This window comes from Ischnura elegans, chromosome 4 (assembly GCF_921293095.1).
Source record: "Ischnura elegans chromosome 4, ioIscEleg1.1, whole genome shotgun sequence".
Taxonomy (NCBI): Eukaryota; Metazoa; Arthropoda; class Insecta; order Odonata; family Coenagrionidae; genus Ischnura; species Ischnura elegans.
Genome location: NC_060249.1, coordinates 52,339,584 through 52,443,351, shown reverse-complemented (window position 1 = coordinate 52,443,351; position 103,768 = coordinate 52,339,584). Strand labels below are relative to the sequence as shown.

The 103,768-nt window shown below is 37.9% G+C and overlaps 2 protein-coding genes across 2 annotated transcripts; one reads left to right on the top strand and one right to left on the bottom strand.

Moving 5' to 3' along the window:
* Window positions 1-10,139: 10,139 nt before the first annotated feature.
* On the top strand, window positions 10,140-90,948 carry LOC124157469 (xanthine dehydrogenase-like). The gene is made up of 29 exons (XM_046532204.1): window positions 10,140-10,200; window positions 37,755-38,059; window positions 46,119-46,176; window positions 46,963-47,059; window positions 50,518-50,771; window positions 51,704-52,026; window positions 53,283-53,424; window positions 54,795-54,962; window positions 55,085-55,161; window positions 55,249-55,342; window positions 55,702-55,814; window positions 56,504-56,691; window positions 57,181-57,294; window positions 58,929-59,070; window positions 61,235-61,310; window positions 66,858-67,078; window positions 68,341-68,463; window positions 70,321-70,545; window positions 73,746-73,879; window positions 75,050-75,224; window positions 75,838-76,029; window positions 76,835-76,980; window positions 78,162-78,336; window positions 79,430-79,558; window positions 81,890-82,017; window positions 83,630-83,744; window positions 85,491-85,745; window positions 87,334-87,501; window positions 90,258-90,948. Exons 2-29 carry the CDS (start codon window positions 38,015-38,017, stop codon window positions 90,300-90,302), a joined length of 4,122 nt encoding a protein of 1,373 aa, XP_046388160.1. The 5' UTR covers window positions 10,140-10,200; window positions 37,755-38,014; the 3' UTR covers window positions 90,303-90,948.
* Window positions 90,949-99,328: 8,380 nt separating this feature from the next.
* Window positions 99,329-101,080, bottom strand: LOC124156860. Its single transcript, XM_046531351.1, has 7 exons — window positions 100,809-101,080; window positions 100,548-100,730; window positions 100,318-100,389; window positions 100,152-100,211; window positions 99,988-100,045; window positions 99,671-99,735; window positions 99,329-99,578 (listed from the first exon to the last, which is right to left on the bottom strand). Exons 1-7 carry the CDS (start codon window positions 101,040-101,042, stop codon window positions 99,396-99,398), a joined length of 855 nt encoding a protein of 284 aa, XP_046387307.1. The 5' UTR covers window positions 101,043-101,080; the 3' UTR covers window positions 99,329-99,395.
* Window positions 101,081-103,768: the final 2,688 nt, after the last annotated feature.

The window sequence follows — 103,768 nt, the reverse complement described above, 5'->3', positions numbered from 1 at the left end:
ACGGTTTCTTTTAATTAAACAGACTGCTTTGTTTTATAGCAGATGATGTCCTAACAACCAAATGTTGCTATTCTGCATGTTTCGCGCTTTACATTTGGGTACTACTCCCATCATTATGGCAGGATTTTCCTATAGAACACTAGTCTTCAGCCTAGGGCCGCTTTAACATGAGGGGTTTACATTCAAATTGTTTGCAAAATTAAAATGACACCGTCGAAAAAACAGTGAACATCAAAACGCTGAACTGAAAACAAAGAGAAATGCTACGTAGGTATATGACCAATAGACAAATATAAAATATCATTTACAAACATAAGTACGTATTGGTTAAGATCATTGGATATGGTGCCGAGAATAAATTTCCAAATAAGTATTCTTGGTTTTTTTATTTATCATCCATACCACACTTGTTATAAAGGTTAGTAACAATCACCGCACGTTCTATTTAACGTATTGATATGTACCACAGTAATGATACATTTTATTATATATCTCATGTAATTTGCAAACTTAAAAATGGTTGGTGAACGGGCCTCACAAGTGGAATAGCCTAGGGCCTTTCCATCACAAAGTAAGTGTGGATTTTTTTTTCGGCTTTAGAGATGAGAGGTGAAAGACAACGAAATTACAGGATCCTGGATGGTGATGAGAAAATTGCGAGCCCGGTTTTGGTTTGTGAAGGCATTTGCGAAGCAGCATTGTAAGTTGTGTGTGCTCTTTGAGCTGTCAGATTCTTGTTTCTTTTGCCAAGGATAATTTAGAAAGTGATAAAATTTTATCTCGTGAATTACGTAACTCTCGTAAGTATATTATGTAACCGCATTCTTTCAAAGACGAACCCCGAAACTGGTTACGTAATACCTGAATGGATCTTGGAATCTTGCCTTTTGGACTAATTGCTGTATTAAATGCTATTCTCTCTCATTATCAGCATGGATATTTCATAAATTCTATAAAAACAACTAGAAAAATTTTCCACGCTCAACAGCGTAACTCGAGGTTCTGCCATGATTGAGGTATCGTGTGCTCCTTTCTTTCAAAAACAAGGCACCGCAAAAAAGGCAAAAAAGGCAAGGCAAAATTCAAAGCAGTAAATCATTTTACATTTTTCAGAAGTGTAATAAGGTAAATATGAAACATCTTAAAAAGTATTATTCATTTTTCATTTTTTATTTCACCACCAAAAACGGCACATTGACTGGCCTCAATAGATAAATTACAGCTTTGATGAATGGAATAAATAAACAAAAACTTTTTAACGTAAGAATTGAGTTATGACATATGAGGGGGGTTATGAATTGGAGAGCGGTTAAATGTTCAGGTGGCATGTTAGGAAGGGTTTTAAAAATATTGGTGGAGGAAAAGATGTCCAGGGAAGCATATTTTGAAGCCAGGTAGTTAAACTAGGAGGGGATCGGTAGAAAAAAGAGCGTTGAGAGATGGAACGACGGTATTGAGGAATGTGAAGCAGAGAGAATATTAAGTATAGTGCCAGGAGGAACAGGAAAACGAAAAAAAGGGAGAATTTCATTGGGCCGGAGAGATCCGCTGAAAATTCTAGGCATGAACATCGAATCAGATAAGACACGGCGGTGAGTTATGTTGGAAATCTCGAGGAAGGAAAGAGTAGTGGGTTTAGTTTCCGAGTGTGGGGATTCGATGGCGGGCTGCCGCGAGAAAAAAGTTGACTACTGTCGCCGGAAAAAAGGTAGGACGCTGAAGTTTAAGCACTAGCACGAAATACTGCCGAAGCTAGGGTCGTGTAATATATAGTTTTACTCATTGTTTATTCAACCACAACAATAAATAATAAGACATTGTTTAAACTTATGCCGCGGGGGGTTGGTGGAGTGCAGTAACGGAACGTCTGTGAAGTCATCGCGTCCGCCTGCACTCTCATCCCTCCCTGGCGATTCACTCTCTTGTTATCAATTTCTCCTTTGGACCCCCGTATTGATATAAATATGGGGTACCCAAAGGACAAGGGACCCTTCTTGCCATACCTCTCCCTGGGCAGGGCCGGCCTTAGGGCGGGGTGACCGCCCCGGGCCCCGCGCTTTGGGGGGCCCCGCGTTCGTGAAAAAAAATTAAAATATACGATAGTTTTGAAAACGCAATTTCAACTATTACTGTATTGTTAAGACCGTGCTAGACAAAAAATAATATTATGAAAAAGGAATAATAATGCAGTAATTTTTATTGTGCAATTGCGTTTGTCAGTACAGTACTGTGTCGTGTGCGTGATATTTTATGTGAAGGGCCCCGCACTGAAGGTTCGCCCCTAGCCCCGCACCTGCTAGGGCCGGCCCTGTCCCTGGGTCTGCGCCCTGGCAAGACCCGAAGATCCTCCTCCCAACCACCGGGCTCAGAATTTGCTGTAAGATGTGAGTATGTGTAATAAACTTCGGCCAACAAATAAGTACTTATTATTTATTCCTTAATGTCACGACGACACTTAAACGTTTAGCTTCTACGGTCGAAAGAGTGAAGAAGAACACGCGAAAAACTATGAAAACGGCGAAACAAACGAATTTACATGGTGCACTTTGTTGTATTTTGTGTAGACAGAATAACATGTTCGCATTACAAAGAGCTCTTTGAAATTAAATTTCACCCATTCCTTGATTTTTAAAATGTCTAAGAGGTAGATTTCACTTTCCAAGGTTTAGAAGATTACATGAATATTGAAGTAACGTATGCAATATGTAAAAAATATTTCTAAGCTTTTCATCTAACGATATGTTTATTATGTTCCTCTTACTTAAAATAAATCAAAAAGACGCAAATCGTAATTTTCATGGAGTGCATTGCCGCGGGAAGTCAAGTAGGCGGTTGAGCGAGTTTAGAATAGTGGGTTTGAGGGTAGACTAAATTGGTGAGCAGTATTCCATGATGTTGAGTATATAACCGAAAAACACTGTTTAGGTCGTGAAGGTCAGTAAGTCGACCGAGCCTACCATATAAAAACAAATTTTGCTGAAACAGTGTCAAGCGTAAAAACATTTCTCCAAATTATGGGCATCTTTTTCATGGTGTTAAAAGTGATGGAGGATAAAATACCATCGTGGATTCGCTAAAGAAAGGGTCTATCAGGTTAAGATGGTGAAAAGTGCCCCCCGATATTTTAATAAATAAAAAATATACACTTAAAGTGCATCCAAAATTATGTGTTTACCCAAAGTTTCAGGCCTCAAAAATGGAAAATAACCTCAGAAATAATTGAAACACGATTTTAAGTTTTTTAACCATATCTCCAGTTTTTATTTTTATAAAATCGTTTTCTTGATTTTAAATTGTATATACTATTATGGTCTACCATTCCAATTTTTTTCAAAATTTTGAAACTCCTGGAATACATAGATGCGAATGGCAGGAGAAGTTATTCGTGTTTTTGACCCTGTTCCACCAATTTTAAAAATCTGAAAAAAATTATGATTATACTTTAAGATAGGGGTAGCAACATATATTTTTTTCGGCGTGTCTATTGTTTCCTAAAATTTTTAATTTAATTTTTAAATTTCAAACTTGTGTAAAAATTTAGTTTTCAGTTTCAAAATGTTGAAGAAAATCGGGATGGTAGACCATAATAGTATATACAATTTAAAATCAAGAATACGATTTTGTAAAAATAAAAACTGGAGATATGGTTAAAAAACTAAAAATCGTCCGTCAATTATTTCTGGGGTTATTTTCCATTGTTGAGGCCTGAAACTTTGGATAAATACATAATTTTGGATGCACTTTAAGTGTATAATTTTTATTTATTAAAATATCGGGGGGCACTTTTCACCATCTTAACCTGATAGACCCTTTAAGTAACGTATCTGTGTCGTGTACTTGCTGAAAATTGCAATCCTCATTTTTCTGTTCCCTAAAGTAGAGAAAGGGTTAAATTTTAATGGAAACACGGAGGAAATGGGACTGTTAACTATTATAATGTATCTATTTGAATGGGGTATTTTATTGAATTATCTATTTAACCTAGCTATTATTTGTAAATGTTGGAGTAATATACATAGATGGTGATCATATAAGCTCGACCTGGGTAAAGGATTGGGTTTGAGAAAATGTGTTATTATAAATGTTTTCGGACTAGCCTGCTGATATTGGTGGCGGCAGGGTGTGGTAAAGAATTTGTAAATTAAAATCTTAGCCAAATCCTAATCACGCCCTTGATACCTGCAACTTATAATGGAAAAGGATTGCTAAATATTTTAAAATTAAACATTTTACATTTTAGCTATATTCAGATTATCTTGTAGTTCTGGTAGTAATATCGTCACTCTCTAAAACTTTTTAACACTTCGTTATACAATGAGTTTTAATATTATTAAATTTTCTTGATCGACGTTTTCAATTTAAGTACATCTAATAATTAATTGGCGTTAAATCCTTAAATTTTGAGAGGTCAGTAGTACTCGGTGGAAGTGGTATGAAATATTTCACGTAAAAGTTTGACTTAACATTTTTTAGCGAATCTAAATGTTTAAGATTCTCAATTTGGGGAACGACGTTTAACAAGTTAAAAAAAATCTGTGAGGGCCGAGTTAGAGTGATAGATCGCTAAGAAAAAGTGGACGAGGTCTTATGGCACCGTGATCAGTCGTCGAGTATATCTGAACCTATTATTGACTGATATCACTATCGCCGTCACTGGTCGATCCCTGGGATGTTTCAATGTCGCTTCCCTTTACTTTCATTTGTATTCCATTAAATTGCTTAAACAGGCATTTAAAATGATATGTTTAAAAACATGCGGGCGTCACTGAGTGATGTCCAAGCCCCTCAAGCCGTTTAAAAAAATTATTTTAACCCTTTGCTCACGAAAAGTGATTGCGTTTTTATATAAATCTTCTATATTGTTTCTACTGTATAGATACATTTTTCTCAACTTATACGCAATCAAACTCTACAAATGAAGTACCAAAATGCACAGAATTTATCAGAGAACATGCGACGGCATATCTTACTTCCTCTATATTGCTATTGTTTCCTAAAATTGGTTTTTAAATAATAAAAAAAAAACAAAAAAAAGAGAAAAAAAACAAAAACCGGTAAATATTCCTGACGTTAACGGAGCACAAACTGATACATTTGTTCATTTGTAACAATATCTCGCATTCTTTAAATAACTTTTAACAAAATGCGGCTGATTCCACATTCAAGTCTCCTGTTGATACGTAAGTATGAGTCATCATGTGCGTTTAACAGAGGATAGTGTAATTCCTTCCAATGTTGTGTTTAAAGAAGTCCTCTGACCTCAATTTCTAAATGAACATTCCAGTTAAATTTGTACATAAGACCCTGCCTTTTTTTTCTACAATTTAAAATTAGAAACTCGCCTATCCCTCTGTGGACCTGCATTGAAAAGTGCGGGGAAAACCCGCTGGGAGCGGGCGCAGCACGATCGTCTAAAATTATTGTACCTGACTGCTGAAACTGCGTCCAACCTATGTTATTAAGTTTTGTTTTAAATATAAAATAAAAAAATTAAAAGGTATTACATTACTAAAATCTAAATATCAAATTTCATACATTATTTGTCAACTGCAAATTTTATTAAAATTATGCATTTTATGAAAATATGTATTGTTGTATATGAATATGTATTGGTTTATTAGATGCATTAGTACATTGAACCTTGCGTGGAACCTTGTCTTATCTCAATTCTGCTTTATAATGTTGAATTGCTCCAAAATGATCTAACCTTCCGATGGAACTCTTTAAAAAGTAAGATTCACTATTCAGATTAACTACTATCGGCGAAAAAAGGTAGAACGATGAACTTAAAACATTCCTATGAAATTCTTCCGAAGCTCCGTAGGGTCGTGTGATATATTGTTCACTTTTTGTTCGAATACAAAAATGAATCATTAAACAGTGTTTAACCTTCCGTCAGGCGCAATGTGCCTGACAGGCTCACGTACGAAAAAATATTATTAACTCTTAACATGGCTCTGTGGTACATCTTTAAAGTTTAAAGCACCATTATTAGTGTAAATGAACACTTAAATGATGTCTTATTTGCTATGTATATACCCCGTTACACACCGTCATACGGCCCTGTACCTGTCCATCAAGATGCGATTAACGTGCTCTTTAGGCTATTAAGAATTATCATATGTAATGTATTTTAGCATGTGAATTCTATATGATCAATGTTTTTTTTTGATGACTTAATTAATAGGGTAGTTTCCTTCATCAAATAAAACGAAAGACATTGATTGCGATTCGTTATCCACCATTAGTGTATTCATAATATACAAATTATTTGGTTTTAGAAATACCGGTTTAGACGAATGGTAATGGTCAATTTTATCCTCATTTGAAAAAGGCCAGATTGGCGCCCATGCGATGCCACTCCACGTGACGTCACAGGGACCTAGTTTCTATACGAGTAGATAGGAGTTTTACATCGTCTGAGATTACCAATGCATGCATGAGGCACACAGCTCAGGGAAACATGTCTTAATAATCACCTATTAAAACTGGCTAAGGTCAGAAAGTTTTCTTCGTTTGATAAGGTATTAATAAGCCTTATTTAAGCCAAGCGCTACCAGCTAGCATGATACTCTGCTACCTGCCAGCATCCTGCGTCGTATCAGCGCTCAAAGCCTCGCCCCAAGGTCACCTCACTTGCGGCAGCGGGAAACAGAACGACGTCACACGGAGTTTTCCCGGCATTCATACTTAGCCGTCGCGTTTTCGCGCGCTTGAAATTTTTCACTTTTCATTTAATCGCGAAAAATATATATCGTCATTTAAAAATCTAAAAGCTTGAAATATGTACTCCAGGAGTAATAATCTTTCGATTTAGGCAATAAAAAAATAATAGGAAACCACTCTATTAGCTAATTATGCTTTCATTTTGCTTCATTGCGCCTTTATTTTATTTCAGTGCAAAATAATCCGCCACTACTCTGTCGGCATAAAAGCGAAAAGCAAAAGGCTGCTATATTCGCCATGGGTCTATGCCCCCTAGTGGCACGGGAAAAGAAACACTCGCGCTGTGCCTGTCATATCCAATGCGCGCGAGTAAATACACAAGACCGAGTAGTGAAGGGGAAACTACGGCATGCTCGACATGAGCTCGCGAATTCGTTGATTTATCTGTTGAAGCCAATTTATTTGCAAAAGCTGTCATAAACTATCAAACGTTTAAAAAATCGGTGAATGTTGTTGTGGTTTTACTCGCTTTTTATCGACTTGCTTCATATGTCTTAATCATTGCTGGAATCTCGTGATTGATTTCAACCATTAAGATTCATATAAAATGAACTAATGATTTTTCAAGCCGTACGCGATGACTTTGGCGCTATCCTCGCTTACCTATCGTGCTCAGAATTCATTGCGCCTTTGTGTGCGCGAGGCCTGTGCCGGCCTCGGTGGCGGTGGGGTTAAGTCCTCGCCTGCCAGTCCGTAGGTCGCGGGTTCGAATCCCGCCTGGGTAGGTGATCTCTAATCAGGGGCCGTATTCTGTATTTCGTCGGTGCCGCACCGGTCGGTTTCCCTTTCAAGCCCACCGACTGGACATCAAACCGTACCGACAACGGATTCCGCACCGACGACGACACTTTCAGCGATTCTGTAAGGTCGTCGGTTTCAAACCAGTCGGTACGGTTCCCTCCCCTTCCCAAACATAGAAAATCCGAATATATCCGAAGTTTCACGTGTCTCCACCAGTGAAAGAAGGGAGAAGGGTAAAAACAAGTGAAGACTCATTGGCACAGTTTGTTGTCGTCATTCTCAATCTTTTTATTTGCGGAAATTATGACTTAATGCTAGATTAAGATAAACGATATTGGATAAGTTGTTAACAATGCTTATATAATGTGTGGTAGTAATGCTGTACCTACAGAATCGAAGGAAACAATATTACAACATCACAATAAAGTTTGTATGGGATGGAGATTGTTGTTGCTGGAATGAATTATTGAAACTATCCTTGAGATCGTAGTTTCTTTTTTTAAATATTGGTTCCGTATAATGCTATTTATTCATGATTTCGTAATATATTTGTCATTAAGTAAGTTCCGTCTAAATGTTATCAACGGAAGGCTATGCCATTGGCACCGTAGCAGACGAAAATAGCATACCATGGAACGTGAACGTAGGATTCAAATGTAAATGTCATATTAGAGGAACAAGTTAGGAAATTGTTATAAAAATATGGATCTGGGTGTAATTAAAAGAAGTGTAATGACGAGGAAGTAAATAAATTGTGATTGGGTGAAATACATATGTATAAGTTGCGCATTCCAAGTGAGAGAAAATGATAATATTGCGGCATACTTATTAACAAATATCTTCTTTTATCGTCAAGGGAATCAATGGCTGACGATGAAATGAAATATAGTTGCCCATTACAAATGAAAGAAACTGATACCGTTGTGGCAAACTTCATACTTAAATAAAAAGATCTTATTTCTATGCCGAGAGAAACGCCAAATTGATGATTGAGTGAAATAACAGTCGCCTATTCATAGTGATATAAAGTGATAACATTGCGGCAAAACTCATATTTAATCAAAAATATCTTTTTTATGTCAAAGGAGCAAATAAATGATGATAGAGAGAAATAAAGCCTATTGCAAGCGAGTGAAAGTGGTAACATAAATGAGAGAAAGTCATTATATGTTAGCAAACCTCATGTTTATTAACCAATATCTTATATTTCTGTCAAGGTAATCAATATATATGATGACACATTGAATTATAGAGGCGTATTCGAAGGGGCAGAAAAAGATAACATTGCAGCAAACCTCATTATTTACTCGGTGATGAGGTAAAAACAAAATAAAACGTACAATGCGCACCGGGGAGTTCATGAAACCCACTAGTCGGTGGCCGTATCGACACCTTTTTGCTGTCGGTACGGCTACCGACGATCTCCCGTCCTCTCGTCGGTGCCGCACCGATCGGGTTCGTACAGAATCGCACGACTTCTTACCGGGAGTCGGTGTGACGTCGCACCCGACGAATCGGTGCCGCACCGATCGGTTTGGAGTTACAGAATACGGCCCCAGGGCATGGATGTTTGTTTTGTAAGTTGTTGATGTTGAAAAACCCGTTATAAAGGCCGCAAAGTGCTATTTACGGGGAAATGGGAAATAAATAAATAAATTTTGATTGACTAATTACTCGAAAAGCAGTAAAGTGGCGTTCCCATGATTCACTCTCTTAATGATTCTCATACTTCAGGATACTATTTGACAGTCATATCCACAAAGATATTCATCTTCTAGCTATAATAAACATTTCAACTTTGCTTAGGCCACCGAGTCATAAGAGCCAATTTAAAATTTGATTTAAGATTTTTAATGTAATTTGAAAAAAATAGGGTATGGGAAGACCTTTTCATCACGATTCTTCTTTCCGTGCTTCGTCCTTTTGTCTGTTTCATCGATGGAATCTTTTAATTGATTTTTAATCCACTTCCGATTGTCGAATCGGCTTAAAATGTTGCACACTTACTTGCTTCTGTTGATGATGGAGTACTCAGTAATCTAAAATTTGAAATTTTGTTCCGTTGTGCTCTAATTAATTAACTAAATTTCCGTAAGGAAAAATAGTTCTAATTTTTTTTATAGATGGCGTTAGGTAATAATATTTTGGCAGATAATTCTTCAACAGCTCTGGTTTAATCGATTTCATGATTCATCACGAGAAAAAATGGAAAATAAAAATAAACTAAACGAAGATTAAAAATCATGCTTTTTCCGAAAACAGTATGAAATGCATTAGAAAGTAAAAAATAAGCCTTCTGTTGGAGAAAAAAACGTGGGTTCTGATTAGGTTTAGGTAATAATAATATTCACCTATCAGGCTCCTATACACTCATTTCTGATAGACCTTATCAATACACTCATGAGCACAACCAGCACAGTGAGCACTGATCTATTTTTCATTTTGTTTTTATTGAAATAGAGTTTCCTGTGGGTATTATGCGGGAAGCCCGTTTTTTCAGTTGATGAATAGCAATCATAAAAGTACATGTTGGAGTTTTCAAGAAAATGTCACTTTTATCCCCTTCGATTCCTTCGCTAGCGTTACCTCCCCTCCTCTCCGCCCTTCCCCTCTTCTCCTTCTCATACATCACCTCCCCTACCGAATGTTGACCGGATCCGGGGCGCCTTTTCCTCAGTGTTGATCTTCTCCTTGTGGAAGGTGGTTGTGCTTCCGAAACCATCGCATTTCGGCGTAAGTTCCGTACTATTATTATTTGTGCCATTTCAATGCTTAGAATTTATCAGGGGAAACTGTAAATTTTCTTTTGACGGGGAGACGCTTCAACTATTCACTCTCGGCTTAGTTGTTCTCAGTTGAACGCTTTGAAATTCTCCTTCCTGTAGATCAGGGGTCATCAACCTCTACGTGACTGAGGGTTGGAAATTCGTAATTTAGTCGAATACGCTGATGTTCCCTGAATGTTTTGATAGAAGTCATAGATGATGTACTTAAGTTTTGCACTCTCACTACACAATCTCAATTTTATAAGTATGAAAGTGTTGAAAAACTGTTTCTTCTACCTAAGAATATTTGTCCGTTGAATTGGCTTCGAGTTTTTCCATCCTTCAAAATTGTGCATTATATCCGTGTAATTTATTATACCCCAAAGTGTCCCATGCCACACTGCCAATCTCGGAACTTTGTTATCATTTGGTGTATATGTTTACATTTTTACGAAGTTCTTCCTCATATCTATGCGTTAGAGATAGGGAGGCTTCAAGTTACTTTCCTTTTTTTTATGTGTCTTCTCGTCTCTTGCCACTCATTTTGCTCAATCTCTCCGGCTTCTTGGTTGAATTATAGCTGGGAAAAGTACTAAAAAAAGGCTTAGATAACGCCCTCAACACTGATAGGACGGATCACAGGAAAAGAACACTTTTTTGTGTGATGTGGAATGAAGTTCTATAGGAGATCATGGTAAACAGTCGACGTTCTCTGCCCAATCTTTTGCGGTGCCAAGGAATCTGTTACAAATACCGGACTTTTTATTGAGTGAAGTCAAAGGGGACTCGTTTTGTTGGGCTATTCAACAAGTTTTCGTTGATTTCATTCCAAGAACTACCGGTTTAGTTGGAGGGTGCTCTGGACAACGGAGAAAGAATGTTCAGTTACTTCACGTCAGTTATACAGTTATCAGTTGTACAGGTCGCCGGGTGCGATTCGTGGTCTTATGCATTAATTTATTTTTTTGTAACTTTGCTTCTCTTCATAAGGTGAGTACCAATTCAACGCAGACATTTTGTTCCCATCAAAAGTGGGATTTCGGAAGAGATCGTGATTGGCGAATAGAGGTGGGCTCAACGAATAAATTCCGGTATCAAATAAAATTGCTACTTTTAAATATCCGTATCAAAATCTGAGTAGCGATTACGTGTACCATGAAATGAGCGTTGCAAATCCTGATAGGTGAGTTAGGATAGACACGCAATATTAATATTTAAACCCCTATCAGCACCCAGGCTTTATTCTTCGAGTGATGCAAAGCTTTTTTTTTACTATTTAGTGCATTTTATTGTTTTTGGAAAAAGCGTGTTTTTTATACCTTTTTATTTCATCTTTATTAAGATATAGTGCCCTCTGGGTATTATGTGGAAGACCAAAGTTTTCAATCGTCAGTCGGAACTTTTTATTTACGATGCCTGGCTGCATCCACTCCCACTGACCATTTATTGTATTCGCGATTACTTGCAGTATCCACTTCCTCTGACAATTTTTTGCACTCATGATTCCTTGTTTGGTCCGCTATAGGCTGGAATCACTGTCAGTAATCGCCAGCTCTTTGGACTCAATACTTCAGTAGTGATTTACTTAGGTACGTCTGAAAAGGCAAGTACCGACTCCTTTGTGGTGATTAAAGACACTCGTACTCATGTATCATTAATTTTTGCTGATGGAGGTGGAACGATGTGGTTTATACTGAAAGGCGACTGAAGAAATTTCGAGACGAGCTATGGGTGCAAACACACGGCGAAATCGGCGACTCACTGTCGAGCTTATTGTGAATTTGTGGAAGCAACAGTTCGCGTCTATTCTGTGCCAAGGAAACGTCTTCCAGCTCGGGTTGTATAAAATAGGATATATTATTTGTACCTACCAATCACGACTCTTCCAAGTTATTGTGATGACTTGTTTTCCTTATTATGAAAAGTAATTACGAATGAATATGTCACACTATCTCAATATAAGATGTCTTGAATCTCGTTTGATATTTAGTCATAATATAATGGATAATCTTTTTTAGTTTATGCATAATGGATTCCGTCGTTAAAAAACTACTAACAGTGATTTATAATGTATTTACCCTTATTGAATAAGGTAAAATTTGGGAGATGCTGTTTCTAGTCTCTGAGGCCTTTCAATTTTAATGTTTGGAAGGAAATTTCTTAGCTTTTCTACAAAAGAAAAGCTAAGAAATTCCCTTCCAAACATTAAATATGGAATTCTACAAAGTAAAGACCTCAACAATTCAGTGCATCTTTCAATTTTAGACCATGTTGATTTTTTTCATGCGATGATGGCGCTATAATCGAGTTAATATACAGAATCGAGTTAATTCTTCAAGTGAGTGCGCATGTTTTTGTATATATAAGTGTATGTTTATGTTTTTTTATTAAACTTGATGACTGGAATAATATAATAAGCGTATTTCAACGCCAGGGAGTTTTTCTTATATTTTGAAGAACGATTTAATACTGTTCTTCATAACGACTGGTTTCCGTGTTGTTTACTACGTTGTGGATAGTCGACAAATTTTATTTTTTGAGTCCTTCTCTACCTTAATCAGATACAAAGAAGAAATTAATACGACATCCTCTAGCAAAAACCGTCGTAATGCGATGTGGCCTTTAGAAAGAAAATACCCGCATACTTTAAATGTTAGAATATTCACACGTCCTTTTGGCTTGTGGGTGAGATCTACACTCACAAATCACAACCAAAATTCTTGTTGAATCATTGGGTGAGTGAGAATGATCAAGAGTTGATATGCAAAATAATGAAATGGATACGATGTAAAGATTCTCGTTTGGATTTTGAAAGAGAATCGTTTATTTACATAAATCCCGTAACTAACAATTTGTAAATTTTAGGGAAATCAAGAAAAATTTTATTTTCTCCTGTAATTTAGGGGTTTCTTCACTAAACAAACAATGGGATGCTCAGTCTTAAGTCCTTAGAATAGTCGCAGTTCTGGTGTTTCTGTAACAATGTATTTAAAATTGTAGATTCATACTAAAAAGTCAAAATCGAAAAAAATGCCGACTATGTGGTTTTTATTATAAACGATTCAATTATTGTTTGAGAAAAATAGCTATTAAAATTGCTTACGTCTGTTCTAGTAAAGGAAACCGACTTACATCGTGTAAATAATGGGCAAATTTGAAAGAGCAAATACTCCGGTGATATGAGATTGGCTACCAACAATTTGTAGATTGTTACTCTTTGCTTACTCCTGTAATTTAAGGGTTTCTTCTCTAAAAAATTAATTTGATGCTCAGTCTGAAGCCTAGAGAATAGTCGTAGTTGTGTAGCTTCTACGTCAAACGGTGTATTTAAAATCGTAGATTCACAATGTACTAAACTCGAAACAAATGTCGGTTATGGGGATTCTATGAAAAGCGATTCAATTTATGTTTGAATAAAGAAGGCCACTAAAATTATTCCGCCTGTTCTAGTGAGGGAAACCGACTTACATCGTGAAGATAACGGGCATCTTCGAAAGAGTAGGTAATCTAGTGCTCTGAGGTCGGCTATCAGTGAATCAAATGGCACGCATTGTCAGCCGATGAAAACTTTCGCCGGAATGAGAAGGTGGGAGCACGGGTTTTCGGCGCTCTAGGCCAATACTCGGACTGCTGCGCTACTCGAGTTCCTTATTTCCCATCCTCATTTCTCACGTATTCACGTCGGCGGACCGCAACGGCATAACATTCGGTTCATCGAATCTCTGAGTATCTGCCACGAGCGCAATGAGGACTTGATTGCCTCGCCGTCGTGCCTGCGGATCAGTCGGGGAAGCTAAATCCTCTTCATTCGATTCGATTTCCGGTGCAGGTGTTTTTTTTCTCATGCGCATCTGAGCGCCCTTGATTAACTGTCGGTGGCGCCGACCCCCCCCTCAAAGCCCGAGCCCCCTCAAAGATTCGTTTGGGGGGTCGGAGCCCCCTCAATAATTCAAGAAAATAATTAAGTGATACTATGTTTTGTGAAATCACAAAAATATATTGGTATTTTTTATTTCCCATGTTTGACGATAGTTACCTTTTAAAATACATTCAATAATGAGTTAAAACAAATCATTAGAAGGTAGTAAGCAGGTCAACTGAAATCAAGTGGTGTGAATCATGATAGTGTTTCGGTGCTGCGACACACCTCGAATTTAACCTCTTCCCGGGGCAAGACCCCCTATATTAATATATACCCCTTGGCGACTTTTTTTATAAGCACAATAAAACCGACGCCGGCTTTCTCAGCACCCTACCTCTTTTAAACTTGTCGTGAAGGCGCAAATGACGATATCTTTCGGTTGCCTCTATCAATGATAATTCCTGGTCATTGGCTCAAATCTGGATGAATTGCTGATTGCCATCTCCTCTAATAATCCTTACTATGTGATTGGCTGAATCGCCATTTTTATTCGTAAACCTTAAGTGGTCCTCGCATTCGAACTTACAGCCTTAATTGATCGATTTAATTTCATCAACATGCGGGGTAAAAAATATGTGACTGATGGAGATCCATATATGTGATTATTCGAGTGAATTGGATACAGCTGTGAATGTCACACGGTGAAAGAATTCATAGAGAATGCAAGATGGAATTGAAATAATATTTTAATGGAATTTGAGGTGTATTTTATACACAAGATTATAAATTTTCCAGTTTATTTATTACTGGCTGTACTAGACAGCTAAATAAAGTAAATTTAGTAGAAATATAAAAAGTATGTTTGAAGTTACCCAGGCCATAATGTGATGAGCAATGAAGGGAAATATGTAACTCTTTTGCGCCGGTCTTCAAACAGTACGTTAACGTAAATTCCGGGTTTTTATCCACCTTTTACCGCCAGGTAACCCTCTTTTCCGAATCGCTAGCTTGAGGTTTGTGCATCACCCACCAGGAGAAGCGGGTGGTAAACATGGTATAATCACGGAAAATATTTCAAATCCGCGGAAATCGAAATGGATGTTCATATTTGCTATAGTAAAATGATAAGTGAGACTCCTTGGCACTATTATTAAAGCAGTTCGTCAACAATAACGCCGGGCTTTTAACCACCCTTTACCTTCAGCTTACGCTCTTTCGCAAATCTTTAATCTTCAAAATGTAGCCATTCTTAAGGCCGTTTTACACGGGGCACGGAATTGCGCAGGTTAGAGCTGCATTTATTTCTGAAATGGCGTGGAATTGCGCGAATGCATGAACGAAATTAGAACAGGGGCTATTTTGCCGTCTCGCATCCACGCATTCTCGCATGTGTTCTTGCAATTCACCGCTTTACACGACGCAATTTTGACTGCGCCTTCGCACGTACGTCAGATTGCGCAATTCCGTGTACCGAGTAAAACGGCCTTAAAAATGTTACGTAAACCCTTACCCAATTCCTAACTTGTTTATGACGCATTACCATTGCAAAAATGATATAGATCAATTCCTGCGAATTTTACGGCGAGTAAAAAACTGCAAATAAATAAAAAAACGATTGTGCGAGGTTATAAAAAAATAAGTAGAATATGTCGCGACGGGAACTCGATCCCTCTTTTACCACCATCTCAACAGTGGATGTGCCAACTAGGCCACCGAAATTTTTTACAGTTTCAAATTTCAAATGTGGACACCGTCAGTCCGTAATCCGTAAAAGATACCATTAGATAAAATACAAATCCGTAAAAGATACCATTGTAATCTCTATAGGACAGTAGAGTTTACATTGGTATCTTTAACGGATTTGTTTACAAAATAAAAATATTTCGTTCAATGACTTTTCTTATGCATCAATTATTTTAGTGCGCCGTCAATTTATACGGATATCCTCATAGATGACCTTCCAATCAAATGTAAATGGACTCTCAACGAGTTACAACAGCATGTTTTGTGTTTTCTATATTTACTGGCAGATTACCTTAATAAGTGGTTGGCAAGTTTGGCCTTTGAACGAATGTGGTAGTATAATTTGTTAGTATGCGTAAATATTTTTGGACCGTATGATGTGCATGTGGGAATCCTATTGCATGCTAAACTATGTTCATTTTATCTCTGCGGGTAAGCTGATGTGGCCAAAGCAAGTGGAGATGAGGGGAGGGAATGTTTCTCGACATGTGAATTTGTCTTTGCCAATCAGCAAACAGTAGGCGTGGTCTCATTGAGTCGCTCTCAGACCTCGGTCGAGTGAACATCGTGAATCTGCTCGTGGAGCAGTGTTGCCAAAACTCACGCGTTCTCCTTGTATGTCTTCAAGTATGCGTTTCACCAACGGTGCTTCATTCAGTGTGGTATCTGACAATGTTATGGGCATCCCCATCCCCAATGCCTTCCAAATGAGTAGGTATATTGTCTCGGCGCCGGGGCCAAAATACCTGTGGCCACCTATGACTCACACGTTTTCGGTGACAAAGTAGGGCGGCTATGTACATTTGGCAACGTTATGTTCTCTCCTCCTTCCTCTCTCGGTACTACCCCTTCCCTATCAGCGAAGCCATCCGAGAGTGTCCGGGCTCTCACGAAAGCTCACCCGCAGACATAAAGTGAATTGACTATAGTGATTGATTATCCTCTGCCAAAAACCCTAGAGATGGCTCGCAGGGTATTATGTAGATGCAGATAGCGATCAACAAAAATCGTCTATATTCTTGGAGAGGGTGCTCGTTACATAAACACTAAGGAAAAAGCCACCGCAGTGGACTTCGTTACTTTGTTTTCGCTCGGGCAGTTGGGAAGGGGTTCTCGGTGATAAAAGGTGTTGACGGCGGCGCCAATCGAACTCACGCTCTATCGCCTCGAGTGCCCGTGGGGGCGACGAAGCGACTCCCGAGTCTGCTTTCTCCTCCCATGGTCGAAACGTATCTCCCTCGGAGACCGTTGAGTTTCTCACAGAAAGGCTCGTGCGAGAGAACGAGCTTCAATCCTTCCTCGCAATTGTCAGAAACTCTTAGAAAGGTGTATAATCATTGGCGGTGGGATGGCTGGCGCTCCCCCTTCCTTTCCCGGTGGAATGATAGAACTCCGTTACGTAACTTAAATAATGTCACGCAACATGCAAGGTATCATAAGGCGCGGTGCGACGGCTAATACTTTGTTTTCAGGTCGGGTCTGGATCGTTTAAGCCATCTAAATCGTTTCTCTCATCATCATCGACATACATCATTTTTAACATTGGTTTCCATTGTATGTAACATGAAAATATCATCGCATGTACTGCTAGAGGATGTGCTTATGGGCTGTAAAGCCAAACTGTGTCAAAGAAACATCAAGATAGGATATGGTAATTAGTTGGAAGTCATCTGCTCCACGCAGCACCATGACGAATTGTAGGTACTCATGGAAGTATTTTGGGCCCATTTAACTGTCTGGTGTTCATTAAACTGCTGGGAGTCATCATGAATGAATATAAATACACTTCGTAATATTTCAATGAATTTGGGTGCGTGTTATGTCATCATGCAAAGTGTGTTTATGTTCATTCAACGTGAATTTTCATAAAGTTGAAGCCGAATCTATAGATTTTATCGGGATTCATCATCCCCATTAACAGTAATCAATCCTATAAGATTGGTTTGACGCAGCTGTGCACTCATTTCACTTATCGGCTAATCTTTTCACACCTGCAATATTCTTCTGCTCCACATCCTTCATTACCTTCTTTACGTAACTCAGCCGTGGTATACTTTTGCCGTTCTTTACTTCCATTCGTCCTTCAACGATAATTTTCATTGGGCCATTGTGTCTCATAATGTGGCCATTTAATTTTCCTGTCTTATATCCACGGTTTTCGGAAGACCTCTATTCTCTCGTACTTTTTTTTTAGAACTTCCGCATTACTCACACGAGCCATCCATTCGATCTTCATCATTCTCCTCTGACCTCGCTTTTTGAAAGCTTTCAAACCTGATTTCTCCCCTGCTGTCGCGTCCATGCCTCACTATACCATGTAGAAGCAAGTGTAAATCCGAATGTATGGCTTCTAACTTGAACACTTACATTCCCAGTTGTTAAGAGACTCTGTGTCTCTTATCTCACCTTATTAGCTGCTAATCCTATAAAAAGGGTGGTTGGTCGAATTATATTTCCAATCGTTCCAATTTATTCTGGGCTTATAATAAGAGTACATAAATTATTTTATCGTTTCCATAACTAAAGTCACGACTCCTTTGTACTTTTGTACGTGTAAGACGTGGTTTCATACGCAAAAAAGGATTAAGTAATTACTAAGCGTTGGTGCATAGTTTTTCCAAAATTTGTTGCGATTCATCATTTTCAACTATACCAAAGAAGTGTGCATTAATTTTAACATGATTGGATCGATTTCATGTTTATGAAAATTTGCGCTCACGGGGAAGAAACGGCCAATTTCACGATAGCCGCGAACGCGTTAAAAACCATACTTGGTATACCAAGCTCAGACATCTTTCATGCGTGAAGCCAAGAGTGGAGGCTATAGAATCAACTATGGGAATATACGCGAACGAACTTTTTTTTCGTAAAACGTCTAACTCTTAACGTATAGGCGTGAGGTGAAATCAAGTATATCTAAGTTGTATACAATTTTTTTATCAGAGAAATAAAAATGTGGACCTGAAGATTAATTTACTTCCTCAAGCTGCTAGAACTCTTTGCAAGCTTAGTGGTTAATTGATTGTTTATTGTTGGCTCTTAGCAACTATATTTTATTCAAGGAATATTTTTTGAGGGAGTTTTAAACTTCAAAACCTATCGTGAGAAACAGGTACGAGAAATATTTGTGGCAGAGCCCGAAAGAAGCTAGTACTTGCCAAGCTTTTTGTGGAAAGGTTTTCGGGTGGAAATGTGAGAGAGAGGTGTTAATTGGCACTCGTCAAGCCGCACCTTGAATATGCTACGAGTATGCGGGATCCGGCGCAGAAAGACAATCCGTTAACTTAATGAAACATGTGAAAAAGTTGCGCGATTCATTAAAACTCCGATGAGCGATCAGACCCCGTTACTCAGCTTTATCACGAAATGGGCTGGTAGCCGCTAGAGAGTCTGGGGCGATATACTAAGCTTATTGAGCTATTAAGCTCAGACACACTTCAGAATGATACAGAGATCTTAACCTTAGAACCTTACCTTGTTTTAGATCCGATACAATCGATAAAATAGACAGATATTTTGCCGAACAGGTTGTAAAAGAACTAGTTTCTCCTCTGGACTACAAAAGACTGCAATAAAAGCTAGTAGGGAGTTATGGGAGTCACACATCTCCGACATGTTTCTGCTTTTCTTTTCAATGTCTGATCAAAATTCTATCCTTGGATCGTGAGCATATTTCAGTCTCAGGGCTAACCGACTTGAGTGGAGAAATTTTTTCAGGTTCAGCGCGGAAAAAATAGTAGTTATTTCGTTTTTTTTACAAGACTTTAGGGAGTAGCAAATTGTAGCAATCGTAAAGTATGGTAAACTGATACAGATGCTGTTGAAAATAACCTAAGTCATGAAAAAGTTCCCCTAGTACCTGCTTTCTTCAAAGAGACTTCTCCAGAAAATATAAAATTGCTCTTGTCTCTTTGCTATTGTATCGACTGACACAGATCCGTCTGGTTTGAAAGTTAGCTCAAGGTTTAAAAAAAATATAATTTCCTTTTCGTTGCTAACTTTTCCTTAGTAGTCTTGTCAATCTAATTGAACTTGTCTCTGGAGTCCCCATTTCTCGAGATTGTCGATGCAAGTTCGACCCAAACCTTGGCTCTTAAACATCTAAACGCTTAATGGTTACGTAAGAGTTGAGGGAAAGCATCATGGTCATACTTTTATCTCAGTTTCTTGATGAATTTTAAATTGCATTTGCGGAGCCCGCGATTTAAACTCATTCGTTCCTTAATATAAAGCGATCATCTCAGCAGAGTAATTTACCGAAAATCTGAAAATTACTTTTAGCGTTATTAACAATCCAATATGTGAGCACCCAAAGGCGGGGCAAAAGGGTCTGACAGGCAGCCGGTCTTCTCATATTTGAGATCAAAAACAACATATAACAATCGCTGTACGAAATATTCTCTTTGTTTTAATATGAAAGTCACTGATATTATTTTAAATGATTGAGGCTCCGTAATACACAAAACAAAACGAACTTAATGATAACTGTATTAAAAATCTTGTCAATTTTTTAAGCGTCTGGGGGTCGTCTTAATCCGCCTATGTGAGCAGCCGTGAAGTGATATGATAAAAGCAATCGTGAAGGACGGTGTTCATTCGAAATATAGATTAACCTAATATCTTCAATCCAAATATAATCCATCATGATTATATTTAATCTTTTTGGACGCCAAAAATGGATCTCGAGATGGACGTGCAGCTCTCCTGAATGAATTTGTGAACCACTGATCGGTAACATTTGAATCTCATACCCACGCCTAGATGTTTCTTTTCATACTTGGTATTCAGGCAGCGTCATTTTTGAGTAATCCTGTGATCTCTTTTATGCGCGAAAATGTTCTATGCATGCATACGGCGTCAGGGGTTTTTCCCTCGTTGTTTGACGAAGGTGATGTTATAGCGATCCTGCTACCGATGCTAGGGACATGTGATGGGAATGAAAAAATGATCTGCAGTATACCTATCTAAGGATATTACTTCTACCAATTAGTTTTGGAATTAATAAGCCTGATGATGAGACATGTCTTTAAGTTATCTGACGTTTCAGCATTGAATATTTTTTAAAAGGAATAACTTAAACTTTGTTTTTCCACAGAATCTTTTATTAGATCACGACCATGGATTTGACGGTTTACATCATCTTCTGGTATGATGGTATCCAGAAGGTGACGTTAATCGTCGAAACCATGGTCGCCAATTGATAAAAAATTCTTTGGAAAAACAAAGTTTAAGTCATTCATTCAAAATGTTCAGCAAATTCCACAAAGTATCTGCCATCAACGGAGAGATACTTGAAAAACAAATTGCCGATCGAAATTGCCGTATTGTAGCCACGAAATTGTGGTGTAACTGTTAGGGTGCCTGACCGAATATCGGGAAATTCGGATTCGAGTCCTGGCCAAGCCAAATGATTTTTTTGGTGGATTTAACCCGTTGAATTAATAACTTGTGCGCTTGACTGCGTGCGAATTCACTTGTTTCATGCTGTATTTCTACATTAATAACTTAGCGGTGAGGGGATGTTGAAAATGGTGTTGGAGGGTAGAATGTTGGGGAAACGAGGGAGGGGAAGGAAAAGAATAGGATTTTTGGATAGATTGAAAGAGAGCAGGCCTTACAGGGAATTAAAGAAGGCAGTGCTGGAAGGAAAGGGAGGCTCCCAGATCACCTCTTTGGTGCTCCATGGAAACCTACCTTAATCGGTAGAATACTATAATAATAATCAATGTTGGTGGTGGTTTTCGGGAATTGCTGCGTGGGTAAAATTTTCACACTCAACGTTTCACTTCCCCTACTGCGAGCGAGCTGGGAGGGAGAATTTTTTTATCATCAGACATTTAAATTCTATGGCTGATGATCGATGCATGTTGAAAATCGAATCCGAGGGGACAACTCTATTTAATTCACACTCTGACTAGAACTGAACGTAGAAGAGGTGGTGATTTTTCCCTCTTGAATTCCCCAGTGACCCACGACGAAACGTCCAGATAACCTTATGCTCCGCAATTGGGGTTCGTTATTGTGTATCGCCCTGGAGATGACCCTTCCCGACCCAAAACCCGCATCGGATGTGGATGGCAAGCAGGGAGATAAGGGTATAAAATGGGCTTGACAAATGAATAGATTGATCGAAGTGAACTTCGAATGCGCTGAAGCTGAGACGATGGTATGACGATCGCTGTATACCTCCCAACGGATCATCTACAACCAGATATTTCAGTATCTTAGGGAGACCATCTATTGGAGCCTGTCGACCCTTGTATTTTTTAGGGAATATATTGAAAATTAGAATGTTCCACGGTGTGAAAGACCTTCTATAAGTTGACAAATTCTATGAAAGTCAGTTTGTTCATCTCTATGGGCAGCTCTTGGGCCAAAATTGCTCCTCTAATGCCCTTGCTTTTCCTAAATCCGAATTGGTACTCATCCAAGAATTCTTCTGCTCTTTGTTCTATTCTTCTGTAGATGATTTTTTTCAGTATCTTCGACGCATGTGTCGTAAGGCTTATGATCTTAAAATTTTCTCACTCATCTCCTCTCTTCTTTTTGGGAATAGGAATTTTGATGTTCTTCTCTAAGTCACCGGGTATATCTCCTGCTGTGTATATTTCGCAGATGCATTATATTTGAGTTTAAGTCTTCTTTCCTAAAACTTCAATTCAGAATAGTGCTTTTTAATTCTTAAAATTTTGTTAAGGATTCCAGAAATGATTAAAAATCGCAATCCATCGCAAATTGTATTATCGGAGAAAAATCCTTAAACTTGCATGCGATTCCCTTACATTTAAATTAAATATAAGGCTCGTATGGCCGTCTACATATCGGCGAATGCTTATTTTTTTATCCTTCATGCAGATAGTATTGATTGTAAGTATTGCATTTATTTCAGTTTTCTTCGTCTTTGATCACGTAGTAGGGATTTGACCCTCGAAAACGTGATAGTTACATTCGATGCCAGGTGCTGATCGAAGACACCTCCAGCGCATTTGTAGCTAAACTATTTTCGGGAGTTGCACCGGGGGTGATTGCTTAAAAGGTGGTCATAATAAGTAAATATCATATAATCTGTTTAAAATCTAGATTATAAAAGTTTTCGAGGTCGAAAATGCCAAACATGACATTGAAATATACAGAAAAATATTTTTTTGTCGAAAACGTTGGATTTTGTGCTAAAAAAGATAGTAATTGTTAATTATATCCAGTAAAAAGGGTGGAATATTTTTCAAGATATTAGATTACGAATATGAAACCAATTTTTTAAATTAATTCTTCCTTGAAATACATCGTAATTTTTTTTTGACATTTAAATTAATCATTTGATGTAATTTTTATAAATAACAACATTTTATGCCTATTTTTAATTTTCAACAATTCTAAACAAATTATTTTCCGATATGATAACAAGTATTTTAGCGCACACGTTATACGAATGTAATGGCTTATGGCTTTAAAAAATTATCGGAGCATTATAAGTTAGCCAGAACATTTACGTAAAACATTATTGTATACCAGTCAATCTACGTAGAAAATGAACAGGCCGCGCACACTCACTTAGACAAATGCAAGCAGTTACTACAATCCGGCTCTGATTCGTCCAATGAATTATCTAAGCACACCTGTTTTAAATGAATAAACCCACTTATTTTTTAAAATCTTATATGATGACTTAAAAGTTAACTTGAAAATATTTACATGGCATTTTAAAAAGTAAAGAGGATGACGGATCGTGTAGCAAAGGCACCGATACTCCCTCTACTGAGACCGAAAGGCGATACGCCCTCTACTGATATTACTACTCCAGGGACGAGACTGTGGGAATTCAAAAGATTCATCATGCCTTCAAGGAGTGGGTGCTCCATTAGGCCGTAAAATGTTGACCAAAAATAGCTACAGGCACATGTCTGGACGAACGAAAGTCTTATGTAAGTTGGTTCTAGACACCGTGTCTCCCCTGCGTGGGACCATGTGTGAAATTCTTGGCCTTTCCTTCCCAAAACGTCTTACGTAATTCTTGAACGGCCTCTCCGGAGAAAATTGAATCATTCGTGTGTTGAAAATTCAATGCACGAATAATTTTTTTCAGTCTTCGACGGTGCATTCAGTTAAGACTATAGTGAATACTAATGTATGTTTTATATAGGTATATGCGTCTCGGAGAATAAAAGAAAAAAATAGGTTTTTACTCTGTCTTTGAGGAACATTCCACTCCGGCCTTCAAAACGGAGGTATTCGAGGAGCACGTGTGTAAAACCTTAGAGCGGCCTTCAAAACGGAGGTGCTTTTCGAACACAGCTGCTTTGAAGGCCGCCGCCAATGAAGTGAATCGGTTCCCTAAGGCACCTTAAAATTCTTAAGAAGACGCATCATCTCCGCTCGATTGATATTTTTTTGGCGACCAATTACTCGTTTAAAACTATCCTGTAAAACGTAATTAAATTTTGAGGATATTTTAATGGTAATGAGTACAAAATGTAAACAATGTGAGGTTAGGAAAAGGAGCTCTAAAAATCTGTTCATATAACACCTAGATAGGTGGCTACTTCTGTTCACCGTATTCACTGAAATAATAATCTGATAATTTTGGATTAAATTATTATCTTAATGGTATGATCAAGCACAGTATAATCATACTATTCAAAATTAAAAATGTTTAGCATTTCATTCCATTATGCAAGCATGTCGCCACATAGCTACGATTGGCAGATGGATATGAATACGCACCAATGGCCACCGTTGCCCTTGTCACAATATTTGATTACAATTTTATTTACTTATTAAGAGTATATTAATATTGTGTTAAATATCGGCTTATTTCACCTGGTCTCAGCGTTCCACGAAACGCATGTTTCTGTCTCTTTCAGCTGTCGCGTGAGTGTGTATCTTTCCTTTCATTCTTGTGTCCATGTCCATTTCTTCCGTTGGTGAGTGGTGAGCTGCCCCAGTGCCATCTATTGATTACTACTGTTGGCCAAAGTGAAGAGAGTTTTCTGTGAATAAACCCCCTCCGAAGTCATGGCAAATCTAAGCGTCATGGTAGCGCTATTGATAGAGCAGGTTCCGGGTTCGAGTCCCAGTTAGGCCAGATAATCTGCCTCTGATTTTCTGGCTTTTTCTATCTACCACAGCACCGTTGTCCTCGCCCTTTTTCTATTTTATGTTCCTATCCCTTTCTTTCCTTACCTTTGAATTTATTTTTATGTTTGCGCTTAAGGCGTCGTGTGAATGAATGAAGCACTTAACATATTAATATTTATTAAGAATCTTCGGAATGCAAGAAAACAGATAACCCTTTTTAAAATTATCTTATGTTAAAACGAAAACATTGGGCTGGACAGGATTAAGGTTTTTCCTGGTAAGATGAAACTCTCTCGGGCTTTCAAACGGGTTAGGCCCGGGTCTTCATGCGATCGTATCGACAGCTGACTCCGCTATCGAATCATCGGTATTGAGACAATTCTACCCGATTGGTAACCCGGAAGTGTTTCATTTAAGCCATTGTATGATTTTGTTATTTCCGAGCGAGTCATGTTGATGAACCTGTCTCGAGCTCCGCACCAGACGAAATAGTTTTAACCTACAGCATGATATTGATGTTTACAGGGTATTTAGAGGACTTCCTTTTCAATATATGCCTGCCTGTATTTCGAATAAAAAATTATCGACCTCAAGTTTATATATTTATATTTTATGTACAGATCAATGCTGAAAAATGTCCCATCTGTGTAAATTTCAAATTCCAAAATAATATCTAAGATTTAAATGAGTAATTATTTGCGATAAAAGGCAAAATTTGACCCGTTGAGAGTGTGAGAGTGATGCACCATCTTGAGGAGATTGAGGTAACTATAGAGGTACATGTCATTTTTTAATTCAACAATATCCTCTTCTGATTGTACCCCAGCGAGCGATGGGCGCAGAAAATAGACTTTCCGTAATTCTCTGGTAATCGCCATTGAAAATTCGCTTCTTTATGTTGGTTGGTGACAATTTTCTACATTGTGATTTTGTTTTTTCATCGCAAATATAACCATAAATGCTGAGCAATGGGCTCACTGTGCTTCCTTCTTTGTGCACATTAAGGGGGAGAGAGCGCCGCCACAAAGGCTGTGGAATTTCCCATTGCTAGCGACCGCTACCTAGCAGCTCAGTGTCCGAGCTCAGTCATTTCTCGCAGCGGTCTTTTCGGTCGCTTCACTCCTGAGCACTTATTTCATGGAGCTCACAGATTAACTCAAGGTGGCCAATGATGTGTTGCTGTATGTTTCAAAGGCCACTACATTGGGCCCATTCAACTTTTTTTCCATTCAGGGAGGCTGAGAATATGCTACGTAACGGAAGGCCGGCGTTTATATTTTAAAAAATGATCCAATTTAAGAATTCGTGGTCTCAAAATGTGAAAAAATATTTAAAAAACAGGTTAATGCGACGACGGATAGCTCTATTCTTTGTTTGATAGTTGTTTCAACGTATTTGCATGGTGAAAATCATAGTATTTCCTATCCCTTTTCGATTAAAGTGTACTTTTTAAAAAATGCATTAACAAATGAATCATATTATCCCCGAATTGTCATCATTTCTGAGCCTATGCGGTTTATCGGGGCATGACATAGCCCGCCTTTTGCTGTAAAAATGTCGTAATCATCTTCAGTCAACAATCCTAAGATTGGTTTGATGCTGCTCTCTCCTATCCGCTAGCCTTTTCGTAGAATTTAAACTCTTATGTCTTATGAAACTCATTCGGGGCCGTCCCTTGCCCTTCTTCACATCCACCTACCTTTATTAGATTTATTTTTATCAGGACATCATGTCTCATTATGTGGCCAACTAAGTTGCCCAGTCTTCACCTTAAGGTTTTCATGATTAAATATATTAAGAAGAGTTCGTCGTGAATATCGTGAATATTGATGATGAGGGTAATATGAACATAGCTGATGACAATTATACTCGCGTCTTAGCAATGTGAGTTGACTTATAAAAATGCTCTACCCTCGAATCCATATGAAAGAAGGTGAAGTTTACTAGTAGGTTGCCTTGAATTTCTCATTCGCGAAGGCTATTGGCATTACGTGAGGTCTTCCCCCTCGCACCAAGCATTCTTACCTGCCGATTTATCGATAATTGAGCGTACAGTGACGGCTAGGTAAGTACCGTGACCTCAATGTCATGTTGAAATCCTCTTGTACGTGCTGGTGACTTTATAATAGAATCGTCTACTGCAATGACAACAGCAATCTAGCTCCCTATAGAGCTTGAAAGGCCTCTGCGAAGTGAGTTTATCGACTTATTTCATTCTTAATCGTTTCCATGAGTCGCTTTGAGCTCGCGCTTATCAAATCACTGGCTGAGATTTGTTTGCTATTACTTGTCAAAAAGATTAGGCAGTCATCATATATGTCACTTTGGTATTGGGTACTCTCCTCACTTTCTTTACGTTCATTTGGGTTATCTTTTCTTCGTTTTTAACCACGAAATGGTCTTCTCAATGCAGTTCACCGTGTAGAATAGTTAAATTATTTAATTACTGAAATAAATACTGGGATTAGGAATCTAAGATTAATGTAACACAGCTTACTTGTTGTGTTAAAGATAGTTGTATAAAAAATGTAATACTTTCAATTTAAATGCCAATTGTTACCAAAAACATTATCCCTGGTAGTGAAGTCATTTTATGCTTCCTTTGTATAGCAGACTCAATTTTTCGTCTTCCCCGGGCTAAAGCGGTTCATATAATATTTTCGTAATAAAATTTTATTCTTCCATGCATGCATATTTTTTTTACATGTTATTATATCCATTAAGGGAAGTAAGGGAGCCTGTAAGGCAATAAGCCTGTGTTTAGGCTAACTTCAAATTTCATAAACTGCGGAAATGAATAGGAATGAAATACTCAATACTTAGAGGAAAAAAAACATTTTGTAGGTAATAATATCATAACTGAATTGACCGTAAGATGGAATACAACATGTAATATGCAACACATATGATGCCAAGTATGTTTAATAAAATATACCGACCCTTTACAATAACTTTTCAATGTCATCCAAAGTTATTATCCATTTTTTATCAACCTTTTATATTTACCAACAAAATTGTTTCTTTAATTGTATTTGGTAGCATATTGTACAATTTTGGTCCCATATACAAAATACTCCTTTGGAAAATCGTTGAATTAGGCTTGTGTATAGGGATCGAGAAACCTCTACGAAAATTAAACAACACGTGGCTCCCATATATTTTTGGGTTGTATCCACTCCGCAAAAATAAACATTTTCAACACTTTATAACAATACATATATCTTAACGGGAGTATGTTTAGTTCAAAGAATAAAGGACGGGAATGTTCGTATCGCTGTTTTGGTAATAATAGTCTAAAAAAAATTTTCTGCACGAAGTAGGCTGATTTTAAGGTGTTAAAATATGCTTCGCCCAAACAAGTAAGGCCGTAATCCAACTTGGAGTGTACCAACGTCAGAGGTTCTAGTGTAAAGCACCTTCCACCAGATTTTGGGTGCTGTATCTTTGGAAAATATCCTAATTTAATTTTGCTATGTGGCTATGATGTCAGTCACGGTTCCAATCAAGTTTAATGCCAGAATAACGTCCAAAAACTAATGACACTTCGCGATGTTTTCCTTACAATTAGGTCCACCCTCAAATGCGTGCGCAAGCTAAATATAATGGCTACACAAGATTGTTTGTAGCGTATTTATAAATATCCTTTAAATTAATGGCTACGAGGTAAAAAGCGTTGAATTACTGTAGGAACATAATTATGATCGTAAAACTCAATTCAAACGCATGGGAAAGGGAAGGAGTTATTGTTTTAGGGATCCCTTTTAAACATTACGTTGACCAAAAATTCCTGGAGTATAGGTCATATAATGCAAAAAGTTTTTTGCCAACATTTTGGATTACTTTAAAACCTTCCTCTGGGCTATGAATGAAAAAATTAGAGTACAATGAAAACAGTTTTTTAATCATATTATTGTAAAAAAACTGTTTTGTTACCTTTATTTTATGTATCAATATTGTATATTATTGTATTTTATTGCACTCTCATTTTTTCATTCAAAGCCTTGAGGAAGGTTTTAAAACAAACCGAAACGTTGGCAAAACACTTTTCGCATTATGTGACCTATACTCCAGGAAATTTTGATAATTACTTGAAAGAGGTCAAGACAAGAGAAAAAAGAAAATCATTACGTTGACTTTTACTTCTTAAAAAATAATTGAGATCGTTGTATAGAATTCTTTTCCCAAGTCCTCTCAGCGTACTTATATTCAACTGAAATATCTTGATCTGCTCGGTATGTTTTCATGCCGTGAATATGCAATTAGGAAATACGGAATATATTTCCTTGATGTGATTAATGACTTTGCTCGAGGAACAAGTTCTCCTAGAATGCTGTGGATATTTCGCATCAGTCACTTATTTAAGATAGGAGGTAGTTTTAAATGGGAAAAATCAGACGCTCACACTTTTTGAAGGCGGTCATTTGACAAATAGAGTTGATAGGGGACGGATGTCGAGGATATAGTGAGAGCTATGAATATTAATGTTGGGAAAGGAGTATGAGATTAAACTAAAAGGAGGTGAGAAAATGTGGATTGCGCGGTCATTTTTTGCCTAATTTTGTTGACCAGTTTTTCCCTTGGATTCCTTTATTTAAAAAAATAATTTATCAGGAACAGAGTCCATTTTTGGGAAAAAAATGGAGATAATTGGTTTTGGTTATTAACCATTTATTAATAAATTTTTGTATGGAGAACCTTATTTGGATTGGACTCATTGGGTGGCGGAACAATGGACCCCCAAAGGATTTACTTTTTCTGAAAGTAGGTAGTTTAAAACTGGGAATTTTTGGAAAAAATTTAGAAGACCGTTGTCAAAAATGTAAGCGAAAGGAACCAAGGGAACCACAGTTTAGCGACCCATTCGTGTGCTTGAAGTGGGCTACAGGAACTGCTCATGGTGGAAGTTCTATGAAAAATCGGAAAGTTGCTGTCTATAGTCTACACTCAGATCAGAATCAGTAAAAGTAATCAGAAAATCTGATTGTTTCAATGATTTATATCGGAAAGTAACCCTCATCGTGAGTGAAAACTCTTTTTAAGGATCTTCGAATATTTTACATTTACTTATGCATATACCTATACGGTGGACGGTTCGAGAGCAAGTGTTAAATGGGATAGATGAGAAAAGAACGTTGATGGACAAAATAAATCAAAGGAAGGGTAACTGGCTGGGAAATTTGATGGAGGGATTGGAATTTTGAAAGTAGCTTTGGAGGGAACGGTGGAAGGGGTCAGAAGAAGGGGAAGGAGAAGGCTAAAGTTCATTGAAAACATAAAAATTGGAAGATATGGAGACTTCAAGGAGATGGCCGGAGACAGGAGTGAATGTAGACAGCATTGGCGCGGGGGACCTGCCGACGGGCAGAACACCACAAGATGAAGATGATGACTTAACAATTAAAAATTTAACTCTTCATTGAGGCTTTCGCTTTTCATGGTTGATAAAATAAAATAGAAAATTTTGGGGTCTTACCGCGTAGTCAAAATTATCTCTCGACGTTTCGCGACTACTGCTGGTCGGTTCTTCGAAGGTGATTGTGCTGCTTCCGGTCTGGGCTGAAATCCCATGTCCCGCTTAGTCCCAGTCAGTAACATATTTCCACTCAGGAAGCAGCCAAATTACCCTTGAAGAAGCAGCCAGCAGGGGTCGCGAAGCGTCAGGAGATACCTTTTTTTTAAGTTTTATTTTACCAATTAAAACTTTAACATCTATTTTTCGCTTTCTCGTTCATCAAATACTAAAGGGTGTTATTTCACTTCTTTCGTATTTTCGGATTCTCTTTTATTTTATTTCCAGTATGACAGTAATAATTTTACCTGTTTAAGAGGAAAAATACAGGTTGTGTCGGAGTGCGCTGTAAAGTTTACGAGTATCGACGGTATTAAGGTCAACTGCTGAGCCCGTGAAGTAGTTGCGTCGTTCGACTTTTACTTTCAAATTTAAATTTTAAATTAACTGCTTAAGGCGAATGCTTAACGGGTGATCAAATTTCTCACACCGACGGATGCAATTTTGTATTAGGTGCATACTATTTTAATACAAATGGGAACTTTGTTTCAAGTATTTGATGCATGGATACGCATTACTTTTCTTTACCCAGGTATGACACAACGAAATCCTTTCTCAGTAGAGTTTCTTTTAAATACTGACAGTGGAAGAGGTCATTACTTCTAGATGCAAAATATTACTGACTGAAAGCTACGGGTATTAGTGGTCACACGATGTACTTACTCTAATTCCTAAAAGACAGAATGCACAAGCCCCTGGGAACATTTTACTTCAACCAGATGGGATTCTGACTGTTTTTTTTTGCTTCTGAGTAATGTTTAATGGTATAAAAATGCTTAAAATTTAAACTTTCGATAGGAAGTAAATTGTTCCTCTTACCCTGAATATGCGAAATTCTCATGCCTGTCTGTGGCTTAGTTGGGGCTGAGATTTATCCCCTCTTATCCATGAGAATGAGGCATCCCTATTAGTTAGACTTGATTTCATATTTTAAGCTTGTTCAGTCAAGACCATTAAGGTTCGTTAATTGTAGAGAGGATAATTAAAATAGCGTCACGAATCTACCGACGCAGCTACGATAGGAACCACTGACCCTATCTGATGACTGACGGGCTGATCTGGAGGGGTTTTACTGTTAATCTTTAAAGTAAGTTTCAGGGGGAAATATATTGAGACAACGTCGCGGAAATCAAGAGAGATCTCATTTACTACGGTGGATTGGAAAATGTCCGAAAACTCAGAGAAGTAGATTCTAGAACGGATAGGTTCAAATTATTAATTTTTCCCTTGAGTGGTAAATGAACACAATAGAATTGACCGCCATTAAAATCCGGGCATTTCGTTTAGCAGTATTATCACTCAATATTAACTTCGGAGTAATACTATGCCCCAGTGACGTCATTGAAAAATTAGCAGTGCCGGAACGCTTTTTCCTTAACTTTTTTTAGAAGTGTGTGTTTTTTATTTGCTAGTTATTATTTACGTTTCATTACAATATTTTTTTAATTTTGGTTACGAATGTGGTATATATTAGAATATTTTTAGGCACCAAAATTGATAAAAGTGATATTTGACTGTTATGCGTTTGATAACCAGTGCCGGATCGGCGATCCGACACCATGACACCCCTGCTATGCCCAGAAGCCCAATACAGGTATAGGACCCATGCGAAGCTTTTTTTACGGGCCTTAAATGTGTGATGTATTGACCTCCGGGGTTTTAAAAGACACGTTTCTCTTAAAACGTTTGGCGGACGAATTTTATTCTTTTCTAACGGTGACTATTATAGCAATATTATTTTTGGAGAAAATTTTGGTCAAAATTAACCGTACCTTGAATGTGATTATTTTTCGTGGAAGAATATTTTGCGGTGATCTCAAAGTTTTAAACTGTGCATGCATTTTTAAATTTTTACCACTAATAATTCAAATGTATGTATTCGTTGTAGATTATTTTCTACGGCTAAAATGTGCTTCTTGATTGTTTTTCGGATGAATAGCAAACAGGTTTTTGCGCAAACTTTTTTATGAACCCTCGATTTTTTCGATTAATTGATCTGTTAGTTCAAAAATCGATTTTTGTTGAAAAGTTGAGCCTTTCATTTCGATTAAAAATCGATTACCCGTAAAAATCGATTGCGAGCGACATTTTACCATCACTAGTGCGATGCGTCTCTCAATGTTATTGTGGCGGAATGAATTGTTAATCCTTCGTGTGAGGTAACTCTAGCCACATACAAGGTGCGTCCCCTAAGTAATGAGACCAAATTCATAAAAAATAATGTATTGAATACATTCTTACAAATAATAAAATATTTTCATAATAGCACCCTCTTGCGTCGATGCACTTCTAGAGGCGTCTTTCCATGCTTGGAAGGCCTTTACCGGAATATCCTTTAGAGCCGAGGTAACATGGACCTAGATGCTTTCAATCGTGTCCCAATGTTTTCCGTTCATGGATCCTTTTCACCTAGGAGACATGGAGGCAGGTTAAGACTGTAGGGAGGCTGTTGAACCAATAGGGTGGTTTCCTATTATTTTTTTATTGCCTAAATCGAAAGATTATTACTCCTGGAGTACGTATTTCACGCTTTTAGATTTTTATATGACGATATCTATTTTTCGCGATTAAATGAAAAGTGAAAAATTTCAAGCGCGCGAAAACGCGACGGCTAAGTATGAATGCTGGGAAAACTCCGTATGACGTCGTTCTGTTTCCCGCTGCCGCAAGTGTGGTGACCTTGGGGCGAGGCTTTGAGCGCTGATACGACGCAGGATGTTAGCAGGTAGCTGAGTACCCTGCTAGCTGGTAGCGCTTGGCTTAAATAAGGATTATTATTCCCCTATCAAACGAAGGAAACTTTCCGACTTTAGCCAGTTTTAATAGGTGATTATTAAGAGATGTTTCCCTGAGCTCTGTGCCTCATGCATGCATTGGTAATCTCAGACGATGTAAAACTCCTATCTACTCGTATAGAAACTAGGTCCCTGTGACGTCACGTGGAGCGGAATCGCATGGGCGCCAATCTGGCCTTTTTCAAATGCGGTTAAAATTGACCGTTGCCATTCGTCTAAACTGGGATTTGTAAAAACAAATAATTTGTATATTATGAATACACTAATGGTGGGTAACGAATCGCAATCGATGTCTTTCGTTTTCTTTGATGAAGGAAACTACCCTATTAGAAAGGTGAGTTCACTATGGTCCCGGTAGGTACGAATTCACGGTGGGTAATCCCTCCGACGTCAAAGACGACAATGAGCATGGTTTTGATCCTGGTTGAGTCCGTGGATTTTAGATTGATGATCGTCCACCGCGAGGTCGTCGGTGATCTCCCCTCGGCCCTCCATGAACGACTTTTGCCGTAGGAAAACTTGCGATTTGGGCAAACAATCCCTCCCAAAGCAGGCTGCATTTTCCGGGTTTCACCGCGTCGTGGTTGCGTTGGGGACAACAGTTTCTCCAGCATTCCAGCAGGCGTCTTCAGGTCGACATTCCAGCAGGCGTCTTCGACCTAAGACGGCTGCTGGAATGCAGGAGAAACTGTTGTCCCCAACGCAACCACGACGCGGTGAAACCCGGAAAATGCAGCCTACATTACCAACGCACCGCGGAAGCCTTCGCACCAACTTGAATCCCTCCCAAAGACCTAGTGAATTAATTGAAAAATTTCGGAGGCGGATTTCCCGAGTTTAACTAAAAATTTGATAACGTAGGGTTGCTCTACAGAACGACTTTTCGAACGACTCTTCGTTACGTGTACATGAAACCAAAACGGGGTTCACGAGAACGTAGGTCTGACTCTCAGGCAGCTTGAAGCCGAATTAGACCAGTCACGTTTTGAATCTAACATCCCCCTCCACCTAGCCCGGCAGGTTAGAACACCCTGCGGCGAACCGTTGCGTCAGGAAAATGTTGGTCGCATGACTTATGGAACGTACTATGTAAGTGAACGTGACATCTTGATAGAACCTTCATCTAGCTTTGTGCATTTTGGGTGATTATACTCCTTCTCCACCAAGTATCCGCAGTGGCTTTCAGGGTATCATGGAGATTAGGATGTGGACCCAAACCGTTCTTCGGATTGAAGAAATGAAGTGAGTGAGTTTCATTACCGATGCTGGGAGTGTCTGTCGTCTGGAGAGGAATTCTTGGCACTGCTCTTCATTATTGAGGAGTATTTGGACGACGTGCCGCGCACGATGAAAGAAACGATGACCCGAATAGTTATCGACGTAGCAGTTATTTCGGGATATGTGGAGGAAAACCTATCTAATGGTTAATCAATCTACCATGGTTCTAATGAGAAAGGAATGACATTATATTAGGTGCGCAACTAAGTTCCCGCTGTTTTTTTGGATGAAAGTACTACTTAATCGTGAAAAAATGCTTATAAATGAATCATTCAAAGTATTGTCCTTCGCTGGCTACAACTTTTCCCCATCATTGCGGCAGAGGCCAATACCGTAACGACAAAAGTGTTCATTTTTTGGGGCTACCCAAGAATCATGCCATTTTTTGGTGTCTTCAGGATTCTGCAACTGCAGATCAGCCAGACCATGTGCCATATAACAGAACAAGTGATAATCGTACGGCGTAATATCTGGGGAATACAGCGGGGGGGGGGGGGGGTTAGGACTTCCCATTTGAGCGCTTTCAGGTAGGTTTTAACGGGTTTTGCAACGCGGAGTCGAGCGTTGTCTTGCTGTAGAATCACTAAGAATCATAAGAAATCCAAGTTCCTTCCTTTTGCAGAAATTCCAACGCATCCAATCGTTTGGAAATGGTTTGGTGGGTAACTCATAATGTATAAGCTGGTTCTTCTTGAGTTTGGTACTGATCTTCATCAAGGAATGCCTCCAATTCAGCGCCTTCGAAAGTTTTTGGTGTTCCTTCACGTCAACATTGGAATGACCGTCATTGAAGTGACGGAAGCAATCACGGCACGTTGTTTCACTTAGAGCAGCATCTCCGTAAACTTTGTGGAGCTCTCGATGCACATCAGATGCTGTTTTCTTCGAATGAAAGAAGAAAATAAACGCTCTCCGAAAATGACTGCTATCTGGCAAAAACTCTGAAATTTTCACGCAACAGTAAGGATATGACGCCAATAAAAACTCGCCATTGTTGTCGAGCGGTTTCTTTACCAAATGTTTACCAAACCTTGATTCGTGAAGTTTCTGATACCTCAAAATCGACCAGTAATCACTACTAGAGCCATCTGTTAACAAACAGCGGGAGCTTAGTTGCGCACCTAATATTTTCTTGAAAATTCCAAAATATTCTCATTTAGTTGTTTCTAAATCGACGAGAATCGAAAAATAAAATTTAAAGAAATATTTTCAAAAACATGCTTTTTCCAAGGGCAGCATTAAATGCACAGAAAAATAAGCTTTTCATTTCTCGGAGAATAAAGCAAGGGGGCTGACTAAGTTTATTAGAAATGAGTGTAGAAGTGTCTGATAAGTGAGTAGTGATTGGCACATAATATAAATATATAAACCTATTCAGTACACAAACCGTATTCTCCGAGTCATGAAAAGCTTATTTTAGATTTAAGCGCATTTTAACCTATTCTTGGAAAAAACTCGTTTTCTTAATCTTTTCATGAATTTTATTTTCTTCTTTTTAGTAGTGAATCATCTTATCGATTAAATCAGAGCTGTGAAAGAAATTTCTGCCAAATCGTTATAACTTTCGCCATCTGTTCAGAAAGTTGACATCTATTTTTCCGTGTGGAAATTTAGTTAATTAATTGGAGCACAATGGAAAAAATTTCAAATGTCTCGTTATTGAATATTTTATTGCTATCAGAGGCTTTCAAGTGTGCAAAGTTTTAAATCCATCCGACAATAGGTAGTGGATTTAATATCAATTGCAAGATTCCGTCGATGAAACACAAACATACGAAGCATGTAAAAAAAAACGTGATAAAAGGTCTTCCCATGCCATATTTTCTGCAAATTGTGTTTAAAATCAAATATTTTACTTTGGATCTTTGACGCTGATGGTCAAATTAGAAATGTTTATTACAAATAGAATATGAATTTTGTAGTGGAAAGAACTGGTAAGTAGTTCGCCATAGCGATAGAGTGATGATAAAGGCGAAGCATAGGCAAGCATTTTTTAAACTACTTTTTGTCTAATTAGTTAATTAAATTGAAATCAAATCACGCTAAGTACATGTGGATGACGCTGCAGTCATCTTGTACGGCTTGTAAGAGCATTAGTTTATAAATATGAGCTTAGGAATTTCTGCAGTCTGTCTTGCATTATTTTACTTTTTAATGCCAATGGATTCCATCTAGGAAAGCAAAAATTTATTTTTTCATTTGGAAATTTAGTTAATTAATTAGAGCACTGTGGAATAAAATTTTAAAGCTGTCATTATTGAATTTGCATTGTCATCAGAAACGAGCAAGGGTGAAAAATTTCTAGGCGATCCGACAATATATGGTGGGTTTAATTTAGATGGTGGGTATAATTCTTTTCGCCCCTACCGAAAGCGAGAATTTGTTTTGAACTTATCAGTCTCGGTGGAACCTCATTAAAACAAAAACGGCTGCTTGTTCTATTATAGTGAGATGGTGAATGGTTCTCCAGCAATGTGAGTATACTCTCTTAGTAAATGTTGGTGTATATGTGTGTGCAATTTCAATGTTTATTTCTCTGAGACACCATGTACATTGTTGGTTGTTGATTTTTAAATATCAGAGTTAGTTTGTGAATCTTAAAAGGAAAAACTCATGTTCTTTTAAGATTGAAGTTATTTATTACATTCCACCCAGCCTGAAAACCAGTGTAAGACAACAGTTAACATACACAGAAGAACTCAAGGTGGCTGCGTAGTTTCCAAAAGCTTAGCTTGGCATTGAAACCGCCATCTTTACCAGAAATTAACTTTAGATGTCGCTCTTAGGAGATTACCTGCAAACACAAAAGCTTGTTCAAACAAAGCTAAAATTAGATAATGCAACAAACATCCCGAGAGTCATCGCTAAATTTAATTAGTGACTGCTGATAATAAGTATAATAAACGCCCAGAGTACTAGCATTGAAGAGAAAGGACTTCCCAAGTCATATTTTCTGCAAATTGCATTAAAAATCAAAAGTTAAATGCTAGTCCGTTTGAAGCTGCTGGTCAAAGCGTAAGAGAAACGTTCGTCAGCGATCGCTATCTCGATTTAGCAACAAAATTTGTGACCTTCGCTACGATTTTGTAATTACCTTCTAACATATAGATAATGTGTTAAGTTAATTAAATAAATCCAAACGATGACAGAACCAGAACTTGCGTCGTGGTCTTATTGTGTTCGTCTTTTTTTCTTTTCAGGGGTCACGCCAGACTTAATCTTCGCAGTCAATAAATCGTTCTCGGGGAATCAGCTCTGTCAATCCACATCGTCTGCTATCACTCTCTCGAGGGTTTCCTGAAATCCTCGGCTCTGTTCGTCCGTCCGCCCTTCACACCCCGTCCAGAGCTGCATGGGAATCGGTGGCCCCTGAGCCCGCAGTCCGTTGGTATCGGCACGCGGCAGGTCAGTCAGTCTTCGCTTGGCCTCCGACCGAGACGGCGCCCGCTGACCAGCCGCGATGTCCGCCTCCCAGGAGATCGTGTTCTTCGTCAACGGCGAGAAGGTAAGCAGCCGGCCCGATGGTCCATCTCGTTTACTTCAGCCATGTTCGCGTTACGGTGGCTGCTTTCCTGAGCGTCCCTGTACCGTGACCCAGTGGTGCGACTTAATTCTCATCGGATCGGTTTATTGGGCCGGGAGGCTGGAAACTCGCATATTACTACGCGTGAAGTGATGGAAAAATCTTTGGAATTTAAATATCGTAAATTAAGTTGATTAAAATCGAAAATTGAGTAGATGTTGTTCTGCACGCTTGACAAATAAATAACAAGTGAGTAAGTCTAATCTGCCAGAACTGATGTTCTTATTTATTCTTCTTAAATAACAGTGGTCACCACATTATACACAACAGTTTTCTGCACAATAGACCGACTAATTAAATGTCCGTAGTCTCAAATGAAACAATAATACCGAACACAAAATTAATGTTTTCTTTTTTATAAAACTCTCAACATAACTACATAAATAATTTTTGGTTGCTAAGCACCACAAAAGTCCACTGAAAACCATATTCCTTTTTCATTTAATATCACTATTACATGTATGCAAGAAGCAACCTTAACAGATACGTTGCTTAATAGACGAAAAAAATGTGTTCGAAAATTGAGTTTTAAATGCCAAAGATTGAAGAAATCAAGATCGAGCCTATATCTTCGAGTTTCTATACTAACTCGATTTTTTTAACTTCGATCTTGACTATTTCGTTTGATCTCAGCAATGTCACTATCTGCCTATGATAACGTTGTCCGTCCCACGTGAAAGATTTTTCTCTAAGGTAGGCAAAATAGGAAATCACGCCTTCTATCATAAAGAAAACATAGTGATCAGTTGATCTTTCTTAAAACTTTGATCGCAGTCAAATAGTTCCAAATGGTGATCAAAGGGCTCATTTGGTGTTTATTCAAGGTGAGCGTGAATTTGTGAATTTTTACTGCATGATGCAAAAAAGAATGTACTTATTCTGAGTAGATTTATAGGGATTTATCGCTAAAAGTCAAATGATTATTTTGAGTGATTTTAGAATGCATAATAAGCATGTTTTTGAATTCACTGTGTTTTTTAAAGAACCATCGATGTTTTTGATTAATCGATCTTTCAGTTCAAATTTCGATTTTAGCTGAAAAGTAGAGCTTTTCATTTCAAATAAAAAATCAGTTACTCGAAAAATCAATTTTGAACGGCATTTTTTCGTCACTACACGTATGGTAGAAGGATACGGGGTGGCAACAAAAGTCACTCACACAGTGATTCAACGGGAAGGATTGATGCAGTTGGTGAGGGTAGAGCTCACCCCATACAGCTAGAACGGAATTAGCTAGAAAAATAATGCATCGTCCACACAATTCGTGTCATTTATTGCCATTTTATCCCAAATGGATATAATTTTTGAAGGCAAAATTATTCTAATAAAATATGCGCCAAGTAGTTGTTTTGAAATTGTTGGTGATCTTCCGTTGTCGAATGTATTTGTTGGGGTATTTTTATTTTTGCTGCACTAAAGTTTAATTGATCTGAACGTGATCATATTTTCAAATCATATGCGGGTGAATATTCCATATGATATGTAAGTATTATATAACAACATGAAAATTATCGAAAGAAACCGTATACTCAGGAAAGCTCGAGGAATTTCTATTTCTTAAATGTACCAGGAAATAAAGGGCACTCCTACCTTTAATGTGCGATATTCTAATGCCTGTTAGTTAGTGAGGGAAGCTATACCTTCACCCAACCGTACCAACCTTCGGCTAACAATAACTGTGTGATTTATGTGGCTACCTGGGTAGGTTGCCCCTACCCAGGGAATGGTTGTGAGTGATAGTACATTGTTGTATCATGTTATATCCTCCATGTAAAAGGCCTTAATAGCTGTTTGCGGGGTGATGAAAATAAACAAAAATTATTAAATAATTATAACACACTTCTTCGTGAAACTCGGATCACTTTGTCCATCAGTGATACGAGTGGCTACTTTTGTAAACCCATTTAAATGCGCGGTGGATGACAGCACACTTAGAGGTAGAATTGAGGATCCTCTTTTGTAATATTCGTGGATCGGGAGTTCAATTCTTTTCCCTGGGGCACTTCTTGCTTGGGGGATTTTTTATACCCTATAAGGTTCACCCGCATGTGGACCTGGGACATTTCTACCGGTAGTCTAGCGCTCTGCATAGTAGACCTCTGCGTTGTAATTGCGTTAAAATGGCGCATTATTATTATAAGCCGTTGTGATTACGACGGCGCATGGCATCTACATCTACATGTTACCCCGCAAGTCGCCTAAAATAGCGTGTGGCAGGGAGTGCTAGGGCACTAGCCGTATACTAATAAAAAAACAAAAGCTCAAACAAAATTACGAGTGGGATTTATTAAAATCCTTCATGATTCGGTGAAAAAAAGAATTCCCAAATCTATATGTTCGGCAAAATATCTCATCGATCGGCATCATGATCGACACATGTGAAGAAATGGTGTTGTCAATAATTATCCAGAAGCATACCTAAACGAAAGGCTTAATAATTTTTACCTCGTGGCCGATCCTCGGCGGAGATGTAGCATTGCCATAGTCAATTTCTATGGCACTGTTTCCTTATAAAAATAGATGTTCATCCTAGTACTGCGTTATTTATCTACATATAATGAATGAGATAGCTGTGAAAATGAAACTTCTGATGTGCATCTAACCAATTTTGTTTGAATGCACTACACGAAGTAGTAGTTTAGTGGGTAGAGATCTTTGATGCTGACCGAAGGGTCCCGTGTTGAACCCCCTTGGGGTACCCCAAAGGGTAAGGTTTCACAGGGAAGAGAACCAGTTCCCCCTAACCTGAATGGTGAGCTTCACACGTCCATAGGTTAGACCTGGTTAGATATACACTCACCCAGTGGCGTAAATATGAGGGGATAGATACCCCCAAAGCCTCAGGTAATAAAAAAATTATTTAAAACTATTGTGTAGTTTTGATGTACACGTATAATAACTGCGTCTGCTTTAAGTTAAAGATAATTTATTAATATCATGGCAGTAAGTCATTTGATTCGTTGAGCTGAGTCATTCTTCAAAAGTTGCCTGGGGGAGAGGGGGTTCCCCTCCCAGGACCAGTGGCGTAGCCAGGAATTTCGTTTGGGGTGGGGTCCAAAACCAGGGGTGCAAAATTTAAAAAAATAGGGTATTAAGTAATGGGTTTTAAACTGATTTTAACTCTTTTCATAATCGAAAAAACTTCATTTGTTAAAAAAATTGTACATTCTTGATTTTTCAATATTTTGTTTTCTTTTATGAAGGAAAATAATTGTGCTTTTATATTTCGGGGGGGTCCGGACCTCCCCCTCTGGCTACGCCACTGCCCAGGACCCCTGCCAAAGCATATTCCTAGTTACGCCACTGCCATCACATATTCTAAAATAGCCCATGGCGTGAATGACTGAGTGAGGATTATAACTGTTGTAATTAAAGCACCCTGATCAAAAATTTGGGATTACGCTTGATAGTGCGGGATGTGACATTTAGAATGGGCCGCGGACTAGCGAGGATTTTGTTTTTTTTTCTGAGAGGGAAAGCTCTCAGGGCGATTGTCATGCAGTGCCCTCGGGAGATGATATTTCAAGATCTTGAATTGATTCATCCCCTGTGGAATGTTTGTGATTTTAATGTGATTGTGACTGAAATTTAACCTGGATTTCAGAGACATTGTCAATGTGACGTGCTACCTAAAGTGATCGCCAAGGTATATCGTGGATTCAAAAATGGTAAGTATAAACTGATGATTGTTCACTTTTTCTATACGGAACAAATGCAGGCTTAGAGGGGCGTTGTTTTTTTTCTTGAAGCTGGGAAATAGTATTCTTATATATGACAAGGAAACATTTCGAAGGGAAGAATTCTATTCGTCCTCAATGTTAAATTCTTTGATTCATCAGTCCATTTTTCATAGGAATCACTGAAAACCAAGTCCATAGTAACCCTACTAGGTACAAAAAATATGAGTGTAACACATCTCCTCCTTCATGCATGAAAAAATAATTTGAATATACCTTCACAGATTTCCTGCCAGCTTACATATGTGATCATACACTTAAAGAGGCCTTACATGCCTCAAAAACGTCACATTCTTTCTGTATCAGAAGCCACCATTCACCTCAAATAGAACGTTTCGATAGCAAACCCATGGCAACCAAGTCCATGGAAACATATCGCAGTATAGCAATCAGTATCAGATAAATACATTTCGCAGTTAATTAACCCTCCGAAAGTTTTGGGAAATACGATTTTAAACATGCCCCTTTAATTATACCCAACCGAAATATACCCTCTTTCCAGACCTCCCAAGTTCTTTTTTTTATTTGGCCCTACTAACTACGGTTATCGTTAAAAGTAGTCACTGCGGTCCGGATTTAAACCATATTTTTTTCGTATGTGAAGTATCATATCTATTACACTCGAATTACGTTGGTTAGCCCAAACCACGGTAGAGTTTTTTTTTATATTGGCCACCCGTTTAGTGTCAGTTGCGGTAATATGACAACGTTGTCCTAATATGTGAACTTGCATTCGTAAGCGATACCCTCCTGATGAAAATTTGGTTTCTAAAGAAAACCTTGTTCTTTCGTTCTATACAGAAGTACGATATTTTCATACATTCCAGCCAGTATTCTCGAAATGAAAAATTCCAGTTGCTGTTGAAGTCATCAGACTATGTTGTCGTATTATGTGAGTTTGCGTTCGTAAATGTTACCCTCCCGAGGAAAATTTTGTTACTCAAGAAACTCTTGTTCTTCCGTTTTCAAGCTAAGAAGATATTTACATTTATTCCAGCCAGCTTTCTCGAAAGGAAAAAATGTATTCGTAACGCAGCATTTTTTTATGCATCACCTGGAAAGCTGGTTTGGCTACCCGTCATTTCCTGACCGACATAAAACGTGAGTAGTTGATTGTAATACGTCGAAAGGGGCGTCAACGCTGTTAAAACTCCTCCAAGTTCTTTTATTTATCATCTTTTCTTTCGCCTCGGGCGCATCACGTCGAGGTCAAGGTCACATTCGAGCGGAATGGGAATTGAGGGGAGTTATTATCCTGTCTTCCGTCAATCTGAGGAAATTGCCTTGCCCAAGTCCATTCTACTTAACCGGGTCAATGGACTTCGGTTTGAAGAGAATTCTGACATCATTCGTCGCTTTTAAGGCCTCGTCGCTCCCGCTCGTCTGGTCTGATCTCAAATAAATATGAACAGGAGCTCTTTTAAGTGGATGCTCTGTGCCAATCCGTGGCAAATACTTTTTATTTATTTCATTTTAAAGAAAATGGTACACATGCAGAAAGAATGCCTGAATTTAAGTTCACTTATAACAATAAATTGAAACAAAGAAGCTGACTACAATTATTAGGGGGATCGGGTTGGTGTGGTGGCTAGAGCACAGTTAGAGTGTTGGCTTCCCACCTGGCGGGCACGGGTTCAAATCCCAGAAGTGGTAAAGAATTTTCAAAAATTGCTTGATCCCTGCTTGAGTGGTGTGTGGAGGACTTTTCAAGCGCAACACTCCGTGCGTCGGGTGGGGTGTAAAGCCGTGGTCTCCTTGGCGCCTTTCGTTGAGAGAGGGGCCTAATGCCGACGCCGGGTTTCTCTCCATCCTTCTCTCCATACCATTCCCTCATGGCGCATATGACCTCAGCTTTCGGCCGCGTCCTCCAAATACCATACCTGCACTATAATTACCATAGATTTATTAAAGCATTATTGAACTGTATGCTCTAAGACAATTACAAATCAAACAGTAACAAAACAATAACGAAACAAACGAAGGAAAACAGACGCAAAAACAAAATTAGTAGTGAGGCCTTGGTATTTAGCACGTAATATAGCCATTTTCATTAAATTGAGATGAGTTCAAGTCAGTAAAATATTTAATTGATAACGAATAGGGATCAATTTCAGCTGGGAGAGAATTTATTAGGACGGAAAGTGGGTAGAATAGTGAACGCTTAATTAATGATAGCCTGGGTCTTGAACATACTTGTTCATGGCATGTGGAGTAGGGAGTTCGAACGGTTATGACAGGAAGGCACTCTAATGTTGATGAAGGAAACAATATCAGGACTATAAAAAGTGGGCTTAAGGATATTTTACATGAAGTTTTGTGTGGTTGAAGTCGGAGGCGGGGGAGACTGGGACGTGATATAGAGGATAAAAATGCATTTGCAGGTGCCTCAGGGAGATTTGGGTTACAATAACACTTAAACTACCATTAAATATCACAATTGGAAATGGATATAATATAAGGAACTTATATTTTTTTCAAATGCTTATTCTTCGCTTTCTTTGTGACTGTTATATTGAATTGATTGAACACATGCAGATGAAATAAACAACATGAAAACAAACGCCGCCGTCGTATTCAGTCAATCACGTGGTCTTGGATGTGTCGTTTTAATCTTGGTCGAATTAGCAGAAGCCGATTATCACTTTAGTGTGCTTATTATACGGGTATATTTTTCTCGCGATCAAATATGGATAGGTTGAGGATGTGCATTGTGCAGGGTTAGGGTGGCCCCTATTCTAGAAATTCTGCGATTTATTCGTGCGTGAGAAAGTCGTAGAATTTCAAGGATAATGGCAATAAAATTTGGGATAACAAAAAGCTCTTTGTGGAAAACAAATGGTGATTTTTTCCCCTTAATCATTGGTATTACTTCCATATTTGAGTGACCCATCTCTAATATGCCACTCAAAAGGTACTCTATTTATGTGAAAATTTAAAACGATGCAAAAATTTCCTTATCCTTTATTTAATCAATTTGGTAACGCATAAGTCTGATAATATTCTCATCCATCCCTTGTAATTATTCCTATTGTGTGTTTTATGAAGGTTTGGCTCAGGAATGAAGTTTAACCTTTCTATCAAGGATAAGTATTTGTAGCTTTGGATAATTAATTTACAATAATCACGTCTGATAATATTCTTATCAATCATTAGTATTTATTACTATTGTGTTGCTATTAATTTCACTGCATTTTAAATGGAGCAGTGTTTTGATTGCGGATTAGAAGAAATTTATGCGTTGTTGCGTATAGTTTGCGCCGGCTTTATCAATACCGAGATTTTTATTGAAAGGAATTTTTCATGCAGCGAACTCCTGTTTTTCCCAAAGGTCGGTAGTTTCCTCTGGACCGTGGTTTCTTGCGCATGAACTTGCTGTCTTTTTCAATTTTAGCGTCGAATTCAAACGAAATGCAACGAATTGAGTGACTTATTATTACTTACAGTACATTTTTTGCGGTCCTCGCGAAGGCTTACGCCACGAATATTACAACATAGATTTCTCTTGCTTTACTGCGCACTTAAATGGAAATAAAAAAAAGTGTCCATTCGCTTCGCTGATAGCGGAGCGATCCGAAGGATTTATTGCTGATATTAATGGGGAAAGTATGATGAAAGTATTCGGATTATTGACTTATGATGATGGAGACAAAAATAATATTATTGTAACAGAATTTTTCTATAAATCAGAGTTTCAATTACAGATTGGAAGAAATAAACACGTGTTACGTATTAGTCGTGAGCTGCTAACCGAAATTCATACTTGCGATGGAGTTTTAAATCGAATTCATGAATTTTCATTGATATTACTTGTAACCAAAATAGGTAGCTGCAAATATTTAGAATGAATAGGTCGTTTTGCACAAACCGCTGCTCTGTGGAAGTTTTTGAAAACCTATTTTAGAAACACACTTTTTTTCCAGGTCTTATTGGAAAGGTGTATAAGAGAATCAGTGAGCTGAATGGGTAGTTGAAGAGAATCTGTTTTCTGGCGGGCAATGAAGAACTTCAATTAAGACTAGCCCATAACGAAACACAGCCATTATGTTTCTTCTAGGTAAAAGGCTAGTATCCCAGCATCCCCCGCCTCACGCCTATCGATGCAGCTAGCGGGATAGAAAATAGATCTAGATCATTTCAAAATTAATTTATTTGAAATTTAAAACTGAAAATGCATCGGTACATTAAGCCAATTTGCAAAAATTAACCTTGAAAGTTATTCAAATATGTCTTTATCTATTTTTCAGGTTGCTGACCCTAATGTGGATCCTGAATGGACACTGTTGTATTACTTGCGAAAGAAACGTATCCTTTTCTATATTTTTACAGCCATTGTTTCATGAAAACAAATTGGTCACTGCATTAAAAAGTGACTCAGTCACGCGCAGTGGTAGAAAGATGCAGGAAATTGGTGGCGAAAAAGTCACTTTGCTGCCACCAAACCATCATTATCCGTCAATTATCTTGGAAGTTATCTTAGAAAATTATGGTTTGATTATGTAACTGCTGCTGATCGACTACGAGGAGATCCAGGAACTAATCGTAATCATGCCAATTTTTTTTCGCTACAAATTACCTCCTTACGTGATACGTTCTTATACATAATTCAGCAAGAAAGAGAAAAAACTTAAATAATCAGGGGTTTCGCTCTTAAGGCTAACATGGGATGCTATAGAATTTAATTGTGCCCGACAAGCCATGGAATGTCCGGAAAAATTACAAGAGAGGCTGGAAAATCATAGTTGTTTTAAAATTACAGTGGTGATTTGTTTCAATACTCCAACTTATTGGTATAACTTCGATATTTTAACACATTATTCCAACCATACCGCACAGGTGTGCGCTACATAGCTGTTCAGATTTGCTTTTACAACGTGAATTTGCTTCATTGACGTTAAGGTAATAATTTTTTGGATTAAAATATATTGTTATCTTACATAAGGGGTGAATTTTTTGTAAAATGTCTGTTATTAAATTATATGTATCATCACGAATGTTAGCGTGGAAAGTCAGTGAGTTTCAGGTTGACAATTGAGTGCCCGTCCACCAGAAATGTCTTCGGGATTATTTTCCTTCACCGATCATTTGCAGTATACCTCAGTGGCACAAAGCTGGGATGTGCAGAAGGGGGCTGTGGAGCGTGCACCGTCATGATATCCAGATACGACCATGAGGCACAAAAAGTGGTGTATCCTTTTACATTGTCCCATAATTAAAAAAAAATGTGGAACAACATTGACCTACCACTACGTAAATCATCATCACTCGCCTCCTTCAAAAAGGCACTACACGTAAAACTTCTTCGAGAACAACAGCAAGACATGTAACATCACGGGAACAGTACGAAAGATTCATCAATTATCTCATCCGGCTTCATCTAATTTTCCTTTTCTTTACAGGTACTGGGTGAAATTTTCCATGTAATTCATTGTATTTGTATACTCAGGTTTACATTAGCTTTCTCAGTAGGTTTTCGCAGGTTTTTCACGCCCCCCTTCTTGTGTGGGCGTTTTCCTGCAGTGGGTTTTTTCCAATAAGGACGACAGTCAATATCCTTAGGTTTTTCCCACGTTCACTAACATCTTTTTACACTTGTTCAATAGTAACTTTGTTAAATTATAATGCTAATTGTTGATTGAAAATGGAACTTCTACTTATTTTTATGTAATTTCTCTGCATTTAATTTCATGAGCAACTAGACAATGTATTTAACTGCATATATTTACTGTTTGACGAGGGGTTAGATGGAAGATGGGACTTTCTAGTCCCAATCTCGCCCAATAAAGACGTATTATTATTATTATTATTATTATTATAATGTGTAATGCCTACTAATTGATGGTGTATAGCCCTCTATAATAATAATAACCTTTCATAACCTTCATGTTATTGGATATGAAGTGAAACACTTTGCACTTTCCACATAAAAAATTCATTACACTAGAGTCGACATGTTTCGCTGCACTGCAGCATTATCAAGACTAAACCAAGAAATTAACCATACCAATATATATACACAAATTGCACACTCGCAACATTTGAGAAATGGGGGATTTGGATCTCTCTATTGTAGCGTAATATTCTAAAAACATAAATTTCTCAAATGTTGCGAGTGTGCAATTTGTGTATATATATCGGTATGGTTAATTTCTTGGTTTAGTCTTGATAATGCTGCAGTGCAGCGAAACATATCGACTCTAGTGTAATAAATTTTTTATGTGGAAAGTGCAAAGTGTTTCACTTCATATCTCATAATGGATCTCCACAAAGTATCTGCCTCATCCATCCAATTCAACTCCATTTTATTGTCTAAATGTAATGACACCTGGTTTCATTATGCCCATCTCAAGTTTACTGAGGTCATCGTGGTAGCCACAACCTGTTAAGACCCTCTAACATGAGCTAACGGTGGTGAAATTCACATTAATTGCCATTGGAAAAACTCTCGAGAACTGAGAGAGAACCACGATGCAGACCTCACCGATATCAAGGTTACTTAATTCTTAACAATTACCTACATGGAACTTAGTGAAATTGTCATTTTTGAGGTACTATGGGTCAAAATAGTTTCCAAACAAATTGAGTAGACCCACTATTAGCCCGGTCAAAATAGACATTCACCCAATTCCCAACAAGCTGAAAATTTGCATGAACTTTAAGAATGCCACGTCGATCCCGCGTGTGCAAAAAATTTTATTCAAGGTCAAAGGTCACAAAAATGGGTTTTTTGCAATTTTTGGCCAAACGGTTAGTTTTATGATAAACATTTCTCAGACCAAAGTTGTAGATCAGAAAATTATCTACAAAATTGTTGGTCACTCATTTCTCTAAGATTTACCGTTTCTGAGAAGAAGCCGTTCGAAAGTCTAATTCGAGCGTCCAATGATGTTCGGAGAGCGCAACAATATAGTCATGCATATTACGGAGAATACAGCTCCAGCTGACTTTCGAATGGCTTTTTCTCAGAAACGGTAAATCATAGAGAAAAAAGCGAAGTGACAATTTTGTAGATAATTTTTTGATCTACAATTTTGGTCTGAGCAATTTTTATCATAAAAGCAACAGTTTGGCCAAAAAATGCAAAAAATCCATTTTTGTGGCCTTTGACCTTGAATAAAATTTTTGCACACGCGGGATCGACGTGGACTTTTCAGGATTTCATTAGAGTGGTAAACTTAAGGTTCATGCACATTTTCAGCTTGTTGGGAATTTATGCAAGGGTATCCCTATTTTTTGGGCTAATTTGACCGGGCTACATCGCTCGTTGACGAAATTTGGATTTGTCTATTGTTGCGTATTATTCTAAAAACATGAAGTAGGGTGGCATGGTTACAAATGCATTTGTGTACTTTTCAGTCATAAAGTAATATTACGGAGAATACGCATTTTCAAATGACACGCTTCATCGTCCTAGAGTAAAGAAATTATAGCGTTGCAAATTTTACCGTTCTCCTTGCTTTTTTTATTTCTAAAAAAATACTTATATGAGGATTAAAACACCGTAGAAGATGTGCTCCACGAATCAACTCGATATTTAAGTGTTCGGCTTTAAATAGCATAATATGGTAATAGAAAATGTCAATTGTCAACTTTTTTCCAAGTGTACCACTCAGGCCATGGGCAGTGGTTCTATTCTCGGTCTCCGCAGTTTTTCCCCGCAGCAAACATTTTGGTTGTCATTGCCGTTCAAGTGGCTGGATACATCCGAATTCCGCACATTTTATGACCGTCAGAAAGGGTTGAATGGAGATCCACTTATCCGTACGTCTACATTCCGCAAAAGACCGGTTGCTGGTGGCTCGTTTTGTGAAAAGAATTCTAGGGAAGTGGGCAGACTAAGTAAGAGACACGGGATAATTTTCCCTCGTGAGACCTCATTGTAAGCTGCAAGAATATGGGATTAATAATAATAATGGGATAAAAATATAATTAATAATAATGGGATAAGATAGATAGAATTAATCAACGAGCTGGAGCGCGAACAATTGGTTTTTGGTTTGTTCAATTATGTCTAATGTCTAATATATACCTCGACCAGCTAGCAAACAACTTTTTTCACAAAAAATCAAGATGTTTTCTATCTTAAGGTACCAGAAATATCTAAATATACCTACTCACCATTCGAGAGACGACGTTTGCCATTGGCATAGCAGCAACATGCGATGTTTCGACGTTCGCGGTCAGTAGAGTTGGGTTAGGCGTATTGTGCGGAATATAATAATATAATATAATATGATATGATATAATATAATATAACATTACATAACATAACAAAACATTACATAACATAACAAAGCATAACATAACATAATATAATATATTGTTCTCAGATTTTTACATCCGGTGGAACATTTTTATATAAACAGTTTATAGCTCAGCAATCAGTTTAACAAATATAATAATCATTTGAACCAAATAACAAAAATGAGCATATGCAAAATTTTCAAGTTAATCAAATTCAACAGAAGAAAATAATTTGAACCGGAATACGGACAGTTGCGATCAAGGCAGCTTTGGGCACTGTGCGGAAAACGGACTACCGAGACAGGTAAAATGTGCGGAACCGGGATATCACACCCAACGGGTGGCTCACAGGGTATCATGTGGATATATGATGCTTCACGTCCTTGACCACTGGTGCCGCAGTCATTTGTCGGCGAACGCGTGCTTGACGCCGGTGTGCGCGGTGCACGGTCAGGCGGTGACCACGGTGGAGGGCATCGGAAGCACCCAGCGAGGTCTGCACGCCGTGCAGCAGAGGATAGCGGCGGCCCACGGCTCCCAGTGCGGCTTCTGCACGCCGGGCATCGTCATGTCCATGTACGCCCTGCTGAGAGCATGCAGCGCCGATGGGAAAACTCGCAAGCCATCTATAAAGGACCTGGAGGTCGCCTTCCAAGGTGCGTCTCCCTAGTGCCAGTTGGGTTAACTTTTCCTGCGTTTGGCTCGGGTAATTAATCGTTATCACCCGTCGACAGTGGGGTCATTCACCCGTAATAGTTTCACTTGGATTAGCTTTTACAGGGTGTCCAGCGACCGGAAAAACCGGGAAAATAGGGAATTATGCATTAATTATTAATAAGATTTTCTTTTTCCTCTTATCTTGACCTAATAATTTTTTGCATTATATATGACGTATACTCCAGGAATTATTTAAACATTAATATTTCTTGAATTTTTGCTCCAACGGGGAATTTCAAAATCTTTTTTTCAAAATCATTCCAGTCCAGTTCAACAACCATTGTCTGGCCTAAAATTTGAAATATGATTTTATGCTTTCCCGGCGAATAATGTGGGTAAACTTTTCTCGGGATTCCCACCGGGTTAATGTTTTTATAACGGCCAACGTTTCAAGTACCGTCTCGGCACTCATCATCAGGGCTGAATGATGAGTGCCCTGATGATGAGTGCCGAGACGGTACTTGAAACGTTGGCCGTTATAAAAACATTAACCTGGTGGATATCCCGAGAAAAGTTGGCCTAAAATGTGTTTGTCATAATTTAAAGTGCAGTACCTTAGTAAAATATTTCAGCTGCATTGAAACGTGGAATTTCAGACAAGACTAATAATATGCTTTGGGGTGGGGTTTCCCACCACCCAAGGAAACGGGGTCCGGGAAAATTTAAAAAAAATGACATGTTTGGAAATACATTTTACTTAATTTCGGCTCTAAAGATTTAACGTTTAGCGGGTGTAGAAATTACATGTCAAAACTGGAATATAATTTCAAATAATTTTTAATTTATCTGAGGCATTGGGGGGGTATCCAGCCTCTTATAGCCCCCCTCCATAGTTATGCCACTGTACCGAACAATAAATCCTCATCTCCAGGCAACCTGTGCCGGTGCACGGGCTATCGCCCCATCATAGAGGGCTTCCGCACCCTGACAGAGGAGTGGGAGAGGTGTGATTCACGCCTCCTGGCCACGAACGGCGCATCTATTGTCAATGGGTGTGTTGGGGGTCTCACCAACGGCTGCTGCAAGACCAACGGGAAAGTAAACGGAAATGGGTGTTGCCAGGCGAACGGAGAAGTAAATGGTTCATGCGATGAGGACGAAAGAGCTCCAGGGGACATGGAGATTCTTTTCGACACTTCAAAGTTCAAGCCATATGACAGCTCCCAAGAGCCAATATTTCCTCCAGAGTTGCAGGTGAGTCGATATTATTATTCATTGCAGAAATAAAAAAAATGAATGTTCTGAACATCTTACGAATACATTATTGAAAGGAGAATCATTGGTTTTTAACTTTTATCCAGGTATATGTTTTCAATTGCAAATAATTATTTATAAAGCAGTATCTATAGATTCCACCTGAATGTCCCAGATATAGTAGGAGGTAACATGAGGAATGGAATAACAATTAACAAATCTATTGGAAACGGTGATGATATAACGCTTGAAGTCACGTACTGGTGGTTAAAGAAAAGATAAAACAAATCCTCTCTAAGCTTAAGTAGCGAAAAAAGTTATCTCGTAAAAATAGTTCTCGATGAAGAATATGTTCTTCCCAATATTATTATTATTGTGATTCTGAGTGCTTTGTAAAGTAATAGCCTTGGCTTTTTAGTCAGTACTCATAATCCTCAAAATGCGAAATCACATGACTGCTAAGCCATATGCTTTTGGACATGTGCATTAACCTGTGATTAACCCTCTTTTGTGTTAGATTATCTTATTATTGATAATGATTTTGCGAATACATGTCAGATGTGATAGAATTAAACTGACTTCAGGTATGGATTTCGCATTACTGATTAATAAACTAAAATTCGCAATTTGATCGATAAGCTAAAATTCGCAGGTCTCTGTCGTTGAGGCAATTACTTTTTAATTCGAATAAATTGTTCTTTTTTTCTCGCGGAAAGTGTTCGTTCCGGAGGAAAATTTGCAAATTTTTCTTGCATGATATTTCAGTAAATTAAGCCAGATACAACGATTTTTGTTCGAAAACTTTTTTCAATTCCCGCTTTGACATTTTTTAATAGAGTCTAAACGTTTCGTTGAAGAAAAAATAATTGGGATAAAATTTGTATGAAATTCCATGGACTTTAACTTAAATTCATTCCTCAAAAGTTGATATAATCCGAGTTAAAAACGTAATAACCAAACTATGTTTTGCCTCTTTGCCAATTTTTGCGATGTTGCTTAATCAACTTTTATTAGCAAACCTGTGGATTCGGATTCAGCGCCCAATCAAAAAAGAGTAAAAGAAAAAATTCCACAGAAATGTCCAGAAAAAACTACAATTTGACTGGACTATGTTTATGTATTTATGAAATATTTGCGATAAAGGTGGAAGCCGCATTGAGGTTAAGTTCCCCGTGTCCAAATTATCTGGAATCGAGATTTTCCTTTCAATGAGCCTGCTATTTGTGTGATTAATTTATATTTTTCATAATTTCCAGTTATCTCAAGGCCTGGACCAGCAGTATTTGATGATCAAAGGACCCAGGGTAACATGGTACCGTCCCACAACCTTGGAGCAGTTGTTACTGCTGAAGCACATTCATCCGCAGGCACGAATTGTTGTGGGGAATACTGAGATAGGTAATATTAATCTATTGACCCTTTGTTATTTCGGGATATAATTCTCCTTTTGTAATCTGTGCGCAATTGCAGATCTGGATAAAAGCTTTTTTTCCAGGGAACTTAGAGAGAATGATAATATACGTGGAGGAATCTGCTATACCTCAGGAGGTGGTAGGGGAGACACTTTTTAGCAATTTTTCCATAACCATGGGGTCGCAAGTTGCGACTCGCAACTCCTTAGTTAGTGACCTCGTTATACTCATCCCACCATCTATCAAATTTTGAAGGTCATATTATCCTAATTTGTATTCGATTTTTACGCTGATTTATAAAGAAACAAGTCGATAGTCGCTTGAACTCATCAAGCGGGTAATTAGGGGGTTGGGAGCATTGTTGTGTCACGTGTTTCCGAGTTATGTGCCCATAAGTTGCTTAAAAAGGAAAAAAACTCATAATATCGTTTAAATGGATGAAATGTACGGAGTGTACCCTTTTTCGCCGTCAACAATACTTAAGGTCGTCTTAGTAACCACGATGGTATAAGCGTTGAGAGATAATTTTGATTTTAATATTTACGTAATGGGGAGAAATAAATTAATAATGACCGGTGAAGTTATTTAAAAAGGCCGATTTTTTGTAATTTAGACCTTTCTCTATGATTGTAGCTACTCACACTCTGATCGTAAGGGTTTTAACCCAGTAAACTTAAGCAATTTATAACAGATTTAAAAAAATATTGATGTTATCTTTGAATCCCACTCGTCTTTTAAAACGAAAATTTATCACGATTTTGCCGTGCATAAAAATTGGGAGGTTATGTTTTAATTGTGGGATTTCTAAATCGTACGGTACCTACTCATAAACTCACCTAGGACTCTTCAACACGGTCTTTGCCAAATTTTAGCAGATCATTTTTCTTTCTGTATTCTGACTCCGAATCGTATTTTATGTATTTTTTTATTTTCTGTATTTCTATGTACTGTTTTATGCTGTTTTAACGGAATAATTTTAGGTTTAATATATCTATTAGTATAGGATGTTAAGTACATTGTACATGACGTACAGATGAGGTAAAATTGTGTCTTATAATGAGGAAATACTGTCTTTTCTGTGCATGCGTACCTGACGATGACGTGCAACGTCGAAATCTATGTCGTACATTAAATATTTATGCGAAATTGCAACGTTTTCTTTACTTTTCATTATGAACAAATTGTGTTTTTGCTTTTTCTCAAGGACGAGACTTGTTTGTTATCTTCCTAACTGTTATTTTACTCACTCACATCATCTGTAGGAGGGCATATGCAGCTCGTAACCTGACGAATTCTCGGACTTTTCCCAATGGTAATGTTGGCTGCCTTGTGAAATTAACTTCGAAATTTTTGCAGGGGTCGAAGTAAAATTCAAGAATTTATTGTACCCTGTACTCATGCACCCGACCAAGGTGAAGGAATTGGTGGCTATTCATCAGTCTTCCTCAGGAATAAAGTTTGGATCGTCAGTAACCCTGAATGATATTGATTCCACATTAAAAACGGCGATTGATCGTTTGCCAGGTAAATATTGAGCTAATTTACGAAAAACCGTTATTCCGTCTCTATTTTTGCTGTTGGTTTTGTTTTGAGTGTAGCAGAAACTAATTTTTAACCCCTATTTCTAACTATCTCATTAATTTCAGAGCCCAAGACGAGAGTGTTCAAAGCCATTGTGGATATGCTGCATTGGTTTGCTGGGAAGCAAATTAGGAACGTGGCCGTTAGTAATACTTACATCTCTTGTGCATGTTGATAGTAGATATGTGCGTGGGAAAAATCACTAAAGGAAAAACTCTAACTCTTCCAGGCTGTTGGAGGTAACATTATGACTGGAAGTCCAATCTCGGACCTGAATCCCATATTTATTGCCGCGAACTGTGAAATTGAGTTGGCTAGTAAAGGCAAGTAATTGGACCATTATATTGTTCTTATACGAAAAATGAGGCGCAATTTCACCATGGATGATTTGACCGTAGATTTTTCGTTGTTCGAGAAAAATATTGATTTTAGTTTTTTTAGATCTTTTTCGGAATTTTATTTTGGCTGACGTTCACTATTTTTATTGAGCATTCAGGTAATATGAGGTATCGTGATATCTGATGTGATATATTATTATTTATTCATAAATATGAGGACTAAATAAATGTAACTGATGAGGTCAACTTCAACCTCGGGTACCAGTCGAAATTATTTCTAAGTTCAAAATTAAAATGACCAAGTTCTACAAAATATAATTCGAGATAATATTTGGGTATTTCAGATGGCGGGAGGAGAACAGTTACAATGGATGGATCTTTTTTCACTGGTTATCGGAAAAATATAGTTAAACCGAATGAAGTCATGCTGTCTATCACGGTTCCTTACTCCCATGAGGTAAGCAAAAAATAAAAGTATATTAGTGATATAGAAAAGAATTTGGTGTTTCATATGGCAAACTTCTCCTCTGCACACTATGAAACCCTCTTCCAACCACTGACTGACAGACTGTTTCATTCACACAAATATTTGCGGTGAACGAGACGACATACTGTACAGCAAAAAGTCATGGAATCGGCCTCCCGTAAAATCGTCTGAAACCCCAGAAAAAATTGTCGGAACACTAAATTTTATATCCATTATGGTGTTGCTAGCTGCCTCTATGCCTCCACTTTTTGGGGGCATTGTTGGGTAAAATTTTTTTTTTCAAAAAATTCATTTTTCGAATCAAGACTACGTTGTACGCAAATAAATCATATTTCAGACCGATCGGAGCATTTTTAATATTGGCCAAATCGTGCAATTTCACTAATTTGTGAATAATCTGGCAGAGTGACGAGAAAAGGCCGCATGGCTTTTCCGGGAAGGTCTGGGGGTGAGGGCCCCCCGTGTAGCCAAAGCGAGTACCATAAATACGCATCTTACCTAAAAAATTGATATTTGAAGTAATAGTTTATTGCATTGAAAGGGAGTTGATATTTGGCATGCTAACTTCATTTGCTTCCGTGGCCAAAAGTCATATTCTGCTATCGATCTTTGATCTTACTTGAACATAAGAGCATAATTTTGTATTTTTGTGTTTCAAGGGAATGTTTTTTAAAGCTTACAAGCAAGCTCGAAGAAGAGAAGATGACATTTCTATAGTCAATGCTGCATTCCAAGTGGAATTTGACGGGAGTAGACCACCAGTCGTCAAGAAAGCCAATTTAGTATTTGGCGGAATGGCACCTACGGTCGTTGAAGCTAAGAAAGCAGCCAAAATATTGGTGGGAAGGTTTGTGAAATTTTATATGGCTTACTTTATTTGTGTATTTGTGTTTGCATCGTCAATGTCAATTTCCTCTTCCTAGACAACCAGTGCTGAAAGTATATATGACCTTCCGAATATTCTATCCACCCCCATCTCTGCAATGTAAGGCCATAAGCTCTCAGAATAGTGCTAGTTTTCTTTCTCAAAGATAAAATGGTGGCAATAGTATACCACCGTTCACTCACCTTTGTTCAGAATGAATTTTATCACTATTATTATAAGTTTTGTTTATTCAGATATATCTTTTGCCATGTATCATCCATCACTCTTCGTAAGTAATTAAAATTAAGAGTTGTTAATTTAATAATATTCCATCACCTAAGAGAAATAAATCTCACACAATCCCGTAGTATGACCTCGTTTTTCATTCGTTACCCTAGCTACTGATTGGCATCATAACTATAATCTGAAATGACACTCAGCACATTTTACAACTCATTATATTTTTTTCAGAAAAATAGATGCACAGTTAATGGAAGATGTGTGCAATGTCCTGTCTGACGAGTTGCCATTGTCACCGGATGCTCCTGGCGGTATGATTGCATACCGTAGGTCACTTACCCTTGGGTAAGTGTTTTGCATTGCAATTTATAGATACTAAGTAACCCGTGCGAAAGATTCGCACTTTCGCGCTATCAGAGAATAATAAACTCTCACTCTAATACATAACAGTTTTATACCATGCACCCATGTACAATAACCATGCCCATTTCCTACTATGTCATTTTTTGTTGTCAATTCCCGTTGATAATAATTCTTGAGCACTATGAACGCGGTATTTTTATTAATTCCTGATACGCGTTATCTTTTAAGTTCCTACACACGATTTCTCTTTAAGGGAACGTTTAAAATTTTTCATGCTTCTTAGATTTAATTTTTAATATTTTTGCTTGCTTATGCTACGTTTCTTTGATTTAGTTATGGCTGTAACGGGTTTTAAAGCCTTTTTTTATTTTACATTAAAAAATGTGTGGAGCCGTTATACCTCGAGCAAGTTTTGTAAGTGTTTTGTAAGTAACCGTGCTATCTGAGATATGGAGTGCTTGCCTGAGAGACTACTAAGTGCATCCCAAGGATTGAGTGCTGCGACTCCACAAAGCTCTCAGTATTTTCAAGTGGTATGCCAATCCAGTCATAAACTAGGAAGTCATATAAGTCGTATTAACGCTGTTGTGCAAAAAAATAGTTAAAAAAATGCCCTGCTACAATTTAGGGTGTTTCTGGCTAATTTTGGGTCGCTGAATCCGAGAATGACCTCCGTTTTTTTCTATCATCCTCCATTTTTACGCAACCCCTAAATTGGGGAAAACAACCCCTTATCTAAACTTATCGCTTTTCAAGGGACTTTTAATATTGTTATCTGCTTCTGATTGAAAAAAACTGACGTTTTAAGGCTATTAGGGTCAAGAGAGAGACAAACTCCACTGGGGTTGAAAAGATTTAGGGGGTGAAAACTGAAAAAAAACTGAAAAAACCATTAAAATAATCATTTTTCTTTGTTTTTTTACGAAATATGATATGGTAGCTAATGGAGAAGTTTTTAAGGGATGAATACACTGTTCACCCCCCTATTTTGTAAAGGATTAATATAACATAAAATATAAGAGGGGAAGGGGGGTATACGAGTGATACCACTCGTATACCCCCCTTCCCCTCTAGGAAGTGGTATAACGATCTGCCAAAAAAATCTGAACACAAATCAGATTTGTCAAAATATTATTGTAACAGCGTTTGGGGGCTCATGATTTGACTTCGTTGTCCACCTTACTTTTAAAGTAAGAGCTGAGATCTTTCCATAAAATACATTATAATCGACATGGGAAATCGAAAATATTAAGTAAAATCAATGCGTAAATAGTGAAATTTGTGATTGAGATTGTTTTTTTTCGTCAAAGCCAGTGATTCAAAGTTTAAAATGATACCTCATTACGGCTAATAAACCGTGCTATCTGAGATATGGGGTCTTGAAATACCACATAGTAACTTGTCGTGTTTTCGGGAACAAGTAAATATCAGTCAGATATTCCGCATCCACCGTTTCAGCCTGCAGAAATAAGGTTCCCAGATTCGCCATGGGGAAAATAATTATATTTATTAAAATTTTGAAAATTTTTATTTTTATTTTGTGGTTTAATTCCATGATTCATCTCTCAGTTACAGCGACATATCAATTGAGAATCGTTGTTCTGTTTTTTTCCCAGATTCTTCTACAAATTCTTCGTTGACCTGCACGAAAACATTTGTCGTGATGACCCTAGCATGGAGTGCTTGCCTGAGAGACTACTAAGTGCATCCCAAGGATTGAGTGCTGCGACTCCACAAAGCTCTCAGTATTTTCAAGTGGTATGCCAATCCAGTCATAAACTAGGAAGTCATATAATAAGTCATAGAATTATTTGTCATGAATATAAATGGATAATTTCTCTTACCATCACTGACTTCTGACGAGTGTAATCGTTGAGAATGTATTCAAGCTTTCAGTCTCCTTTAAGAGAGTGTTTCCGGGAATTTGATTTCCTCTTCATTCTATTGCTGAAACTCACTTGGGACCTTCTCGAAGTGCTACCCATTGACCATTACTTTGTAGACGTATATTCCATACTGGTAAACTGAACCGGGTGGAATCTCCCATTCCCTCGTGGCCTTATAGAGGGACAATTGCAGTTTAAAAATTAATGGCAGGCAACCTGCGCTGCAAATCGTTCCACGCAAAGCCAAATTTGTTTGTCAAATTGGTTCGTTTTCTATTATTCTTTTATTGCCTAAATCGAAAGATTATAACTCCTGGAGTACTTATTTCACGCTTTTAGATTTTTAAATGACGATATCTATTTTTCGGGATTAAATGAAAATTGAAAATTTTCAAGCGCGCGAAAACGCGACGGCTAAGTATGAATGCTGGGAAAACGCCGTGTGACGTCATTCTGGTTCCCGCTGTCGCCGTGTGAGGTAACCTTGGGGCGAGACTTTGAGCGCTGATACGATGCAGGATGCTAGCAGGTAGCAGAGTACCTTGCTAGCAGGTAGCGCTTGGCTTAAATAAGGATTATTAATACCCTATCAAACGAAGAAAACTTTCCGACCTTAGGCAGTTTTAATAGGTGATTATTAAGACGTGTTTTCTTGAGATCTATGCCTCATGCATGTATTGGTAATCTCAGACGATGTAAAACTCCTATCTACTCGTATAGAAACTAGGTCCCTGTGACGTCACGTGGAGTGGCAACGCATGGGCGCCAATCTGGCCTTTTTCAAATGCGGTTAAAATTGACCCTTGCCATTCGTCTAAACTGGGATTTCTAAAACCAAATAGTTTGTATATTATGAATATACTAATGGTGGGTAGCGAATCGCAATCAATGCCTTTAGTTTTCTTTGATGAAGGAAACTACCCTATTGCAGTAACTCGGCTCTAAGGCCACGAAGATACGGGAGACTTACATGGCTACGTTTTCAATTAAGCAGAATGCTCCCAAAAAGTGCGAATGAATTCCATGGAAGTGCATACTTCATGAAGATTCCTTGTCAGTACAAATTTATTGTAAGGATAGCATCTTATTGAAGTGAGCAGACATACCACTTTTAGATAATCAGATGCTAATATCAATAAATGTCCCTTTAAGAAGTGTTTTCATAAAATATATCTGTAGTAATACTCATGACAAATATCTCACATGGAAACTTCATTTTTTATAGTTGAAATTGGGCGTTTAAAATAATTACAAATTTAGGCTCATAATAAAGTATACCGCCTCAACCTCAAATGGAGATGTTTGCAATGGGTTTATTTAATCAATATTTCGAGATGAAATTAAGAAAAAGTGTATTTTTCATGTTCTCTATTCATAACCCTGGTTGTTGAAAGCTTGGTCAAACGCTTGGAAGCCTGGAGAAAAAAATCAGTCATACTGTAATGATAAAATTAGTCATTTACTGTCTACCGTAGAACTATTAGTTAGAATTGAAATCGCCTAAACTTTAGGCAGGTTGAGCTATCATAGGGTCTATATTTTGGTTTCTTCTTTACTTAGTTAACTTATTATATGGATACTCTTATCCTCTGTACTATTAGGATTAAGATTCGCCTCTAAAAAATAGATACATTCAATCCTTTATTTTTATGCATTCATTTATAAAATACCAAGTCCTCTGATATAAAAAATAATCATCATAGACACAAAACATTTACTGAACATTATCTCATTATTGTATACTATGTTTCGTATATTATTGATTATTTTCTACATTGAAATGAATTAAATTTACCTAAAGCACTATTTAGTCCTTAATGTAAATAATCAATGAAGGTACGCTATGTATATACCCTCCTTAAGGAGGTCCCAAAAGTTAAAAATAATTTGTTTTGGGGCCTTAAGTCCATTTGTCACAGCAAATTTATTTTCTTGAGTAAGATGTCTAAGGATAAAATTAGTCATACTGAAATGATAAAATTAGTCATTTACTGTCTGCCGTAGAATATATAAAGTAAATCTATTTTCCGTGATAGGTACCACCAGATCAGCCTAAGATTGATCCCATTGGAAGGCCCATTCCACATTCCTCAGCCTTTAAACAAGCTACAGGTAGGTAGTAGGGTAGTATCCGTTCATTTTTTCTTGCTCCAGTAAAGTTTTCATATCTGCATATTTATATTTGGTGATAATTAGCATTTGTTTTTTCAATATTGTGCTATCGTGAAATACCCTCATGAAGCCAGACGATGAAAACTCTCCTATCCCAAGCAGTGTAAAATACACGAGGGTCGGTTTTTTTTTCAAGCTCCGATGGGACATGATCACAAGACAAATTGATTAATTAAAAATTATTTCATTGCTAAATGTTGAGCACACTTGTTGTGTCCTTTCGACATAATTGCCTCGGCGATTGAAGAATTGGTCGTGCTTGTTGGCAAGCTTTATTTTTTTTCCATACCACGGAAAACAGCTCTATGCAGCCTTTTACATTGGGTTATGAGCATGTTAACAATTTAACGTATACAAAAAAACATGCTCTGGATAGGGGTAAATTAGCTAGGTGGGACTCAAACCCGTGACCTTCTGTTTGGCAGGGGAGGACCTTACCCCGCCGCTATAGAGGCCGGCCTTGATTACTATACTTTCTTCATGGAATATTGCCGCCAATGACTTCCAATGAATTATGCCTTTGTCCTGAAGATCATCGCCCGTTTGAAAACGCTTACCATCTAAACTCTGTTCATTTTATCTCTGCGGCTGAGCTGGTGTGGCCAAAGCAAGTGGAGATGAGGGGAGGGAAAGTTTCTCGACACGTGACTTTGCCTTCGCCAATCAGAAAACAGTAGGCGTGGCCTCAGTCAGTCGCTCTCAGACCTCCGCCGAGTGAACATCGTGAATTTGCTCGTGGAGCAGTGTTGCCAAACCTCACGCGTCCTCCTTGTATGTAACTAACAATAAGTATGCCTTCCACCAATGGTGCCATATTCAGCACGGTAGCTGACAATGTCATGGGCTTTTGTTAAAGGATTATCCCCAATGCCTTCCAAATGAGTAGGTATATTGTTTCGGCGCCGGGGCCAGAATACCTGTGGCCACCCATGACTCACACGTTTTAAGTGACAAAGTAGGGCGGCTATGTACATTTGGCAACCCTATGTTCGCTCCTCCTCTCTCTCGGTACTACCCCTCCCCTATCAGCGAAGCAATCCGAGAGTGTCCAGGTTCTCACGAAAGCTCACCCGCAGACATAAAGTGAACAGACTATAGCCACTTCTTCATTTCATCGTAAAGATGGAAGTCCCCCGGCACCGGGCCGGCATTGTACGGCGGGTGTTCGAAAATGTCCCATTGAAATTGCTCGAGGAGCAGTTGGGCTGAATCAGCGCTGACATGACGGGCGTTGTCATGGATCAGAATACTTCCAGAAGTCAGCATCTCTCTTCTTTTGTTTTGAATGGGAATGGACGTAATGTTTCGCACTGTTTCACACTCTAGCCACATTGCATTGAAGAAAATTTCTCTTTTATCGGCATAAAGGTCGAGACTTGTCAATGCTGAAGCCATTCGGAGAGTTTTTTGGCTCTCTCTCCGCGATGCACACTTGGCGGGAGAATCAATTGAGGCAGTGTAGTTAATGAGATTGCTACTAATCTTAAAATAACGACTTAAGATTAGAAATGACCTGAGCGTATGGTACGGAGGACGCGCAATTGCCCTACCTGCGCAGTACCCGCCTGTCGCTTGTATGGTGTTTTTGCTGAGCTGTCGAAGGTTGAAAAAAACCTCCCTCGTACATGTGACGCCAAACTCGCGGGTATGTACTAGCCGATGGTTTGATATTTCAGACGAGATTTTATTAGACTTTAGATTTTAAAGTGAGCTAAGATTCCTAAATCATCATAAGTCAAAAATCCTAACATTGGTTTGGCGCAGCTCTCTATTCCACTATCCTATCCGATAACCTTTCCATAAATTCAACCTATTCAGGAGTGATACAGAGGCAGTTAGGTTAAGGTGGTTGCACTTTTTCACAATTATCTAATTATAATTTTGGAAAGGTGCAACTGCCTTCTTTTTCATTATCCTTTTCGTGATGATTTATTTCTTCTCTTTTATATCATTTATAACCTACCCTTGCGCAACTCATTCGGGGCCGTCCCTTACCCTTCTTCCATTCCACCTGTCCCTCGACAATATTTTTCATCAGGCCATCATGTCTCATAATGTGGTCAACTATGTAGTCCCATCCTCTCTTAAAGGTTGTTAGAGAACTTCTATTTTCTCCCTTGGTCGATCGATTTTATCTTCATCATACATTTCGAATGATTCCACTCCTGACTTCTTTACTGCCGTCAACGTCCAACCTTCGCTCCCATAGAGAAACATAATATTTCCACTGATGTGAGATCAATTGACCCTGTAGGTCTTACATGAAGCGCGAAGTTTTTCCTTATCGATCAGCCATTGCATCAGTTTTCTATTCTTGGGTAGGTCTTATGAAGAGTCTCTCGCTCGATTGGTCTTAAATCGTGACGTATTGCTTGTTTGAGACTTACGCAATCATCTTGAAGTTTTCAGGGGGTAGAGAGTAAATCCTTGACAACACTAAACTGTATTTAAAGTATGAAATGTTTTCACAGTATTTTCTCGGACCCCAAGTTTTGTTATTTAAGGTACAATTTACTGTTAGAAAACGTTCTGCTTTGTACGCCTTGGGAATTTTAAGATGCTAACGTAAGTTTTGTACGGGTAATACGCCGAAATATAAAAACAAAATGAGATAGAATGAGCGGGAGAAATGGCTGCCAGGTTGGGTTGGGATGAAGGCTTTCTTTTCCTAGAAAAATTTTTCGCGTATTCTGTAGGGATGGACGGATCCAGGATTTTTTTCGGATCCAGATTCGGACCCTTGATTATCGGAGCCGGATCTTTCGGATCGGATATTGTCGGATCCAAATGCATTTTCAAATTCCTGACGCTGAGATTCCCCCGATGATTGTTCAATCTCATAGGAAGAGTCACACCATCTGCCACTCGTATTTTGCCTTTTTTATTTTCCACGGCTGAAATTCTCCTACGTAACCTCTGCGAGAGCTTTCAAACAAAACGGTTCATGATTAGGACAAGAAATGCATGCGACGGCGCATTCGAAGATAGAATCGGAACTCTTTCCACCCTTATGCATTGCATTCACTGAAGATATTATTTAAAATTTCGGATCCAGATCCGATGTCTTCCGCGACTTTGGATCCGATGTATCCGATGAAGGTCAATATCCGCGGATATTTTGATCCGAGGTATCCGATCCGACCATCCCTAGTATTCTGAGAAAGTGGGTGATTAAAAGAAAAAAAATTATGTTTCTGGGCTCTTAGTCCCTTTTTTCTTACCAACCTTTCTTAGGAAACATGTCCTATGATAAAACTTATGTAATAATAATATTAGTCATTTACTATAGATTTTTTAAAAATAAATCCTTTTAAGTAGCACTGATCTAAATATCGTAATAAAAAAGATTTGATGCTTTACCGGCGAATGATGTGGGTAAAATTATCTCGGGATTCCCACCGGGTAGAGAACTCCGTTTGTGTTGATGTTTCGAGCCTCGAGTCAGAGCAAAAATGAATTATCTAACCCGAAATGAATCCCTAAAGAAGGTTACCCATAATTATCATAATATCCGAAACTTACAGAAATTACGAGCCGACCAGTAATTGTGATTTTCCGATAATGTAATCATTCCGAGTGTATTAACAGCGTATGGCAGCGTAAGAACTAGCCATCATGATGCATGGAGATATTATGTATTTGACACGAATATTTATTTATTACTGTATTATTTCCTCTATCGATTGAGACATTTTCATGAGTGGAAGATTACTCGGGATTTTCACCGGGTCAGGTTCTCCAACTCCATTTCGGCCGACGTTTCGATTAACGAGTTGTCCATCGTCATCAGGGCCCTCGTTCATCTAAACGTCGGTCTAGATGGAGACGGAGAACCTCAGCCGGTGGAAATCCCGAGCAATCTTCCACAATGCTATACGCCGGGAAAGCCTGCGATCATTCATTTGCATTGGTGACGGCTTCCGGGCGTTCATCCGCGTAGGCTTGTCTAAAGGCGACGATACTTCCTCCAACCATTCTGCTGGCGTCTTCAGGTCAGAAAACCCTATAACCTGGACCTTGATTCTGAGTGACCTGGAACTTACTATCGCTACTACCCAAAGATAATCCGAGAGGCAATAGAAATAACGAAGCAGCCAGAAAATCACATGAGAGAATCAGGGACTTATCGGAGCCCTGTTGCAACTATAGGATTAACCCGACCAATCAGAGCCGACCTTCGACACGCAAGCTCATATGTAGGAAAGCTAATGTCAACGCTTTGACACTTCTGACCTGCACCTCGATTATGTAAATGTGACAGCGACGACGGCGAGAGATGACCATCACGTTCTCCTATCACGTTCCGCTGTATCACGCGATCATGTAAGCCACCGTCATCGCGCGTATCATACAGGTACGAGCGCGTGAGGTTGGTATCATTGAGAAATCTGAGGAGCCAATGAAATCCTTCGACACATCTCTGTCCGAGAATACGTCGTCTGCGGAGAGTTTGAAATAACAATAACAAACAACTAAAACATAAAATGGAGGCAGTTCAAAGCTAAGTACTTCGCTTCGCCAATAGATAATATTATAATTAAGTACTCGTATTATGGTAAAGTTATGGGGAAAGTGTAGTATTACTTTTAGATGTGTGATAACGTAATCTATTATGCTAATGCTCGCCGGGAGATGCTGCAAATTATTTGCTATATCGTAGAGAATGGTCGGAAAGTCGTGACCTTGGATTGAAACTAATTAATGTTGAAATGATAATGGAAGTGTAATCGCGCTAGCGATTTGAATAGTTAGTTAATAGTTGATTTATGATGATTAAAAATTGAAAAGGAGTTTAACGATGTTGATATGTTGGAGAACGTACTTGGCAAATGTTGATAATTTAACTTCGATATAAAGTAATTGACGTTTGAATCACGGATGTACTTCAATTAGCAGTACTTTCCAATTTGCTGTGTGAAAATAATGCTGCTCAATCGAATTCACCACAATGCGCATATAACAATTGAACAACGTGGACAACTATAAAGTCAACAGAGCACTCCAGTTGAAATAATTAAGAATTATATTGGTTTTTAATCGATTATAGGGCATTTTTAAATTAAATAAACAATAATTTTTTGCTAATATATGCACTTAGTGCTCGTTTTTATGTCAGCATATGCTTGTCACCATGGGTTTCGAACGTGATAGGCCGATGACGCTCGCAGCGTGATAAAGAGAGCGATCACGGTTTCATAATCGCTGCTATCACCTTCCGTCGTGGGAATCGCGTTGCCCCTGGCAACGACATCGCTCTCACCCTTCTCACAGTTACATAATCAGGGCGCTGAAGACGCTAACATGATGACTATGGACAAGGAACGTCCGAAAGCCGTTTCCAATGTGGAGAAACGTCGCGTAAACCTCAAAGTCATTTTCTCATTTGACTATCTCCCAGATTGTTTTAGACTATAGTATGAATCCAATTCTTCTTTAACTATGGCTTATAATGAGTCACGTGTAATATAACTTTTTTTTCATTTTTAGGGGAAGCTGTTTACTGTGATGACCTACCTCGCTTTGAGAATGAGCTGTATCTCTCCCTAGTTCTGAGCACACGAGCTCATGCTAAAGTCGTCAGCATTGATGCCGACCCGGCTTTAGCGATTGAAGGAGTACGAGCATTCTTCTGTGCATCGGATTTAGATCCCATGAGGAATAAACTGGGAGTAATGGTTAAGGACGAAGAAATATTTGCCTCGTCCATTGTGAGTGCAATTTAACATAAGCTCAGTATCTTGAAAAGTAGACAAGAAGTGTCTTGGAGACGCTGAATTAATATTTGCTGTAGAAGTCAAGAGTGTGAGAGGGAGAGACACGAAAGTGACACAATAGATACTTCTCACCCCAAAAGAGAGAGATATTTATTCTTTTAAGCGTAGCGAAACGAGTCTTTTTTACTAGTGGAACTATAATTTTATTTCCAACTTAATTTGTGGAAATATATTGCCATATATCATATTTTAATATGCTCAAATAGTTACACAAGTTAAGGTCGTGACGTAATGAATTTTGTTTTCGTATGAATTTTTCCAGGAGCCGTTAAAATCATTTGATCCGCTGGTAAAGCTTGGGATAGCGTAGTTGAAAAATTCAAGTTAATCACCTATGTTGCCATAAATGCTAGTTATTTTATAATATCAAACTACATGAATAAAAACGAACAAAGTATGTATTAATCCACCAATTTATTTACGCGATACGACTAGTTTCGACGCAGCGGCGTCATCCTCAGGTACAAGAGGAAGGCTAATGTCAACGCTTCTTGTACCCGAGGATGACGCCGCTGCGTCGAAACTAGTAATACCGCTTAAATAAATTGGTAGATTAATACATAGTTTGTTCGTTTTAATTCATTGAAATGAACTTCCACAAAGTTGAGCCTGTGGCTACAGAGATTATCAAACTACATATATTACAATACATATTATGATATTATAAGATATATGATATAATATATATTATGATACATTAGTGTATGAATAATGGGTTTAGAGACTATTGAGACGCTGTCGAAAAAATTGTTCCTTATTTTTTGCTTGCATGAAGTAGGTAACATATTTTCTGTTAAATAAGTTGATTCTTAAAAGGATAACCAGGGTGCCTTAAAAAACTGTCTTCTTATTCAACCAAATTACCATGGGACCGTGTATATCGTCTCGCTCGTATCAAAATTCTGTATTTATGACAAATTATATGCCTTTGTTTCGAGTTTATGTCTGGTTTTGGTTTTTCTGCTCTATGCCCTAGTAGATAATTTCTCGTATAAATTATAACATTTAAATTTTATGGTCTTATTCCTTTCCTTCGTTTTGAGAGGTGAGTTTAATGGCAACAAAGTTTTCTTTCGGAATGAAGCAACTCACCACTGAAAATCGAGCAATGGATAAGGTTGGAGTGCAAATAAACATTGTTCTTTTAAGTACGAAATCAAATGCCTCATATATTTACAATATATTTTGTGTGTCAGGTCGAGAGCATTGGACAAGTCATTGGAGCTGTTGTGGCCATCGATCAGGCGACAGCTCAACGAGCATCGAAATTAGTCAAAGTTGTGTATGAGGATTTGCACCCATTGATATTGACTATTGAGGTAAGTAATGTTTTTAAAGATATAATTGACTTTATTTGTATATATTGTACATGGTCCTTTTCGGTGACGTAACTATGGGGGCATAAAGGGATAGATCCCCCAAAAGACTCAGAGAAATAAAAAAATTGTTTTAAACTATTTTCTAGATTTGACATGATATGAAATGAATTGCATATGCAGTTAAATTTTTTGTACCAAAATTATGCAATTATGTTATTTCGTGGCATGTCATTTTTACAAAAAAATTCCCGGACCCCCTGGGAAAATTTCCCGCTTGCTTTTGGGGGGGGGGGTCGATACCCAAGGCCATCGCATCCCCCCAAAGCATATTCCTAGTTACGCCACTTGTCCTTCTAACTCATAAGGCTTGTCAGAAGGTTCCATTCATATTACATCGTGTCATATAGCAAGCATAGCATTTAACATCATGAATGAAAATAGCCCTATTATTATATTTTTTGCATTAAATGGATATAGCATTTTTTATTTTAATTTCATAATTAAATTCAATACAATACAATACAAATACACAATAATATGATAATAAAAAATTATGGAATATTGAAACTAATATAGGAGAATTTTATTTTTCTTTATAAATTTCAGGTTATATTAAGGTATTATATTTTAATAATTTCGCTAATTAACCATGGTATGTAGTTTAATAAAAAATAAATCTTCTCTTGCATTTGAAAAGGGTCACTCATCCCTGGATGACTGTCAAGTCAAATGAGCTATAGAGAAAAGAGCCTCACATCCTCGTCTTCTTAAATGAATCGCTACTAACTCTCTTTCCACGAATATTGCAGTAGAGTATTCTTCAGTCGGCCTAAAAGATGTGTTGTCACAACCGCGAATTTAAATGAGTTTATGAAAGTGGACAATCGCATCGCTGATGGGCACAGTGAACCAAGTTTCACGAAGAAATAGGGTCTAATTAGGACTGTTGACCGAATATATGAGCGAAAAGGGTGGAGAAAAATTTTGTCACGTAGTTTTGGATAGCTGATGCCTGTAGGAACCGAAATTGCTATTGATTTTTGGGTGGAAAACGCACAATTTATAAACTACGGAAACTTTGAGCCAAGAGCTTCGATTGGCCGCTAGTTTGCCCTGTTGCCGGATGCTCTGGATAACTCATGCCTACGAATGCTTTGCCTGCCGAGGATCGCGATGTATCCAAGGCATCTGGCAACAGGGCAAACTCGCGGCCAATCGGAGTGCTTGGCTAACACTTTCTGTAGTTTTAAAATGGCACTGGTAATTTTGGATCCAACTGGCATCAGCAAACCAGGGTTAAAATTTGATGAAAAAATGTTTCTCAACCTTATATTCCCGTGATGGTGTTTCATCGATCGTCACGATTTTAAATATTAGTTAGTATGTTTAAAAATTTATGGATCACTACCACTTCATCGCCACGCTGCGGACATCTTTGGAAACCGATTATATATATGCCTTAAGTTATTAAGTTCCAACGGGAGGGACTGTTGCATTTTCTATGTTGTCTCCTTGGCAGTGGCGCCGACTCCATTGGGCTTGAGGGGCCCGAGCCCCCTCAAAAATTCGTTATGGGTGTGAGCAAAAAATGTGTCAGGCTTGTCGATTTTCGCCGGAGTGTCCAGATATCGAGATTCGAATTATCAGGGTTTTAATGTTGATCATATGACTCTTCTAAAACGCTTAAAAAACTTAAAAGTCACTACTTAAAAAATTTCCCGCGGCAAGATCCCCGGTTTGCCCCCCCCCCAATATTTTTTGTAAGTCGACACCCCTGCTCCTTGGCCCTTCTAACGTCTTATAAGATTCTGTCCATACTTACTCTGCCAGTTATTGTTTTGATCAATATTTTTCCAGGAAGCCATTGCTCACAAATCGTTTCACGAAGGAACAAATCGCATGTTGACGAAGGGTGATGTTGATGCCGGAATGAAAATGTCAACGCATGTGCTGGAAGGGGAGGTGCATTTGGGCGGGCAAGAGCACTTCTACCTGGAGACAAACTGTGCTATTGCCATACCAAGAGAGGATGGTAATGAGTTGGAAGTCATCTGCTCCACACAGCACCCCGACGAATTGCAGGTACTCATTAAGTTATTTTGGGCCAATGTTAATGTCTGGTGTCCATTAAACCCCTGGTAGTTATCTTCCCATTGGGCCCATTCAACTGTATGTTGTCCGTGGAACTGCTGGTAGCCATAATCTCATTGGGACCATTTAACTGTGTGGTGCTCATTAAACGCCTGGTATTGATGTCTCCATGTTTCTGGGTTTCACCGCGTGGATTTTCACCGCCTGGTATTTATCATAAAATAGAGCCCATTCAACGTTCTGGTGTCCATTAAACTGATGGTAGTCATCATCCCATTAGGCCCATTTAACTGCTGGGTGTCCATGAAATTACAGTCCGGTGGCGAGAGTTGTCTGATGACAGCGCAAAATGAGGGGCGGAGAATCCTGCGCCAGCACGTTTGCAGCCAATCACTATCCCACAAACGCGCCTCACACCCTCGCCTTTTCTTATAGAATTTCCAAAACAAGGGATTCTTCTTTTGGGCCCTTCACGCTCGTCGTCTCTTCTGGGTCCTTTCTTCACGGAAACCTTTTGCTTACATCTGACGAGGGCGTTTACCTTTATTATCTGGCAACCTTGCCCCCAACCCCGAACTAGACCCTTCTGCCTGTCATCGGACAACTCTCGGCGGCCGGACTGTACTGGTAGTCATCCTCCCATTGGGCCCATTCAACTGTCTGGTGTCCGAGAAATTGCAAGTAGCCATCATCCCATTGGTCCCATTCAACTGTCTGGTGTCCATTAAACTGCTGGGAGTCATGATCCTCATCAACAATTATCAATCCTAAGGTCGGTTTGACGCAGTTCCCCACTCAATTCTTTTATCGCCTAATCTTTTAACTCTTACATAATTCTTATACTTCACATTCATCATCACCTCCTCCATCTATCTCATTTGTTGCCTACCTCAGATAAATCCAACATATTGACTGGAATGTCTCCTGATTTTCTCATCAACCTCCATCACAGAACGACTATTAAAGATACGCGCTGTCTCTTTGTCTGTTTTCAAGCAAATATTTCTTGGATTTCTTGACAAATCCTTGAAAGTGTATAACCTCCTTGTTATTTCTTCTGTTTTATATTTTCATATTATTTTCGTGATAATGTCTCCACCCATCCCTATATTTTCCAATTTAAAATTCCTTTGAATCTTGCCTCCATGCTTGAAACTGAAACTAAAAATCCCTGCTCTCAGAATGGCTATACCATTTATTTCGACATCTGAAATAATTCTTCGTTAAAAATTTCGCGGGTGCTCGTCATTATGATTAAAAACTTTTGGGCTATGTCGCCGCGTCAATTCTTGGGTGGCCCCAAAGTTTCCAGACCGATGCTGGTCGAAAAAGCGACCAGCATCGGTCGGGAAACGTTGGGGCCACCCAAGAATTGACGCGGCGACATAGCCCAAAAGTTTTTAATCTGAAATAATTGTTCCACGTGCCATTTTTATGGTAGATTTAGGTTGCAAGCCGGAGTGGCCTAGTGTTAGAGGCTAAATATGTGCACTCGACTTACATGCGCAAACCACGTTATACATATATATGCAAATTACGTTATGTGATCCCGAATATGTAGTTACAGAAAAATTGTTCTTACTCAATTCTTCGTTGCATTAGAGTAAACTTGTCGGTGCTTCGTGACCAATGTTATTAAGTTAAAAACTCCTCATCCTCTGCATCTACGCAATACACTTCTAGCCACCTCTAGGGTGTTTGGCAGGGGGTGATCAATCATCAGCATGCAAGAGGATTCCAACATGCACACCACAGGGATATAAAAATGTTACGCATGCTAACCAATTATACTCCAAATTCATGCTTAAGCAAAACTTAACAACTAACTATGAAGACAACCTGCCTATAAAGCTAGGATATGCAAATCATGCTGTTAGAAATTCTAAGAAAATTCAGAAACATGGATTAAGGAATATATAAGTCAGTAGGCTGCACTACTCAGGGGCGCAGCTAGGACTTTAGGCTGGGGGGGTTTAGGTGCAACTAATGGCGGGTCGTGTGGGGGTATGGTATATCCACCACGATAAGCGGTAGGTGCGAGATTAACCCTAATACGGGCAACATATTTTTCTGACGTAATCGGGCAAGGTGAGTCCAATGGACTCTTTTAACTTTTGCTTTTAATTTAAAGTGTTAAACAGTGAAAAATATTACTTTTCACATCAATGTGTACATATTGTGCACCTCAGAATCATTTAACATATAATTGATTATTATTTGTTTGGCAAAAGTTTTACATTACATATTAATTTCATACATAGTCAAACAGCGAGTACAGTGGACTCTTTTGACTAATTGTTTCTGTTTTCACTGCATAAAACACCAAATGTTTATCGTTACATCTATATAGTGATAATTTTACATTATTTGACAATTCAAACCAAGTATTTGTAAAATGCACATTACTTTTTACATTTTGTGCAAACAGACTCACCTTTCCCGGATTTGTGGGAATTCATTGAAAAAAAATTATTTCTAAGTTACTTTGATTCCGAGAGAAGTTTGAATTACTCTAATTTAGAGGAAATATACCATTAGAAGAAGTAAAAAATTTAGAACATGCTGACATTTCAATAACATAAAAAAATTCTCAAAAATGTGATGCGATGAGTACAAGAGACTCACCTTGCCCGTATTAGGGTTAATAAATTGCGGAATTTTTAGGTAAATGGTTCAAAATGGTTCTATTAGTAGTATCAATCCAATTAAGTAAAATGGATTAAACTTAAAAAATTCTATGAGGTCTTGGGGGGGAGGTTTATCCCCCAAACCCCCTCCCCCCTCGCTGCGCCACTGGCACCACTAGTCAACTAACTTATTTGTGAGTCCTAATGTCCCGTTATAGTCCCTTATAATTCGCGGAAAAACGACGTTATGAATCTCTCTCTATGCAGTATATTTCTCTTACTTATTTTTTATGATCTGATCTGCCTTAGTATGTTGGCTTTCGTGAGAGCTAACATTGTCGGACAATAAAGTACTCCTGAATATACGTAATATCTGATTTTCAGTCTTTGTTCTGACAGAGACCTTGTGAAGGGTACCCTGTAGTGTGTGTAAACACTGTGTACGCCAGTAAACGGCATAATTACGATCTTTTCAGTAAAAATCAATGCAATTCGCATATTTTCTCATGAAAAATATTTTGAATGCCATTGTATGTTTAGTCATATACTTCCGTTTTTTAACAGAGGCTGATATCAGAAGCTGTTGGAATGAAAGCAAATCATATAGTCTGCCGAGTGAAAAGACTAGGAGGTGCTTTTGGAGGTAAAGAAACCCAATCACCGATAATAGCTGTTCCGGTGGCAATTGCTGCTCTCAAGTAAGTGGTTCTGGTATGTGAAATGCTTTTTGATGGAATCTATTGAATTTATTTTTTTCAAACGAAGGTTCTTGACGATTGGTTTGTTTCATGTCGTGAGTTTATATGAAAAATCGCGTCTTCACGTTATGGATGTATTATAAAGACACTCTGAAGGAATTTGTCCAGCGCTATTTTCTTTTGATTGTACCATCATCACAGTTTGGATATCGACGTGATTAGCGTACAAGTCCTGACGGGAAAACAATAAGGAAGGCACTCGAAATAAGAAGGCGTAAACATTTTTTTAACAAAGACTATGGACAGACAATTAGCTCATCATGGCTTTCAGCAGGGGCGGATTCAGCATCAAATTTTGGGGGGGATTTCATCACCTTGGTTCGGGGATTATCCCCTATGAAAAAATTGTATAAACCTGTTTCAAAATTTTATACAATCTGATACATTGCCATGGCAATTGTATAAATTGTATAAAATTTTGAAACAGGTTTATACAATTTTTTCGTAGGGGATGGAATACACCCCGGGAGAAAGAGGCGTAAATATTTTTAAAGAACTACGCACTACGATAAATAAAACTCAAACTTTTCTCACTTTTAGGACTTGTAGCCATGCATTTGCAGATACACTCCCTTTACTTCTTTACAAGGATGCAAAAACTATTAAGCTAATAAAAATTAAACATAATTGACAAAAAATGGGGGATATCATTTCTCCTGTTACCACTTCCCCCCCTCAAACCACCAATAGCTTCAGGTCATTCCAAAAGAAATGAAGAAAGCTTAGAACGTAGGCTTTCGCAGAGAGATGCATTGTTATCATCGGCTTTCGGGAGCAACTGCGTTTTGCGCTTTGTCACGCGAGCTTTCGCGGCCATTACAGGTCGCATCATAAACCGATGAATGAAAAATCGGAATAAGGTTGTCAATTAATATACTCGTTATACAGTAATCTTCTTTCTTACACATCCTTTGTATATCTATCCTTTTGAACTCTCAACTCCATCTTTGGCAGTGCGGTACTAAAGTTTTATTGCTTTAGTCCAGCGGCCTAATTGTTCTTCCTGGTGATTTAACTGCTTACCCTTGTACATATTTAATGAGATCACAAAATAAATTTATCAAATCTCGTCAAATACTTTGATTTAATCGTTCTCTGTGATCTTTTCAGACTTAAGCGTGCGGTGAGGTGCATGTTAGACCGGGATGAGGACATGGTAGCAACTGGAGGAAGGAATCCTTTCCATGGAAAATACAAAATGGGCTTTACAAGTGATGGGAAAATTTTATCGTACGAAGTGGATCTTTACAACAATGCCGGTCGTTCCTTAGACTTATCTTCTCTTGTAAGTGTTCCATTACTAATTTTAAAGTATTTTTTAACGGATCACTGAAAGCGTTCACTTCCTCGGGAATGATTCATTTTCACTGTGTCGTCGTTGTTCCCTCCAGCCATGGTTGACTGATTGAGCGAACCATTTGAAGATCCAACAATTCTCAGATTGTGGCTACCTTCGGTGATACAGAATAACCCACCTAGACAATTAACTTCACCATTCCCAATATGTCCACTCTCCTCTTACTTCCTACTTAATATTCTCTCTGTTTTCATATCATTTCACCCAAAGATTCTACTCTCTCGTATTAAAGCTGATTGAAAATTCGGCTAGCGTAAGAACTTAACGTGTATTCATGAAAATACTACTACTGATATGAAAAAGAAAGAGTAAAGCAATGGACGTCCTAATTATTTTTTAATACTAATATTTTTTAATTTTTTCTGAAAACTTAATACCATTTGTTACCTATGTTTCGAATTTAAAGGTTGTATGAATTGTGAACAGTGAAAAATACATGCAAAGTAATCCGTTCATTCAAGTACATAAAATACATTACCGTATATTAATTACGTCTTTCATGAAAAAAATTTAATTTTTTGTTTTTTATTACCCTATATAGGTAATAGAGCAAGCTTTGATGCTGGGACAAAATGGTTACAATATTCCGAACGTTAGGAGTAAAGGTGTTTGCTGCAAGACAAACCTTCAATCAAACACAGCATTCCGCGGTTTTGGAGCTCCTCAGGGAATGCTGATCACAGAAAATGCCATCACTGATGTGGCTGCAATTTTAGGCGTCGATCCTGCCAAAGTAGGTAACCTTCATAATGTCACGGGTATTTAACTAATAAACTATCTGCCATATTTGACACTAATGGCCTGTTTTCTAATTCCTAGTTTGAGTTAACCGGAACATGACGAAGTCATAACCTAAACTTGAGAATACTTTTAAGTCACCGTGAAGCGAAGTGGTTCAGAATAACTATTAGTTTAACCTGCGAGCTTTCATGGAATCACTTGATAACTGTAAATGGCACAGTACGCAAAATTTTAACTAGAGGTTGTAAAACCGACTCTAAAGGCCTGGTTACACGATACATTAACACGTACGGGTTAATGTCTAAATGGATGAACACGAGAATGAACGCCAAAATGCACCGTGTAACCACCCAACGTGTGCGAATGCATGAACGGAAAATAGAACCTGTTCTAATTTGGTTCATTCATTCGTGCATGTTCCGTTCCGGTCCACCAAAATCATTCATGCAAACATACATTAAATAATACGTGTTAACAGCCTTAACAGCCAGTTTTTATAATATCTGGTTAGCCCTAACCGTAAGATATTGAAGCCGTCAACTTTCCTGGTGGTGGCTGAAAGGTTCTGGTTAGCTTATAGTCTGATCTTACATAGAACTTTCAATCAAGGTAAAGATAACGGCTATATCACCGCATGGTTAGCCTTAAATATGCATTATAAAACCGGTAGTAAGAATGTTATAGTTTTTTTAATTTGAGCTAATTCTATCAAAAATGAGGGTCTGCTTTATAGAATTATTAATTTTACACGTATCTTTATTTTTGGTGTTATTTTTTGTGTGTTTTTATTTAATCAGATTAGGGAGAAGAACATGGTCAAAAATGGAGATACAATGATCTATGATCACACCCTTCAGAATTGCACCCTGCAAAAGTGCTGGGAAGAGTGTCTCAAGAAATCAGCGTATAATCAGAAGAGACGGGAAAGTGAAGCTTTTAACAAGTAAGTAATTATGGCTCTCATTATGTGATCTATAATGAAACTATCACTCACTTGACGCTCGTTTTTCTTCCGCAATTCTTCCCTATGTAACTTTCTCCCTCAACACATTGACCCCTTCGCACTTTCATTGACATCCTTGTTCTTTCCCTCTCCTATCTGTCACCTAACTAAATTGTTCCTGCTGATATTCGTTGTCGTTTTTTTTATTTGATTCATGTTTCTCCTTTTCTATTGCTTACATGTTCTCAAATTCATATATTATTCCTGGCCAGTATTATATACATTTATTTAAATTCCTGGCCAGTTCAAAATGGCAGCACTGATGCAAGTGGTTATCTATTGTTAACATAAAATAAAATAAAAAAGACATTGTTGAAGAGTAACGAATCCAGAAAGGAAATGAATCGATGGGAATAATAATTACGAGCCATTTTTTCCAGCTACATATATACATTTTGATCCGGTGTTGTAATAGAAATAATGTAATAAATAAATGGAAGGAACTTGTCGTCGTGGAGTTCGATTCCTATCTCATGGTTGTTCAATTCAGCACAAACTGGAGTAAAACCACACCCATTAAATTATATTTATAGAAATATATTCTGGAAACAAAACAGGTTTTGCTTAACAGGACAAATATATTCTCTAAGGCAGCGATTCCCAACCCTCATTTCCTCCAGCACCCCTCTATAGTATGTATGCAATACTCTATATTATATATGTGTAACTAATAATGTACCCCAAAAATGTAACATGCACATTTTACTACATAATTTCACTGAGGGTAGGTGTCACTTTTAGCTATAAATTATTATATAAATAGAAACATCGTTTAAAAGACTCCATATAATATGTATACTTATTTACTGGTTAAGAGATACATAGTTCCTGGCGTCCGCCAAAACCGATTATTTTCGGCGTACCCACGACTGGTTCGTCTTGTACCCCCAAGGGGTACCCGTACCATCGGTTTGGAACCGCTGCTATTAGGATTCACGGTTCTACGTATACCACCACTTTTAAATGTGTTCCAGCGAATGTGAGGTATAGCTTTCAATTTTACGGTGTTTTGCGAAATCAATTTCTAGTGTCATCCAAATCATGTTGAGTGCGCCTGAAGAAGTTTTCAAAATATTCGCCGCATTTTGTACCTCAGTTTTTACTGCTATTATACTTTTCAGGAAGAACAGGTGGCGAAAGAGGGGCGTATGCATTCTCCCCACAATGTTTGGCATTTCCTTAGTCTTCCCAATCAATCAGGCTGGCGCCTTAGTCTTGGTTTACACGGATGGATCTGTATTGATAACTCATGGTGGGACCGAGATGGGGCAGGGCCTTCATACCAAAATGATCCAGGTGAATTCTTCCTGCCAATTCTCGTTGTATTTTCTGCAAATTTGATTCATGCTTCTTCTTTTCATATTGTTAATATGTCCTCAAATTTGTATAAATTATTTCCTGGCCAGCATTAAATGGCAACGCTGCTGCATGTGGTTATTTATCATTAATATTAAATAAAAAATAAAATGAAAAAGGCATTGCTGAAGAGTAACTAATCCAGAAAGAAAATGGAACGAAAAAAATATTATTACGAACCATTTTTTAACCATATACATTTTGATCCGGTGTTTCGATATAAATAATGTAATAAATAAATAGAAGGAACTTATCTTCGTGAAGGAAACACTGGTAACTTTGGCTCTATTGAAATATATGTATGTTAAACCGGAACCATTTGGTTTTGTGTGATGACCATCATCTAGTTGTGTTGTCTTGCTCATTTTAAGAATCCAATAATTAATGACAATAACGGAAACCTAACGTACCCTCTTGAAGGATAATATTGAAATAATTTGGCGTCAGTTGGTATCAGACTATCATCAGGGAATGTCAAACGATATCAGTGGGGTTGAAATGGGATCAACGTATGGACTGTGAAATCGGTTGGTGGCTAATTCATGACTGTTGTTAGTTAATGGCCAAATGAAGTCAAGGTGATGCCTTCGTCTTCAAATATTTAGTCATCATGACTAATGAGGTAACCTCCTTAATGCAATGTAAAGCCGCGAATATAGGTCACTGTGATTTGACTGAAATAATGGTTTGAATTTTAAGAGATTGTGTATGATTTTTCAAGTAAAATTCTGTTATCCATTTTGGGATAGCTACGGTATTTCATTATTTCATCGATTTATAATTTTTATTTAAAAAATTATTCATATATGTTTGAAAGTGCCTAATTTATTTGAATTTATAATGAATTTCAGTCAAATTAAGACTAGATTATTTTCAATATTCTTCATTATCACAAACCCAGCACTTTATCCCACTATATATTATTAAAAATCTTTCTTCATATTTCCCTCGAGTCATTTTCACTTGTGTGTTTCTTCAGTTTACCGTCATTTTCGTAGGGACCAGAATTTTAAAAATAAACTATTTTTTTAAGGTTGCCAGCAGAGTTCTGGAAATTCCAGAGGACATTATTTACATATCAGAGACGTCTACTGACAAAATTCCAAATGCTCCCCCTACCGCTGCTAGTAGTTCATCTGATCTGAATGGAATGGCAGTTTTGGTAAGTTTTTTTTACGTGAGTGTAATGCCTCGTTCAGATTACGATTGTCCGAGCGATCGTCCCAACGATAGTTGGCCGAACTAGCAGTGTGAATGCATGTCCTGACAACGGTTCACGTAGTTCCGAACGTTGGCACTTTACGATGGTGCTGCGCTGAGAGACCGTAAGGGGACAAGTGAAAGACGAAAAGTTCGTAAAGCTCCCTTCGCTATATGTTTTTTTCATGGATTTGTCCAAGCAAGGAAGAATATGGGCGGAAGAAAAATTATTCGTTAAATACGCGTTGAACAAAGTAATATGTTGACCCTGCATATCGCAACAGCTTTACTAACCGTCAATTTCTCGTTCACTTTGGATGTCAGCACTAGAGGGCAGCACAGATTTTAACCATCGTTGTGTGAATGCACGAAGGTTCCAACGATTGCTGGAACAATCGTAATCTGATCGAGGCGTAATGAAAATATATATATCACCTCATTGTTGTCACGTAATCATTTTAGTCTGCTGACCAATGACCATGTTATGGGGGTCATCTTTTTATGAATTCAATACTTTTCACTGGCTACCGTATTTTCTCATGTACCACGTCCTCGTATTTTCCTTTTAGTGGCGTTAAAAACCGGGTGCGCGTCATACACTACGATTCGAGGATTACCCGAGTATCCACATATTAATTCTGTAGCTTGTCAGTCAGTCATTACGTATCCATTTAGTTCTTTAATTCCCTCAAAATTTTGAGCTATATAAATGTGGTCGAATGCGTTCAATGTGGATTCTCTGTCTTCATGTTTTGGTTGTACGGTAGAACCTCGTTTATCCGGATTAAAAGGGTCCGTACATTATCCGGATAAACGAAAATGCGGATAAACCGGAAGCAACAGGAATATTAATAAAAACGATAAGTAGTGTTATATAATATAAATATTTACCATTTATTTATGATGATATCGACCATACTCACTACACAATATTCTGCATACGAAGGAGAAATGTATTTCGATATTTTTTACCAAGTCTTTAGATTTACGTCTGTATTCCTTTGTTTTAATTTTGTGTGGCGTTTAATCGCGGTACGATCGCGTAATCGCTTGACTACAAAAAGTGAATTGTCAGGCTGCCGCTCCAAGTGAGTAATGATGTTGTTCAGCTATGACATGGCCTCCGTGTGCGACGTGTGTAACATCATGCCAAGGCGGCCCACGGTGATTCATTAATCCCTGCGGTGCACTTGCCGGCTGAACATTTACATTCACGCGTCTCAATTTGTCATCAAACAAGCTCAGCACAATACAAAAACATATTTGTTATGAAAATGAATATCAGGCATTCGCTGAAAGTGCATGTTTAAATTTCACTGGAATTGTAATTGTTGCAACCACGATTGCTGTTTGTTTTTGCATTGAAAAGTGTTATCCTATTCTGTACCTTTCGGAGAATATTGGTCCAGTTCTTTGATGAGAATGAACCGGAGAGTTTGACCATTGAGGTCAGAATAGACGAGGCTCTACCGTATTTACGGATTTTTTTTGCAGTTGATGGAGCAGAGAATCCCGCCTCCGTCAGGAAAAAGTATTGGTATTAGTGCAGGGACAAAAATGGAAATTGTTTTGCTGCCTCTTTTGGGTAAAAAGGATGAAATTTTAACATGCATTCCTCGTCATTCCAAAAAATATGTCTTCATTTTTTGGAGACAATATGCACTTCCAAAAAATTCACCAACAATTTTTCCCATTGCTATACAACCACCAAACTGGTGCAGAAAAGTAAGGTATTATACCTTTATCGCATTCTAGGTAGAGTCTACCCGCAAAGCAGGAAGCAGGTCTGTTTGTTTCCATTTTAAATGGTATCGATAGCAAAGATGGATTACGAAATCATCAGGGTCCGGCAGAGCCATTAATTTGTTTTATTTAATCTATGAGGCGATACCGGGGTGGTAAAACTGTCATGTTTCCGCTAATTTCAAAGGAAAACGGTATAAAATTGTCACTCAATAGTAATTTAAACTCTCTTGTTTTTCATTTAATAATACACGGTGTCTTGCACCAATTTTTTCCAAAACCAATTTACCAGCTGACAAGGTGAGTGTCATACACGACGGCGCGTGGTGAATGAGAAAATACAGTACTTTTCAGAAGAGTAAAAACACTCTATCTTAATAGAGTCGATCTAGTTCACTCGTTGAGCAAATGCCTCAGAATACTTAACGAAAAGTTAAGCAAATACTAAATTTATATCTTGGAATTGTCTTAGTTTGAAATCGATGCTTTTCCCTAACTATATGCCAAAGAGTGGAGTAAATTGATTTCTCTCATTTTACAATGCCATCAGAATGCCTGCCGAAAAATTAAGCAGAGGCTTAAGCCGTATGTGGCCGCTGATCCGAAAGGCTCGTGGAATGACTGGGTTAATGCTGCATACCTTGATTCGGTGAATCTATCAGCCTCAGGATTTTACAGGTAAATCATCAAATTATTGTGTATTATTTTTACCAGTCCATACACAGTAGTGCGAGTGCCCTAACGTACGAGAAATTTAACATACGAGCCGTCGACTGAGCGAAATTTCGCTTTGAAATGATACGAGGAACGGCCGACTGCAGCGCTGCACACGGCGAAAAAGGCAAAGAGCAGTGAAGAGAAAAGCAATGGCTAATATTAAACATATAGTAGCATTTTAGCTGTGTGTGAGTTGCATGACTTAAGTGACCAAAATATTTATTACACATTATAAAACCAGTGTTTTTGCTTTTAATTCTCTTTATTATTTTTTACACTATATTTGTCATTTGTAAATATGTTTTTCTTATTCAAAAAGACGTATAAAAAAAGTTGGTAGCAATTTCGGGGCTGGAACTGATTAATGGCATTTCAATTAATATAAATGGGGAAAATTGCTTTGAGATTCCAGCAAATTGACGTACGAGCAAGGGTTAACGTATCACAGCGATTAAATTCAATGTAAATATCACTTGACATTCTGTATTATTCTCTGGTTCTATTTTACATCCACTTCAAGATGGCTCTCTCCTTAACAATTCATTATTTATCTTTTATCACCATAGCATCGTCTCAAAGAAATAAATAAAAGAAATCAAAATAAAAACAAACATGGTCACAAATAAACGAAGCAAACAACAAATTAACTTAAAAACAGAAAATAAACTAAACATGTACAAAAGTGATATTTATCTTAAAGACACATGCATCAGGATACGGAACGGATTAAAATCGTATCTCGAGGTATCACTGTACAGTGTAAAGAGGAAGCGCGGTGGGCTAACATGCAGAAAGTTTAGCTATCGATCGAGGGGTCCCGGGTTCACTACCCGAGTGCTGCCTTCGCCCCTCCTGAATGAAATACTACAAGTGCTAGTTGGCCCAGGGAAAGGAAGTGGCCGACGTAACTTTATTGTGTAAAATAACTAACCCACACCTTAATACGGGATGAGCATTACCCTTGCCAATCCTAGGTAACCATACGAATTGAAACTCTGAGTGAGTGATTTTCATTGTTCATTGTATCTGAACTGATGTCATAAAAGAGTCTCAACAAAACTCGCTCAATTTTCTGATACGTTATCTATAAGTCATAAAATCACAATATATGTGTTTTATATTAGTTTTGGTAGCTAAATTCATAAAGTAGATAAAAATAAATAATTAATAGTTTCATTCTTTAAATACAATTGTTTTTATAGACGTTAACTTTGTATCACTATTTTTTTCTCGCGCATCATGTTAATATTCGTTCAGGATAATATATTTTTTCCATTTCGGGAGGACCCCCTAGACCCCTCCCTGATATTCGCCCCTGGTTTATTTAGTATTTTAGTTGTGTGTGTTTCATTTAAGTGACCACAATATAAATACACATTAAATCAGTTATTTTTTCTTTGCATTTTCTTTTGTTATTGTAAGTCTTCCTTCAATTTTGTTGCTAGGAGATACATCTTATGCTCATAGCGTTGATATGGAGGTGGAAAAATACTTGTGGTTGTTTTAACGTGATTTGATGTCAATCGTTTCATTCTTGAAATTTTATTTCTGTACTTTACTCCTGACTTCTCAGATCTCCAAATCCTGGTTATGACTGGGAAACTCACACTGGAAATCCCCATCATTATTATACCTATGGTGCCGCTTGTTCTGAAGTCGAAATAGATTGTCTGACTGGAGACCATCAAGTAAGTAAGGCCATAGAGGTATGAATGAAATTGACTCCACATGAATGACTGGTATGAAAAGAATGCCTTCATCTATCTGAGAAATTAAATCTGAAGGCAGTTTGCAAATTTATTATATTATTTGTAATTATTATAAAATTTGAAAGAAGGCTTGGACTAGAAAAAAAATTATTTGGAACAACTGCTGGACAAAAGGTTTAAATTTGATAGCCACTTCCTATGAGCATTCCTAAAATATTCTGACTTTCTAATTTTAAAGAAATGCACTCTGTCCCATTGTAAATGATCACCTCTTACCCTTAATTTTAACTAATTGTACGATTCTTTTAGTTTTTCACGTTGGTTTCTTCCTACTGAACCAGATATTCCTGACATATTGAAAAGCACTCCGTTTTTCACCAAAATTGCTATTTAAATGGCTAGTGAATTTTTAAGTTACTCTTTGGGAACTGATAGAAAATTCAATATAACTATCAGATATTTATATAATACTAAGTATTTGGGATTTTTTCATATAATTTCAGTTTTAGTGAATGTAATGCGCATTTTAACGAAATCACAAATACGTTACCTGAAGTTTACTGTAAATAAAATCATATTATCTCTACGCATATATCTTGTATTTGGCCTCGACTAATGAGAGCTTAATTTTAAATTTCCGTTCCGCGCTGGATTAACTGTAAAGCCTGCTTTACACAATGATCGTAATTTCATAACATGATGCATGTAGGAATGTGCAGTTTAAAATGCATCGCTCGAAGCCGCCTCTAAACCAATGGCGCCCAGGGGCCAAGGCTTTTAGTCCCCTCGGACGGCTGTGTTTGAAGTGCCCTCAGTTAAGCACTTAGGTGGGAAACAGCGTAAATTCTGTGACGAATTTACGCCATCGTCTGGTTTTATCCCAAACCCACTGGGTTGGGAGCTAACGCACTAGCCATCACACAAACCCGACAGATTTAAAAATAATTGCGCTCCCGAGGTAAAAAAGAACGTACAATTTGAATATATCCAATTACGTGCCCCGCATAAAAGGCCTATGAACAAGGAATGAGAAGTACTCGCTTAGCTCCCAATAAAAAAAACAATCCGTGAAAATTTTTCATAAAAACTTCGATTATATCGGATAATGGGGAACATGAACAATTTTTTTAAAGTACTGGAATAAGAAGGCCTTTACCTCAAATGTACTCGTCGAAAATTTAGCGTATGAATAATGCTTTTTAGCTGAGTTATGAGTCTTTAAAAATTGATCTTCATCGGCTGCTTGAAAACACGACGTCATCGGAGCGTGACGTCACGGAACAGTATCCACTGATGACAGACTTAGCAAGTGGATAGAAAATCGATCTACGAGGGCTCAAATGCAAATTTGGCGATAATAATTGCAATTTTTACTTTAAATATCTTGCATTCAAGTCTCTAACACTCTAATCTCTTAGCGAAGTGAATGCTGTACCGTGCGATGACGTCAGAAAGCGTTTCAGGTCACGTGACTTGAAAATATATTCGAGCATTTTTAATTAGCATTTATTGACGTTTGTGGAGTACTAGGAGAGTTTTGGCATATATATTTGGACTCGTGAGAAAATTTTCTATTCAGTGAGACTAACTAGGATGATGAACAAATTCCATGCATGTTCCCCATTCATTACCCGAATCATTTATTTGGTAGTATGAAAATCACATTGATTGTTTTTTTTAAGTGTGAGAAAGAGGTTCTTTATCCGAAAATATTTTTTTCTTTAGGTTCTTAGCACGGATATCGTGATGGATCTTGGAGAAAGTCTCAACCCAGCCATTGACATTGGTCAAGTGGAAGGGGCATTCATGCAGGGCTACGGCCTTTATACTTTAGAAGAACTGACATACTCACCAACTGGCATGCTCTACTCTCGAGGACCCGGGACATACAAGATTCCTGGCTTTTCAAACATTCCTACGAAATTCAATGTCTCCCTATTACGTGGAGCTCCAAATCCAAGGGCTGTCTACTCATCCAAGGTAATGACATTTTGAGTAATTTTTCTGTCATCGGAAGCTTTAGTACTGTACTATTCATTTCTTTTAACGTCATGCATTCACTCTTCAGACCTGGAAGTGCATTTTGCGCTGTAAATTTTCGTTGTCCTCATTTTTTTATAGATATAGAGCTGAAAAATATTAATCCGCTCAAAAAAATTATAATTTTTGTGATACGTAACCCCTTGTATCACCCGTGATAAGTAAAAACAATGCTACAATTACAAGAAAAGGGTTTTAATACACAAATATAAAAATTGGAAGTTATACAGGGTCATGTTATTGAAATAACAACAATAAATAGTAAACTAGTGACAATAAATGGTACTCGCCATTCCTAATTCACTCAGCCACTCATTTTAGCACTAAAACTGGAATCTTGCGTCATCGCAACCACGCCTGAGATTCATGAGAGAGATGGAAAACAGTTTAGAACGAGGGTTGTACCAAAAGTAAGGTTCCCAATGAGCTACAATGTTGAGCGAAGGTGCTAGGCTAAATCCCACAACATTGCCGTGCACAATGGTTCCCCATCTCTCGAGTCCGCCAGTCCGCGATTCACTTTGTCGCTCATTATTGGCTTAGCAACCGTCAACAATGAAAGTGATGATCCCCGTTCCCGCCAAGTGTGAGGATCGAGCAGTAATCCGATTTCTCCTTGCAAGGAAGTTACCGCCATTGGAGATTCATCAGCAACTGACTGAACTTTATGGCGAAGAGTGCATGTCCTTTCAGCTCATCCGCAAATGTTGCAGGGCTTTTGCCGAGGGTCACACGGAAGTTCACGATGAAGAACGGAGTGGAAGACCGCCGGTTTTGGATTGTCCAGAAGATCAACAGAGAGCTGCTCAAAGATCGGAGGGTCTCTGTCCGTGAACTTGTTGAACGCATTCCTGGAGCTTCCCACGGCACAATTGAAAGACCTTTAACAGAAACGTTAGGTTATTGCAAGATGTGTGCTTGCTGGGTCCCCCGTATTCTGACTGACGGACACATGCAGCAACGCCTTGACTGTGCTCGCAAATTTCTTCAACAATTTAAGGGGGGAGGAGTTGTTGGTCTCTATCGTCACCGGAGATGAAGCGTGGGTATTTCATTATATCCCTGAAACAAAAATGTGGCAAACGCTTCAAGAGCGACGATGGAGTCCGAGCAGAGGTCGCACACTTCCTTAACGGGTTGGCGGGAGACTTCTTCAACTTAGGGATAGAAAAGCTGGACCACTGCCTTTAAAAGTGCGTCGAAAAAAATGGAGACTACGTTGAAAAATAATCAAAAGTGTAAGCTTTTCAACGATGTGAAAATCAATATAAATAAGTATCGTATTTGTAAAAAATATGGGAACCTTACTTTTGGTACAACCCTCGTATGTTCAAGCGCAGAATGTATAGAATTCAAGCGGCGCTCAGCACTTGGAGACATTCTTAGATCAGGAAACGATAAAAAAAAACAGATATATCATATATGATACACTCGGACTGTAGAGGTTGTGCCACAAAAGAATAAAAAATTCGTTCTGTTGAGCGTGAGTGATGTTTTCAATAACTATTCAATATTTTCCTCATTGCAGGCAGTAGGTGAGCCTCCTCTTGCTTTGGCGATGTCCGTATTCTTTGCCATCAAGGATGCCATTACTTCTGCCCGAAGTGAAAGTGGGCTGTCGGGACCATTTCGCCTGGATTCTCCTGCCACTTCCGCCCGAATCCGTATGGCTTGCGAAGATCACATCACCAAAAAGGTACATACGATGTGGTAATCTTGAGCGTGGGGTACCACAGCGAAAAAAATTTTTGCTCAAAAACAGCTGTATTTTGGAAAATTATTATTTTTACCTAATGAATCAAGGGGCTAATTAGCTTTCATATAATAAAAAAATGTTTTGGGATATGACGGAGAAGTAAGGGATCAAAAATGTCGATAAATTATAAACTTTCAGAAAAAAAGATTGTCTTTCGTCTAACTTTCCTACATTCCTTTATGCGGGTATGAGATTAAATGGCATAGTATGCTTAAAGAAGTCCCTATTTACACTACACGTGTGATGTAAAATTTTGCACAAAAACTGATTTGAAGAGTGTGAAAACGATTTTACCTGCAATATTTCTCGTTCGTAAATGCTTTCATATTCAAGCATAATTTAAAAAAAATCATTTATAATTAAATATAACATTTAATTATACATAATTACATATAAATTTCTTATTTAACTGTAAATTTTGTTGGAATCGGGAAGAGGAAAGAAAAATTTAGGTTATCAACATGAGTGATACCAATAGAACAACTGAAGTCATTTTCTGAGTCTGGGCAATAAAAATAGATAGGTATTTTTGTGCTGCGAATACGGACGAGCCATAAATGGAGAACACTCAGATCACGTGACCGTCCGCCGTCTCCTCTCCTACTCCCCTAATCTTTCCTAGTCAGTGAAGATCGTTGATTGGCCAATACTATTTCTTTTTGCCTGATAGGGTCACTGAACACGAAAAGAATGGAATGAGAGTCTGCCATTGGGCAATATTTACACCGTAAAATCTTTAAAACTATCCAAAACTGTTTTTGACGCACCCTTCAAGTTATGAATCAGTATTGTCGTTGCTGTTTGTTATCGTTATTACTTTTTGTTATTGCCATGGAGCGAATCTGCTTACTAGCATTCTGACGTCACAGTGCGTTCTTGAAGCACGAAAGAATTTAGTAATTTTCGCGGACTTTGAAGCTCTGTAGAAACAAGAATAATGAGAATTATGAAGTTATATTTTGCATACGTAAATGACTTTCACTTTTTTATCTATGCATGTAAAAAAACTACTTTTTTAATTTTATGAGAGTCCCCGATTGTCATGGTGCTTTGTTTAAAAAAAATCCAGCGCATGAATAGCCAATTAAGAATGATTTTCTTCTAAGCTGGGAACGTAATAATACACCGAAGTTTCAGCAATTTCTACATGCCATCATCATATGAATTGGGTTATCCCTTTTCCCATACATGGGAGTCAGCCATGTTTGTAGGACTCGGACGGATTTCGACTGGTTTCAAATGCTCCAGTGCGCGGTTATATAATAGCTACCAGAATGTTTTCAGTTAAGTGAATGAGGTTGATATTCAATCCAACTCAGCACGACGCTTGTAGCCCCTTAAATGGTTTCTAAGGGACTTGACCAGACTCGGAACTAGGGCGGGACAGGGAGGGCACGTGTTCCGGGCAACAGATTCCAGGGGGCGGAAAAATTTGAAATTCAAAATTATGATAGTTTCAATAGTATTCGATTTCATTGGATTTTGTTGCACATTTTATCAACTTTATTACACGAACACTATGTACCGTATTATTCTCTTCATTTTAAGAAACGACATAAAATTTAACGTGACTCATGGGTCTGGAGTGTCATATATGTACTACTGTTATCAATTAGTGGCCGGACCGCTCGGCTTCGGGATCAGGGGCGCGAAACCAGTGCATTGTAGTGTATTAATAAGTGTTTTTTTATGTAGGCGTAATTATGTGTATTAAAGTGCATAAGTTTTTAATACGTGTTATTTACAAGTGTTATTCATAAATATAACTTCTTAATACCATAAGAAGTTACCACACGTTTGAGCAATTTCTACATGCCATCATCATATGAATTGGGTTATCCCTTTTCTCATACGTGGGAGTCAGCCATGTTTGTAGGACTCGGACGGATTTCAGACTGGTTTCAAATGCTCCAGTGCGCGGCTATATAATAGCCACCAGAATGTTTCCAGTTCAGTGAATGAGGTTGATATATAAATCTAACTTCTTAATATCATATATACTGTGTTAATGTCAACTAACGCTCCTCAAAAAATAACTTACGGAGGCAAACAGATCTTTGTCCCCCCCCCCACGCCCCCAACAAAACTCGTAGTTACGGTCCTGGACTTGAGCGTATATCACCTGTTTGGGAGTATGTATTTAGCTGAATAAAATGGAATTTACAGTTTAACATTTCAATTGATAAGCATTCTTAATTTAAAGAATTCTGTCCAAGAATGAGAATTTATTGATGCATGTGTCTTTATGACCAATATCACATTTGTATATGTTTAGTTTATTTTCTGTTTTTAAGTTCATTTGTTGTTTGTTTTGTTTATTTGTGACCATGTTTGTTTTTATTTTGATTTCTTTTATTTCTTTCTTTGAGACGATGCTATGGTGATAAAAGATAAATATTTAATTGTTAAGGAGAGAGCCATCTTGAAGTGGATGTAAAATAGGATTGAGAATAAAACAGAGTGTCAAGTGATATTTACATTGAATTTAATCGCTGTGATACGTTATTATAACTAGGTTATTATCATTCAATTATTAATTACATAATTTTCTTTATTTCACCTCATTTTTTTCCTTTTTCATGAAATTATTTGGATCGTCGAATTTTTCTAATCCTCTTACAATTTTAGTTTATGTTTTCGATTTTTCCGTTATATTTTGTTTGTGTACTTATCTTGATTTTCGTTTATTTTCACAGGTTTCAGTTGAGGAAGGCGGTCCTTCGTGGAATATTATTCCTTAATTTTTGTTTTAACCACATCCTCAATACATGTTTTCTTTGCTTCTCACTCTCTTAGCATTGTGTTTAGTTGTATTAATTTATTTTGACAGTAGTTATTCACCATGAATAATTCTTCGAGATAATCAAATGTAGAAGATGTCCTCTCCTCGTTCTTATCTTTATGGAGAAACAAAGATTATTTGACCATGATGAGATGCCTTATTTGCTTCATCCTTTGAGAAGCATGGAGCAAGCTTTGGAGCTTGTTCTGTCGTCGCAAACCATGAACATTTAAAAAACGGCTTATTGATTTCCATGGGAAACGGAGGTAAAATATGCTGTTATTCCAAACAAGGCTCTACCACAACCATTAAGATAAATACCGCCATCCGAATGTGTTGAAAAGTCTTCTGCTTTGTGCAAAGAGCAATTTTATAGCGCATGAATTATCAATTATGAATGATTTTGTTTCAAGTTGGGAAAAATGTTTTGCACCGAAGGTTAATCAACTTATGTATGCCTTCATTTTATGAATTGGGTCATCCCTTTCTTTTATAAAAATATTGGTTTCTAACATAAATGATGCTTATTCACTCAAAGCAGAGAATAAATTTATTAGTTTTACATCCTGATGATTTCCAATAAAGTGTTATCATTTATGAATTTACGATATGTTCTTATTCCTTTCAAGGTTAATCGCCTGGTGATATTAAAACTGTTACTTTGTTTGAAAATGTTCATTCTAGTTCAACCTTCATCCTTTTTTCACCGTATTTTACATTAGTTATTCTATTTTTGTGAGTATCCAGTGGGGTATTATGGCGTCACTCCGTATTAATTGTTATCAGGTATGCACAATGGTAATTTTCGTTGACCACAACAATATTTTAACTGTTAAGCCTCCTCAATAAAGTATTACCCTATTCGTGCGTTAGGAGCTGTTGTGTAAATGATGAAAATCCACGGAAAATACACCCAACTTTCGCGAACTCTTGAAAATTATGCATCAATACGTTGGCCGTCTTTAGTTTTCGGGTTTCATTCTTCACAGTGTTTAAAATAATGCTATGAAACGCTGATATAGAAAAAAAGATATTTTAGTTTTACCGCTAAAAATAGGCAATAAATGGCTGTGGCCAGGAGTTATCCATTCAAATTTATTCTTATTTAGATTGTATATGTAAACAATAGATACTGTTTTTCACGGAGTTGGCTGCCGTAAGGGAGCTACTTGAAAAATGACAGCTCTTTTTTTTAGAGTTATAGAATTACAATGGTATCGGACGTGCTAAAGAAAGTTATTTATGCATTCATTACTTCTTTATATATTAGTGATGGATATTGTTAAACTTTGATGTATCGTGAAAGAATGAATTCTCTGCATCAATAAAATGTTTGTTACACAATCCAATTCTGATGTGTGATCATAATGTCATCCTAAAATTTTCCCATTTCATGGTCGTCTAAAAATTCAAGGATACATAAAATTATCTGCTTTTGATGGTGAGTGGTTCCTTCTTTCATTCGGTGTTCTAATGGAGAGCACTTTCGGTTTTCAGATGTTGATTTTTTGAGGATTATAATTTTGATCTTAACTTCTTGGGATAAATTCTAGGATATATTTTATTATTTACATATTTTTCTTTTTAAGGATGATCTTCTCGAGAAAAATGGTTATCCTTTTTATGCCTAAGGACACTGCTGTATCTCTCCCGTGGGGCGCTTGAATTTTACCGTACCGTACCGTTATTGTAAAAGGGCCACTAATGAAATTATTATTTCTCGGGAAAAGAAGAACTTTTGCCATTTTTATTATGTTTTACATTCCTACCTTTGATCCGTCGTCATTTTTCCTTTTTTTGAATTTGAAAAGGCCCAATCGAATCTGGATGGAAATAGATTCCCAATACCCTCCTTGAAATACAGAAAGTTGAATAAATATTTTATTCATAGAAAATATTTACTTTGAACCCATATTTTCACATAATCAACGAAAAATACCCAATTGCTTCAGTGAAATGTTTAAGGTTAGGTCAGAAACTACCCAGAAGACATCACGTGTAAAAAAACCTTACTTCGTGTTTTTAAATTCCCAGAACAACTGTTTTTCGAAACTCATTTTAAATTAAATATCTCGAAATTTCACCTGAAAACGTAAAACATAATACTTCCATTTATACATGTTCACATGTATTTCTCGTGACTCTACAGAATATAATGTAACATACTTATAGAACTCTACAGAACGTCTAACATACTTATAGACTCTACAGAATATAATATAACATACTTATACTACGTAAATATAACATGCTTATAGAGTAGAATATAATGTATTGCACTTATTTTTCCGTGTTTTTCCTCTTTATTCTTTGTATTATAGCTATTAGACTTGTTTTTTTCAATTATTTCTATGCTTTTGCTAAGCCAAGTTCTTTTTGTAATGAAATATGCACCCAGGGTGACGCCCTGAGCATAATGAATACTGTATAGTTCTAAATCTCTTGAGTAACTTCAATCAAGACCGTATATCAGAAACAAAATGCCCGTGAACAGAATCAGAAACAACTCGCCGTTGACTAACGCATGGTCAGAAGAAAAAAATCTCCCCTGAAAACACAGAATTCTCAATGTTCTACACTCAAATTAGATTCTTACGAAAATGGATAGTTTGGGGCGTGACTCACAATTTGTGAAATTGCTTCTTGTCGAATCAAAAAAACCTTGTCGATTCCACATGGATAATTTTAATTTCGAACAGCCTCGTGCGACATGGTCAGGTGACGAACGAAACTGGTCAGTATTAAATCTATTTTTTGTGAAATTTACGAGGTTTTTTTTCGGCAGATTAATACGACTTTTAATAGACTCTAATGCTTAAGAACCATGTGTTAGATGAAGTAAATTTTATCATACTCAGCTGAAAATATGTTAAGTATTTCTATAAAAATGCTCGCAACTATAATTTATGCCCAATATTTGTTCTTAGTTTTGCACATATTTATCCTCGGAACTCAAATTATACTTGTTAGTAACCATTTCGCGATGTAGAAAGAGCTCCTTTGCAGACGCCGACGGCCGCCATAGAATTTTTACTGTCGCCATCCCCGTGTTACCAAAATGTAATTCAGGTGGTGCTCCAGAACTGCAACAGAACATTTTTATACCATGAATTTACATAATTTCTTTTTAATTTATTATTTTTCAGCACTTTTTCACATTTTATCTCCAGTAAAGACTAATACTGCGTCTAATGCAGAATACAGAACAGTATTGACGCAACTCTCCGCTCATTTTTCCTATCAGTTAATCTTTTCACACCTACCCATTTCTTCCCTTTACATCCTTCTTTACCTGTTATACGTGTTCTGTTCGAGGTCTTCCTTTTCCGTTCTTGCCATCCACTTGTCCCTCTCGACGATTGCCTTCATCAGGCAGTAGCGGATATAGAAAAAAATCAAGGGGGGGGGGCGCAAAAGATACCTTGAGTTACCTTTACTTTTATCGTAATAAAAAATAATCAAGTCAAATTCAAAGTTAAAGAAGGTTTTAATTAAAGTGACTATGTAAAAATACAAGAAAATGCCATCTTATGATATAAAAAAGTTAAAATTGTGGTACTGCAATGTTTGGCAATACGGGCGCCCCCTGTATGTATCCGCCACTGTCATCAGGCTATCATGTCTGAAGATATCGCCTTCCGTCTTCTTGTCAAGGAATTGACGAGGGTTATCTTCTCTCCTGCTTATGACTTCCTCGTTACTAACTCGGTCGATCCATTTGATCCTCATCATTCTTCTGTAGCACCACATTTCGAAGGCCTCTATCCTTGCTTTCTCCGCTGCTGTCAATTTCCACGCCTCTGCACTTCCGTGTAAAAGCATACTCCAAATGTAGTTTCTTATAAATTGTTTCTTTAGTTTCATTTTTAAGTTTCCCGCTGTAAGCAGGTCTCTCTTTTGGTGGAAGGCTCTTCTCGTCGGTTTGAATTCCGCGCATATCGAGTCACTAACAGTATAACCCACGTGTTTATTTCACACCGATCCATGTTTACTTCTGCATCTTCTATTTGCCGACACACTTCTCCAAAGATTCACCTGATTGTATCGCCCTGTGATGTTTTAATGATACTCATCGTGTACACAAGAGGAATGTTTGTCTGCTTCACATCGTGTGTCGTCTCGCGGCTTATTTGCGGTCGTGTGCATTCAGTTCCATTGAGCGAGGGGGAAAGTCAAGATAAAAACCCAAAAATCCTCAAATTTGTCTGTTTGGAGCATGCTCGGGATCATATCGCTTACTTTCCACGCCAATTTATTTTCTGAGTACCTTTGTAACGTTTGATATTTATTTTTATGTTCAATGACTAATGTCATTGATTTGATGTTTATGTGTTATGAAGACGGATTAAAGGTTGCCAAGGAGTTGTTTGGAGGTGAGAGGGAGATTGCTGAGAGTAAGGCCATTAAAAAAAGGTCATGAAGGAAGGAGACGAATAAATAATTGTATTTTTAAAGAAATAAAAAAGTTTTGGAAGAAACAATTGTATGATGTTACCCCTTCTTAAAGTTTAGCATACTAATTAAGAATTATAATCGTCCATAAACTTTTTAGGACATTCCTATTTATGTCACTCTGCGGCATCTTTGCCCTATTTGACAGTGGCTGTATAAAATAACGCTATTTTTGTGGTATCAAAATTTATAGCTATCACCTAACCGCCACCGAAAATGGTGAATTTGCTTTCAGGGAATTCATTTCCTCTTAGCAATCCTTCTACGATCGTTAAAAGGATGTTGAATTACGATAAATAGCTTCATTTGTTCTTAGAGCGGTGACGTTATCTAGTTGACGTCATTGTTAGCGAAGATGGCAGATTCCTCTTTAGTATACTGCGTATACTGTAAGATAGTTCCTCATCGCGTCTATGGAAGTATAATACAATATCAAATGAAATGTTTATTTTTCTTGTTAATTTACTTAAGTAAGAGTATTTTAACCATGCCCACTTGGATATTTCAGGCTCTAACCTAGCCCTTCAGTGAAATAATGAACCAAATTGCTCAAGCGATAATATTAGTCCGGTGATAATAGACAGTGGGTTCGGGGATCCCAGGACGGGCCCCGCAAAGGATACGCTCTCGAGAGCCGGGAACCTAGTCCGAGACTTATACGCCCGAGCTTCTCGAGAGGGGAAGGACAGAGGAAGGAAAAAGTATGGGAGGCATCGCCGCGATGAGAGCCCGACGACACCTCCGGCACCCTGATTATGTAACTGTGAGAAGGGTGAGAGCGATGTCGTTGCCAGGGACAACGCGATTCCCACGACGGAAGGTGATAACAGCGGTTATGAAACCGTGATCGCTCTTTTTATCACGCTGCGGGCGTCATCGGCCTATCACGTTCGAAACCCATTGTGACAAGCATATGCTGACATAAAAACGAGCACTAAATGCATATATGATCAAAAAATTGTTTATTTATTTTAAAAATGCCCTATGATCGATTAAAAACCAATATAATTCTTAATTATTTCAACTGGAGTGCTCTGTTGACTTTATAGTTGTCCACGTTGTTCAATTGTTATGTGCGCATGGTGGTGAATTCGATTGAGCAGCTTTATTTTCACATAGCAAATTGGAAGTACTGCTAATTGAAGTAGATCCGTGATTCAAACGTCAATTACCTTGTATCGAAGTTAAATTATCAACATTTGCCAAGTACGTTCTCCAACATATCAACATCGTTAAACTCAACTGATTTGGGCGTTACCTGTTGGGACGATGAAATGTTCATGATGAAGCAAAACTCAGAACTATTCCACAAACTTTTATTTTAACAGACAGGTTAGTCTTGATAATGACGGTATAAACGTCGAAACTAGTAGACTGTTACAATAAAAGTTTGTGGAATAGTACTGAGTTAAACTCCTTTTTGACTTTTAATCATCATAAATCAACTATTAACTACTTACATTCAAATCGCTAGCGCGATTACACTTCCATTATCATTTCAACCATTATTATTTTCAATCCAAGGTCACGACTTTTCGACCATTCTCCACGGTATAGCAAATAATTTTCAGCATTGTCCGGCGAGCATTATCATAATAGATTACGTTATCACACATCGAAAAGTAATACTTCACTTTCCCCATAACTTTACCATAATACGAGTACTTAATTATAATATTATCTATTGGCGAAGCGAAGTACTTAGCTTTGAGCTGCCTCCATTTTATGTTTTAGTTGTTTGTTATTGTTATTTCAAACTCTCCGCAGACGACGCATTCTCGGACAGAGATGCGTCGAAGGATTTCATTGGCTCTTCAAATTTCTCAATGATACCAACCTCACGCGCTCGTACCTGTATGATACGCGCGATGACGGTGGCTTACATGATCGCGTGATACAGCGGAACGTGATAGGAGAACGTTGATGGTCATCTATCGCCGTCGTCGCTGCCACATTTACATAATCGAGGCGCAGGGAGAGGACAGGGTAGGAAGGGAGGGGTCGAGGAATCCCGCACCGTCACAAAGGCGGGCGGGTCCTACTATAAGCGAAACCAAGCTTAAGCAATTAGTGTTCTATCAATCCTAGTGGATTTTCCTATGAGGAAGAAAAATCCATCGATCGAATCGGTAGATGGTGAAAATAGACAAATTGACCCTTGCATAAATTGTCAACAAGCTAAAAATTTATAGGAACGTTTGAGATACCACTCTAATGAAATCCTGCACCTCGATTATGTAAATGTGAGAAGGGTGATGTCGACGTCGTTGCTAGGGGCAACGTGATACTGACGACGGAGGGTCATCACAGCGATTATGTATCCGTGAAAGCACTTTATATCACCCTGTCGCCGTCTTCGCCTTATCGCGTCCGAAACTGAAGGTGATAAGGGTGATAAGCGTCAATCGCGGCGGTCGCGGCATCGTATATGTCAATTTTCATCGACAAAATATTTAAATACCTAAGCCCATGCCCTTTTTTTTATCTATAAAGACATTTTGAAATGGTTGGAGAGTATTTCATTCAAAAGTATATGCGTCAATTTCGTTGAAATATTTGAAAAAAACAACTTTTTAACTTTTTTCTACTTGTCATCGAGGTATATGTTATGCAAACATTATCATTCCAGTCAATATTTTGCGGAGATTAGACATAAAGCAATACCACGAATTAATCACAATTTATATTCATGTAAATACCTCAGTGAGGTAACTACCGGCGCGCGCGTACTTTCGTTCTTCATATGTTTCGGTCGCATAGCGCCAACAGCGTGAAGATTCGGCGGTTTGTTTGAATAGGAATCAATCTTATACGTCCGCAATTTGGCAAGCTCGCAAGATATAGAAGGTAGGCTGGACTTATGTATAATACAAACGGGACATACCATATTCATAGCTCTTATTAGTAAGTTATAAATTATTGCCATTTTTAGGACGAATGGAGGCATTTTATTTTTTGCCATTGCTCCTCCATGAGCATGAGCAACGAAGGGCAAGGCAACGTTTCCGGTTGATACGGAGGCAACTCCGGGATCAACACAATCCATTTGAAATGCGTGAACAAGATTTCAAATCCTTGTTCCGCATTTCACGGAGAATGGCGAGAGACCTTGTGGAGGAATTGGGTCACTTACTAGAGAGAAGACGCTCGACAGGTCTGCCTGCACATATACAGGTGATGAAAATGAGAACATAAGTAGTGTCATGCTTCCAATTTTCCTTAGAATTCATTGCTAATTCCATTTATTGAATAATTACAGATTCTCACAGTCATCCGCTTCATGGCCACTGGCTCCTATCAACGATCTGTTGGGCAGGACATGTACCTTTCAGTGGGGCAATCCACTGTCAGCAATTGCATTCGTAAAGTTTGCAGTGCTATTGTGGAAGTCCTCGCTGAAAGGTACATTAAATTCCCAGCGACATTTGAAGATCGGCAAATAGTAAAAAATAGGTAAATGAAACGTTCAAATTCATGGATTAGAATTCAGAATCATTCCGTCACGATATGCTCTCATGGCCATGAACTAATCTCATGGATGTAAATTATAATAGGTTTATGGAGGCAAGAGGTTTCCCTGGGGTGGTTGGGTGCATTGACTGCACCCACATTAAAATAGTGAAGCCAGTTGTGAGAGAAGAGGCGTACTATAACAACCGATACCGAGGCCACTCCCTTAATGTGCAGGCAGTAAGTGCCCATTTATTTAGGTTTGATGCATTTAAATTCATATTTATGAGGATATGGTGGCAGTGATGAAGCTGAATGTAAATATTTTATATTGTAATACCAACTTTCAAGGTGTGTGACCATGACCTAAAAATACTTTCCCTGACGGCTCGTTTCCCTGGGTCAGTCCACGACCAATTCATTTGGAATGCAAGTAGGGTGAAGCAGCAGATGGAAGCTTGGCATAATGAAGGAATAAGAAACACGTGGCTATTAGGTAAAATCTGTTTCTCCTCACTCAATTAAAAGTAAACTAATGACTAAACAAACAATAATAATTCAGGGATCCATTTCAGGTGATTCTGGATATGCGTTACAGCCATATTTATTAACACCAGTAAGGCAAGCTGCACCAAACTCGCCAGAAGAACGCTATACAAATTTTCACTGCAGGACCAGAAACTGCGTTGAGCGCCTGTTTGGTGTCATGAAAAATGTGTGGCGTTGTTTATCTGCAGATAGAGTTTTACATTATTCTCCTGAAAATGCCTCAAAAATAATACTATCTTGCGGGATCCTCCATAATTTAATGCTTCAAAATAGACTTGAAATGCCAGACATAAATATTCCTCCATTGGAGTATGTGGAACAGGCTGCAGAACCTGAAGTAATAATGGGTGGGGAGGACACTAGACGAATGTTGATTCATCAATTTTTTACTTAATTATTACTTGAAAATAAAATTTAAAATGGAACCCATTTTATAAATTAATCCATTTATAATTTTAATTAATTTTTAATCATGCGAATAAAATAAAAATAATTGGTATAAGGCATATATTAAACAAAATTAAATTACAAACACTTCAAATATAAAATTAAAATCATAATGAAATGCCCTTAAAAAAACACAAAACAATATCCACAAGCACTAGGCCGTCTTTTCATTTGCTGCAGCCATACGTTCAGCTGCCGCAGCTTTTCTCTCAGCAGCTGCAGCCATACGTTCAGCTGCCGCAGCCTGCCTTTCAGCAGCTGCAGCCTGACGCTCTTGGGATGCTGCCACCCTTTCTAGGGCATTAATTTTTCTTATCTCTAAATCCTCATTCATTTTCTGTAATAGAATATTGTTTTATGCAGCCATGAATATAGTATTTATATCTGATTGTAAAGACTGATTAATTTCATTAGCGAGTGTACAATTACCTCGGAGGATTTAATTGCCTCCAATATGGTGGCGGTCGTCCTCTGTAGGTCACCTTCATGTTTTTCTGGGGAGGTAAATGTATTATTAATTATCTTAGCGTTCCAATTTGTTATACTTGATGTTCACAGAGTTGTGATGTATTGATTGATTTATGAATCATAGAATCTATGTCATTTCAATGCATGTACTTGAAAATTTGTTATTGCTTCAGCTTGTCAACTTTTAAACTTAGCTGAGTTAACTTTAGTAGACTAGCTGCAGCTCATAAACTAACTTTTTAAATGTCGGTGGCAATTTGAGACAGTAAAAAACTTACGCCTGCCTGCAGTCCCCGGTTCCTCTTTATGGAATAAATCCTCTACAATTATTTCCATCTGTGTGAATGATTGAAATGAATAAAAAAAATAAAATGAAGTATTTGAGTACAACTTATATAAAGCATTAAAACATAGCAAGGTTGACAGAGAAAAATAAAATTACATGGTCCACTGCTGCTGGAAAATGTTCCTCGACAGTGATGCTAGTTCCCTCACCCGGAGCCTGAAAAGGAATGATAAATAAATATCTCTGCAAATAACAGGATTTGTATTAAGTAATAAAGTTTATTTCAAAATTATACAATCTTTTTAAATTATTTCATACTCACCCTGGATGCTTCGGATTGCTGAGACGTGTCGTCAGCTGTAATATTACATGGCATGGCAATCTGTGAAGGATCCTAAAATATGGATAAAAATATTTGTCATATTGAGTAGTTATAAAATTAATTAAAAGTAGTAGGAAATTGCCTTTGCTGTCCAACCTCATTCCATATGTTTACATATAATTTCCAGTAACAGTTACCTCAGTAAACAAATGTGTAAATTCTGTACTCACCGGAATGCCATCACAGTGGTCACGACCGGGGAGCCCTACTGCCACTTCACTTCCAAAGATGGAGAGGCATTTCTCTTCCATCTCTGACAGGGTCTCCCTCACTGGTCTATTGCCAGTCTCCCTACAGGCAGCATTTATTCGAGCAGCCTTGGCCCTAATATTCCTTTTAAGGTCCCTCCAGGTCTAATTATGACATTAGCTGATTAGTTCGTATAACATTGACAGCTTTAAAATGCAATCTTTTGTCTTTGAATTACTAACCTTCTTCCACTGCTCGGCCTCTTTATATCCCCCCTGTTCATTCAGCATGTTGGCAAGAGTTTGCCACTGGCCCTGGCTTTTCTCATAGCCAAGTGGGCCAGTGAACTTCCCGGCAGCAAAGCTGCTGTGAGTGGACATGTAGTCCACCAGCAACTTCAACTGCCGGTCCGTTGCACGGCCCACTCGACTTTTTTTCCTGAAAATATAACATCCTAATTCAAACAATAATCTCATAGCAAACAATTGTATGAAACGAGAAATGAATCTGTTTTTAAATATTAAAAAAAAACAAAAAAATACAAATGAAGTAAATTTAAACAAATCAACATACCAAATATTTTATTGCAAAATGGAAGCCGCAACATCTGCAGCACCCCAGCTTTATTTTAATTATTTGCCTTACCAATTAAACTAATTAAAAAGCAAATCCATATGAAAGTTTAAATGTAGCGTGATAATTTTAAGTTATGTAAATTCAAGACAATGTGTTATCACTGCTATAATCCAAATGTGAAAACTTTATCTATATAGTCCTTTTCAATACGCGAACAATGTCACAAAGAGCTTTAATTCAAATCGAATCTCAATCCATAATCCAGTCCAAATCAGAGATTTCAATTAATAATAGAAGTATATCTATGATTTAATCGTCGATTACTTTATATCACAGTTTTATGATTTACGTCTGCCTAGAACAATCTCTCACCAACGTTATCCTCCTTTTTGATTTTTTAAATTGTTATAAATGAACTATTAATTACATGCATTCACATCGCTAGTGCATCATAACCAAATTTTCCACTTCCCATTCACGTTTCAACAGAAGTATCCACCCAGCGTTACAACTTTTCAATATTTTCGACCATTTTCTACAATATAGCAATATAATGACTGTAGATTCTTCCGGTCAACATTAGCATAATGGGTTAAGTACGTGGTCAAACATAAAAAGTAATAATTAACTTATTGCCATAATTTATATTACGATGTTAAGTACTTACATTTGAATCGCTTCCATGTTTGTTATTTGAAAAACGCCGCTGACGACGGACCTCCGGGCAGAGATGTGTCGAAGGTTTCCATTGGCTCTTCAAATTTCCCAATGCTACCAACATCCAAATACGTTGCCATGAAAGGCGATTCGCATCATGGGGTGTGACGTCACACTGTGAACGTGATATGCGCGAAGACGGTGGCTTACATGATCGCTCGGTGCGGAAGAACGTGATAGGAGAACGTGATATTCACTTATCGCCGTCGTCGCTGTCACATTTACATAATCGAGGTGCTGAAAAGTCCCCATCTGTGCGCAACAAATTTTATTTAATGACAAAGGTCACAAAAACGTTTTTTTTGTTGCACTTTTGGCCAAACCATCAGCTTTACGATAACAATTACTCAGACCAAAATTGTAGATCAGGAAATCATCGACAAAATTGACATATTATTTTCTCAAACATTTACCATTTCTGAGAAAAAGCCATTCGAAAGTAGGCTGGAGCTGTATTCTCCGTAATATGCACTACTATATTGTTGCGCTCTCTGAACATTACTGGACGCGTAACGCGCATATTGGTTACCAGCTCTCACCTGTCCGTCCGCCAACAATCGGGAAACTGGGTTTAGTATTCTCCATAATATACACACTACAGCGGATCAGAAAAATCGATTTTTTCAAATCCATCCGGCCCAATGAAAAAAATTTGTGGGACTAATAAAAAATAAATAAGAACCTGAAAATTTTGAGACCTCTAGGTGAACCCCTGATCCTCGCTCAAATGCCATTTAGCTGGGGAGGGTCAAAAATAGAAAAAATTAATACTTTATGTTCTTTTCCTATAGATTTTGCGGAGTTACTGCCTGCCTACCTGCGCACGCAGCGACGCGGAAAAAAGAGCGGCAGGCCGCTCCCGTCACCTCCCCGCTCGCCTCTCCCCCTTTTCACATCTCGAATACAGCAAAATTAATCCTACGTGCGCTGCCCGGAGGGCGCTCATCTTTGATAATATAAATCGGCAGATGGTAGAAGGTAAAAAAGAATGGGTAGTGAAGCGACTTGTCCCTCTGTTGGCGCCTCTTCGGCGTTTAACAAATCGGTGTTACCAACTTTTAGAGAAGTGCTGAAATATTTTTGCATTGTTCGCGATAGTTTTAGATCCGAGAACGCTAACAAGGAGCCTGCCGCTCTTCTTTCCGCGTGGGCATAGGAATATTTTCTTCGCGGACGCGCAATCAAATTTGGAATTGTGTGGCTTAACGGTGGCAGATACGTCAAAATGCACGAAATTTTTGTCCCATTAGGTCAGTAACTCGTCAAAATCTTTCGGGAAAGATCATAAAATATTAAACTTTTCAATTTTTGACGCCGTAAATGGCATTTGAGCAAGGGTCAGAGGTTCACCTAGAGGTTTAAAAATTTTCAGGCCTTTATTTTTTATCAGTCCCACAACTTTTTTTCATTGCACCAGATGGATTTGAAAAAAAATCGATTCTTCCCCCTAATACACACGCTTTCTCGCCACCTATGGGATAGTGCACGAGGTGCGTTTTTTTAGTGTGGTTTCCCCAGTAGGCAAACTCCACGGTCTGTTTTACTGGTAACTCAGGTCTTATTGAGCTTCTTCTTATTTATTTCTTCTCCCATCTTTATCTTCTTCTTCTTCCTCTACATCCCCTTGAGTCAATGTAAATCGTTGCTTCAGCGATGCATCAGCTGTTTCGTCGTTGAAGTTGGTATGTTCTTTTTATGAAAGTTCGTTTGAATACGTTTTGCCTTGACAACTGATGCATGCTGTTAAACAAAATGAGCCCACTTTTTTGCAGCTAAATTTTTGAACTAAACCCTTTCTAGCAGTTGTAAAAAATGGTGTTAAGGAGCCTCTCTGGAGCAGGCGGGAGTAGAGCTTAGATTGGCCTCAGAACATTGTGAATTTACTTCCAACCTCATTCTTCTAGACTCA

Coding starts and splice junctions, on each gene's coding strand:
- LOC124157469 (XM_046532204.1), top strand. CDS start 38,015: ATGTCCGCCTCCCAGGAGATCGTGTTCTTCGTCAACGGCGAGAAG. Junction 47,060..50,517: donor CATGAGGCACAAAAAGTGGT/GTATCCTTTTAC, acceptor CTGGTGCCGCAG/TCATTTGTCGGCGAACGCGT. Junction 82,018..83,629: donor TCAGCCTCAGGATTTTACAG/GTAAATCATCAA, acceptor CTGACTTCTCAG/ATCTCCAAATCCTGGTTATG.
- LOC124156860 (XM_046531351.1), bottom strand. CDS start 101,042: ATGAGATTATTGTTTGAATTAGGATGTTATATTTTCAGGAAAAAAAGT. Junction 100,731..100,808: donor AGGCCGAGCAGTGGAAGAAG/GTTAGTAATTCA, acceptor TGTCATAATTAG/ACCTGGAGGGACCTTAAAAG. Junction 100,046..100,151: donor TTCCAGCAGCAGTGGACCAT/GTAATTTTATTT, acceptor TCATTCACACAG/ATGGAAATAATTGTAGAGGA.